Source organism: Pipistrellus hanaki, assembly GCF_964339955.1.
Source record: "Pipistrellus hanaki genome assembly, chromosome: 15".
Classification (NCBI taxonomy): domain Eukaryota; kingdom Metazoa; phylum Chordata; class Mammalia; order Chiroptera; family Vespertilionidae; genus Pipistrellus; species Pipistrellus hanaki.
In genome coordinates, this window is record NC_140517.1 from 4423394 (window position 1) to 4545878 (window position 122485).

At 53.6% G+C, this 122485-nt stretch overlaps 3 protein-coding genes across 3 annotated transcripts; all 3 read left to right on the plus strand.

Moving 5' to 3' along the window:
- Nucleotides 1–33204: 33204 nt before the first annotated feature.
- On the plus strand, nt 33205–55434 carry MMP2 (matrix metallopeptidase 2). The gene is made up of 13 exons (XM_084861240.1): nt 33205–33977; nt 36751–36977; nt 37956–38104; nt 38936–39064; nt 39290–39463; nt 42563–42736; nt 44071–44244; nt 44410–44565; nt 45940–46075; nt 48750–48886; nt 50127–50286; nt 52966–53075; nt 54527–55434. Exons 1-13 carry the CDS (start codon nt 33825–33827, stop codon nt 54628–54630), a joined length of 1983 nt encoding a protein of 660 aa, XP_084717366.1. The 5' UTR covers nt 33205–33824; the 3' UTR covers nt 54631–55434.
- A 2997-nt stretch (nt 55435–58431) lies between these two features.
- LPCAT2 (lysophosphatidylcholine acyltransferase 2) lies at nt 58432–103692 on the plus strand. Its single transcript, XM_084861261.1, has 14 exons — nt 58432–58686; nt 63642–63781; nt 67228–67445; nt 68927–69039; nt 71090–71150; nt 72262–72320; nt 73016–73050; nt 74725–74779; nt 82491–82573; nt 83033–83158; nt 84142–84295; nt 96001–96099; nt 98526–98661; nt 99886–103692. Exons 1-14 carry the CDS (start codon nt 58516–58518, stop codon nt 100068–100070), a joined length of 1635 nt encoding a protein of 544 aa, XP_084717387.1. The 5' UTR covers nt 58432–58515; the 3' UTR covers nt 100071–103692.
- Nucleotides 90226–92219, plus strand: CAPNS2 (calpain small subunit 2). Its single transcript, XM_084861305.1, has one exon. It carries the CDS (start codon nt 90398–90400, stop codon nt 91310–91312), a length of 915 nt encoding a protein of 304 aa, XP_084717431.1. The 5' UTR covers nt 90226–90397; the 3' UTR covers nt 91313–92219.
- Nucleotides 103693–122485: the final 18793 nt, after the last annotated feature.

Genomic DNA, 122485 nt, shown 5'->3' on the forward strand with positions numbered 1-122485 from the left:
AGATCTGCCTCATTCTTTTCAAAGGCTGCATAATATTCCTTTGCATCGGTGCACGGAGATTTATATGACCAGTTCCCTATCAATGGTTGTTTGCAATCCTTTGCTCACCTAAGCGTCTCTGTGCAAATACGAGAGGTAGAATTGCCAGAGGTGAAAGTAGAGGTGGAATTGGCAGATTCAAGACTTGAATGTGACTTACGTATTATATTGTCAAAGGGTCCTGCAAGAAGGTGTGCCAGTTGACACTGCAAATCTAGGGCCCTGATTTCATTGGATCCACTTGGCAGGCGAGGAAACTGAGGCCCAGCGAGAGGAAGTGGTGAGGCTTATCAGTAGCACAGCCCTGAATGGACCCAGAATCTCCGATGCTGCTGGCCACCCCTCCGTTGGCCCCAGCTGTTCTGCTGTCCCCTGCCCAGCCCCTCTTTGCAGGAAACTCAACCAAGGGGCCCTGGGGTTTGGCAAACTCGACCTGAGCCAGCTCCGGGGGAGCAGCTGTTCTGCTAACAAACGCTTCCACTGTGCCTGGCACAGGCCGTCCGTCACCTCGGTGGGCCGGCTCCGCAGCCGAGTCCAAAGAGTAAATGGACCGTGGAAGCTGAATTACCAGCCCAGCCCTGGGTGGCTTTTCGGTGATAGATCTTTAAGTAGAGCTAAATATAGAGCAATTAAGAAATGGTTCCATGTTCTACCCCAGCGAACAGAGCAGCTGCATGGGAGCTCAGGCGGCCTGAGCACGTGTACGGGACATGGGAGGTGCACAGAGGGCGTGGCTTGGGGTCCAACCCAAACTGCGGGGCCCCAGTTTCTCTGGCACAGCCCACCCATTCCTGCCTCGGGGCCTTTGCACGCACTGTTGCCAACCGCCACTCCATTCTTCCCTTGGCCGACGCCTTTTCTTTCTTTAGAGTACAGGGGCTCCTTAGGTTTTGTACTTGACTAGCCAGCCCCACCATCCTGTAAGCCAATTGACCTCCTGGAAGTAAACTTATTATGTATCTTCTACTGGCTCGGTGTCTTTGATTGAACCCTGGCTGATACACCTTCTGATAAACTTCTTTGGTGTGTGGGGTTTTTTTCTTTTTTTTTTCTTTCTCCTTAATTTACTCAGGTTCTGTTACTTATCACCAAGTCACAGGACCCCACTTCCACTTCGCTCTTAAGGATGTCCCCTGCACTCTTCCCGTAGAAACTGAGCGGGGAGAAGGTCAGCCGTGACCTTCCCCACCCCCCTCTAGTTGAGGCCTCCTTGTTAACCAGGGCCCCTCCTTCCAGATGTGGGGGCCCTAGGGCTCAATGAATTAACTAACTCGTTCTATCAGCAACAGGCGGTAAGGCTGGTCTGGGCTCCGGCGCTGTGCCCCGCCGATGGGGCTCAGGATGTGACGGGGGGGGGGGGGGGGGGGGGGAATGGGGGGGGCCACCCTGGAATATTCATGAACAAATGCTTCTGTGATTTTCACAGCTGCCCAAACAGAGGGGAGCCCACCGGGGAAGCAGGAAGGCAGGGGCCCTGGGGTCTTCCTGCCATGTTCTCACCTGTTCTCAACCCCATTGCGCAGAGGAGGCTTTTGGGAAATCCCCAAGGAAGTCTGAGAGCCAGGCGGGAAGCTGCAGAAACCCAGGGGCCAGGGTAGCAGCATCCCCTGGGTAAGGGGAGATGGTTAAAATACCTAGGTCTGGGGTGGGGCCTGGGGCTGGCATTTTAACCGTGGATGCTGATGCTATAGGTCGGGGCGCCTCACCGCTGTGCAGAATTAAAGCAACCGCCAGAGAGGAATGTGGAGACCGTCGATGAGGTACCCACTTAAGGAAAGCCAGGGGCTGGGGCCAGAGAAGGGAGAAGCCAAGGCTATGCCATGCCCGTGTAGGAAAGGAGCTGGGAAGAAATGATCACTCTGGGCTTCCCATTGGGCTGAAGCCCGAGGAAATGAAACTCAGAGACGCAATGCACACAAGCCCGCTTCCTGGAGCCCAGAGCAGAGAGGGATGGGGCAGGACAGCGCCTGTAGTCATCGGGGTTGGTTGTCACTGGACATAGTACATCCTAGCTTCCCAGGACAGCGCCAGTTTAGACCCGTTGTACATGTTCACTCCCAAGGGGATCCCCGTTGGGAGAGCATGGCCACCCCATTCATTAGCCATGGTCAAAGTAAGAAGGATTTACCCTACCCAGTGTGGCTCAGGAGATAGATCGTCGGCTTGTGGACTGAAGAGTCCCAGGTTCGAATCCAGTTAAGGGTATGTACCTTGGTTGAGGGCACATCCCTAGGAGGTGTGCAGGAGGCAGCTGGTCGATATTTCTCTCTCATCGATGTTTCTAACTCTCCATCCGTCTCACTTCCTCTCTGTAAAAAATCAATAAAATATATATTTTTTAAAAAGTAAGAAGGACGCTGATCTGCAATGGGAAGGGAATTCCAAAGAAAGCGTTTGGTCTTTTGAAGGCAGTGTGCCCAACACAATGTGTTCAGGGCATGGATGCCAGGGACTCCGGTCCCATGGGTGTATTCAACCCGTGAGCACATGCATACCTACCACACATGTAGACAGGGGCACCTGGATGGTTTACACATGACACTTTTGTGTGTTTCTGTGACACATCCATAACATAGCTCGATTGTTTTTAAGCAGCCACGTCACACCCCTTCCAGAAGCTAGCAGCTCAGCGGAGTCAAAAGCAAAGAGAATCGCTATTTCACGAAAGCGCCCGAGTGTGTTCGGCAGCAACCCCCGAACCCAGGACACAGGGCGGCGGGGACAGCCGGCCATGGACACGCAATCCCCCGAGGAGGTCCTGAGGAGCCAGACAGAATCAAACCTCCCCGCCCTCCTCGCTTTACCAGCTTAGCCGGCTCCCCCCACCTCTGGCCCGCTCTCTGTGCCTGACACCGGGCGGGATCTTCGGAATTTGTCTTCTGCTTTTAGCCTGCTGTATTTTTCATGTCTGAGAGAAAGAACAAAGGCAGGCGGACCCCAGACAAGATCGCTCCGTTCCTCCGACGAGCCGTGGTGCAGCCCAGCACCGGCTCCGCCAACATCAATGTTTTAAAACCCTGCCCTCGCACGAAATGAGTGCTGGTGCCGCCATCCAGCCCAAAGCCAGGCCCCCGCTTCTGTCTGTCACCGGGTGACATGAAAGGCCTCTGCATCAATCATTAACAACCTATTAACACCGGCAGCCCCGAGGTTCCTGGTCTGGTCAGCCGCCTTGGAAGGAATTCCTGCAGTCCAGCTGGCCGGCCGGCCGCCCGCGTGACCTGGACCGGGGAAGGCTGTTTTTGGCTTTGAAAGGGCCTGCTGACTCCCCTTTCATCTCTCTCTCTCTCCCCGAGTAATGGATACCCGGGAAGCCTGCTTTCCTCCTCTCCCCGCCCTCCTTCTCCCCCCTACTGCAAACCTATCCACCTGCCTGCCTCTCGGCTTCTGGCGTGGAGAGATGCTTGCACCAACACCGGAGGAATTGATTGTGTGGGACGGGCACGCAGGGCTGGGAGGGGTCCACTGAGCGTGTGGACCACCCACAGCTCCGGCCTGTTTCGCCCACGCATGTCAGGGCGGGAGGGTCTGGAGGAGGCGGTTGTCTGCCTGGTGTTTCTGACTCTTGCGTTTGATTGCATTTGAGGGGAAGCGATGCCAGTCTGCAGCGAGAGCTTTTGCTGGTCCACCTGAACCTGCTTTTCAATTTTTATTTAATTAAAAAAAATTTTTTTAAATAGATTTTTATTATTAACTAGAGGACCCGTGCACAAAATTTGTGCAGGGGTGTATGTGGGTGTGTCCCTCAGCCCAGCCTGCACCATCTCCAATCTGGGACCCCTCGAGGGATGCCTAACTGCCCGTTTAGGCCTGATCTTAGTAGGCCTAGTAGGATCAGGCCTAAACGGGCAGTTGGACATCCCTCTCACAATTCAGGACTGCTGGCTCCCAACTGCTCACCTGCCTGCCAGCCTGATCACCCCTGATGACTTCCCTGCCAGCCTGATGGACGCTTAACTGCTCCCCTACTGGCCCAATTGCCCCCAACTGCCCTCCCCTGCCACACTGGTTGTCCCTAACTGTCCTCCCTACTGGCCTGGTCACCCCCAACTACCCTCCCCTAGAGGCCATCTTGTGTCCACATGGGGACAGCCATCTTTGACCACATGGGGGCAGCCATCTTGTGTGTTGAAGTAATGGTCAATTTGCACATTACCCTTTTATTAGATAGGATTATTAATTAGACAAGGGGGCTTTTGACCAACAGATATTTCCACATTGAACCCCTTGAACTGCACAATCACAGCCTGTCAGCCCCGATCTAGTGCAACCTCCTTCCGTTCCAGATGGGGTAAACGGGAAGCCGGGGTTAGCAATGGGCCTGAGGGGAGGGGCCTGAGAACACAGGGGAAGGTGTCCCTTCTCCCTCTGGTCCCCTGCTCCTGTCCCCATCCCTACCCCCACACCCAGCCCCTCGGATCCTTCGGTCTGCCTTCCCCAGCCACCCCCGGCCACCCTGCTGCCTTGTTTGGCTGCAGGAACCTTTGCCAAAACCCGTAGTTCGGTGTTGAAAGTTCCCTGCCCGGGCGCCTCTGAAGCTAATGACGGAATCTTTGAAAATGACACAAGAAGCCAAACATAAGCAGAAGACATGAAGCCGCCGCGCGCCCATCTGTTGGCGCGCACCCCACCTCAGAGCTCCCCTTCCGCGTGTAGAACAGAAGATGTGATTTATAATTCATGTCCCCCGGTACGGCCCCGATGGAAGCCAGCCGCTTTGATGAAACGCTGGTTTCATGCTCGCGAACACCCGTCCAAATCAGAGCCTATTTACAAGCCCAGCTCCTCTGCTGCCACTTTGAAGTGGGAACATTTGTATCTCGTGCACTTCCCGAAAAAGAAGAAGAAGAAACATGTCCTCGCAGACAGGCATGGGGTTTGGAAATATAAGAACATTTACGTGGGGATCGGCAGCGAGATGTAATTACTGCTTTAAGCACTGGAAATATTTATAGACGCGGGTCTCCCGCTGGAGAGCTGGTTCCGGTACCTCTCCGAAGGCCGCAAAACCCACACTTTGTTTTCCGGGGACTAATTTGATTTATTTGCAACCGACAACACGTGAAGAGCCAGATCAAAGAGCATCAACTATCCGTTGCCTCAGCTAACGATCTAATAAAGTCGTTCTGAGTAGAGGCTTGCACAGGGATGTGTATGCCTTTGTCTGGCTGAAAAGGGAAGAGAGAGGGAGAAAGAGAGAGAGAGAGAGAGAGAGAGAGAGAGAGAGAGAGAGAGAGAGAGAGAGAGAGAAGGGAATGAGAAATAGAAATTTGGAAGACAATTCCTCCCATTCTCATGGGCTAGAAAATATCTGTTTGATACAACTGAAATATCAGACAACCGAGATAAATCCCTTGATTATTTTCCCCAGTGACAAAATCAGCCGTTTGTCGACATCATAATCAATACCATTTATTGGCAGGTGTTCATAGAGTCCCCTCGTGCCAGGCACCATTCCAAAGGCTGGGGATTTTGTGATAAGCAAGACAGATGGCTCCTACCCTTGTAGAACGTACATGCCAGTGAAGGGTCCAAGAACAAACTATATATATAAAAGCCTAAGTGACAGACAGATTGGCCATTAGCTATGACGTGCACTGACCACCAGGGGGCAGATGCTCAATGCAGGAGTGGAAACCACAGGTATGGAAACATAGAACAGACTGATGAATCTCAGAGGGAAGTGGGGAGAGGGAAGGCAAGAAAGAGATTAACCAAAGATCTTATATGCATACTAGAGGCCCAGTGCATAGGTTCATGCACAGGTGGGGTCCCTCGGCCTGGCCTGTGGGAATCGGGCTGAAACCAGCTCACTGATATCCCCTGAGGGGTCCCGGATTGTGAGAGGGTGCAGGCCAGGCCAAGGGTCCCCACTAGTGCACAAATCATGCATTGGGCCTCTAATCACATATATAACATGCCTTTGTAACATCTAGAATGAACCATTTACAAACAGAGAACAATTTAAAAGTAAAGAGATGTCCGGAACCAGTTTGGCTCAGTGGATAGAGCATCAGCCTGCGGGCTGGAAGGTCCCTCCCAGGTTCGATTCCGGTCAAGGGCATGTACCTTGGTTGCAGGCACATCCCCGGTTGGGGGTGTGCAGGAGGCAGCTGATGGATGATTCTCTCTCATCGATGTTTCTGACTCTCTATCCCTCTCTCTTCCTCTCTGTAAAAAACTCCATAAAATATATTTTTTATTAAAAATACTTGGGGCAAACACAGGTATCAGAGACCCTATTTGGCCCACAAAGCCTAACATATTTACTAGAACCAGTAGGTCAAAATTAAGACGTTTCTGTGCACCCCTCCCCACCCTCACCCCCACGTGCACCCCGGAAGGGTGGGGAGGAGAGGCGTATCGAAGTGGCACCTGGTAGGTTCTAGGCACCAGCGAAGGAAGCGCTTCCTGGTTATTGCCTTATGGAGTCCCCGCACAGCCTCCCCCAGGGAGACGAGAAGGAAAGGGAGGCCTAGGGATGAAGGATGCGGCCAAGGCCGTCTCTGTAGACACAGACCTGGGTGCCTGATGCTCCCTCGTCCCAAGCTCCTCGTTTCCTGGATTTGGAACACAAAGCAGCTGAGCCTCGGGGAGGCCGGGAGCAGCCGGGTTAATGCTGCAGACCCTCTCCGACCCCTCGGCCGGAGGTTGACCCAACTCTACTGGCCCTCCCCTCCCCCACACTCCCAAATCCTCCGGGTCCACCCGCCCAGGTCATCCCAACCCAACCCTGCCTGGTTCCTCTCCCCTCCTGGCCTTCCTCTTCACCCACCTCTGTGCCTGTGAGGACGCCTACCCCTGCGAATCAAGGGAAGAGAGAGCTGACTTGATGTGATCTAAGGGGGGAAGCCCAAGGCCCCCGTTTCCCCTCCACATTATTGGGAAAGTGCCGGGCCCCGCGGGACCTTTTTTTTTTTTAAAAAAAAAGTATATTTTATTGATTTTTTACAGGGAGGGAGAGAGAGGGATAGAGAGTTAGAAACATTGATGAGAGAGAGAAACACCGACCAGCTGCCTCTTGCACACCCCCTACTGGGGATGTGCCCGCAACCAGGGTATATGCCCTTGAACGGAATCGAACCCAGGACCCTTCCGTCCGCAGGCCGACGCTCTATCCGCTGAGCCACACCGGTTTCGGCGCACGTGGGGCCTTTTGATGTCTGCCTTCCTGCGAGGAAGCAGCAGGCGGAGAACAAGAGCCTCTTCCCCTCCCAGCAGCCCGTCTCCCATCCGCCGGGAACAAACGCAGAGAGGACACAGGAAGAAAGGAAGCGAAGAAGGAAGAGAGAGACCCTTGTTGTCTAGAGAGCTGTGAGGACAAGGAGACCCTTTAAAAGTCACAACAGGATGCAGGAAAGAGCTTACAACACCCGCCGGGCAGCCTGGGGCCGAGGGAGCCGCTGGGTCAGCAGGAAGTCAGCCTGAGCCAGGCCCTCCCACCGCTCAGCTGAGCCCATTCAGGGCTGGCATTCCAGGCCTTTCTCTAGCACCCGAGCTGGGCACTCCGAGAGCCGGGACCGGGAGGCCGCTCTCCACCACGTTTAGAGTCCAGCTCACTGGCCACTTTCACCAGCGGGGGCACCAGGTCTCACCATACCCTGTGAGACCTTTGTTTGTATTGTGGTTCCACTTGTGACATGCGCCAGAAGACCCAATGGATCTTAATCTCTCTCTCTCTCTCTCTCTCTCTCTCTCTCTCACACACACACACACACACACACACACACACACACACAAACTTTTAATTGCACGGAGGTGGCAGGCGAATGTTTGCTTGCTGGGATTTTTTTTTTTTTCCAAAATCACCTTGGGCTTCTGATGTAGCACCTGTAGTTCTGGAACATTCCAAGGTGCCAACTGAAGATCAAAGCTCTCATCTCATGGCAACACCTCCCTGCCTTCACACACCACATTGACCGCCAAAAATTATTCCGGAACCATGGGAGAAATAGTGTGTGGGTGTGTATGTGTGTGTGTGTGTGTGTGTGTGTGTGTGGGTGTGTGTGTGTGTGGTTTCCCTTCAGGAGGAGAGAGGAAGTAAGATACATTAAGGTTTTTTCTTAGTTGAAACCTTTATGGCATGATATATATATATATATATATATATATATATATATATATATATATATATATTAGAAATCTTAATATCCTAACAACTCTGCTGTCATCATTTTCTAGGCGGTGGAGCAGGGCTCAGAGAAGTTAATTGACTTGCCCCAGGATGACATGTTAGTAAGAGTTGGAGGCAGAATTCAGCACAGAGCTGTCTGACTTTTAACCTGAGCTCTCTCCACTGGTATCCACGTGTCCCCGTTTTCACTGGCCACGTGGCCCCCTCACGTGTGTGTGCTGTGAAAGCAAGGTCCCATGAAGCCAGCATGTTCCTTGAAAACGAGCTCCTTGAACTTGGCACCTTCCTGGATTTGGACTTGTCAGCGCTGCCCACTCTGACAGCCAAGTTGGGAAGTGAAGGTCTCCCACTGTTGGTTATACATAGGTATGAGCATGCTCTGCACTCACATTGACCTCCCCATTCTTGACCTCCACCCTCAACTCCCTCTACAACCGATGCTTCCCCTCCCAGTCTTCCCCCTCACCGCCCTCCGGTCTTCCTTGTCCCGACAAGGACACCATAAGACCTCGTCACACAATGGTAGTGCATCTGACTCCAGTAAGGACACCATCATTCATCTAGTGAAGTGTTTCCAAACTTCTGACCTAGGTGTACCCCTTCTATCATTTCCGTAGCGCTGAGTACCCCTCGTACTCATGAGAACGTAGAATGAGGCGCAGCTAAGCACGGTGCAGTGCATATCCCCACCAAACTCCGGTGCAACGCGTACCCACACCAAACCCTTCCCGTACCCCTGGGGGGACGTGTACCACACTTTGGGAAACACTGATCTAGTGGATCCAGCCAAATGCTTTGGAGGTGACTGTAGAGGGCCCCCTGGGAAGGCACGTGGCATTATTTAAATTATTGTCAGCTGAATTCAGGGCAACAGGCAGAGCCTTGTCTTGGATACACATTTACCAAAAAGGCGGATGTGTTATTAGCACTGACTTACCTTTGCCCAGGTGTCCAGTAGTGGGACTTTGATATGTAAATCCAGTCAAGCACCAGGAATGCTCAGGCCTACTCAAGAATGCAAATAATCTCTTTTGACCCTAATTTTTGGTGAAACTTCCTGGTATTTGGGGTATAAAATAAACTTACTGTGTCGGCTTGGGATCCCTGCCCCTCCATCAGAGAGGATGGTGGTCCCACCCAGTCCCAGCTTTTTTCCTTCTCTTTCTTTTATTTCTTAATCCCTGGCAGCCTCTATTCAGAACAGGTTCATCTCTCGTTCCATGCTGGACGGGAAAAGAGAGACCCCGCCACAGGTGGACTATTTAACAAATCCAGAAATTGTATCCCAGACCCTGCCCAAAGGGCCCGAGGTGTCTGAGTTCATGAGCGCAGAGTGAGCAACTGGAAAGCATGTGTGGGAGAGACGGGCCTCCTGAGACCTATCACACAGTGAAGGGACTTCACCGAAGGATGGTGGGGGTCTCTAAGAAGAGCGAATGCTTCAATAAGAGCGTTCAAAACTTGTGGGAGGGAAAGGAGAGCTTCCAAAGAAACATCCGGGCTGACAGGGCCAAGCACGGCCTTGGTGCGGGTTCCAGAGCTGAGCACTAGCACAGCACTTTCTGCATGCCTGGTGCTGGAGTGTTCTAACCACTGAGCATCGATTCCGCTCCCATGTAAGATTTTGAGGTTGGTGAGGGGGTTATATAGTCATCGCTGTATAAATAACTGAAGTCACCGATGCGGATAAGCCAGTCATCCCGAGACTGACCATCTCCCCTGGCCCGTTACCTGAGCCTGGGGCCCCCTGCCAGGTGGACGCTCTGAGTCATTATAAAGGCAATGAAGCGCGGCTCCCTTCCATAGCCAGACTCGGTCTGTGCGTGGCTAGCCCGCTCTTTCTGCGGGAGGAGGGGTTTGAAGGGGGGAGATCTTTCATCTTGTTTCCTCCTAAGCCTACGGCTTACTCAGGAAGCGGGCTTCGGTGACTCATGCACAGAGGCTAGCTTGTAGGGACACTGCCCAGAAGTGGAGGAGGAGGAGGAGGAGGAGGAGGAGGAGGAGGAGGAGGAGGAGGAGGAGGAGGGAGCGAGGGGAGCGGGGAGGGGAGGAACAATGACATTCAAAGCCCATTGCTGGAGACAGGCAGCCATTGAATTCAATCTCAATATTCTAGTCCACGGGCCAGCAATTGCACTAAGGCCTAGTTAAAAAAAAACCAAAACAACGGGGGGGGGGGGGGGTAAGGGGGGCAGAAAAAACCCACACACATTCTTTCCATTTCTAAATGGAAATCTGACTCCGAAGGCGGAACAAAGGACGAAGAAACAGAAGTAAAAGAAAATCAAAGAACGAGCGATTTGGATTCAAGGGGATCAGATGTTTCATTTATTGGAGGTTGGGGACCTTCAATCAGCCCCATGAAAGGAGCGTTTGTATGAAAATACCTGCAAGGCCGGGGAGAGAGAGAGCAGAGCCCCTGGGCGGGCGGGCTCGGGCGAGTCGGGTTACAGCCTGCTGCTGAGAGAGGCACCCACCTCCGCGGCGATGGGTTCCCAATGCTGAAGGTGTTGTGTGCGGCGGAGCCGGATGAAAGGTGGCTGTGTGGACGTCTGGGTCTGGAAGCCAGACGCCGAAAGGGCCAGCGTCCGCGCAGGGAGTGCTGCCCGGAGGCGGGCTGGGGTGAACGTGTAGCTGCTTCATTGAAGTGAGAAGAGGTGCGTGGCCCAGGGAGGGTCCGAGTCCCCCTGGTGACGACGCCTTCCACCCGATGGGAAGGGGCAGGGAAGGGGCGCTAGACTGAGTCAGAGAACTCAGGAGACACCCCCTTCTCTGCCCCCCGGGGTGGTCGCTGCGGGAGAATCGGGACTCAGCTGTCCAGTGCTGGCTATACTCGGAGAAATGGCCAACGAAGGCCTGGATGGATGCGGGATTGTGACCTTTTTCGTGGGCACACCCTCCCCTGGGGGCCAAGTCTTGTAGCAAAATGAGGGGGTTATATAGTCATCGCTGTATAAATAACTAGAGGCCCTGTGCACAAATCCTAGGGTGGGGTCCCTAGGCCTGGCCTGCAGGAATCGGGCTGAAACCAACTCTCCGACATCCCCCGAGGGGTCCTGGATTGCCAGAGGGTGGTTCTCAGGTGACACACCCCAGAATCGGGCTCCCTGGTTCCGGGTGCATCACCCTAGAACTGCAGCGGCCAAGTCACCGCAGCTCAGCAGCTCCTGCGTTGAGCGTCTGCCCCCTGGTGGTCAGGATGCATCATTACAACCAATCTGACAGTCAGACAGTCGCTTAGGCTTTTATATATAGAGATTTTTTTTTTTTCCATGTAGGTAAAAATTACAGGAGCGGCACAGAACTACATAGCGACTGTCCTCCCTATAGTGAGAGGCGGACCTTGGGGAAAGGTGGGGAGTGTGGAAACTTGGGGAGCTTGTCCAACATTTTCAGACCTTCTGACTTAGCCAGAGAAACAAGAAACTCAGAACCCATTGTGAAGCCTCCCAGCTTCCACCGGGGCTCTGACTTATAAATCACTGTGTCTCTCAAACGCGTGTTTTATGAAACACGGAATGAAGTCTCCTGGGAGAGGCAGAGCTGGGACAGAGTCCCTGGGGATCTGGCCTAAGACTGTTGTGTGATCTGGGACTAGCCCTTGGGCTTCTCTGTGCCTTGAATCTAAAGCTGTAAGGAGGATATAGGAAAATATGATGTAGCCGAAACCAGTTTGGCTCAGTGGTAGAGCGTCGGTCTGCAGACTGAAAGGTCCCAGGTTCGATTCCGGTCAGGGGCATGTACATTGGTTGTGGGCACATCCCCGGTGGGGGATGTGCAAGAGGCAGCTGGTCGGTGTTTCTCTCTCATCAACGTTTCTAACTCTCTATCTCTCTCCCTTCCTCTCTGTAAAATATTAATAACAATATTTAAAAAAAAGAAAGAAAGAAAGAAAAATACGATGTATTGTTTCTTCAACTTTTAGTGGCAGTTCCTATATATTAAACACTCTGCCAGATGGCGGGCTTAAAGATTAAGTCAATATGCTTATCACCGAGGTAGAGGCGGGAACTCAGAGGCCATGGGAAAGGGTCTGCTGGGGAGTAGAGATGGGGACTCGGGAGAAAAAGTCACTCCTTCTGCCTGGAAGGGACGTCCTGCCAGCCAGGCCCGGGAGGCTGGGTGTGCGTCTCCCGGGAGCCAGGGCAGAGAGAGGGGCTTTTGCTTGATACCAAAGCGCTGCCCACCCCGCATGAATCTTTTATGAGTTCAAAATGCATGTATGCAGCCGAGACAGGTTTGGCCCAGTGGATAGAGCATCGGCCTGCGAACTGAAAGGTCCCAGGTTCGATTCCAGTCAAGGGCATGTACCTTGGTTGTGGGCACATCCCCAGTAGGGGGTGTGCAAGAGGCAGCTGGTCGGTGTTTCTCTCTCTCATCGATGTTTCCAACTCTCTGTCCCTCTCTCTTCCTCTCTGTAAAAAAATCAATAAAATATATATATATTTTTTAAATGCATGCATGCAGCCCGTTAATAGGACAGAGAGAGTGCACACGGATACTAAAAACCCCACAATGCATCGCTCTCTCTTGCATCTTCGTTACTGACCTCCGTGTAAAGCCTCACCCTGGCTCTGCCCCTGTGCTGCTGCTCCCCCTCCATGTCCTCCTGAAGTGACTCGTGTCCAGGAGCCCAGGGTAGGCCTTTGGGGGTCACCTCCCACTCTCCCTCTTCTTCATCCTCCACATTCGAACCACAGCCGGTTCCCTCCAGACACATGGGTGTCCTGGCCCATGACCCGCAGTCACATGGCCACCACAGGGCTCAGCCACCGGTCCCCTTGGTGGGCTCTTGCTCCTCCTGTTTGTCTTCCTGTTGATCCATCACAGGTTCCAGAATCCAGATCTGACTGCCGGTGGACCTCAGCGGCCCTCGCTGGCCTCTGGGCAAAGCCTAGCCTGGCGATCACGGCCCCCGGTTCTGGACCCCGCCTACTACTGCTTCTTCACTGTCCTTTGGCCAGAACCCCCTAAAACAGATGCCCACAGGCGCCTCCACGCACCCAGCAGACACGTCCCCGAACCGGCCTGCTCTCTCCAGCCTGGGTGGCCTCCGTAGTCTCTTTTCTCTTCTTCGTGCACCTTTCCTGCGTGTTTAGCTGTAGACCCGCCGCCAGGCTCACGCACGCCCCCCTCTGGAAGCCTCCCGGTCTGCCACCTCCTGCTGTCCCCCAGCTGCCCGCCCTCCGGGGCCCAGCCGGCTGAGGATGTGAGCTGGAGAGTCCCGAGCGTTGGTTAGGCAAGCTGGATCCTGAACGCCCAGGAGGGACGTGCCTTCTGGAAAGTCCTTCCTGCCAGAGCCTCCCTCCGCAGAGCCCTTCCCCCCGGAGCCCCACCGCAGAGAGCGGGGGAAGCCATTCCTCACGTCGGAAAAAGGCCGAGGGCAGGAGGAACGAGAGGCCACCAGTTGGCGGTAGGTGCCGCGGGAGCCTGAGCAGGAAGCCGGGATCACAGGGAAGGTTGGGGCGCGTCTGGGAAGCATCTGGGGCCCAGGCCTCCAGGCTCACACGCCAGCCATGCTGAGGGGAGGGGGGGCAGTCCGTGTCCAGGGCCAGCCAGGGGAGGGGCGCCCAGGCAAGGCCTCTGGGGCTGAGGCAGGCAGCCTGGCAGTTTTAAGGCAGAACAGGCTACCCAGCCGGTGTGGCTCAGTGGTTGAGCATCGACCTGTGAACCAGGAGGTCATGGTTTGATTCCCAGTCAGGGCCCTTGAGCAGGAATGGAACCCGGGACCCTTCATTCCCCAGGCCCACGCTCTATCCACTGAGCCAACCCAGCCAGGGCTGAATTTTTTTTCCTAATACCTAAGTGTTTGGCCCCGCAGACAAGAGGCTCCAGTAGGCAGTAAATTCCATGAGGATTTCTCTGTGCCTTCCCTGGGTGTCCGTATGTTAACGGGAGAGCCATGTCTGTATCCTTCTTATTCTTATTTGTTTTAAGAACGAGAAGCGTCCTTGGAGGTCTGCGAGGCTTGTCTCTCCTCCAACAGTTCCCGGATCAGGAGGCTGAGGCCCTGGGAGGACCAACTGAGACGACCCCCCCATCCCCAAGAGCAGCTGGTTGCTGCCAGGATCTCTCCCCCCACCTCCACCCCACTTCCTCCACCAGCGCCCCATCCCTGCGCCCATCCCTGCATGGCTCTGGCGTATTTAGGCTGCGCACACTCCCTGGCCTCTGTGTTTGTGTTTCCCGGCCCCAAGGAAACAGCCCATCGGCCGCCAGATGTGCTGAGCTCCAGGGAGCAGAGGACGTGGTGCCAGCCGCCCTGGTCTGGCGTGCAACCGTCCTGCCTGCCCGCCAGCCTGCCTCTCCGCCCACAGCAGATAAGGAGCCAGGGTGGCGGAAACTGGCCTCACCCACGTAAGAGTTATCACCAGAAATAACTCCTTACGACTTCTCTGTAGAGCAGGGGAAACGTCTAATTGCTGGACATCGGCTCTTCTTATCATCCCCCGGACTACCCTCCTCCCCTCTGAAGCCCCAAGGCCCCTCACCTCATCCCTAGCTCAGAATGTCCTACGTACCTCACTTTTCTTTCTGCCTCCGAACCTCGCACGGATGTGGGGTTCCTGTACATGCGTGTGCAATTACATTTGGTTATTGTTCTCTTGTCCCTCTGTCTCATGTAGATGTAATGTTTAGACCCTCCCAGAATTGGAATCATACAGTGTTTGTCCTTTGGGGGGGCGTGCTTTTATTTCACGTAGCACACTGTCTTCAAGGTTTATCGCAGAGTGTGTGTGTGTGTGTGTATATATCAATATATATATATAAAAGCCTAATATGCAAATTGTCCCCATGGGAGTTTGACCAGGAGACTGGGAGTTTGATTGCTTGCTATGATGTATGCTGACCACCAGGGGGCTTCACAGAATGAAGGAAGGCCCAGGCCGACAGTCAGAAGGCCAAGATCGGCCCAGATCTAGGGACCCTACCCATGTACCAATTTTGTGAGCCAGGTCTCAAGTGTATTTATAGGCATAAAATAAAAAGAATAGGATTACAAAGAAAACAACTTCTTTTAAAGGACAGTTACCCACAGCGTGTTGATTATCCTCTAAGTAACAAGATCCATAGGTGGATCTAAGAGTTATAATTTCAAGATCATCATGAGACAAATATTTTAGGGTATCCAATAGCAACAATAATGCCATATGCAATCTGTGGTTTTTTACTGATGACTAAGGCACCAAAGTCACTTGCATGAAGCACTGACACAGTTGTGATTCGTGGCCTACACTCAGCATGGAAGGCAATGCTCCATTTCAGTGAGAAATTAGTATTTAAAAAAAATACGTGTGCATGCCACGCTCACAGACTCTCTGAATACTTCCTGTGGGTCTTTTAGGGACTTCTGCTCCACCCCAAGTTTTTGGTCTCCAGCAGCTTCCGTCTCAGCTCACAGATGGGGCCAAGGCCAGGTTCTCCCAGCTCCCACCTGGGCCCCCTAAACTGACCCACTGGCATGGACTGTGCGTGGGCTCCTGGACCCCAAACAAGCTCTATGAACCCCCCATCTCCACCCCGGGCACGGTGGCTTGTGTGAGCCTATGAAAGGGAGTGAATACAATGGAAGACAAGTCCACGTTTGCTCGGAGAGCAGCATTGAACTTCGACAAGAAGCCAGACCCCTTGTCTCCATCCTAGGCTAAACAAAGCTACATTTTTCTGATATTATCGGTCCAGGTGTTCTCAACTGGGTGGATGGCAATGCTCTCACGGATCTACAGAGCATAGGTGGTCAAACACAGCCCCAAACTATCCTGGGGCCAGCATCCATCAGACCGACAGACCTCAGAGGGCAGGTAGGGGAGGGTGGGCGAAAGGAGACCAACCAAAGGACTTGCGTGCGTGCCTATAAGCCTCACCAATGGACATGAACACCGGGGGGGCTGAGGACATGAGTGGGGGGAGAGGGGGGTTGGGGGTTAATGGAGGGATGAGGACACATATGTAATACCTTAAACAATAAAGAAATTTTAAAAAAAATGAAGCTGGGATGGTGTGTGTTCCCTTAGTAGGGGTGTCGAACTCAATCAGAGAAGGGGCCAAAATCTAAAATCCAGCCTAAATCTCGGGCCGAATGGTTTACTGAACAGTCATAAACTGACAATGTCATAAACTGACAGCGGAGTGCAGTGATGACAGCGCGGTGCGGGCCACATTGCAAGGCCTGGCGGGCTGGATTTGGCCCGCGGGCCTTGTGTTTGACACATGTGCCTTAGAGAATGGGTTCCTCCCCTGCGTTCCCGTTAACCGTGGGCGTTCCCCGACCCTGGAGTTCGGAGGTGTCTTATCTGCTGTCCGTTAATTCAGTCCACCTACGTGACATGCCGGAGACGGTGGGAGGTACAGACTAGACCCGTGGTCGGCAAACTGCGGCTCGCTAGCCACATGCGGCTCTTTGGCCCCTGGAGTGCGGCTCTTCCACAACACACCACTGCCTGGGCGAGTCTATTTGGAAGAAGTGGCACTAGAAGAAGTTTACGTTTAAAAATGTGGCTCTCCAAAGAAATTTCCAATCGTTGTCCTGTTGATTGGTGGCTCTGTGGACGAATGAGTTTGCCGACCACTGGGCTAAACGGATTCCTCCGAAACAGAGGGATTATAACCTCGAATAAGCTGAGGGCGACCATTCTGGCGTTTCCTCCCAGTACCAACCCGTGTCGCCTATTAATGGCCGACGGGTGGTGGCTCGGCGAGGCCTGTGGTTCCCATCAGCGTCTCATTAGTCTCCCGGTCTCTCCTCTCCGGAGTCGCATTGTATTCCGCCCCGCCCGCCGGGTGCCTGTTTCAATTAACAGCAGCGCCGCCTTCAAAGGCTCCTGCGTGCCCCTGCGCCTCCGTGTGATGTAAATTCCTTTCTGCAGATAAATAATAAATAAATAAGTATCAAAGCTAACGAGGCCCGGAAGATTCGGGATGTAAGCAGCGTATGCAGATGCTTCTCGGGGGCCCCAGCGGGCGGAAGGCCAAACATAACGGCTTGGAAGTTTGATTAAGAAATCTCCAGCTCCCCCTTCCCCAGCTCCCTCCAGACTAGACCCGTGGTCGGCAAACTGCAGCTGATTTGACAGAAGCAGCGGCCCCGCACCCACCCAGCCCCGAAAGCGAGTTCCTTTCGGCATCAGCCCGGAAGCGCACAGGACTGTGCTGAGCGGCTGCTCAAGATCCATCTCCAGCCCTAGCCCGTATGGTTCAGTGGATAGAGCATCAGCCTTCGGTCCCAGGTTCGATTCCGGTCAAGGGCATGTACGTTGGTTTTGGGCACATCCCTAGTAGGGCGCGTGCAGGAGGCAGCTGGTCGATGTTTCTCTCTCATCGATGTTTCTAGCTCTCTCTTCCTTTCTGTAAAAAAACAATAAAATATGTTTTATAAAAAAGAAAAAAGATCCCTCTCCAGGTGCCTGCGTCCTGTCGGCCTCAGGAGGCAGCCTTCTGTGTGAGTGCCTGGGCACACGCTCACACACGCACACAGCTCACCTTGCAGACACACTCTCTCTCCCCTGCACCCGCATACACACACAAATGTGCACACACGAACTCATATGAGCACACACACTCATACCTATATACATTCAACACATGCACACACACAAAATCATACAATCTCTTTGTGAGATATATATATATATATATATATATATATATATATATATATATATATATTAACCCTCACTCAAGGATATTTTTTCATTGATTGTTTAGAGCGACTGGAAGAGAGAAGGAAAGATAGGGAAAAATATCGATGTGAGAGAGACACACCTCGATGGGTTGCCTCCTGCACACGCCCCAGCCAGGGCCTGGCCAGGGAGGAACCTTCAACCGAGGTACATGCCCTTGACTGGAATCAAACCCCTGATCCTTCAGTCCGAAGGCTGACACTCTAACCACTGAGAAAACTGGCCAGGGCAGACTCACCCATATTCCTACACACACTCTCCTCCACACACACATGCTCTTACAGACTCACAGCACGCACTTACACACCCACCTTCATACTTGTGCGCACACATTCATACATGTGCGCACACTTGCACGCACACATGCTCTCACATGCCCAGGTTCCCATCTGAAACCGACATCTGGGATCCCCTCCATCCGGGGGTGTCCTCGGGCTGCGGGGGGCTGGAGGGGGCTGGAGGATATTAAACTCTGTCTGAGGATGCTTACACTTTGCAATCTGCTTTCGCCCGGGATGGCGTATGCTTTACGGAGAAAGCCTGCCTCATTTCCCAGAAACGCCCATCTGCTGTTCTTCTGGCGGGACGGGTGAACCCCGTGATATTTCGGATATTGTTTTTGGGGGGGCAGGGAGGGAGGGCGGATGGCGCGGGGGGGGCCCCCCGAGATTACCCGGGGCCTCTAAGCCGCTCAGAGCCGCGTGGCGGCGTTTCCGCGCGGGACTGACAATCATGTTTCATTAATTCGACGTGAAGGAAGCCTGGTTTCGGGCTTGAGGAGCTTAAGATTTATGTGAAATTAATAACGGAACAGCTGTCTTCACGTGTTGGCTCCTCCGCAAAAGCAAAAGGAGCGGGTGGGGGAGGAAGCTGATGACTTTGAAAACTTCGGTGCCCGGAGACGCAGGCCCGGGAGCCGGGACCCCCGGGTGCGGAGCGGCGCCTGCTCTCATCCCCGCCGCACCGCTAAGTGGAACTTAAATGTCAGGTTTATATTAAACAGTCCTATTCCCCGCTCGGACACGTAGCAACCACGGCTTATCGCCTTCATTACCACGACGTGTTGGGCATTTAAACGGAAGCGCTTCCGAGACAGAGCCGGCCCCTCGCACGCGGGGGGACCCCGGGGAGGTGTGTGGAGAGGCAGGCAGCCTGGATGGCAGCTCGGTTTCTGATAATGTAATCATCGATGCCTCCCAGGAAAGCAAACGCATCTGTGCGCACACAAAGCTGAAAAAAACACACAAAAAAACCCAGGAGACCTGGGAACACCAGGGTGGCATCACTGTATAAAGAAGTTGAGCCCTGGCCCGTGTGGCTCTGTAGATAGCGCGTCAGCCTGCGGACGGAAGGGTCCCAGGTTCGAATCCCGGTCAGGGCACATGCCCGGGGTGTGGGCTCGGTCCCCAGGAAGGGGGCGTGCAGGAGCCAACCGATCCATGGTTCACTCTCATCATGGATGTTCCTATCTCTCTCTCTCCCTCTCCCTTCCTCTCTGAAAGCAATAAAAATAAAAAATAAAAAATAAGTCGAGTCGGGAACCTCGGGGAAACATCTTGCTTCTTTCTTTCTTTTTTTTTTAAGTATATTTTTTATTGATCTCAGAAAGGAAGGGAGAGGGAGAGAGAGATAGAAACATCCATGATGAGAGAGAAGCATTGGGTTGGCTGCCTCCTGCACGCCCCCTACTGGGGATCGAGCTGGCAACCCCAGGCATGTGCCCTTGGCCAGAATCAAGCCTGGGACCCTTTAGTCCACGGGCTGACGGCTCTATCCACTGAGCCAAACCAGCCAGGGCCTGCCTCTTTATTTTAAGTTTCCCTCTTGTACGCATGCCTGTGTCCTCCGACCCTCTCCCCGCCCTGGGCCTCTGGAGGCCACTCCTGCACCAGGTCCCCCGGGCTCTCCCCACCCTCACCGGCCAGGGCAGGGGCAGCCCCCTCCTCACGCCCCTGTCCAGGGTGCCCAGGTTCGTGCTCACCAGGGACGCCTGTTCAGGGGGTCCTTCAGCAAACGCCACGTTCGCAGGGAACTGACTCCTGGGCCTCACGCGGAGGCGTACAGGTGGGGGTAAGGGGGACAAATCCCTCATCATTCTCCAAAGCCCCTCCTGGAGGAAGTGGCCACTCTCTCAAAGCCCCTGGGGTGGGGGGGTCCTCACCCATTGGGGGTGCATCAGGCTTGACCTTAGGTTGAGCTGCAATTCTACAGAGCAGCTCCTGGCCGGGCTTCATCAAAAAGCTCAAGATGGTCCCCCTAGACCCGTGGTCGGCAAACCGCCGCTCTCGAGCCACAGGCGGCTCTTTGGCCCCTTGAGGGTGGCTCTTCCACAAAATACCACGGCCTGGGCGAGCCTATGTTGAAGAAGTGGCGTTAGAAGAAGTTTATGTTTAAAAAAAATGTGGCTCTCCAAAGAAATGGCAATCTTTGTCCTGTTGATGTTTGGCTCTGTGGGCTGATGAGCTTGCCGACCGCTGGTTTAGACCAGGAATGCCTGCTCTCTCTGCTCCCTCCCTCTCTCTCTCCGTGCCGGGTTCTCTGAGTTCAAGGTTCCCGCCTTCTCGGTCTGCTCGGCTGGCTTTTCCTTGTGTCTGAGGCTGTGGGCCTCTCTGTGCCTCCACCACGTGTTCACGGATGTGAGGACTCTGAGGGTGTTTGTGGGCCTTTTCAGAGTCCCCGGTTCTGCTTCTTCTCCAGCAAATGATTTGGCCATAATTTCACATTTACATTTTTAAAAATATCTTTTATTGATCTTTTACAGAGAGAAAGGGAGAGGGATAGAGAGCTAGAAGCATCAATGAGAGAGAAACATCCATCAGCTGCCTACTGCACACACCCTATCGAGGATGTGCCTGCAACCAACATACATGCCCTTGACCGGAATCGAACCTGGGACCTTTCAGTCCGCAGGCCGAGGCTCTATCCACTGAGCCACACCGGTTTTGGCTCACATTTACGTTTTTTTTTCCCAATTCTTTCCAAGCATCTCCTTCCCGGGGACCGGCTGCCCTGTGGGGAGGCAGGGTCGGGAGAGGGGACCCCCGGTGTGTTTCCGCCTGTTGCTCAGACATCGTCCATATTTCGTTCATCTCATCTGTCTCCCAGCTATTGATCAACATCCGGGTGTGTGTGTTCCCATCTAAGGGACCGGCCACACGTACGCCACAGATTATCCCTTCATTTGGCCGTGAAGACTCCATACAAGCAGATGATCCGCAAAGAAATACGCTTTGGGTGTCTTACAACGCAAATTCAATCACAAGTAGTCGTTCGTGTGTGCCGGAGGACTATCATTACGAGACGCCGTGTTCTTCGGTCTGAAACGGCAGATTGTATTTCCGAGGCTTATTGCCGGGGAATTAAAGGGCCCAATTTATTCATCATAAATGTATGGTGATTGCAGCTTTGCTTAAACACACGCGTGCACACACACACACACACACACACACCCTCGCGATGACAGTGTACTGCAGCAGGATTTAGTGCGTCTAATCCTTTCAACAAGAATCGAATTCTGCACCCAAAGCTGCCGTTCCATTAATGTGTCCGTGAGATGGAGACACGGGCAACCCACCTTGGCCTTTGGATCCCCGGGTGGCGATCATTCTAAGGACATTGCTGGCGTGTCTGATCTCCCTCCCTCCCACCCTTGCAAAATAATGAGGAAGCGGACATGGATCCAAGCACACACACACACACACACACACACACACACACACACTGCTGCTGCTGAGAGACGGAGATGGAACTGCTTGCTGCGCACCTACTGTGTGCTCCAGGCACCGCACCAAGGACACACATTAGGTGTGACCTCTGTGCAGCCTCCTGGGACGGCCCCTGAGCCCGGTGGGGCCTGGGTTTAGGTTACAGACGGAGATGCTAGGGCTCAGGGAGATGGTCAGGCCGCTTTCCCCCCCCCCCCCGGGCCTTGCCTGTGTGGACCCCAGGCTCCCTGGAGAACAAGAGAGATGGCAGCTGCCTGCCCACAGCGAGTGCCGTGGGAGAGAGGCTGTTCGAAGGCAGAGGAAGGGAAGGACAAAGGAGGTTGGGGTGTTGTTGCCCCCACAGGTGAAGTTTGGAGCCCCCCTGAGATGCCCCCTGGCTGCCGGCTGCACCGTCTGCATGTCCACCGGAAGTCCCTCTGGGATTCTGGACGAGGCCCCTCTTCCATGAGGCTGCCCCTAGTGGAGGGAGGAGGAGGGGGCGGGGCCTACCCTGCTGGCCCCCCAGGCGAGAAGACAAGGACCAGCTGAGAGTGGTGAGAGTGGGCACAGGACATGGAGACATGGGCCCGGGAGACGCCAGCTGCTCCCGGGAGCATGTGGTCTCTGGGCTGTGGCTGGGCCCGTTGTCCTGTGCAAAGCGAGGCTGGTATATGGGGCAGCGCCCCCGGGAGGCAGGCGGGCAGCGTGCATCCAGAGCTGGGGGAGGGGAGAGGAGGAAGATGGGAGGCCCTCATAGGAAAGGGGATTGACCAGATTCTTGGAAAAACAATACCAGAGCTTGTAGCTGCCGCAGAGGGATTGGGGTCACCAGCTGGCCGGTGGAGCCTGTGATTGGGGCCTGATGCCACGGAATTCCAGGGCAGGGGCGCTTTGAGGGCTAACCCTCGGGCTCCCGGGCCCCCTGCCGGCCCCACAACAAGCAGGAGGCTCTGATGGTCCATTTCTCCTTGCTGAGTGTGTGGTGGGGTACCATGTTAGAGGTGTTTATCTCAGCCTCAGAGACCTCATGGAGGCGCACAAGCCAAGGACAGATCCTCTCAACCTCAAAGCCACGGCCTCCATTCTTTGCCTAGCCCAGTGGTCGGCAAACTGTGGCTCTTTGGCCCTTTGAGTGTGGCTCTTCCACAAAACACCACGGCCTGGGCAAGTCTATGTTGAAGAAGTTTACGTTTAAAAAATGTGGCTCTCAGAAGAAATGTCCATCGTTGTCCTGTTGGTATTTGGCTCTGTGGACGAATGAGTTTGCCGACCACGGGCCTAGCCGCCTGCAGAGGGCAGGGCTCGTTCTTTGTGGGGTTTGCAGGGGTCTGGCCTGGGTGCAGAAGGAGCTGTTCCGGGCAGGGGCCGGTAGGACGAAGATCAGCCCTAAATCTAGGCCCTAAATTACCCCTCCACCCCCCTAACCTCCCCACGGCAGGCCCCAGGAGAGCAAGGCCGTCGCTGATTACTGCTGTGTGTTCCGTGCCCAGCGTAAGCTGCATAAACATTGACCAGATAAACAAACAATCGGGGAAAGAGACCCAGACACAGGGAGGTGGGGGTGGCCCCGGATGTCCGGAGAGGGGCCCGCCGAGCCCTGGAGGCTACAGAAGCCAACGCTGGCGGGCTCAGGGGGAGGGGGGGCTCAGAGCAGACCGCCTGGGCCGACACCCACACGCCGTGCCTCGGTCTCCCCGTGTGTAAAGGGGTGGTCCTCGGGGGCTTGTTTGTAGGGCAGAGGAGGGGATTCAGATAAAGTGCTCGGAACAGGTCCGGGGATAACGGAACGCACATCCACAAACCCCGTTACTTCTGCTCAGGCACCCAGGTGTTCGGCTCGGACTGGCAGAGCCCGCCGTGTGGTCACAGGCCTGGGTCTCCTCTCCGTTGTATTGGAAATGGGTGTCTCAGATGGGAAGTGGGTGACGGTTTTATGACTGAACAGATCTGGGGGAAGCAGATCCAATTATACACAGACAGAAGCCCCTCTGAGGTCATGCATCTGGAACTTAAACTTCCCCAGAGTTAGAAATCACCTGGGAATCTTGCCTAAAATAGAGGCTCTGAAAACACACCCCCACATTCCCCAAATTCGGGTTCCGTAGCCCTAAAATGGAGTCCAGGAATGTAAAGAACCTTCTAGGTTCTCCTAGGCCCTAGGACCTAGGGGCAATGCTGGCTCTAAGGTTGAAACGGATGAACTGTGATTGCACATTAACGCCGCTAGATGGAGGCATGAGCCCAGAGAATGGTCTGACCCAAGTGCCTCCCATCCCGCAGGCTGCTTCACCCAGAGTGGCCACCAGATGGCGCAGCCTACCCGCAGAGGGAGCCGCTAGCCTGTTGAGGACTGGGGACCTGGATAACCCTGCCTTACAGAATCCAGGTACCCACTCCCCTTCCTGCTGAGGGGGGTCTAGCCCCCAGGAGGAGCCCTGAGGCCACCGGAGCCCAGTTCTGTTTCAGAGTGACAGACATCAAACCCCTGTCCTCATCAGAGGCCCAACTGCCAGTGGTCTTGGTACTTGAGCCCAGTAGTGCTCAGCAATGACTTTATTATTATTATTATTATTATTATTATTATTATTATTATTATTATTGATTTTTCACAGAGAGGAAGAGAGAGGGATAGAGAGTTAGAGACATCAATCAGCTGCCTCCTGCACACTTCCCTCTGGGGATGTGCCCACAAAGTACATGCCTTTGACCGGAATCGAACCGGGGACCTTTCAGTCCACAGACTGACGCTCTATCCACTGAGCCAAACCGGTTTCGGCAATATGTGGCTACGTTCATTTCTAAGGCTTTCCACAAACTTGTGAGGTTTAGTGGATACAATGGTCCCACAGTGCTAGGAAGGCTCATTCCTAGGAAGTGTTGGGGTCAGCATTTGTCTTGCTAAACAATGAACCAGTGGGGATGGGACAAGACTGTAACTTTGGATGAAAGTCAAGGCCAAGTTTGTCCCAAAAGGGAGAGGCGGGTGAATGGGGGCAGTCAGGTCTCACGGGCCTTCACTAAGAAACAGAAACACTCCGGGTCACTTCTAACCTACACACCACCATGATCCAAGCTCTGTCTGTCTCCTGTTTCTGTATTTTGCACCCAGTAAGACATGTGTAGCTTGAGGGTCCATTATACACCTCTTCCGTTTTCACATCTGACCGTGAGATGGGTTTCCAATTTCTGGTATTATTACTATTGGCCCGGTGCATGACATTCGTACACTGCGAGGGGTGGGGAAGGGCTGGGGGAGTGGAACTCCCCAGCCTGGCCTGTGCCCTGTCACAGTGCAGGAGCCATGCTATGGATCACCCCAAAGAGATAGGCCCCACCCACCCATCCTGGGCTCCTTGATGGATTGCCCTCCAGGCCTCTGTGCCACACAGGGACCTGCCAGCCCTGCCTCCCCCGTACTATGTGGAGGAGGCGGGTCCCCCCCCCCCCCCAGGCATCTGCACCACACGGGGGCCTGTTGGCCTCCTTTGCCCTGCACAGAGCCATGGGACCCCCGGGCCTGGCTACTCGCGGACTCCAAGGCCGGCTCCATGCCATGCACTCGGTGTCAAGCACAGCCCCGCCCACCTGTGTGCACCCACTGTGTGCAAAGCCATCTTGTGATGGCATGAGGACCACCTAGGCTTTTATCAGTAAGATTACTAGAGGCCCGGTGCATGGAATTTGTGCGAGAGTAGGCCTTCCTTACCCTAGCTGCCGGCCCTGACCTCGCTTTGGCCCCGGGGACCCGGGCCTCCCTCGAGCTCCAGCTTTTTGTCTGGAAGGTCGTCCAAAAGGACATCTAATTAGCATATCATGCTTTTATTATTACAGGTTATTGGTACTACTACTACTTTAATATGGCCCATCTACTTTCCCTTGGAAACACGCCAGTGTCATTCATTATTCATCTGGCTCCTCCTGGTTGTGCAATCGGAAGCTGTGACTTTAAGGTTCAATCAGGGCCAAGGCCGTAAGGACGCCATGGTGCAAGTGGATAATTACCATCTACGGATTTCCAGAGGCCGGCCGGACAGTCAGTTTCGTAAGTACATTTCCTGTGCCTCATGGCTGTTTTAGAGGGCCATATTCCTATGAATTTCCAGAGGCCGGACGGACAATAAGAATTTCATAAGTACATTTCCTGTGCCTCGAGGCTGTTATAGAAGGCCATATTTCTATAGCACAGCAGCTTCCGTTGCAATTAGCACAGTTGGCAGTCCTTGTTGGGTGAGGGGCTCAGCACGTCTCCATCATTGGGTTCTAGCGTTTCTATATAACATTCCTTTGTCAGTATTCCCCACACACACACACTCACCTACAACTCCCCCTATCTTTAGTGTCTCTCTCTCTCTCTCTCTTTTTTTTTTTAATATATTTTATCGATTTTTTACAGAGTGGAAAGGAGAGAGTTAGAGAGCTAGAAACGTCGATGAGAGAGAAACATCAACCAGCTGCCTCTTGCACACCCCCTACTGGGGATGTGCGCGCAACCAACGTACATGCCCCTGACCGGAATCGAACCTGGGACCTTTCAGTCCGCAGATTAACGCTCTACCACTGAGCCAAACAGGTTTCGGCTAGTGTGTCTCTTTTTACTTATTCGGAAATAGCCAACTCATTAGGACAAACTATCAATACTTTCTTTTTAACTTCTCTCAAAATCACACACATCTCTGTCCTTCCTTCTGTTAAGGACATTTCTTCTTAATTTCAAAAGAGAAACCATAGAAGGAGCATTATGAATAGTACAACCGTCATCTCACACACCCTCCGCGGTCATGACTGGTTGGGTTATTTAAGAACAAGTTCTGAGAGCGGCTCAAAGAACAAGTCTAGCTATGATTATGGCTAATAGTATTAGCAGGCAGGCAATCAAACACTGGGTTTTTTCGTTTTTTTTAAGTTCAACATCAATTCGTGGGCACTGGGCCTTCTCCGTGTCTTGGGATAGCTGTCTGTCTCTGAGGTCAGCAGCTTCTCAGCTTCGAGGGCTCTTTGATGTCACTCCAGGTGGGGGCGAGGCTCAGAGATGGGCAGCGCCCGTTGGCCGTTCTGCGCCTTTCTGGATTTTCGGATGAGAAATGGGAATCCCGGAGTCCACACCTCTAAGTTCAGCTGCACGAGGATTCGTTACAACACCTGACACGGTCCCTTCCAATGGGGTTGGAGAGTCCCTCATGGCCGTCTTTCCCAATGAACACCATCTCCCGGTGGTCAGTCCTGGTCTTCGAAGCTGAGTCTCCATCCCCTCCCCCACCCCCACCCCCTCCAGGAGCACAACTGTGGAATCCATCAGTCACTCAATGAGTCCTTGATAATAAGGCAGAATGGCTGAAGCCGGTGTGGCTCAGTGGATAGAGCATCGGCCTACGGGCTCAAGGGTCCCAGGTTTGATTCCGGTCAAGGGCATGTACCTTGGTTGCGGGCACATCCCCAGGGCCCCTCCACAACATTCTGAAGTCCAGAGCTACCCACACCAGGGACACGGCGCTATCAGTGCGAACATTGGCTACAGGCTCTCTGGCCATCGGATAAGCTCCTGTGAGAGCCGTCCATCCGGCGTGCGGGCAGGCCTCTGTCCTGGCAGGCAGATGCGAACTCCTGATGGTGGAAGTTCTTGCAGATGCAGCTCAGTAACGTCGTGTGCCCATTCCTCTTCCACGAACCAAATGAGATGGGCACTCCCAAGAGGAGGCTCCTGTCACCCTGTCCCAGGAACCAGAAGGGGGTCCGTCAGCAACACCCCACCGCGGCTGTCTTCAGCCTGCAAAGGGGCGGGGCGTGTGATGGGAACTCCGTGGGGACGCCCCCAAAGGAGGCACGTCCATCAAAAGCCCTCCGCTGTGTCTGCTGTGTTTGCACAGCATCGCGGTGGCCGAGGCCGCCATGCAGGCGGGAGCTTTTGGCTGCAGGTCTGATTGGGGACTGTCGTAACCTGCAGGTCTCTGATGATCTCCATGGTGTTGGGGTTTTTGTGTGTATGTGTTTTTTTTTTCTTGATTTCAGAGAGAGAGAGAGAGAGAGAGAGAGAGAGAGGTGCATTGATGTGTGTGTGAGAGAGAGAGAGAGAGAGAGGGAGAGAGAGAGAGAGACATCTATTGGTTGCCTCCTGCATGTGCTCCAGGGGGACCCAGGAATGAAGCTGTGCCCTTGACCGGGAATGGAAACCACAACCCTCAGGGCAAGGGCCAACACTCTACCACGGAGCCACGCCGGCCAGGGAGGGGATAACTATTCTATTTATAGCTCCGAGTTCCCGTACAAATCTCCATCCTTGCTCACTGGGTTTCTTTACCGGGATGATAGGAAAATTGCAGGGGCACAGGCACGGAATTATAAGCCTCCCTTTATTTTTAATTTATTTTTATTTTTATATTTTATTGGTTTTTACAGAGAGGAAGAGAGAGGGATAGAGAGCTAGAAACATCAAATAGAGAGAAACACTGACCAGCTGCCTCTTGCACACCCCCTACTGGGGAGTGCCTGCATCCAAGATACATGCCCTTGACTGGAATCGAACCTGGGACCCTTCAGTCCGCAGGCCGATGCTCTATCCATTGAGCCAAACCAGTTTCGGCTATAAGTCCCCCCTTGAATGTCATCTTGAATAATGGGGCTTAGCTCCACTACCTCATCCGGTCTTCCGGGATACTGGTGACTATTAGGCAGAGATAATGTTCTGTCAATAGTAAATTTAGTAAGTGGCTGACTCGGTCGGACCCGTTATCTATACCGGCAAAGATCCAAAGCTCTCCTGGAGCATCATCCGACAGCCAGTCTCAAGATCCATTTCCTTGGAAGGAGGTCCCTTTAAAACGGACTCAGCATCTCCCTTAATCCGCTCTGAGTCCCTCTCGCCCTTCCGGGAGAGGGATAGGCGGGCATGGCTGGTTTCAGAGAGCCTCGCCTTTCCGGGCAGGGGAGCTGGGAGCTTTGAGGAGTGGACAGAGGAGTTGACCTTTCACCTTGGTGGCCGGAAGGCATCGGACTGGCTGTCCTTAGATCCTGGCGGATTAGAGGTCCCTCCCATCTGTGCACACGCTTTGCCCCGAGGGAGAGGGCCACTCGGCGGGGGAGGGGTAAGAACGATCAAGTTGTTCCAATGGCTTTAGTCACGTTCCCCTTCCGTGGCCATTTCAGTGTTGCCTGAAGTGTCCGTAAGGGGAGGGTGGGAGGGAGATGCTCTCATAGTCAGAGCAGCCCCATGCTTGCTTCTGGTTCTTTTCTTTGGTTAAACCCCATTCCCGTTTTCTCCAACCCTTCTTAAAGGGACCGGCTTTTCCCAATAGGCATAGAGTCCCGTCTCCCCTGTCTGAGAGTGAGCCTCGGGGAGGTCTCTGACCGCTCGATTGTTGGAGCTGTAAGTTCATGATTTTGGCAACTTCGTCTTTTTCTCTTTTCCTTTCTTTTTTTTAAAATATATTTTATTGATTTCTTACAGAGAGGAAGGGAGAGAGATAGTTAGAAACATCGATGAGAGAGAAACATCGATCAGCTGCCTCATGCACACCCACCACTGGGGATATGCCTACAACCAAGGCACATGCCCCTGACGGGAATCGAACCTGGGACCCCTCAGTCCGCAGGCCGATGCTCTATCCACTGAGCCACACCAGTTTTGGCAACTTCATCTTTTCTCTTCTGAACAGTTTTAGAGGGAGGGTCACCTCAGCAGCATGTTAGTCAGAGAGCTGTAAGCTCTCCATCGAGTTCTCCCTAAAATGCCAAATTCAGTAGGCGATCATTTTAATGATCCTTAAAATGGCCCAGAGGTAGATCTCAATATTGATTTAACTTTTTTTTTTTTAATCTTTAAAGAAATCAAGTGCTGGTTCATCAGGCTTTTCTATCTTGGTTCAATCCACTTTCAGGGGGCAGGGGGAGCCTCAGGTCTGGCTTGGTAAAGGTGGTGGGATCATTCTGTGCATTTTTCTGGTCCGCCTCTCTCTGTTCCCAGAGAACCTTGTGTCCATTCTCCTGCTCTTTTCTTAGAACCCAGCATGTGTGTTCACTGGTCCAGGTCAGAACAGCCAGGATCGGCCCTAGCTGGTTTGGCTCAATGAATAGAGTGTCAGCCTGTGGGCTGAAAGGTCCCAGGTTCGATTCCAATCAAGGGCACATACCTGGGTTGTGGGCTTGATCCCCAGCAGGGGGCCTGCAGGAGGCAGCCAATCAATGATTCTCTCTCATCACTGATGTTCCTCTCTCCCTCTCCCTTCCTCTAGGAAATCAATTAAAAATATATTTAAGGGGGGAAAAAAAAGAACAGCCAGGATCGTCTGTCCTAATAGTTAAATGAGATTCCTTTGCAAACCCGTCGGGGTCATGGAGGGTTCTGGAAGTCATTCGATTCCTTCGTTCTGTTCTGGTCCAAGGGACACAGTCTAACTTCTTCTGCCTGAGGAGGGCTTGTCTGAGAGGGCGCTGCCAGAGTCCTGTTTGTTCTTGCTAGCTGATCCCGGTCTGCTTTTCTATTCTGAGTGTCCCCCAGGTCAGGAGGGGGCTGTGGTGGCAGAGGTGAGGAAGAGAGAGAGGGAAAGAGAGGGAGAGGTGTGCAAGAGGCAGCCGATCCATGATTCTCTCTCATCATGGATGTTTCTCTCGCTCTCGCCCTCTCCCTTCCTCTCTGAAATCAATGCAAATATCTGTATTTTTAAATCCAGCCTAAGACTGAGTCTTATAAGAGTTTATTTGGGCCAAACTTGAGGATCATTATATGAGAGAGAAAAAAAAAAATCTCGATGGTTCAAGAAAATGCTCCAGAAAATGGCACTTTGCAGCTTGTTCTAGACACTAGAATCGAAGCTGGAGACACAGGAGGGTTACAGGAAGTCCATCGGTGGTAGATTAAGGAGCCAGGGGAAGCAAAGTGGGGAAATCTCTGGGATTGAATAAAAAGTAAAATGGCCCAAACCGGTGTGGATCAGTGGATAGAACATCAGCCTGCGAACTGAAAGGTCCAAGATTCAATTCCGGTCAAGGGCACGTACCTTGGTTGCGGGTACATCCCCAGGAGGGGGTGTGCAGGAGGCAGCTGATTGATGTTTCTCTCTCATCGATGTTTCTAGCTCTCTATCCCTCTCCCCCTTCCTCTCTGTAAAAAATCAATAAAATAGCCAAAACCGGTTTGGCTCAGTGGATAGAGCGTCGGCCTGCGGACTGAAAGGTCCAAGATTTGATTCCGGTCAAGGGCATGTACCTTGGTTGCAGGCACATCCCCGGTGTGGGTGTGCAGGAGGCAGCTGGTCGGCGTTTCTCTCTCATCAATGTTTTTAGCTCTCTGTTCTTCTCCCTTCCTCTCTGTCAAAAATCAATAAAATATATATATTTTTAAAAATCAATAAAGTATATTTTTAAATAAAATAAAAAGTAACATGGAGAGACACCTACTTCTCTACATCGGTGGGTACAGGGGCGTTAACAATGAGCATGTGCAGCACATAAGATGGGAACAAGACAACAACCGGTTCTGTGGCCCTGAGGTGAGGGGTCTGAAAATGGATATTGCTCTAACATTTCAAAGGGGGTTATCTAAGGTGTAAAAAGGTCAGTAGACTCACTCAAGATAAAAACTGACTTATATCCAGGGAGTTACAGGTGTCGGATGTGACTACCCACCCTGACCCACTTCTAACTCAAGTTAGCGATCTTTCTGTTCAGACCATCCTATGTGGTAACTTTTAAAAAATACATATATATATTTTATTAATTTTTTTTTTTTTTTTTTTTTTTTTTTTTTTTTTTTTACAGAGCGGAAGGGAGAGGCATAGAGAGCTAGAAACATCAATGAGAAACATCAACCAGCTGCCTCCTGCACACCCCCCCCTCCACTGGGGATGTGCCCACAACCAAGGTACATGCCCTTGACGGGAATCGAACCTGAGACCCTTCAGTCTGCAGGCTGACGCTCTATCCACTGAGCCAAACCGGGTTTGGCAACTTTTGGTCTCCGAGTGCGTAAGGCCCACCACGCAGGCCTCCCCCGCGCTGCCGGGTTTGGGATACGGCTCCCTTCCGACCACAGGGGCCAGTGATGTCAATGAGCAGAAGCGAGCTGAGTCACAGGCAGGACGATAGAGAACGGTGGGGACTGCAGCAAACCAAAGTGCTCGCCTCTCGGGAAGGGAGCAGCCGCTGTGCAGCGTTGCCTAATCGTTGCCATATTGCTGCCATGTGGACACAGGCACCCGGGGTGGCCAGACCTTTGGGAATTTCTGAGATGAAACCAGAAAGCCCCAAGCTTGCTTGAAGCTTCCCAAGTTTCAAAACGCTGTTCGGGCTGGATCCAGCCCACAGGCCACGAGTGTGCAGGCCCCGCGTCGGTGAGACAACATTTTCCGTCCTCACTCCCAGCTCCGGCCTCTCCAACTTGGCTGGCTCTCCGGAGGCCATGACAGGAGCCAATAGGGGCCCAGCCAGGAGGCAACCCCCCTCCCCACTGACCTCAGGCTCACCCTCCCCCAACGCCAAGGCTTCGCCCCGGGGTCAGGCCGATGGGCCCCGCGCCCTTCTGCAGGGCAGAGGCCCTCCCAAGGGCCTCCATACAGGCGGGCTTCTGGTGGGCCGTGCCTGCCAGACTACCCTGGACCGGTTTTAAACCCGCTGAGATCTGGGCTGCAGGGGTGTTTTCGGTTCTTAAGACAAAGACCAGACTCATTACCATGATCCCTCCCCCACCCAGGCCCTCACAGGCAGACCACTGCTGACCCTTTCAGCCCCTAATGGGCCTGGCGCATCACTCTGCCCCCTACCTTTCTCAGATGCAGAGAAGGTTCTCCTTCGGGCATCTTGTCGACTTCACTTCTGGATCTTCCCGGTGGTGCCCTAGAAGGTGCCCGAAACATCTGTGCCTCCCCTCCACCCAGCCTACCCCATGAGCACTCCTCTGTCCTGGACTCCTCAGGCCGCAGCTCAGAAGTCACTTCCCGCGGGAAGTCTCCCGGGCCCATCTGAGCTGGTGTAGAGGCCGCGGCCAGGTGTCCCCCATCACAGCCTCGCACCCAATGAATGCTCTCTACGGAGAGCTGGAGGGGACATGGGTCCACACTTGTGTTCCCAAGCGTATATCTAGCACCTTGCATTATGCCCGGGGCCTAGGAAATGCTTATATGTTTGCAGAAGAAAAATGGAAAAGAGGGAAGGAAGGAAGGAACGTAGGAAGGAAGAAAGGAAGGAAGAAAGGAAGGAAGGAAGGAAGGACGGACCCCTCCCTGTATCTGTTGCATATCTATTTTAAAAATATATATATTTTATTGATTTTTCACAGAGAGGAAGGGGGGGGGATAGAGTTAGAAACATTGATGAGAGAGAAACATCCGCCAGCTGCCTCCTCCACACCCCTCACTGGAGATGTGCCTGCAACCAAGGTCCATGCCCTTGACCGGAATGGAACCTGGGACCCCTCAGTCCACTGGCCGACGCTCTATCTTCCCAGGACACACCGGTTTGGGCGTGGTCTTGCATCTCTTTTTTTCCCCATTCTGACCATCTCTCTCTATCTCCACCTTTAACATCTGCGGCCTGTCCTGTCTCATCATGTGCGATGCAGCTGATGTGTTTCTGACCCTGCCTCCCCCTCGCTGACCCCTGTCGCCGGCAGTGCAGGCAGGCCCGCGGCCCTCCCTCGCAGGCCGCTGCTCTCTGACCTCAGATCCCGCAGAGGCACACCAGATGTTCCCCGCAGGGGGTCCCCTGGGCTCCGTGCCCAGATTCGGGGGAAGAAGGGGAAGTGAGGTCGAGAACTGATGGTGCAAGACGAGGCCTGGAGCAGCAAGCAGCAGGCGGCGGGGGAAAACAGGCTGAGGAAGAAACAGAGGAGCAAAGAGCGAGCAGGGCGAACGGGGCAGCGAGGGGCGGGCCCGAACACGCCGCCCATCCCCCCACTCCACCGCCAGCTACCTCCCCGCACTGCCAACGCCCTCCCAGCCCAGCCGGCCACATCTGGCGGCGGCCCTCCCTTGTTTCCGCTGCATCCAGACTTCCCCCTGGGGTGGCTGGAGGCCGTGCATCTGGGGCTTTAAACATACAAAGGGACTCGGGGGCCGGCGGCACAGGCAGCAGCGGCGCAGGCGGAGGCGCAGGGACCGGCCGGGCCACGCGCAGCGGAGCCGGGCGCAGCGAGGCCACCGAGGCGGGCGAGCTGTCCCCTCGGAGCGCAGCGCTGAGCGGCGGATCCGGGCCAGCCAGGCGGCCACACACCTCGAACCCGAACCAGAACCAGCACCAGCGACCTCCGGGGCGGCCTCGCACGGGCCCGGGAGCGCGGGGATGGAGACGCTGGTGGCGCGGGGCGCGCTGGCCGGCGCGCTGCGGGCGCTGTGCGTGCTGGGCTGCCTGGTGGGCCCCCTCGCCGCCGCGCCCTCGCCCATCATCAAGTTCCCGGGGGATGTCGCCCCCAAGTCGGACAAAGAGATGGCCGTGGTGAGTGGCTCCGCGGGCCTCCAGGAGCCGAGTTTAAACAAACTTTGCAGGCGAGGTTGGGGAGGGTTGGGGTGGGGGTGGGGGGCCGGGGGGCTCCCGGCTGCACCCCCTCCTCCCCCGAGGGGCACACACCGTGAGGGAGGGGCTTCCGCCAGCCGCCCGGCGGGCGTCCCGGGCCAGCCGGAGGGGGGTCTGTTTTGGAAACCGGAGGGGGCTTTCTGTGCGCGGCGAAAGCCTTGGATAAACAACTTGGAGATTTCCCGGACGCAACGGGGGGCGTGAGTCGCGGAGGGGAGGGGGGCCCGGGGTGCTTGGCCAACGCAGGAAAGGAGGGCTATTCTGTAAATAACAGGGCATTGTCTGGGATCTGAGGATCTGGCCAAGTGGCGGCTTTGTCAACAACACTGGACACATCTGGGGGGAGGGGGCCCGGCTGGCCCTGGGCAAGCGTCCTGGTAAGGCCTTTGGCAAAAGGCCTGCAGGGGTCCCGTTAGCCAAGGGGGGGGGGTGTTTTTTTTAAGCCCCGTGGCACGCGATGCGGGTAAACTCCTGCACCCATTGGGAGCGCCGCGCCCAGCGGGGCTTGGCCAGCCTTGGGGACCTTTGGCTCACATCTGGAGGGGGCCCTGGGCGCACAGCTCCAGGGGACCTTGGCGCAAATATTAGGGGCGTGGGTGACGCCGAGAGCGCATCTTCTTCTCCAGAAGGGTCAAGGGTTGGATCTTGGAAAGGTTCCTCGAATTTCTGCAACTTCTGCGAAGGGATGGGGGCGGGGGCCGAAGGGATGGGGGCGGGGGCCGCGGACAGGAGAGAGGCGGCCCGGCCCACGGGGTCGGAGGGAGGGAGGGAGGGGCAGGCGCTGGAGGCCTGGCGCGTGGGGCGGGGGCGGAGGCGCCCAGCGGGTGGGAGGACAGCCAGCCAGCCCTCCCTCCTGGCCAGGCTCCCAGCGGCGGCTCCGATGGATGTGGATGTTGTCCTGTGAGCGCGGGCGGGCCTGGCCGGGCACAGTGGAAGGGCACCATCCCGCAGCCTGTTAGCGCCTCGAACTGGGGGCCCCTCCAGATGTCCCTTCTCGCCCATAAGAAACGTGAAATCTTATTGCTCCCCGCCCCCAAGAAACCCCCCATTCTCCTTCAGCCTGGTCCCCAGCCCGCTGGTCACCCTGAGAACCCTTCTCAGCATGTAACATCCCTCCCTCCTTCCCAGCATCCAAGCTTCTGTCCCCTTTGGATAAATGGGTTGGGACAGCTTACATTTTTAGGGGCTGATATTATATGTATATAAATTGATTTTATATTATATATAATATAAATTTTATATTATATATAAATTTTATATTATATATATATAAATTGATTTCAGAAAGGCAGGGAGAGGGGGAGAGAGAGAGAAACATCAATGATGAGAGAGAATCCTTGATCAGCTGCCTCCTGCACACCCCCCACTGGGGACCACGCCCCCCCCCCCCCCCCCCCAGGGATCAAGCCCCCCAGATATGTCCCTTGACTGAGAATCGAGCCCTGACCTCCGGGTTCATAGGTCGATGCTCAATCACTGAGCCACCCGGCCGGGCAGGGGGCTGCTATTCTTCCTCTTGGGTCTGGAGCTGGCTGGCATCATGATGTGGCTTTTGGTTAGGGGTGAGGGTGGGGCTTTGGAGCCTTGGCAAAGGGGCCCGGGTGCCCACACCTTCCACAGAGCATAAGGGAGCCGTCCGGGCTGCCCAGAGGCAGCGCAGTGGGAGGCTTGAGAAGCAGGCGCTGGGCTTGGGCTGCCTGGCTTCCGATCCCAGGTGCAGGAGCCAGCTGGCCTCTTAAGCCTGGCAAATGACCACCCCTCTCAGTGCCAGCTTCTTCCACAAACTGAGGATAATACTGGTGCCTGTTAAAGCTAATCTTACTCCCAAGTGGCACATGGTAAGCTCTCAGTGTTAGTCATCATCATTATTATTATTATTACTAGAGGCCCGGTGCATGAATTTGTGCACAGGTAGGGTTCCTAGGCCTGGCCAGCAATGAGGGCTGATTGGGGCCTATTGGGGCCTCCCACCTGCATGCCGGGAATGTCCTTCATTCCACACTGCCCCCTGGTGGTCAACACATGTCATAGTGAGTGATCAAACTCCTGGTCTCTGGTCGAACTCCCAAGGGGACATTTTTGCCTATTAGCCTTTTATATAGAGAGATTATACCCCGCATTTTCCTTTCTTAACTACTCCTCCAAACACGGCGAGGGCCCCTGTCGTAAGGTCTCCCGGCTGCTTTCACCTTTCCAACAGTGCCCATCACATTTAATTTTGCGTTTATTTCTGTCGCGCCCGGGCCAACAGAAATAAATGAAAGGGATGACGGAGGCAAAGAGGGGTTGTGAGTTACAGTTCTGCGTGTGGCTCTGGAGCCAGATGGCTCGGGTCCAAATCCAGCTCCGCCATTTGTGAGCTGTGTGACACAAGGCACGTGTGTGTCTTCACCTCTCTGTGCGTTAGTCTCTTCCTTCTGTATGATGGGGATAGCAACCACCACCACATCATGGAGCTGCTGTGAGCATGAGGGCTCCGTGCTGATGTCACGCTCTCGACAGCTATGACGTCACTCGAGCGCGTGGGCGTCCACGTTGGGGTTTGGGAACCCAGCAGTCCACCCAGTGCTCGTGGACCCCCGGATGATGATGTCCTCCCTGTTCTGGGCTTCGGGGCTCGGCTGGGGGGGGGGCGGGTGGCCAGGACGATGCTGCCCCCCTGTGGCTGCTCACCTCCGGCACTCCTTTCTCCCAGCAATACCTGAACAGCTACTACGGCTGCCCCAAGGACAAGTGCAACCTGATCGGGCTGAAGGACTCGCTGAAGAAGATGCAGAAGTTCTTCGGGCTGCCGGAGACGGGGAACCTCGACAAGCGCACCCTCGCCACCATGAAGAAGCCCCGCTGCGGCAACCCCGACGTGGCCAACTACAACTTCTTCCCCCGCAAGCCCAAGTGGGAGAAGAACGAGGTCACGTACAGGTACGGAGGCGGGGCTGTGGCTGCGGGACACGGGGTCTCCTCGGGGGCCCAGGGGGGTCCTAGGAGGACTCGGAGTCATAGGGCGTTTGCATGCAGAGTGCTTAGGAGCTGGAGTCAGACAGACCTGGACTCGACTCTCACACTTAGTAGGCGTGAGGCATCGGGCTACTTAGGTTTCAATGCCCCGGGCCTTGGCTTTCCAACCTACAAAACGGGGCTAGCACAAAATCTTCCTTGTAAAGTTGGTTGGGAGCTGAGTTGGGTCCCCTCTGCAAAGAGATTTCTCCACGTCCGGTGTGTGGTAACCGTGTAATCACTGCCAGGGGCTGCTCCTCCTGGTTGGGGTCTCAGGGGCAGGTGGAGAGACGGTGGTATTGGTTTCTAATTGGTTATAGAATGGAGTGATCGATTGGTGGTCAATTGGGGGTGACCCTCTTCGGAGGCCTGTTTAACATTGGCCTCTGCTCTGTACGGCTCGTGCTGGATTCCAGGATGAGAGAGAGCTCGGCCCCATGTCCCGTGTGCACTGGTTTTACCCCATGCGTCCCCCAGCCAGAAGGGGCGGGTGAGAGTCCTGAGACGAGGCCTGAGGATGTCGGCGGGGCCTAGGAGGCAAGGCATTCTGGGCACACTGTTCTCCCAGGGAGCTCTGCTCACCATATACACACACACACACACACACACACACACACACACACGTATACCTGTCTACGTGTGCACACCTGCACATTCTTGTGCACACACAAACGCGTGTACCCCTCCCATGCTGAGGCACACACTCTCACACCTACGCCCACGCACCACCCTTGCACACACCCGTGCACTTGCACAGGTTCACGTACGCTCTTGCACACATGCACACACACTCTGCACACATGCACACACACTCTGCACACATGCACACACACTCTGCACACATGCACACACACTCGGGCGTGTGTGCCTGCTCACTCCTTTGCATCTCTCCCGAACCTCCAGGATCATCGGCTACACGCCCGACCTTGATCCCGAGACGGTGGATGATGCCTTCGCCCGTGCCTTCCAAGTCTGGAGTAACGTGACGCCCCTCCGCTTTTCCCGCATCCACGATGGAGACGCCGACATCATGATCAACTTCGGCCGCTGGGGTAGGCAGCGGTGGGGCCGGCAGGGGCTCGGCGTGGAGAGGGAGGGAGGGGATCCAGCGATCGGAGAGGCAGGCACCGGGGTCCTGAGAGCAGCTGAGATAGGCGAGGAGAGGAGAAGGGCTGGACACCGAGGGGTGTGCGTAGCTGGGACCAGACGCTGGAGAGCCACGTGGATGTGAGGCAGGCAAGGGGTCTTCCCTCGCCGTCCCATACAGCAGCTCCGACGGGCGAAGGGCTGGTCACGTGTCCAGTAGTTTCAACGCCGTCAGAGCCAGGTCCCGTGTCTCGGTCACACTGGCCACACGTCAGGTGCTCCGTAGCCACAGGGGGCCCATCGGGGATGAGCCGCACCAAGCGTGTCCCCGCCATCGCAGGAAGTTCTGCTGGGAAGCACGGGTCCGCCCTGAGGGACTCCGGGCCTGGGAGGAGGGCGGAAAGAACGGAGCGGTGTGGACAGGAGAGTGAGTGGACATCCACCTGTGGCCACGGGCACCGTGTGGGAGGGTGGCGTGAACAGTGGCGGCAGTGTAGACATAAAGGTAGATGGTGCAGACGTGAGTAGCGCGGTGATGCGGGTGGGTGGCATGGACCTGGGTGGCCACATGGGCCCGGGGCTCAGAGGTGTGACTATCGGTGATAGACTTGACCATGGAGACCTCAGGGTGCTGACCACCCCGTCAGCACCTATCTGTTGACTTGCTGTGTCCCAGTCTTGGATAACCCCAACAGGATGGGGGAGGGGACACGTGCCAGGTGGGCGGGTGTGGCTGGGGATCAGGGCTTAGGGCGGGGGCGGGGGGCAGCTGGAAGCTGAGACCCCGCGTGTTCCAGAGCACGGAGATGGATACCCCTTCGATGGCAAGGACGGGCTCCTGGCTCACGCCTTCGCCCCAGGGCCCGGGGTCGGGGGAGACTCCCACTTTGACGACGACGAGCTGTGGAGCCTCGGAGAAGGACAAGGTAAGCAAGGGACCGCCCCCACGTCCCAGCATCCTCTCGGGTCCTCTGCCTGCCTCCCCGTCACCTAGCAACAAGGACCATCCCTTCTCCCACAACCCTGGGCGCCTCCATGGACTCTGACGGGAGGGGGCGGGGAGTCACACAGGCTTCTGGCCTCTGGAGAAGGGCCCGGAGAGCCTCACCCCACCCTGTGTCACCGCCCCCACCCCCACCCCCACCCCACAGTGGTCCGAGCGAAGTACGGGACCGCCAACGGGGAGTACTGCAAGTTCCCCTTCCTGTTCAACGGCAAGGAGTACAACAGCTGCACGGACGCCGGCCGCACGGACGGCTTCCTCTGGTGCTCCACCACCTACAACTTCGACAAGGACAACAAATACGGCTTCTGCCCCCACGAATGTGAGTCCTCAGGCCCCGGGCTCCCCATGGTTCCCCGTCATCCGCGCTGCCCAGGCCCGGCCCTGCCAGGCAGCCAGTGTCCTCCAACCCCCCGGACACCCTGCTGGCCCTGTCACCTGCATAATTCATTATTCACTTAATGCTTTCAGCAAGTCCGTTCCTTTTTATGTCTCCCCGTGAGCAACCGTACTTGCAAAGTCAGGTTTGATGTGCTAGTTATTTTTTTTTTCTTGCACACCTTAGGATGAACTTAGGACTGTTTGTGTGCCCAGTGGTTCTCTCTAGAACCACTCTGTAAAACGCCCCCCCCCCCCCCGAGGGGCAGGATTGGGGGCTTGGGCACCGGAGAGAGAGGCTCAGGGATGGATCAGAAGTCTAGCAATGGGGGTGGGGACCAAGACTCAGACACCGAGGCTGGTACCCAACCTGGATGGGAGACACCGACCCCTGGCATTTCAGCCGTTATTCCTGGTTTTGATGCCAGCTTCACTAATGTGTGTGTGTGTGTGTGTGTATCTGTGTATCTGTGTATGGTGTGTATGGGGACTGTACCATCTGCCTCTCGGTCTCTTGTCTACTTTTGCTTGTGTCTACCTCTCTGTGTCTTGACCCAGTATTTATGTGTGTGTGTTTGTCAGTGCCCAACACATACCATGCTCAGATATTGTGAAGCCATATCGAGGGGAACGTGTTTTGGGGTCAGGGTATGGGTCTACACAATCCTTTTAAAAAAAACACCCCTGACACACTTTTTCATCAGAAACCTGAGAACAATAGTACGTAATACCTTCATCCTCTGTCAAGTCATCCTACTTGATGAGGATTCTGGAGATCGAAAGCCAGAAAAAGGGGAGAAAACCTGAGCGTTTTTCTAAATACTTCTTTCTCCCTCCACCCCGCAGACTCCTTGATCCGTACATGCCTTTGCCTTTTTGGCGGTAGCGCTGCATGCTTGTGAACCCGTCCGACACCATGGCAACTGAATACTGACGACCCCCACCCCCAGCCATGTTGACAGAAGGGTTCTGTTTATGCTTTTGGTACCAGAGCCCATGCGATACCTAGAGTATTAAGTAAGAGATGGAGCCATTAATAAATCAGAAACGCTCCATGGAAGTCTGCTCCAATGCTGGGTGCCCCCTCCTATGCACCAAGCCTGGCGATGAGCAGAGAATTTTGCCTTGATGCTCGGAGCGAAAACAGCTGTAACTCATACGTTTGGGACATTAGCCAGCTGCCGGGACGCACAGCACGCACGTGTTTGCGTCTGGGGGCAGATGTTGTGTTACTCAGCCCCTGCTGACTGCTGAGTCAGTGTCTGTTTCTCTTCATCCTCGTTCGGGTCAGGATCTGAGAGGAGACTGATGGGGCTTCCTGGGTGGTAGACACGCAGCCGTTGGGGAGCCAGGGGCGGGGCCGTTAACTCTTTGCCTTTCCACCAGGCATCTGGCCTCAGTGTGGCCTCTTTATCCCATTGCTGCTGGCTTTGCAAGAGAAGACCTCTCTCTCTCTCTCTCTCTCTCTCTCTCTCTCTCTCTCTCTCTCAAATATATTTTTATTCTTTCAGAGAGGAAGGGAGAGGGAGAGATAGATTCCATAATCAAAGGGAATTGTCCATCGGCTGCCTTCTGCACGCCCCCCACCAGGGATTGAGCCCCAAACCCAGGCATGTGTCCTGACCGGGAATCGAACCGGGGACCTCCCGGTTTATAGCTCAACCACTGAGCCACACCGAGCCGGAGAGGCCTCTCGATTGGGGTCTCCTGAAGGTCTCTCGATTGGGGAGAAGGAAGCAGCGAGGACACGGGCCTGAGGCCCACGACGGGGCTCCCTCCTGGTCGTGGTGGAGTTAACGGACGGGCTGCTGAGGTCACCGCTGGCGCAGCGGCGCCCAGATGGTCCTCGTTATGCGCTTGCGGTTTTGCTCGCTGGCGGCTCCAGAGGTGCACCATTGTGTAGCTCTGGGGCGGGGGAGGCCACGGGCCACAGGGGAAGAGCCCGAGACAGATAAGCCCAGGCGCGGAATCCCATCCTCTGCCCCCAGTTCTCCAGGCCTGGCTCCTGACTCGGGGAGGTCAGCGTGGACAGAGCTTTCCAAAGACTCCCCTCTCCTTCCCGCTCCCTCCTCCCCCCTGCCTCCTGCAGGGACCGCAGAAAACCGCCTGGGGTGAAAGGAGGTGAAGCCTGGTGTGTGTGTGTGTGTGTGTGTGTGTGTGTGTGTGTGTCTGTGTGTGTGGTGAGCAAGAGAGAGATGGACATTCGCCCTGCTGACCACAGATGATGTACTTAGTGACCCACGTGGTGTGGGCATCGGCCAGGCAGGCGGACAGGGACCGTGGGGCTCCAGCAGACTTCCTGTGCGCCCAGAGTTCACCGAGAGGGTGAGGGTCCACCAGGGCCCAGGGGAGGCTGGGGCAGACCAGGAAGCCAGGGGCGGTCCCCGGGACCTCGGAGAAGCAGCCGCGTACCAGTACCAACCGGTATTGGCAATTTTTTTTCTTCTTTAGTCATCACCCAAGAATATTTTTTCGTGGATTTTCAGAGAGAGTGGAAGAGAGAAGGAAAGAGAGAGAAACATCGATGTGAGAGAAACACATCGATTGGTTGCCTCCTGCATGGGCCCGGGCCAGGGAGAAGCCTGCAACCGAGGTACGTGCCTTTGACCCGAACAGAGCCTGGGACCCTTAGGTTTGCAGGCTGACATTCTGCCCACTGCACCAGACCGGCCAGGGTGATTTTTTCAAAAAAATATATCTTATTGATTTTTACAGAAGGAAGAGAGAGGGATAGAGAGTGAGAAACAATGAGAGAGAAACATCGATCAGCTGCCTCTTGCACACCCCCTACTGGGGATGTGCCCACAGCCAAGGTACATGCCTTTGACCGGAATCCAACCCGGGACCTTCCAGTCCGCAGGCCGACGCTCTACCCACTGAGCCAAACCGGCTTCTCCCTAGGATGATTTTTAATATTTGAATGCTGTCATCTCCCTGGGGAAGCCAGCTCTGTGTCCACGCAGGGGCCCGGCTGAGTTCCCGGTGCCCGGTGGGTGGCCTCTCTCACATGTGCCCCCTCCCTCCCTCTCTCCCCGCCCCCCAGCCCTGTTCACCATGGGCGGCAATGGCGACGGCAAGCCCTGCACGTTCCCGTTCAGCTTCCAGGGCAACAGCTACAACAGCTGCACCACCGAGGGCCGCAGCGACGGCTACCGCTGGTGCAGCACCACGGAGGACTACGACCGTGACAAGAAGTACGGCTTCTGCCCGGAGACCGGTGGGTGCCCTCTCCCCGCCTCCCCCTGCCCCCCGCCCCTTCCCGCCTCTTCCCCAGCCCCTTTTCCCAGGACGGGGCTCTGCCCGAATTCTTAGCAGCACAGACATTGGGACCCATCACCACTTCAGCCCAATCGGTGCCTTCTGGTGTCGGGCCCGCCAGGGACCCCCCTCTGCGTGGCCCACACGCTCTCAGCCTCCCCGACCAGCCCTTCTCTTTCTCTTTAAAAAACCTTTATTGTTGGAAGTATGACATACATCCCCCGTTTCCTCTCCATGCACCTCTTCCAGTCCCCCGCCCCACTCCCCCCGCCCAAAGCCCTCCCCACCCCATTGCTGTGTCCATGGGTGATGATGCATCTATGCAGACAAGCTCACTGGCTGGTCTCTTCCCACCCCGCCACCCCCCTTCCGCCTTCCCTCTGGGGTTCCATCAGTCTGTCCCAGGCCTCTCTGTCTCTGGATCTCTCTCGGATCATCCGTTTATTTGGTTCGTTCGATCCCACCTGGGAGTGAGATCGTGGGACACGGCCTTCCTCTGAGGGGCCTGTTTCGCTCAGCACCATGCTCCCCTTTTCTGTCCCTCCTCAGATCTTGAAGTCTCTCTTCCCTGCCTTTCTTTGTCTGCACGGACTCCCGTCTGCCTCTTCCTCCTCCTCCCCTCTTCCTCCTCCCTCCTCCCTCCCTTCGTCCAGCGGGTGTGTGTGAGCACCTCCTGTCTGCAGGGGAGCAGACAGCCTTCCCTGGGGCCCCTGCGGCGGAGCTGTGGGTCCAGCGCGGGGAGCTGCCCCTTCTCCCTGCCCAGCCCCCTTGCCTCTGGCCCCGTGGTCCCCGTCCATGGAACCTGATGAAAGCTTTGCATCTGAAGCCTGGACCTGCCTCGCAGTATCTGCTCAGGCAAATTTTTAAAATAAATATATATTTTTATGGACCTCAGAGAGGAAAGGAGAAGGAGAGGGAGACAGAGACATCCATGATGAGAGAGAATCACGGATCGGCTGCCTCCTGCACCCCCCCAACTGGGGATCCAGCCTGCAACCCCGGGCAGGTATCCTTGACCAGAATTGAACCTGGGACCCTTCAGTCTGCAGGCCGACGCTCTGTCCACGGAGCCAGCCGGCCGGCCAGGGCTCAGGCAGTATTTTCTCTTCTCTCTGGGTCCCCGTTTCCTCGTTGGTGGAAGAGGGGGTGGCCTGGTTCCGACCGCACAGGGTTGTCAGGTGTGGGGGTGAGGGCTCAGGTGGGGGTGTGTGTGTGTGAATGTCCAGGTCACGTCGCCGTCCCTGGTGGTGGAGGGCTCAGGCCGCTCACAGCCCCGTGCCCCTGACTCCACAGCCCTGTCCACCGTCGGCGGCAACGGAAATGGCGCCCCCTGCGTCTTCCCCTTCACCTTCCTGGGCAAGAAGTACGAGCGCTGCACCACCGACGGCCGCAGCGACGGCAAGGCCTGGTGCTCCACCACCGACAGCTTCGACGACGACCGCACCTGGGGCTTCTGTCCCGACCAAGGTACCGATCGACCGACCGGCCGGCCGTGGGGCCCGCCGCCCGCACCCCACACCCACGCCCTCTCCCCACCACAGGACGGCCTCCATCGCCCTTGTCTCTGACGCCAGGGCCTGACCCTTCTCTCCCCGTCTCTCTCCCCTCCCCGCCCTGCCCTGCGGCCCTCAGGGTACAGCCTCTTCCTGGTGGCGGCTCACGAGTTTGGCCACGCGATGGGGCTGGAGCACTCACAGGACCCCGGAGCCCTGATGGCACCCATTTACACCTACACCAAGAACCTCCGCCTGTCCAATGACGACATCAAGGGCATCCAAGAGCTCTACGGTGAGCCTCCGCTCGGGGCTGTGGGGCGGGGGTCTGGGAGGCTGTGTAGCCGGGATGGAGGGGCAGGAGGTGCCCCAGGAAGGTCCCAGCTCTCCTGGGCTGCAGGAGACAAGGACAGGAGGCACCGGTGTTGACCTGGTCTGCAGGGGTCAGCCCTCCCAGGGCACCCAGGACAGCTCCTTTTCTTCCCAGATCTCATCAGTGTCCACGCCCCTCTTGGCACTCTTATCTTTTAGGGAGTAAACTGAGACCTGAGAGAGGTCACTTCCTTGGCCCCCGGGGTCACCAGGTCGCAGCCACCAAATTAGGTTTTTGTGCTGTGCCAGCACAGCTAAGGGTTCAGCGAGCTGAGGGAGGATGAAGAAAAGACAGACAAAGAGAATAAGCTGGGTCTAGGTGGATCTTCTGTGCCTGGCTGAGGCCACAGAACAGATCCAGACTGCAAAGCCGATGCTTTATTTATAACCGGGGCAATCAAGGAAATTTACAATGTTCTTGTGAGTTTCACTCGTTTTGGCAGCACTTACTGCCCCTCCCACAGCCCACTAGCTACCCGGGAAGGATCTGAGGAGCAGTCACAAGATCAAGCTTAGTCATGCTTAGAGGGCTGTGCCCCCCACGCTGGGACTGGTTTGCGACTTTGCCAGCAGGTCAGGCCGAGGCTTAACCCTACAACCGTTCCCTATAAGGTTTAGGATCCAGGAAACTTAGCTCCACGCGGGGCAGAATTTCCCAGCGTTGCCATGGCCTTGATGACACAGGCGTGCAGGTTTCTAGTTTTCCCGGACGATTCTTTCATTTGCATGTGTCATCGGAATAATACAATGAGGACCTGCGGCCGGTGGTGCTGGCTTTATTATTAGTGCTTGCCACGAGGCTGGAGCCTAAAGAGTTAGATCCATGTTCTAGAAAACGTCGATGTGTTAACGGTACTGGTGCTGCGTGGACCACGCCGAAAGAGTGCACGTGTTGCTTGAGCCGAGAGGCTGGGGGAGCCGGGGGTGAACTTGAACCCGTGATGGAGGAGGAGGCACCGGGCTGTCTGCTTCCTCTGCCCCTCACCGGCCGTGAGAGAGGGAGCCGCCGGTCTTCACCTCTCTGGACTCAGTTTCCCCACCTGTGAAGTGGGAGTGATAGTGATGCCTGCCTCCCAGGGGTGAAGTGGGGACCGACTCATGGTGATGTCCATGAAGAGCAGTATAAAGGGCGAAGGTCCATGGGGTTCTGGCTTCTCTGCGCTCCCCTCTCCCACGTCCAGGCATGGTCTCCCTCTCCTCCCCGGCTTACACGAAGGCCAACACAGTGTTTCCTGGGAGCCTAGGGGGAGAACCCCTGGGGCTGGGGGAGAGTCTGAGGTCAGGTGTCCTCCCCCAGGGCCCAACCCGGACACTGACACCGGCCCTGGCCCCTCCCCGACGCTGGGGCCCGTCACTCCCGAGATCTGCACCCAAGACATCATCTTCGACGGCATCGCTCAGATCCGCGGGGAGATCTTCTTCTTCAAGGACCGGTGAGTGGGGGGCCCGCTGCTGGCGCCCCCAGCCCTGGCCCAGGGACCCCACTGGGCGCTTCCAGGAAGGGCCCGCAGAGTAGGGTTTGCCGTGGGTCACATGACCTCCGGGGCTCAGGGGCTCACCCCCACAGGCATCTCCTTTGCTTTCTCCTAGCCCAGTGGTTGGCAGACTCATTAGTCAGCAGAGCCAAATACCAGCAATACAGCGATTGACATTTCTTTAGAGAGCCACATTTTTTAAACTTAAACTTCTTCGAATGCCACTTCTTCAACATAGACTCTGCCAGGCCTTGGTAGTTTGTGGAAGAGCCACACTCAAGGGGCCAAAGAGCCGCCTGTGGCTTGCGAGCCGCGGTTTGCCGACCGCTGTCCTAGTCTGTGGGTCTACTGGGCATGGGTGCAGGGTAGCTGGGCATGAGCTGCTGTCACCCATTCTCCTGGGGTTTGTGGGTGCTCGTGGCCGATGGCAGAGGCACAGGAGGCCAAGCCGGGCCGCACAAGCGCAGTTGAAGGCTCACATCAGGTCTGGGGGTGTCCCATTGATGGAAGCTCACATCACATCTGAGGGTGTCCCAAGGCCTACCCTCAGGGCGGCCCTGCAGAGTCAGGTGGCAACAGACACGACTCTGTGCTTCTTTTTTCTTTTTTTTATTTTATTATTATTATTATTATTTTTAATATATTTTATTGACTTTTACAGAGAGGAAGGGAGAGAGACAGAGAGCTAGAAACGTCAATGAGAGAGAAACATCGACCAGCTGCCTCTTGCACACCCCCTACTGGGGATGTGCCCGCAACCAATGTACATGCCCCTGACCGGAATCGAACCTGGGACCTTTCAGTCCGCAGACCGACGCTCCACTACTGAGCCAAACCGGCTTCGGCTCTTTTTTCTTTTTTTTTCTTTTTTTTTCATATATTTTATTGATTTTTTATAGAGAGGAAAGGAGAGGGATAGAGAGTTACAAACATCAATGAGAGAAAATCATCAATCAGCTGCCTCCTGCACACCCCCTACTGGGGATGTGCCCGCAACCAAGGTACATGCCCTTGACCGGAATCGAACCCGGGACCTTTCAGTCCGCAGGCCGGCGCTCTGCCCACTGAGCCGCACCGGCTTCGGTGGCTCTGTGCTTCTAAGAGGGATGGAGGGGAATGTTGAGAAGCATCCTCCAGGCTGAACCAGGCTGCCTCCCAGAATGGCCTTGACTTCCAGTGGCCAAACTGTCCTATGTCTGGGGAGCAAGTGACCACAGGGAAGAGAAAGGGGGTGTCCTTGGAGCTATAAAGGCCCCCACTCTATCGACCCAGGGCTGAGACCCATCCCGCAGCCCTGGCCCTCCTGGATATTGGCAGATAGTATGAGGGGTGCATTAAAGACCTATCCGTCATCCATCCGTGAAAACACACATACCCATCCATCCATTCATCTCTCTGTCCATCCACCCATTACCCATCCGTTATCTACGCATCTATCATCCAGGATCCGTTCCTCCTCCTCCTCTGTCCACCCATCCATCCAGCCATCCATTCATAGAGCATACTCGTTGACAGAGCGGGCTCAGGGGCCAGACGGCCTGGGTTAGACTTCCAGACCTATTGCTTACCGGTGGCCTGATCATAGTTAATTAGATATCTTTACCTCAGTTTCCTCATCTGTGAAATGGGACGTGTTTCCCCACCTGTCTCAGGGCTGCTGTAAGGGTTAGGTGAGCTCTGCCCGAGGAACAACACTGGGCACAGCGTCTGTGTGTCCCATCGTGCCAGCTGGTATCACCAACAACTAATCACTAGGGATCCGTGGTGCCAAGTACTTGGCTAGGCTTGAGGAGCTGGGGGTGGGGGACGGGGTGTAGAGGAGCTGTGGGTAGACAGGCTACTTAATGCCTACATCCGTGTTCTCAGAGGTGTCCATGGGCCTTCTACCCTAAACCCCCTAGGGCTGTGGTCGGCAAACAGCGGCTCGAGAGCCACATGCAGCTCTTTGGCCTCTTGAGTGTGGCTCTTCCACAAAATACCATGGCCTGGGCGAATCTATTTTGAAGGCGTGGCGTTCGAATAAGTTTAAGTTTAAAAAAATTGGCTCTCAAAAGAAATTCCAATCGTAGTCCTGCTGATATTTGGCTCTGAGGACTAATGCGTTTTCCGACCACGGCCCTAGGGTGTGCGTGTGAAAAGTGTGGGTGTCTGCCCCACCCCCAGGCCCTGTGCCTGTGATCTCCGGGAGTGGGCCCCAGGGCTCTGCATTGGAGCACAGCCCCCTGATGACTCCGATGCACGTTCAAGTCGAGCATCGCGAGCCTGGCTTGGGAAACTGAGGCAGAGAACCCCGACAGCAGCACAGGGCAGAACGAAAGGCGCGGATGCAGAGGCATCCATGCGTCAGAGGCTTTGTGGGCACATCCAGAGCAGGGCGGCGGTGGCGAGGAGGCAGCGCTCGGAGGGGCCTGTGAGGAGACGGGGACTCAGATGGACGGCGTGGTGCAGGGGCTGGCCCGTCGGGAGGGTGCGTAGACGGGGAGAACCGCCAGGGCGAAGCCAACAGAGGTGCGTGAGCTCCTGGCTGCTGCCGGGAGGAGCCGAGAACCTGGTGGGGCTGGATGGCCGTCCTTCTGTCCGTCCGTTTTGGGGAAGGGCCGCCTCCACTCCACCGTCCCCCTCCTCCCCTCAGGTTCATCTGGCGGACAGTGAGGCTGGGCGAGAAGCCCACGGGGCCCCTGCTGGTGGCCACGTTCTGGCCTGAGCTTCCGGAGAAGATCGACGCCGTGTACGAGGCCCCGCAGGAGGAGAAGGCCGTGTTCTTCGCAGGTGCGTGGGAAGCGGCCTGCCGGGCCCTCGGCCCCTCGGGGCTCTGCCTCCCGGTCCCCGGGCACCCGGGGGTGCTCCCTCCCTCCGCGTTAGGGACCCGTTCTTCCCACCAGCACCTCCGGAAGCGCGGGCTCCGTCCGGGAGGCTGGCTCCGGCCCCAGCATCGGAGAGCACCGGCCCACGGAGCGAGCACGGAGTGACCTGGAGCTCTCTCTCCCTCCTCCTGACCGCTTTTCCAGAAGGAACGCTGCAGTTGCGTGCTGCTGTCTCTAACGCCAGCGAGAGCCTCCAGCAGGCAGCAGCTTCGGTTGGAATTGAAAACACACACACATAATTTGCTTTTATTTTTAAACTTTAAAATGAACATTTAAAAAAATATATATATATATTTTATTGATTTTTCCACGGCAAGGAAGAGAGGGATAGAGAGCTAGAAACATCGATGAGAGAGAAACATCCATCAGCTGCCTCCTGTACACACACACACACACACACACACCCCAGTAGGGATGTGCCTGCAACCCAGGCACATGCCCTTGACAGGAATTGAACCTGGGAACCCTTCAGTCCGCAGGCTGATTCTCTATCCACTGAGCCAAACCGGCCTCGGCTAAAATGCACATGTTTTTAAACATTTCAAATGGAATTTTCCTTAAAAGTAAGTACTTGTATAAGGAGTCTCTAGAAGTGGTCAGAATCGTCAAGAGAGGATCACGTGGCTGATGTGTGGGGAGCCCTGCTTTTATCCAGCGTGGATGTGAGCACCGGCCACGGGCGGGGGATCCTGGCCCTGCCCTCACAGAGCTCACACACGGGGCTGCCGTCAGCGCTGGGACTCAGGAGGGAGGACCGGCAGGTGTGAGCTGGAGCACGGGGGCAGCTTACCTATTCCGCTGGCCGACTCCCAGGCCCCTTTGCCCCAGGAATCGTGGGCTGTGGCCAGGGCGCTGCTGGTCCCCAGGGCTGCTGGGCACAGAGTAGAAAAAGGTGCTCCCACGTGGCAGGCGTGGCACCCACAGTACGTGGCTGGTGAGTGGAGTGAGGGCTGGACCCCTTTCCAGTCCCCTCCTCGGCCAGCCACCTTCTGTAACCAACTGTCACCGGTCCACCGGGGCCCTGGCCGGGGCTCTGACCCCAGGTGTGTCCCTGTGACAGTGGCCACCACGGGGTCTCCCCGGCAGACCACTGAGGGGAGGAACGGGCCGGCTGGCCCCTGACCTGCTCTTGGCTTCCACCCCAGGCGATGAGTACTGGGTCTACTCGGCCAGCACCCTGGAGCCCGGGTACCCCAAGCCGCTGACCAGCCTGGGGCTGCCCCCCAGCTTGAAGCGAGTGGACGCCGCCTTCAACTGGAGCAAGAACAAGAAGACGTACATCTTTGCGGGGAAGAAGTTCTGGAGGTAAGGGGGCCGCGGAGCCGGTGGCGTGGCCACGGACACGGCAGCTGCATGCCTCTGGGGTCATGTGCGGAGGCTGGTGGGCCCTGGGAGTCCCCTCTCTGGCCGCCCCTTGGAGAAGCCACCGAGGGAGGACGTAGGTGTCTGATGAGCACAATTCTGGTTAGAACCACCTTCCCCTTCTCAGAACTCTTTATTTGTTCATTGATTGATTGATTGATTGATTGATTAAGGTATCACATATTTGTCTTCAGCCCCCCATTCCAATCCCCCACTCATGCCCCCACTCCCCCTATTGTCCTTGACCACTGGTTAGGCTCCTAAGTCCTTTGGTTGATCTCTCCCTTTTATCCCCACCCTCCCTCTGAGGTCCAACAGTCTGACCATGGCTCCTTCTCTCCGGGTCTGTTCTTGTTCAACCGTCTATGTTGTTCACCATTTCCCCCGGATGAGTGAGATCATGTCCTACCGGAAATACACTTATAAGAATCAAAAATGGGACCAGCACTAATCGTTATGCTGAAAGGCATGTGAATCCGTCTGTGGTGAGCTTCTTTCTGGGCCACCCGTTCTTTTGAGACCCAGTTTGGATGATGGGCCCCTGTCTGGTCTGGAGCTCCCAGTTTGGGATGATTCGCTGAAGGAAGGGTCATGAAAAGAAAGATGGCAGCTTCTCCCACAGACACCCTTCCGAGGGCTTTGGCAGATCGATGCTCTTCGCATTCCCACTTTACAGAGGAGGACCCTTGGGTTCAGAGAGGTTCAGTATGGAGCTCAAAGTCACACAGCCAGGGAGTGGCAGTGTGGGCTTTGGACTCTGGAATTCTGGGTCCCAGAGGACATGCTGTTTTTCACTGTTCTACATTGTGCCCCCAAAATAGTGTGTGGGGGTGTGTGTGTCTCAAGCAATGGGGTGGAAGAGGCAGGGATGGGAGAAGGCAACATATGATGAAGACTGGGAAATGGGTGCACCCGCTTCTCCCAGCATCCGAATCAGGGCCCTGCTTGCCGGCAGGTAGCTCTCTGCTCCAGGTTCTCTAGAGGGAAGGGTCAGTTCTGAGAGATCAGGGTCAAGTTCAGGGGCAGCAGCCCCATCGCTAGGAATGGCCGGTGAGCAGCAGCCTCGGGGTGACTGAATGTTGTGCTCGTTCCCAGGGAAGGACACTGTGGTTCACTGTGTGTTGTTGGCCACAGAGCCAGGATCGTACCTGCCTTTCCTGTCCCCTCCCCCTGGGGCCCCTCCATGGCTCCCTGAGGGCCATGGGGTCATGGGGATGAGGTGATCGTGCTAGGATGGGGTGGCGGAGTGTCCTCACCCACTCACGTTCCTCTGGGGCTGCCCCCGGCCCTGGGTCTGTCGTTCCTGAAACAATCCTGCTTTCTTCCCAAGGGCCCTCTCCTCTCCCCCTTTCCCCGCCCCCGGCTGCCCAGGCATCCAGAGGGTGGAATTCCAGACAGGCTGCTAAGACACTTAGCAGCTTAAGCTGATGGATATCTCCAGCCTGAAAGAACGCAGCCAGCCAGGAAACCGCAGGGCGGGCTCCCCGCCCACAGGCCCGGAGCCCTCCCCGGCTCACGAGGGCTGCCCGGTCCGGCGTGGTGCGCTCCGCGTCTCCTGGCCTTAGCGTGTGGGAGAGCTGTGCTGTGCACCTGGGATTAACCGGCACGGAACCTCGCTGTCTCGGCCGAGATGAGCCCCCAGGACACACACTGTCATTTCCACAGGACAGATGAAAAGGCAGCCATCTGTCCCAGCCAGCCAGGGAACGTGTGGTGTGGGCATGCCGCGTCCAATGCCCGTCCCATTGCCGTGGGCATCACCATTTGTAGAGGAGCTAACGTGTCCCCAGTAACCTGCCAGCTACGGGGAGAGGCCCTGTGCGAGTGTTCTTGTCTTTGGTGTACGCACGAATCGACACATTCGAGGAAATAGAACCCCATCTTCCAGCTGGTAAAATCAAGGCCCAGAGAGGCCTGGGCTGGACTCCCTCTTAGAAGCTGGGAACCCTTAAAAAAAAAAAAAAAAAAAAAAAAAAAATATATATATATATATATATATATATATATATATACACACACACACACACACACACACACACACACATACATATATATATAATTGTTTTTACAGAGAGGAAGAGGAAGGGAGAGGGAGAGAGAGTCAGAAACATCCATGAGAGAGAAACATCAATCAGCTGCCTCCTGCACGCCCCCTACTGGGGATGTGCCCGCAATCAAGTTACATGCCTTTGACCAGAATAGAACCCGGGACCCTTCCGTCTGCAGGCAAACACTCTATCTGCTGAGCCACACCGGTTAGAGCCTGGGTACCCTTTTCAAGCCTCCGGCCTGTGAGCTGGGTATTCCAGGAACCCCGGTGTCGTAGGATGGCCCTCCGGATGGAGAAGGGAAAGGAAGGGTGGTTAACACGCTGCTTCTTCCACGTCAGCGGCCATCACAAGCTTGTGTGCATTGGCCTGTGAAGGTCCCTCCCTGAGGGAGCAGGGAGCTGGGGCTCAGACCTTCTCTGACCAGCCGTCAGCAGCCTCCCAGCAAGGCGAGGTCTGGTTCCCCAGGCCCCCCCCGCCCCCCGGGAGCCGCCAGCGGGGCCCTCCCATCCAGGCCCGGGGAGGGCGGCCACCGGGGAGGCCCTGCTGGCTCACAGTGTCCCATCCCTCGCAGATACAACGAGGTGAAGAAGAAGATGGATCCCGACTTCCCCAAGCTCATCGAGGACGCCTGGACCTCGGTCCTGGACGACCTGGACGCCGCGGTGGACCTGCAGGCCGGGGGTGAGCCGCCCGGGCCTCTGTCCGCCTTCGAGGGGCCCCCGCCCCCACCCGGGGCCTTCGTCCTGCAAGCACACACTCCCTCATTGTGCAGGGAGGCTGGTGGTGCCGGGGAAACAGACTGGCCCCTTCAGCCCGGGGCTGGGAAGGCGTCCAGACCCCTGACCTCTGCTCACACAGCAGCTCCAGGCAGTCAGGCCCCGGGAGGCCCCTCACAGCTGCAGGGCCTGGGGCCAGGGAGGTGGGGGCGGGGGGAGGCGGGCCGGAGGCCTGCGGGGGGACCAGGAACATGGGCTCTGTGCCCTGCCTTCATTCTGGGGCTCGATCCAGGCCCTGTTGGGTTCCACAGGCCTTGTTACTGCCTCCTGTGAACAGAGGGATGGCTCCGTGTGAGACGGGACTCACTCGGTCATGGCCTCTTGCGGATGTGACAAAGGTCCCCCTTCTACTCACTGTGTCCCTGGTCCCTGGCTGAACAGTGTCATCGAGGAGTAGAATTTGGGGTAGAATTTGGGGTTTGAAAGCCATATTCTTTTTCTTTTTTCTTTTTTAATATATATTTTATTGATTTTTTTACAGAGAGGAAGGGAGAGGGATAGAAAGCTAGAAACATCGATGAGAGAGAAACATCAATCAGCTGCCTCCTCACACCCCCTACCAGGGATGTGCCCGCAACCAAGGTACATGCCCTTGACCGGAATCGAACCTGGGACCTGTCAGTCCGCAGGCCGACGCTCTATCCACTGAGCCAAACTGGTCTCGGCTGAAAGACATATTCTTGAGGAGGCTTCTGGGAGTCTCGAGGGCCCTGGAAGCAGTCCAGCGTGGCTTTTCAGAGACCATTTTAATTAAATTCCACAGAGATTTTTTTTTATTGTTTGAGCCCCTGTCGTATGCTGGCTGAGCACGTGGCCCTGACCTCGACTTGGGTGGAATTCAAAATAAGATAAAACAACAACAACAAGAAACCTTGTGTGACCAAATGAAACCCGTGGGAGGAGGGAGCAGCGTCCTGGTGCTTGGCCTCCGGTTTAGGGATGAGGGTGCTCCGAGGAACACTATGTATATTCCTAGTAGCACGTCTGCTCTCCTTTCATCTTCACCACAGGCCCTAAGATAAGGTGACCAGACGTCCAGCTTTGGGCGGGACAGTCCCAATTTCTAACAATTTGTTCCGCGTCCCGCGGCGTTTTAAAAAAGTCCCGAAATCGTGAAAAATTGTGAAAAATCGGGACGTCTGGTCACCCTACTAAGAGGATCTCTATTCCTCTCTTGAAGACAACTCCGAGAGCTGACTCCCACCGCCACGTCCCTTACCCAGCCTCGGAGGGTCCCCTCTGGGTCAAACGCTGCTTTCAAAGCTCCCAGGAAGCTCCCAGGGCCAGCAGGCCTGGGGTGCTCACAGCCTCTCCTCCCCCCCCCCCCCCCCCCGCCCCCCTTTCTCTCTCTCTCAGGTTACAGTTACTTCTTCAAGGGCAAGTTCTACCAGATGCTGGAGAATCACAGCTTGAGGAACGTGAAGCTTGGGAGCATCAAGAACGACTGGCTGGGCTGCTGAGCTGGCCGCAGCGCCCACCGGCCCGGGGCATCTCTGTCCCGCTCTGCACGCCGCTGGGCGGGCCCTGAGCGCCAGGCAAGGCCCCGGACGAGCCTGGCGGCCTTCAGCTCTGTGGTTCACCAGCATTCGCGCCGCCACCCTGGTCACCGGAGGTTCCGGAGAGTGACTGTGCCCTGTGCCCAAGGAAAGGTGCTCCTGACCCCTCCATAGCCCACCGGCCTCCCCGGCCACTCCAAAGAGAGGCTCTGATGTCCTCAACGCGGCCCTGCCCTGGGCCGCCCTGGTGCTGCCCTGGTGCTGCCACACCTCAGGCTCTCCTCCCTCCACAACCTTCTGTGGCTCCCAGCCAATGGGGACTGTCTCCAGAGGGCACTGGTGGCCCAACAGGCTGGCCTGGCCTGGCCTGGGGGAGAGGCATGGCCAGGAGGCCACGCAGACACCTGGTGTCCCCCTGCTGGCTGCCTTAGAACCTTCTCTGGATGCACTTTGTCCTTTTCTTTCCATCATATTTTTTTTTTAATTTTTTTTTTTTTTTTTTTTTTACTTTTCCACTTTGCAATCGCATTTCCTGCCAGAAGGACTCAGGCCTTCTGAGTCCCCGGGGGAAGCAGGGGAAGTGTCCCAGCCCACCTGGCGATGGTGCCCTGGCTCACTCTCTTACTCCGAACCTGCCCCCTCCTGTCCTCCACCGGATGGAGGAAACCCCAGCCACCATGGCTCCCTGCCCCGCCCTCCCCTCCTCGCCCTTCAACAATTCCCCATGGGAAATGTCAACAGTACGAATAAAGACACTAATTGAGCGGCTGTGTTTGCTCTGTGTTTATAGTCCCTGCCTGAGGAGGAGGAGGAGGAGGCCAGCACCGGCTAGACTCCTGCTCCCCGAAGGGCATGGGTGACCCCTGAGAGGTCCTCGGGTGTGTGCTGGGGCCCCTCTGCCCCGGGGAAAGCGCCTTGAAGCAGCAGGGAGTGATTCTGTGGCTGTAACTGCAGCCTCTTTGAATCTCAGTTTCTTCGTGGACAATAATCCCAATTCTAACACAAACGAAGAACATCCCCCGGCATGAATACGGGGCCTACTATGTGCCAGGCACCAGACAGGCATCATTTCGTGGAACCTTGACAACAACCTAAAGAGAGCATGGCCAGTTTTTATTGATGCAGAAACTGAGGCCCAGAGAAAAGTGATTTGCCCAGGGTCCCATAGCTACTAGGTGACAACCCAAGGCAAGGCCAAAGATGACCTAGAGGAGGAGTAATAGCCCTCAGCCCTGAGCCTGGAGCAGCAGCATGACCCTCTCCCCTTCCTGAAAAGCCACGCTACATACACAGCCAGCCAGGGGAGAAACGCCGCTAGCTTCTCTTACTGGGTCAGCTCCTGGGGGCTCCCCTCCAGGGAGGGTGTGATGGCACTGGGGCTGCCGTCCTGACAGGTATAGCTCTTCAAGCCCCGTAAGAACGATGAGGCAATTCTGAATTTCCTGAGGAGACAGCCCTGCAAAGAAACAACATCTGCCCAGAGTCACTCTGTTGGGGCTCAAGGTCTGGGCCACTTTCCTAGTTCCCTGGCCCAGGCCTCCATGTGGGTGGTTCTGCCACAGGTGGCCAGACTCGGGGACCCTTGGGACCTGTGAGCCCCCATAATGCCCCTGAGCAGAGGGCTCTTCAATTGGGGGTTCCATGGGTGGAAATCTGTACCACGGAGGCCCCGGGGGGCTGCCTGGAGGAGGCCTTGGGACAAAACTCCTCAGGGATACCACTACCCCAGCAATAGCCTCTTCTCAGCCCCTGCTCCCGGGGTGGGCTCAGCGTGGCCCAGGGCCGCTGGGTGCAGGGCCCCGGGAGAGGTGGCCTTAGGGTTCTTCTCTTCAGTGACACTGACATGACCTGGAACCCCTTCATGGTGTTGGGCTGGGGGCACGCTGGGGGCATGCCGGGCCACCTTCTGATTTCACCCCCTCCGCCCACGTGCATCCAATGCCTGGGATGCTGACAGCTCTGGGCTCCGCCCGCGCTTGTGGCCCAACGTGACCTCCTGGACCTACTGCCCGATTTCTCTTAGGCCAGGATTCGGCAAACTCACTCATCCACAGAGCCAAACAGCAACAGGACAACGATTGACATTTCTTTGGAGAGCTACATTTTTTAAAAAATATATATATATATTATTAATATTTTATAGAGAGGAAGGGAGAGAGAGAGAGAGAGAGCTAGAAATGTCGATGAGAGAGAAACATCGACCAGCTGCCTCTTGCACACCCCTTACCGGGGATGTGCCCGCAACCAATGTACATGCCCTTGACCGGAATCGAACCTGGGACCTTTCAGTCCGCAGACTGATGCTCTACCACTGAGCCAAACCAGTTTCGGCAGAGAGCTACATTTTTTAAACTCAAACTTCTACTAACGCCACATCTTCAACATAGACTCGCCCAGGCAGGCCGTGGTATTTTGTGGAAGAGCCACACTCAAGGGATCCAAGAGCCGCATGTGGCTCGCGAGCTGCAGTTTGCCGTCCACGGTCTTAGGCCAAAGCTGTGGGCTGATTTCAGCCCTGTGGGGTAGAACTTTATCTTTTTCCTCCCCCGGAGGAGAACAGAAGCTCAGAGCGGTGAAGCGGGTAGCTGAAGGCCACACGTCTCTCCGCCGGTGGGGATGAAAGATGCCGATGCCGAGAGGACGGATGCAGAAGCAGCCACCCAGGCCGCGGACTCAGGCTCCCCTCCGGCCTGCAGGCTGCTGTGAGCCGTAGCTCAGCAAGGATAAGTCATCCACCATCTTCATCCGACTCCCAGGCACGTAGGGCCTGACCCACTGGTCTCAGGTTCCAGAAAACCTCCTCTCCCGCTCCCCACAACCGCCCACTTCGGTCCAGACAGGTCCTTGAACTTCCGCCGGGTGAAATGGCGCCACGGGGCAAGTCATTTCCCTTCTGGGGGACCAGGTTCCTCATTTAGCGAGGAGGGCCAACGTGTTTTTTGTTTTATTTTTTATTTTGTTTTTACCTTCCTCACTATCACCATCAGTCCCTGTTTCCGGTGGAACAGATTCCATTTCTGTTATTGATTTCTATTAGTCAAGACCCTCTGTTCTAACTGAGAAATAAACATCCCGTGCCGACAGGTCTTTCGTTTTGTTTTATAATATATTTTATTGATTTTTTTACAGAGAGGAAGGGAGAGAGAGAGTTAGAAACATCAATGAGAGAGAAACATCCATCAGCTGCCTCCTGCACACCCCCCCCCATGGGATGTGCCTGCAACCAAGGTACATGCTCTTGACTGGAATCGAACCTGGGACCCTTCAGTCCTCAGGCTGATGCTGTATCCATTGAGCCACACCGGTTTTGGCAATGCAGACAGGTTTTAACAAACGCAGAACACACAGCAGAACGTCCAGCCCGTAAAACCCACCCTGGATGCAGTCACTCCCTTTCCTGAAGCAACCCCGGCTCCCCCCTCCCATGGCTGGATGCAGGGCCTGTGGACCCCCATTTACAGCGGGGGCAGCAGGGCCACGGAGACAGGGGTTGGCCAACCTCTCAGAGTCAGTGAAAGCGATGGCAAGTCCAGGTCTGCCCCAACCCTGCAGCAGAGAACTCAGGGGGTGCGTTGTTCTTAAAGGGGAAGCACACACTCCCAATGGGCAGAGCTGCATCCCCCAGGAGGAACATCCCAGCCGCACACCTAAGCGGGCGGGGCGGGGCGGGGCCAGGGCCCCGGGGGGAGGGGCCAGGGCCCGGGGGCGGGGCCAGACCGGGCTGCATTGGTGATCTGGCGCCTGCGCAGATCCCCCGCTGGGATCGGACTCCGTGCGCCTCTGGTCCAGCTCGCCGGCTGCGCCTCTGGTCCGATCCGCTCCTCCGCCGGGTCCGAGCCCCGCTGCGCCATGAGCCGGTGCGCCGAGGCGGCCGCCGTGGCGGCCACGGTGCCCGGCGCGGGCGTGGGGGGCGCAGGGCCGCGGCCGCAGATGGTGCCCCGCCAGGCGTCCTTCTTCCCGCCGCCCGTGCCCAACCCCTTCGTGCACCACACGCGCATGGGCGCCGCCAGGCGCATCCAGGTGGGTGTGCGCGTCCGGGAGGGGGCACCGGGCGGGGGGCGTGGGTCAGAGCGAGGAGGCATCAGGCGAGGCATGTGGGTCAGAGAGAGGAGGCATCAGGCGAGGGGCGTGGGTCAGAGCGAGGAGGCAGAGGCAGGAGAGGGACTTGGGCCAGAGAAGAAGGTGCATCAGAGGAAGGGGCGTGGGTCAGTGGTTCAGAGAGAGGAGGCAGAGGCAGGAGAAAGACTGGGGACAGAGAAAAAGGTGCATCAGGGGATGGGCATGGGTCAGGGGCCAGAGAGAGGAGGCAGCCTGGCGAGGGGCTAGGATCTGAGATGAGAGGGACTGGGGTGCCCTAGGTGTGACAGGGGAGGCATCTGAAGGGGGCGTGCGTCTGGGAAGCAAGGGCAAGCAAGGGCTCCAGGGAGAAAGAGCCGTGGATCGGAGAGGAGAGGCGTGTGCGGGGGCTGTGAGTCCGCAAGGGGCGCAGATGTGGGTCCGAGGATGGAGGGGCCTGGAGGATGGTCTGGGGCGGGAGGGGGTGTGTGAGGAGAGAAGGTGCAGGTCCTCCCAGGAGGAGGCGGAGCAGGCCAGTGGCCGAGGACACGTTCTTTCCATGCGGAGAAGGGGGAACGGATCCGTGAGAACTTCCTTTGGGGTTTGTGAGAACGTAGCTGGTGGTCACATTCACAGGAGAGTGGGTTGGGGGAATTTGTTTGTTGTTTGTTTGTTGAGCGGGTCTGGGATGGGAAGAGTGAGCGAGCACGCAGAGAGCCCAGGTCTGGAGTCGGCACAATAAGTCAGACTGAGAAGATCCAGAGGCATCAAGGGTAGGGAATGGGATCTAGGAAAAGGGATGGTGAGGGTCAGCTTAGGGTGCTTCTCTTTGGTACCAGTCTTCTCCCAAACACCCCTCCTAGGTTCAGAGATGAGAGGCAGCGGGGACATTCCTCCCGTTAGACATGGCCGCACGCAAAAAGGAAGTGTCCCTTCCTGTGCCTTTTCTTGTAAGGCGCTGCCTTTCCCACGAACAGTCACCCTCACTCTCCGGACTTCCCCTTCGGTGCAGCTCGCGATCAAAGAACAAGATATAGACTGTGCAAGCTCCATGTGTCCGGTGCGGTCAGTAAGGGGGGCGGAGGGGGGGGTGAAATGTCACAAGTTCCTTTCCTTTGGGCTTGAAATCGTGTGACTGATGCCCTAGACCAAACACAAGGCCCGCGGGCCAAATCCAGCCCGCCAGGCCTTGCAATGTGGCCCGCACCGCGCTGTCATCACTACACTCCGCTGTCAGTTTATGACATTGTCAGTTTATGACTGTTCAGTAAACCATTCGGCCCGCGATTTAGGCTGGATTTTAGATTTTGGCCCCTTCTCTGATTGAGTTCGACACCCCTACCCTAGACCATCGTCCGGGGCAGTGGAGGCAGGCGGAGAGTGGGCTGAGCAGCGGGGGAGGCAGTGAGCGATGACAGACGGGTGTCTGGGGAAAGAAGGGTGTGAGCCAGGAAGAGGAAGACCATGTGTAGTAACACCTCTTGGGAAAGAAGGATGTTTGAAACTTTGATCTGCGCGTCTGTCAGCGGGGAGAGGTTCCCATTGAGTCTTAAACATTTGGAAACACGTAGACATTTGGAAACACGGAGTGACTGTCCCACAAGATTCATTGTAGTCAAGTCCGCCCTACTTGAATGAAAGTCTGTCCATCTACGGGGCCGTCATATTTTTGAAAGAGGACCAGAGTGCCATTATTATAAGGATTTGTATTGCACCTGGAGTGAATGACTTTTTTTTAAATGTATTGATTTTTTTGCAGAGAGAAAGGGAGAGGGATAGAGTTAGAAATATCAATGAGAGAGAAACTTTGATCAGCTGCCTTCTGCCCACCTCCCACGGGGGACGTGCCCTCAACCAAGGTACATGCCCTTGACCGGAATCGAACCTGGGACCTTTCAGTCCGCAGGCCGACGCTCTATCCACTGAGCCAAACCGGTTTCGGCAGTGACTGTTTTTTAATAGTGTAGCCTGTTAATGATCGAGGGACTTCCAGACACGAACTGCCAGAGCTAAAGTACAGTGGACAGATCTCAGGTCTTCGTCAGAGAACGTCTCAGGTCCTGCCCTCTGTTCGCCGTAGGACTCTGGCCGAGGACTCTGCTCCGAACGGGCACTGTCCTCTTCTATTAAATTGGAATAAAGTACATCAAAAGAGGAACAAAATTAAGTGAAGTCATGGATGGTGAAACCTGGTATTGTTCGCTGATCTTAATGTGGATCATTATGCTATCGGTTGTCTACATTTTTAAGGTAGTGCTTAAAATGGCCTATTTGTATGGAAAGGAATTGGATGTAGTCTGAGTATTTATTTAAACTAAAAGTAGACCAGACATACAAGATAAGTGTCAATGGCTTGAATGGTCTAGGTCGGTGGTCAGCAAACTGCGGCTCGTAAGCCGCTGTTTGCGGCTCTGTTGACTAATGGGCTTGCCGACCACTGCTAGACTCCATGTTACTGTGTAGTTGGAAGCTGTGAGGATTAGGCCATCGTGGCATATTGTGTGCAAAGAGGTAAAGGGTAGTGTATGACAGTGCTCGGCAAACTCATTAGACAACAGAGTCGCAAGCCGCAGTTTGCCGACCACTGGCCTAGGCAAAGGTAGATACAATTGAAAACCAGTGTTGGCGGTATTACCCCGTTTAAAAGACGGATAGACTTCCATTGAAGGATGACTTGCTACGACTCATTCAGGCTAAATTTCACTTGAATCCAGCTTTTCTCTTGAATGAGGATCCGTCTCCTGCTCAAGCACTGTTATCACTTTTGCATCTCATGTCCGGGCTTCGCTTGGCCCCTCGCCTTCCTTCTCTTTTTTGACTCGTTAAGGATCTGCTACTTAGGGGCATGGGGAAAAAAAAAGCAGCCTGGCTTTCATTTCTCCCGTAGACTATGGGGTGGAAATGAGTGTGTAGTTTAGTAATGGTGGTCATTTACCATATAAAACTATTTGTTGAATGCCTACTATGTGCCAGGCACAATGCAATTCTCTGGAGATCCAGCAGTGGGAAGAGAAATGAGGACTCTGCCTACCTAAAGCTTATATTTCACAGAAGAAAAAAAAAAAAGCTAAACAAGAACAAAAGCATATAGCTTCATGTTTTTGTAAGCGCAGAGAAGAGGATAAGCCTGGTAGAGTGCTGAAAGAATGCCTCCCTACCGAGATGAGATATTCCCAAATAGAACTATGATGGAGAATCCTCCTAATTTTTCAGAATTACTCAACATTGCTTTCCTGTTAAGTACTCTTATTTGTTGCAAACATGGAAGAGGCACAGAAAAAAAAAAAAAAAAAAAAAAAAGGTTGCTCCCTATTTGACAACGTACTCAATTAAAATCCATGTTACCTGCTCATTTTGAATGTTGGTGAATCTTCTAGGACAGTGGTCGGCAAACTCATTCATCCACAGAGCCGAATATTAACAGTATGATTGACAATTCATTGGAGAGCCAAATTTTTTAAACGTAAACTTCTTCTAACGCCACTTCTTCAAAATAGACTCGCCCAGGCCGTGGTATTTTGTGGAAGAGCCACACTCCAGGGGCCAAAGAGCCGCATGATATTCTGAAACCTCATTACAGCTTTTCCTTCAGGGTCTATGCGATGGTGCTTTCTTCCATTCAGGATTATCTCTTGGCCATTTGCCAGGCTGTCTTTATTTGACCTGCTTTGTAGCCAACACGCTGCCGCCATCTGTTCTCTGCAGAATTACAGTTCTCATTAAAACGTACCCTTAAGAGATCGAAAAGGCAAACCATGGGATGGGAGAAAAGATTTTCAATACACCTGTCGATCAACAAAAGACCATTCTAAAGAATAGATACAGAACGCCTACCAATGGATATGAGTAAGACTAACCACCCCATAAAAATGGGCCGAAGACTTGAACAGGCACTTATTTTAAGAAGTTAAAGGGATGACTAACCAACACCCGAAAAACAGGCTCAGTCTATCCAGGACGTGCGAGTTAAAACCTCCTCGAGAGCATTCTCCACCCGCCAGCGCAGCCGCAAGGACTGACAACACCAAGTGTTGGCGAGGAGGTGAGGCAACAGGAACTTGCATACTTGTGCGGAGACATGCAGAATGGTACACCCACTTGGGAAACCAGTTTGGCAGTTTCTTACAGAGTGAAGCGTGCCCTGACCCAGCAGTTTCACTCCCTGTGACATGAACATATGTGTTCACACAGGGACGTGAACGTTAATCCTCATAGTTCAAAAAAACTTATAATACAGCCAATGGTCCACGAACAGATGAGTGGATAAATGAACTGTGACCTGTCCACACAATGGAATCGTACTCTGCCGTTCAAAAGACTGTACCACTTACGCATAGGGCTGCCTGGGGGAATCTCAGAAATACGAAGTGCACGAAGCCAGGCATAAAAGTCCATAGGTGTGGACTTGATATCATTTATATGAAAATCTAGGACAGGCAAGACTATAGTGAAAGAAAGTCGCAGTGGTCGCCAAGGACTGGGGAGAGTGTATTGACTGCAACGAGGCACAAGGGACCTTGTTGGGTGACCAGAATGTTCTATACCTTGATCATGGCGGTGTTTGCCTGGCAATATACATTTGAAAAACCCATAATCTATACACTTCAACTAGGTGCATTTTATTTTATGTAAATGATCCTATATAATAAAGAGCTAATATGCTAATTAGACCCAACAGCAGAATGACCTTCAGGACGACCTTCCACATGAACTTGGGGCTGCCAAAGCTGAGGCAGCTGGGGCTGTGAGGGCCAAGCCCCTTGCATGAATTTTGTGCATTGGGCCTCTAGTGTCTTAATAAAGTTGATGTTTTAAAGATGCTAACAACACCAGATGTTGGCCAGTATGTACAGTGGCTGGAAGGGGACATTTTACAAAGGATACAGCCACTTATTTTCTTTATCAACTTTGTCTTTCAGACGTTCTTGCTTGGAATTGTCCTGCTTCCGGTCCGGGCCTTACTGCTTGGCTTAGTTTTATTACTGGCATGGCCATTTGCTGCGATTTCAACAATGTGCAGTCCTGACAAGCTGACCCATCCAATAACGGGTTGGAGGAGGTAAGAGATAGTTACATCTAAATGTTACGTGTCACCCTACAGACATTCCGTTAGCGATCGATAGTTTTATCTTACTGCTACCTACTCAATTTTCATTACTCATTTTTGTTTCTCAGGTGAGACTGTTCTTAATTGATAATATGCAGGAATTACTGCCCAAGAACAGATCATCTTTTGTGGAAGTTGTTACTTCCTAATATTAAAATATTTTGTTTTCTGATTTATTGCCAAAGAGTGATAGATGCCTGGTTCTCTAAGACCCGGTTAGTGTACCTGACACTAAAATACCAGGCTTCTTTTGTTGTTCTTTCTGAGTTTCTGCGTTTGCTTTTGTGCCCCTGTAATAACTACATATTTCAGCCAGTGATGTAATTAAGTGGGCAAATTATAGTCTATTAACGCATTACTTTAGTGATCATTATTATTATTTTAATCCTCACCTGAGCATATTTTCCCATTAATTTTTAGGGGGAGTGGAAGAGAGAGGGAAAGACAGAGAGAAATATTGATGGGAGAGAGACACACCTCAATGGGTTGCCTTCTGCACACACCTCGGCCAGGGCGTAGGCCGGGGAGGAGCCGGCATCTGAGGTATGTGCCCTTGACCGGAATTGAACCCGGGACCCTTCAGTATGCAGGCCAATGCTCTATCCACTGAGCCAAACCAGGTAGGGCTTTAGTGATTATGATTAACAACAATTTAATGATTCATCAGTAGAGCCAAGTTTTATTAAACATTAGCACGGAGGCCACTGGAACTGCTTGTCACGCAGTATGTAATTAGCCTGGTGCTAGAGAATGTACTGATGATAAACTGAAGTTACTAGGAAAAGTCCGTCCCCTTGGGGCAGAACCCACATACGTGCGTCTGTTCTGAAAGCGAAGACCCTTCACGTGGACTCCTGGGATTTCATAGAAATCCATAGGTGGGCTTTAGGGGCACTGTTCAACTTTCTGAAATTATGCCCATATTTTTTGTACACAAAGGTCTATACCTATTTATCTCAACCTCAAGTGAGACTATGTACCCCCAAATTTTGAGAAACACTGTTTTAGAAGCTTTTTAGGAAATAGGCAATTGGCTGTTCAGTTCATGTTTGAGTGAACAAATGTCAACATGCAACACACGGAAGCCGGTTTGAACCGGAATTAAATCCATCGCCCACAATGCCCCGGGGAGAAATTATACCACCTGCACCCTTGCCAGTCAGACTTCTTTGTTTTAGTTTTATTTTAAAAAATATATATTTTATTGATTTTTTACAGAGAGGAAGGGAGAGGGATAGAGAGTTAGAAACATTGATGAGCGAGAAACATCAATCAGCTATCTCCTGCACACCTCCTACTGGGGTTGTGCCTGCAATCAAGGTACATGCTCTTGATTGGAATTGAACCTGGGACCCTTGAGTCCGCAGGCCAATCCTCTATCCACTGAGCCGAACTGGATAGGGCCAGACTCCTTTGTTTTATAACTCAAGGTTGTCTGTCCTTAAAAACATACTGTAAGTGACATTTTTCATCACCCACTGATTCCTTTCCCTTATGTCCTTGGTTGCTATGATTAGTGGCTGGTAGAGACCCATGATAAGGAAAAGGACAGCCTAAAAGGTCAGGAAACAGATCAAATAAAGGTTGGCAAAGGAAGTCCTAGTTTCTTCAATGGAGCCTCCTCTGCAACAGGTGACATTGGTGTTATTACACAAACACTAGCCTTTTAGCCGTAAAAACATATCTTACCTAGAAGATTTTCGTGACTGTGAACAGGGGGCACTCTGGGATGTGGTTGTCAGAAGCTGCATCGCTATAATCGGAAATAGGACTTGAGGGAACCCTGTGAGAGAGGGCGCTTTTTATCACTACATCCACAGAGATCGCAACTCGAAACGAAAAGGGCAAGCAGGAGAGAGACGGTCATTTCCATGTGCCTCTGGGAAAGTCCTCTGGCTTCTGGTCTCACTTCTGCTTGCTGCGACGTCAGGGGCAGACCAGCTTCCGCAGTCGCTCGTTGCTTCAGAGTTCCTCTCTATCGCATTACGAGATAGTTGAGACCATGAGGTGGGAAGCCCGCTTTCTGAAACGCTCATCGTTGTCTCAGGGGAGGATGCATGTAGTATTGTATGTACATCCCGAGATGTCCGTCCCCTGTTTCCATTTCTAGGGGGTTTATGTTTTGGTTTCTCGACGCATGTGAGTCTGTCAAGGACAGGGGCTGGGCCTTCCTTGTCTTGTGTGCCCAAAATTGTGTTTCCTGGCACAATTACAAAAAAAAAAAAAAACAAGTATCTTTTTAAAAAATTTATTTTATTGATTTTTTAAGGGAGGAAGGGAGAGGGATAGAGAGCTAGAAACATCGATGAGAGAGAAACATCGATCAGTTGCCTCCTGCACACCCCCTCCTGCCCACAACCAAGGTACATGCCCTTGACTGGAATCGAACCCGGGACCTTTCAGTCCGCAGGCTGATGCTCTATCCACTGACCCAAACCGGTTTCGGTTCCTGGCACAATTTGATGAAATGACCCATCCTTTGGGAAATGTTAGCAGTTCGATTTCCAGAATTGTCTAAGTGAGTGACAGCGAGGTGGTGGATTTTAAGATTCTTGATGATGTCTTAGAAGGCTGGCTTTTTAAGAATTATTCCTAAAATAACGCCGAGGACAGTTTCAGCATGAGAATTCTGAAAGTGTTTGGGGAGATGGCGGCGTCTTTGTTACTCACGTGGAGATTCCCAGGGTGCTTGCCTGGCAGGGCAGTACTATTTGAATTTATCAGAGGGATGTGTGTTGAAAACTCACTCTGTTCACTTTAGAGTCACAGAAGAATAGAGCCACTTACTAGCCATATGTCCTTGGAGAAAAAAAAACGTCATTTCTCTGCACCTCAGTTTGCCCATCTGTAAAATGGGGATAATAATAATAATAAGTGACACCGGTTGTATAAAATTGGGCTGAGGATGAAAGGAATTCATATAGGTAGAGGATTTCAAGTAGTTCCTGGCAGAAAGCCTTGTTCCAGGGAAGTTTTAATTATGCTTCTTTACTTGTGTTTTATTTTTTAATTAAAAAAATATATTTTATTGATTTTTTTAAGGTCTTTATTTATTTATTTATTTTTATTTTTTAAAATATTTTATTGATTTTTTACAGAGAGGAAGAGAAAGGGATAAAGAGTTAGAAACATCGATGAGAGAGCATCATCGATCAGCTGCCTCCTGCACACCCCCCACTGGGATGTGCATGCCCTTGACCGGAATCGAACCTGGGACCTTTCAGTCCGCAGGCCGATGCTCTATCCACTGAGACACACCCGTTTCGGCTTTACTTGTGTTTTAAAATGAAGTGTTCTGATCTGTTCGGGGCCCTGCGCGGTGTTTTAGGGTAAAAAGCCCGGCGTTAGCTGCAGTGGGCCGAGCTGATTCTGTCCTTTCCGTGTGTGTGTGTTTGCAGGAAGGTCACTGAGCCCGTGCTGCGGTTCCTGGGCCGGGCCATGTTCTTCTCCATGGGCTTCTCCGTGACCGTGAAGGGGAAAATCGCCAGCCCCGTGGAGGCCCCGATTTTCGTGGTGGCCCCTCACTCCTCGTTCTTCGACGGGATTGCCTGCATCGCCGCCGGGCTACCGTCCATGGTTTCTCGAAACGAGAATGTGCAGGTGCCTCTGATAGGCAGTAAGTACTTGTAAGGTAACAAAGTTTTTCACATTCCTGCATTGTAAAAATCATAGTTTGTTGACTGGCAGATTGTTTAAAATATATTTTATTGATTTTTTTTACAGATAGGAAGAGGGATAGAGAGTTAGAAACATCGATGGGAGAGAAACATCGATCAGCTGCCTCCTGCATACCTCCTACTGGGGATGTGCAGGTAACCATGGTACTTGCCCTTGACCGGAATCGAACCTGGGACCCTTCAGTCCACAGTCCCTTGAGCCAAACCAGTCAGGGCTCCTGCCAGATTTTTAAGACACTTGAAAACGATGAAATATCTCAAACCATATTTACCTGCCTTTTAACGAGGTGCTATATTGAAAGAATGACTTTAGGAAAAAAGAGTAGACTTCCTTATATAATTCTTTTAAAATGGTTACCTTTAGCACTATACCATCATCTCTTTCTGTTCTTATATATCAGAGGCCAGTTTTTCAAATACCAAACATGCTTGATTCTTTTGGAGGGATAATGTGACCACAGAATTTGTGGGAGCACCCGATGGATGCATGCTGCTTCATGAATGTCTCTTCAGGGATCAGGCCGACGAACACACTACAAGTTTTGTCCTATCTCTGCTTTTTTCCTTTCCTCCGAATCTCTCTGAGGGACCAATGGGTAAATCTCTGAAAACGATGATGTGGAACAATTCGTACTTCCTGCTGTAAAAAGACAATGAAGCAAGTGGAATGTTTTTCCCACCAGATGCTTGGGCTCCTCCCTAGGGTAATAGTCTCCAAGTAACTGGTCCCAAGGTCATGGCAAGCATCAGACGATGAGCGAGCGAGTCTGAAAGTCGCCCGATGTTGCCTTGGTACCGTGCAGAAATGATAGTCACTCATGCAGCTAAGAGCGACACTCCTTCTCAGTGTAACTCTCTTCTTTGCGTAACGGGCATTTTCCTAGGAAATTGCGTGGCAATGGGTTTTTGGCAAATTCAGATCTAGGTTGCCTGTGCTAGGAAGGGATGCATTGCAAAGATTGTTGTGCCGAGAATTTTAGTAAAATGACTAGCAATTGCTATGGAGTCCTGTGCGCTATGAATTCACATGCTCAGTGTTCAGGCTGTCCCTAAAATAAAACCAGATCATCTTGCCACATCAAAAGCTTAATGTCAACCGAGGAAGAAGACCTATAGGGAACAGATTGCATTGGCTGCTTTTCATATTCCTGCTGCCGATGTCTGTGAAGTCAATGAAATAGTTTTAGCTAGGAATACCCACCTCTCCTTTTAGAACCGGAAGCTAAGTTCTAACAAACGTTGAATTAGAGGGTGTGTGTGTGTAATTTTTTTTTAAGTTGTTCTCTTTTATTTGCTTTCATTTTAATTTCCATACAGTTTGTTTAATGATTTACCCAGTGTTATCACGTTGGTAGCGGTAGCCAAAAAAAAAAGAAAGAAGAAAAGAACGGCTTGGTTGTAAATTTTGTTTGTTTTAAAGGACTGTTACGGGCTCTGCAGCCAGTGTTGGTATCCCGCGTGGACCCAGATTCCCGGAAAAACACCATAAATGAAATCATAAGGCGAGCCACGTCGGGAGGGGAATGGCCCCAGGTAAAAACACACAAGGCGATGTTGGGAATTGAGTGTAAGAAGTCCTCTTTCCCACGGGATACTCATGGAACTAAATGTATCACTCCTTTTTTAGTCCCCCAACGCTTTGAACCAAGTTTTACTTCGTGTTCTAAAAAGTAACTTCCTACCTCTGAATTTATTTTCCTTTGCAAAGATGAGATGCGAAGGCACCCGTTGTACTCAACAGGGTGGAGGGTTTATACTAAAAAAGGAATTAAGGTCTTGACTCTTCTCTGAAGTTTTTTGGGATAGAGTTTTTCAGTTCGGGGGCGGGGGGGGGTGCGAGTCAGAATCACCTGTAGAAGCTTTTCACACTTGACAGTCTCATCACCCCCCTTCCCCTGGAATGAATGCCTTTGGAAGGTGAGGGAGGGGCAGCACTGATGGGATAGAGCCCCATGGGTGATGCTGGTAAGTATTTCTCTGCCTTTGCCCAGGTGAAAGCAGCCGATCGCTAGCAGAACTCATGGCTCTGCAGTGATCTGGCCATCCCTTATGATGTGTAGATGTTAGAGTGCCCAGAAGAGCGTGGCCCACTGGGAGGCTGTAGAAACCAAAGCATGTGAGGAACCTATATATATAAAAGCCTAACCGACTGTTATGACCTAACGACCGGTTGACTAATCGCTATGATGCGTACTGACCACCAGGGGGCAGATGTTCAACGCAGGAGCTGCTCCCTGGTGGCCAGTGGTCTCCCATAGCCAACCTCACCCAGCAGGCCAACCTCCTGTGGTCCCTCCACCCTGGCCGGCTGGCCCCAATCTTCCCAATACGGACTGGGCAAGATGGCCCCAATAGGCCCTAATGGCCTGCCAGGCTGAGGGACCCCACCAGTGCACGAATCTGTGCACTGGGCCTCTAGCGGTTTAATAAGAGTGAATGGGGAAAACTGGCATTTGGAATAAGGGTTCCATTTTTTTCTCTTTGGATCCAAAGAATAGATCTAGGTCTGGTAGGTGAAAGTTAACACACAGGTAGATTTTTCACTCATTTCGCTCAACTTGAGGGACTTACTGTCCAGAGGTAGAATCATCAGAAACCACATGCGGGGAGGATATTATAGAAAGAGTTCAAGCATTGGAAATGCTAGTTGACTTTTAATGCCCCCTCCAGCTATGAGACTTCGTGATTCATTGTTAACAGGGCAGCTAGAGAATGTCCACTGGAGGAATCACAGTTATTTGGGTCCCATTGTCATCGCAATCCAGTTTTGTGTTTTTTTTAAATTGGAGGGTGGAATGGCACCTACTCATCATTTTAATTTTACAAGCCACCTTTTATAGTGGTGATGTAGCCTAATGACGTTTCTCTCCCTAATTATTATATAAAATACTCATTACTAGCTGTGGGGGAGCAGGAATTTTCTGTGTTGTTCTATGTGCTTGGCGATTTAACTCCTTGCTCAATTCTAAACGCCTCAGAGAATCAGTGAATGGGGAAACTGACTCTGGAGAGTGTCTTTCACACGGAAAACAGAAGGAAGTGTGCTCACAGCTAAAATCACTTCCGCAGAGAGATATGAAGTTGTGTTTTGTAAGTCCACGAATTCAAGGAAGGACAAAGCACATTGTAAACAGCTCGCTCCTTTTCCCTCCGGGCCTTTAGCTGGGAGTGATATTATTCAATGGGAGAACTGAAACAAAGAAGTAGGAAGTGAGGTGGTTGACGGTGTAGAGCTGCTGCAGAAAGAATGTAATATTGCCTACACATGCCCTTGACCATGACTTAGGTCTACGTCATCTTCTGAATCTGTTAGGATCCTACATTATCATCAAGATATAAGTGTATATTCTATTCAAAGCTTTAATCTATTTTCTAATTACCTTACTGGCCAGACTACCCTTCATGTGAAGGAAAAGCAAATGCCTGTCATCTGATTCTGGCTTTCATTAGAATCAAGGGTGAGCCTTGGGTCTCGTCTATGTCTTGTAAGAATTGGCAGCTGTCCGTGTGGTAATGAGAAAGTGAATAATGAGCTAATCGATTCATTAGACTGAAATATTAAATCTATTCCTTTTCTTTCAAGATACTAGTTTTCCCAGAAGGTACTTGTACTAATCGCTCCTGTTTGATTACTTTTAAACCAGGTGAGATCAATTAAATTATGTATTGTGGCAAAGTCGTATGGGCGATTTCTCGAATGATTTGATCGTGATGCACCACGTAACGCGTTGGTTTGCTCTGAGCGTTGCTTCTTTTCCGGCAAAAATGTCTTAATGGTGTGAAGCCACAGAATGCACTTCTTTACTTTCTCTTTTGGTATCAGAACCGCTTCTTCCTTGGAGAGAAAGAGAGAGAGAACGTGTGTGTGTGTGTGTGTGTGTGTGTGTGTGTGTGTTTGAGCAGAACCTACTGGTGGATTTTCCTTTTTCTCCAGGGACGTGGTCACAGGCACCCTGTGTCATCAAGTGGAAACCTATTTCGATGATCATTATCATGCCTTCTAAGGCTTGTTCAATTTTTTAATATTACCAAGCCATGAGTTCGATAGTAATGTGTAATTTTTACAGCACTTGGTGATACTTTATTTTTTTAAAATATGTTTTATTGATTTTTTACAGAGAGGGAGAGAGAGGGATAGAGAGTTAGAAACATCGATGAGAGAGAAACATCGATCAGCTGCCTCCTGCACACCCCCTACTGGGGATCTGCCCGCAACCAAGGTACATGCCCTTGACTGGAATGGAACCTGGAGTCCTTCAGTCCGCAGGCTGATGCTCTATCCACTACCAAACCAGTCAGGGCACTTGGTAATACTTTAAAGTGTTTCTGTATTGGCTGCCAGAATGCTCACAGCCGAAGTTAAAAACCCACTTTTGTCCACTGCGGTAGTTCTGGCTTCAAGCATTTGGTGACATCTAGATTCTCTTATTTCCCCTTTGTCTTGATTTTTGCCATGGCTTTGGGAAAGAGAATCCTGCTGAGTAATAGGTATTTGGAAAATGAAAGCCCATGGGGATGCCATTAAGGGAATATTTTAAGGGACAGACCCAACGTTTCAAACTTTGCTTGCATAATTCTGGGTTTTCAAACTCTCGTGTTTTGGCAAACACGAGGGATTTACCAACATTTTGCAAGTAGCTTCTTATGTGTGCTCTGACAGCATCCGCTTCTGTGTGCCATTTCTTACTCATCTTCTCTGCTGTGAGACCCGCACGCACACAAAGCCCGTGTAATCAGATTCCATCCTGCTCCTAGGCGCCTTCATCCCAGGAGTGCCCGTGCAGCCCATCCTCCTCCGGTACCCCAACAAGCTGGTAAGCACCCCGTTTCCCTGGGCGGAGACTTTCGGACATCCCGACAGCACAGATGCCCCAGGGCCCCTTCTGACCATTTGAATAACGGTCTGGAGAGAAGAGTGGTGGGAGCAGAGGGGAAGTCTCATTCCCCTTGGTTGTTTTTGTGTGTGTGTGTGTTTTAAATATATTGTATTGATTTTAGAGAGGAAGGGAGAGGGAAAGAGAGAGAGAAACATCAATGATGACAAAGAATCATTGATTGGCTGCCTGCTGCACGCCTCCTACTGGGGATCGAGCCCACAGCCCTGGCATATGCCCTTGACCGGAATCGAACCCGGGACCCTTCAGTCCACAGGCCGAGGCTCTATCTATCCACTGAGCCAAACCGGCTAGGGCACTTTGCATTTCTTTAAACTTTTCTCTCAGATTACTCACTCTCTCTCTCTCTCTTTAGGAAAACTGATGTTTTGGGGGGTTCTGTAAGCAAATTCATTGTCCAGATACGTTCCTATTCAGGGGAAAATAGCTAAGCATGCAGGATATTTTTTAAAAGCGCTCCGTCCACCGTTGTTTAACAACAAGAACGTTCTGGTTTTATTTTTCCAACATGACGCTTTTCAGTTAGAAAGCCCATGCCTACCAGTATGGGAATGAGGTTTCTGTTTCCCTTTGTTAATCTCTGAACGAACAGCTTCAATTCTCTTTCATTGTAGGACACGGTGACGTGGACGTGGCAAGGATATACGTTGTAAGTCGCTCCTCCCTATTATTGACATACATCTCATCCTAGTGAAGAAGAAGAAGAAAGATTTTTTTTTTTTTAAAGACTTGTTCTGAAAGTAAAGCTTTCTCATCAGATCCTTACATCTGGTAGCTGACCCGTCTCCGTAGACAGCACCCCTCTCTTGCCCATGAGCCTCGTGGTGGCCGCATGTACACAATCCCTGCCTTGTCATGTTCTATGGGTCTTCAGGGCTTACCCACCGCCTCTTGTCAACACCCCAACGACCTAATTTCCATCTTACATAGCTTTCATTCTGCGGTTCCCTTTCCATTGCCCATTCAGCGCTAACATCTTGATTGCTATTTTACTATTATATATATATTTTGGCGTCAGCGGCCCAGAGGTCACGCAGGCCTGTGGCCTACAGTGTGAGCTGGGAAAAGAGTAGCCAACCTTGCAGCTTCGTTCCGGAGGTGAGAAGCGTAGGGCTCAGCACTTTCTAAAAACTCCTCAGAGAGGCGAGGAACACCGTTTGCCTCTTATGCCGAAGTGAAACGGGCCTTTTAACTAGGACGGAACCTGCAGAGTCTCCATCCGTCCGTGGCCTGTTGATGTTTCGGTGAGAAACGTGTAGAACCCTGGACTGGAGGGCTCTGCCGGGGGTTTTCCCTATCAGGCCTCGGGTACTGTGCACAGAATTCAAGTACCCTTGTTGGTGGACAGGAGGCAGCCCCTGGGAAATACTGAAAAGGAAATCATTTGCTTTCCCCAAGGATCCTATGGGCTCCCCCTGGGACTGACCTGTTAAGACAGTTCCCACGAATTCTGGACGTCAGATACTGCTACACCTTCTCTCTCCAGTTTGTGCCCGTGAGCTGCTTTAAAATAATACATTTAAAAAATATATATATTTTAATGATTTTTTTTAAAGAGAGGAAGGGAGAGGGATAGAGAACTAGAAACATCGATGAGAGAGAGACATCGATCAGCCGCCTCCTGCACATCCCCGGTAGGGCAACCAAGGTACATGCCCTTGACTGGAATCAAACCTGGGACCCTTCAGTCCGCAGGCGGACGCTCTATCCACTGAGCCAAACCGGTTTCGGCGAAATAATACATTTAAGTCAGAAATCGTAACAGGTGAACCGGCCACACCTGTTCCTGTTGATCAACGTGTCAGAGGGGTGTGTCCCTCTCACACTGCCGTCCTTGAAGCAAGGTCAAGGGCACCCAGAATAAAGGGCTTAAATGGCAAAGGGCATCGAAGACACGATGTTCCCGCCCGCCCTTCAGGAAATCGGTGTCCTCCTTTGGCTAGCGTAAAACTTGCACGGCGCTGCTGGCTGTGAGGAACTGGGGTTCAGGAGGGACAATCAGTACGAGAGCATTTTAGAAAAAGACTAGAAGTTGGGTGGAGAGTGTATTTCTGTTTCCCAGCGTGGGCCATCCTGGGAGCCTCACACGTTGAGTTCCTCAAGGAGCTGGTGAGTTTGGGTTCACTGTTCCGTCCATATGATTTTTTTTTTTTTTTGTTCAGGGAGATGTGAAGGTCAAAGAAGGGAAAGCTTTTCCATCCGTGCAGCATTTATAAACCCAGACTATGTCCGGCGTTTGGCCTGTGTGCAGAGGGGGTTGTTGGGTAATAGTAGGCAATCCTTGTCTCACCGTGTAAAGGGAACTTCTCTTCTTCCTCTTCAGCTTTCAGCTGTGTGTGCTCACCTTCTGCCAGCCCTTCACAAGGGTGGAAGTTGAGGTAAGTCATTCAAAACCTGGCTGTGGAGCTTGAGATTTGGCCTTTCCTTTTATTTTATTTTGAACTAGAGGCTCGGTGCACGAAATTTGTGCACAGGTAGGGTCCCTAGGCCTGGCTGGCGACCAGGTCCAATTTGTGGGGTGTCCAGCAGGGCGATCTGGGGGCCCCTGCTGGCACCCTCCTTGACTGGCCTGGGGCCTGCAGGCTGGGGTCAGCTCCTGCATTGAGCATCTGCCCCCGGTGGTCAGTGTGCATCATAGCGACCAGTCGTCCTGCCATTTGGTCTATTTGCATATTAGGTTTTCATTATATAGAGCTAGTGGTCCAGTGCATGAAATTCGTGCACAGGGTGGTGTCCCTCAGCCCAGCCTGCACCCTCTTCAATCTGGGACCCTTGAGGGATGTCCGACTGCTGGTTTAGGCTCGATCCCCCCTTGCCAGCCTGATCGCCCTCAACTGACCCCCTCCATTGGCCTACTTGCCCCCAACTGCCAACCTGATTGCCCTCAACTGCCCCCCCCCCCCTTACTGGCCTGATTTTCCCCAACTGCCATCCCTGCCAGCCTGCTCACTCCTAAACCCCCTTCTTGCTGGCCTGATCACCCCCAACTGCCCTCCCCTCCTGGCCTGACCGCCCTTAACCGCCTCCTGCTCTGCCCCGGCACCATGGCTTTGTCTGGAAGGATGTATGGAAGGTCTCCCAGTCTAATAAGCATATTACCCTTTTATTAGTGTGGACTCCTTGTCTGCAGAGACCGGATATGCAAGGGCCGGGAGTTAAACGCACCATCTTTCCGATGAGCCCTGTGTACAAATGGTGTATCTGAGCCCAGGTGGTCAGGTCTAGCCCTTAGAGATGGATCAGGAAACACCTCTCACTTCTGGGAACCTCCGAGGTGTAACCGGTCTGGCTGGCCAGACTCGAACCACCCATTTCTATGTCTGCGTTCCTGTCATCGCCGTCCTCTGCCCATTGGAATGCTCACCCTTCACATCCCGGCCGAAGGAGGCACAGAGGCCGAGAGCCCCACAGCTCCTTGAGGAGTAGTGGGCTCGGGAGTCTGGGTGGTGGGAGAGGGTCCGGGGCCCCCGGGGAGCCCGAGGCCGGCATATCCGGGAGGCAGCCCGCACCGTCAGTCACAGGACAGACGGTCTGTGGGCTGGAGCTGCCGCGGCAGACGGGAGTGGGGGCGTCATTAGATCATCCTGAAAACCTGACCACACTTTGTAGACTCCAGGTTGTTCCCAGAAGAATTCTTAGTCTCTGGGAGTGAGACTGCATGGACCCCTGAATTCAGAATCTGCTTGGTTTTACGGGTGCTTTTGGGTAGCCTGTGGAGAGAGGGTCAGATATAGACCTACGTATCTCTCCTGTACCTCCAGCAGAACCAGCAACAGATGTGGAAATGCATGTAGAACTGCTTTTTTAAATATATATAGAGAGCACATGTGTCAGTGGTTAAACTGTGTTAGAACAGAGGTATGCAAACTCTCATTCTATTGCCCTGACCACGATTACACATTTCCTTCCTGTGTCCTGACTGGCTTTCTCTCTCTTTGCCTTTCTCTCTCTCTTCCTTCCTTCCTTCTCTCCCTCCTTTCTTCCTCCCTTTCTCCTTTCCTCCTTTCCTTTCTTCCCTCCTCCCTTCTTTCTTCCTTCCTTCCTCTCTCTCTTCCTTTCTCGCTCTTTTTTTTCTTTCTCCCTTTTTCCTTTCTGCTCCTCCTTTTCTTTCTTCTTCCCCCTTTTCCTCTCTCCCTCCTTCCTCTCTCTCTCTCTCTCTCTCTCTGAGTTACAGTATTTGCATTCTCCAGCCGGTTCTCAGACCTGTTTGACCTGTTTGGACAATATTTTCTAGCAAAAGAAAGAAAAAGAAAGAAAGAAAGAAAGAAAGAAAGAAAGAAAGAAAGAAAGAAAGAAAGAAAAAAGAAAAGAAAAGAAAAGAAAAGAAAAGAAAAGAAAAGAAAAGAAAAGAAAAGAAAAGAATATTTTCTTTATCTAACAACTTCACCATTAGCAATGCCTGCGTCAGCAGGGATTCGGTGTGTGAGGATTGGGTGCCAGGCACAGAGACGGGAGCCTGGGACTCCCGACTTAGAATTCTCGTTTGAATGATCTGTGCTTCAGGTCTGCGATGCTACCTTCCACCCAGGGGGTCCCTAACAACCATAGGGCTGGGTATTTTTATTCCCCAGCGCCTGGCTGTAACCGGACACCCCCACCCCGGCCTCGGAGGTGCCAGCTGGCGCCGCCCCGCAGGCAGCTGCGTTGGGAGTCTCGGCTCCTCTCGCCATGCCCGTCCGGTTGTCTTGGCCGTCCAGAGGCACGCTCCTCTCTCTCCTTGTCCTTTAAAATGGTCGGGGATCCTACCTAGTATTTCTGACACGCGTCTTTAGAACTCCTTCACTAGCAGTCGGGTAGACCTAAGTTAGGACGTTAGCCGAGCCCTTGTGGCTCAGTGGTTGAGCATCAGCCCGGGAGCCATGAGGCTCCGGGGTTCATTTGATTGCCACTACGTGACACCAGGATGTGCCCGAGCCGATGACTTTACCCTCTCTCCCGCTGTGCTCTCACCGGTGACATGGGAGGAACACGCATGTCACAGGGCCGCTGGGGTGTATTGAGGGTGCTGCGTGTGCTGGCACACGGCTGGGGCTCGGTGAGCATTCACCCTCGTTCCCCTGAGCACGTAGCTCGCTCCGCTCTTCCTAAAAGGGAGCAGAAGGATTGTCCGCAGGCGCCTCCCTCGTGGTGCCTTCTCTCCTCTGGAAGCCTTGCGGGAAGAACCGTGGACGAACCAGCACCGCCCTTTGGTGAAGACCGGCCCGCGAAGGGCATTTTCTGCTCCTTGGGAAAGGATGCGCTTGTGTGACATCGTCCTTCACCCATCTCCCTCCTCCTCGAAATCATCAGCTTAGGGGAGAGGAATGTGCGGGTGCGGCCAGGAGGCAGCGAGGGAACCGGTTCTGTGAGGACCATGTGTGCAGAGGAGGACCGGCTGCCAGTCCGGAGATGCCAAACTGGTTTCAGCTGGGGGTGGGGGGGTGGGGGGGAGATGATTTTTGAGAGCTCATCTTCCACCTGAATAGACAAAGGGGACCTAGCCGGTGTGGCTCAGTGGATAGAGCATCGGCCTGTGGACTGAAAGGTCCCAGGTTCGATTCCGGTCAAGGGCATGTACCTTGGTTGCAGGCACATCCCCGGCAGAGAGTGTGCAGGAGGCAGCTCATCGATGTTTCTCTCTCACCGATGTTTCTAACTCTCTATCCCTCTCCCTTTCTCTCTGTAAAAAATCAATAAAGTATTGAATGAATAAAGAAATGAATAGACGCAGGGGAGGGAGGACGCAGGCCATGCAGGGGAGAGCAGGTGACTTTTAGGAAAGGCAGACGGGCCCTCGGAAGCAGAGATGAGAGAGAGAGTGTGTGATGGCGTCGGCCTGGGGGTGACCCCGCCTCTAGGCTCCTCTCCTCCGATGGGGGCCAGGCGCCTGTCCGATGAGTCTTTGCAGGAGGGGGTGTATCACAGCCGGCTTCTTATTGGGGAGCCTGTCTGACGGGGAGAGGGGTTACAGAGAAAGTGCCTCGGCCCCAGGAAATCCACACGCCCGAGGGGCCTATGTCGGGGTGGCCTTCACGGCCGTCCCTCGGAAGTGGCGAGTGAAATGCCTTCGCGATGAAACGTGGACTTGCAACCCGAGAAGCAGAGCCAGCGTCGGGCCAGGTCTGAAGGCAGCAGATCAGAGCGGGCCGGGCAGGGGCCCCGGGGCAGCGGCAGGGACACGCCGTCCAAGCTCCGGAACCCGATCCTCGCCCGTCACGGAGACGCGGAGAAAATAGACTCGGGCCAGGACGACATGCCCTGGCCCAGCTCCAGAGCCAAAGGGACACAGGTCTTCAGCAGAAGGAAGACAGACTGGGAACTCTTTCTCTACTCGGAGGCCGTGTGGCCACCTTGGGAAAGGAAGGGGGTTTTCAAGCAGCCACGGGGACCCCGTGGAAGTTGACGTGGATTTGTCGTAGCCTCACCCCATAAGGTTTTTAAAAATATGTTTTTATTGATTTCAGAGACAGGAAGGGAGAGGGGGAGAGGGACAGAAACATCAACGATGAGAGAGCAGCATGGATCGGCTGCCCCCTGCACGCCCCCTACGTGGGGTGGAGCCAGCAACCCTGGCGTGTGCCCTGCCAGGGAATCGAACCGTGACCTCCTGGTTCATGGGTTGACGCCCAACCACTGAGCCACACTTGCCGGGCATAAGGTTTTTCTTTAGCCTCCCTCGGGGGTCTCTGCAGGAGTGAGACGGAGGGTTCAGGAGACAGGTGACCAAGGTTTTGTGACCGGCACCGTGGCTGTGGCGCGTGGACGTGTCTGACTCCCCAAGGCCAGGGTCGACAGGCAGACAGATGCTGCCGCAGGGGCAGAGAAAGAGGGGTGAGCAGGGCCTGAGAGTGACAGCGAGGCGCTCGTGGTCCAGGCAGGACCCGGTTGCGGGGAAGCAAACACTCCGAGGCCACGAGGGCAAACTCTGGCTGGAGAGCTTGTGGGAGGAGGAGATGGTTCGTGTCCGCGGCGGAAATAGAGCGGGAAATCTCTGCGGCCAGGCGGAGAGGCGGTGAGGTGAAGAGGGCAGATGGGCCATCGGTGTGGCCACGGGGAGGGGACGAGAGAAGGAGAAGGTGACAGGGAGACGGGACCAGGAAGCCGAGGGGGGACTTAGACATGTCTCGGGGGCAGCGATGGATAACAGCCTTTTTGGTGCATCGTCCTTCCCGAGGAGAGGGGATGGTCATGCTGTGAGCCTCGTGCAGAATGAAAACGAGCTAGATGGCCAGGTCTACCCCGGGGAGAGGTGACTTTTGACTAGAATTCCCATTGAATTGCTGCTTCTCAGGAGGCCTGGGGCCCAGGAAGGTCACATCTAGGCTTTTAGTTATTTTTTGCTCTCAGTGGATTTTTTTTCCCTCCTTTAGAATAGAATGCTACTCACTATGAGAGTTACTAAAACTGGTTTTATGGAAAATACTATCAGAGAACCAACGCCATAGCTCACTGTATTGTGTGTGGTGAACAGCGAAGCTGCAATTTATTTTTTTTGGATTTCAGTATATGCTACAAGTCAAATGTATGCTATGTAGATGATCCTTTGGTTTAAAAGAAACAACACAACACAAAGAATTATAGGGCTATATAAAACTTCACAGTATTGTACTGTTTTGTTAGAGGTTTTAGGAACGTTGATTGTGAAGCACTGTTTTCTTCCTTGGATTGCATCCCAAGCAGATATTAGCCATTTTTACGGGAACAGGCTGAAGGGAATTTTTAGACGTTGGTGCTCTGGATATATAAGTGATGTGGGGACCTCTGGTGGCTCAGTGTGTTTTTCCATCTTAAGGAATCACTGGATACGGAACAGGAAGCCAGACAGAGGAGTCTGGTTGGAAAGGATGTTGGTGATCTTGCAGTCAGACCTTTCCCTCCACAGGGGAGGGGACGGAAGCCCGCGAGGCCCACAGGATTCCCCAGCAGAGCCAAGGCCACGGGGCTATTTCTGCCCCTCGGAGGTGTTAACAGAATGAACGAGCCAAGTCAAATGACCTGTAGCAGATGATCCTGTCCTTCCTGCCCACTTCTCTGAGACACTCCCCTCGCACCCAAGCCGTGCTCAGCACCCCACTTCCTCTACTCCCTCTGCCCGTGGTCTCACATCTCTCGCAGGTGGATGCGTGGGGTTCCCTCCACCCTTAGCTTCTTCCTCTTGGGCTTACCACTCCCTTCCCCCAAAGGCCCTGCTCAGAAACTCGGACCTGCTCATGTCCCTCTCTTGCTCAGGCTCCATCTCCGAGTCCCATGGCCCACAGGCGTCTTATCATGACTCACAAGATGGGCAGACGCGCCTGCGTGAGTCCAGAAGAGGTGTTCATTACACGAATCTTTCATTTTATTCCCCTGGCACATGTGTGTGGCTTTAGCTCTACTGTTTAACCTCTTCTGGCCACACCCTTCTCTCCGATGGAAATGGTAGAGCTCGCCTCAAGAAATTGTTAAGAGAGTTCATGGCATAAAGACGCCAATAGAAAGTTATCAGCACATAGTAGGTGCATAATGTTTCCAGCACATAGTAGGTGCTTAGCTCATTGTCGTACGTTTCTACCCCAGGACATGGAGAGCTCCTGGAGGTCAGGGACCTCCTTGCCACGTCTTCAGGGCTTAGTGTGTGGCCTGGCACGTGGTAGGTGCCTAAGCATGTTTACCGCATGGAAGTGAGCCATGGAATCTTGGGTCCATCATTTGACTTTTGTGGATCCCAGTTCCTTATGGCTAACATTGGGAGGCTCGGTTGAAATGAAATACTGCACTTAAAGCACCTCGCACGGTACCTGGTTCATTGGGGGTGGAATCATGTTTATCCTTCAAAAGCCGAGGTCAACCATCAGTCAGCTCTCTTTGAATCCTGTTTGGCTGCCTTTCCCTGCCCACTCCCGGCCAAGATCACCATTTCCTCTCTCTCACCCTCCTACTCTAGGAAAGATGGTTTCGTGGGGAAAACAAGGGTCGTAGGATCTGACCGACCTTGGGCTGAATCCTGGCCTTGCGACCTGTTTTACTTTCCATAAGTGAATGAAGCTTTTCATTCACTTGTGGGGTCTAATTGGGGTCAGGGTCGTGATACTGAGCATACGCGGTGTCTCCCTCGCCTATAAAAACTTCTGTTTCCTTTAGAACTCAAATAGGGCCCTATTGATCTTGCCTGATGTATAGTAGGTGCTCAAAACATAGGTTGTGACGTAAATACGGCACCAAAACCTTGCTAATGTTAGAATGCTATTCATAAAAACGAGGATGGCACCAATGAGGCATTCCAGAAGGTTCGGTATAGAAAAAGGCCCATTTAAGTGGCCATAAAGCAAAACAGGATGTTAAGGAAATGCTAGAAAGCCAATACTAAGGATTTTTTTTTAAAAAAGCAGATGAAATGACAAAACATGAAGTTCCATCAGTTGATGAAAATATGGCCCATAGGGGGAATGGATGGAGAAGATAAACCATAAAAGACAAAATCATCATCATAACCTTCTCCCACAAGGGGAGGGACTGGTAGAAGATGCGGGTCTGAGGAGAAGATCTTTGTAGCTACAACTCTCCGTCTCCCAGAATTCCAGACACGGGCTCATTGTATCCTCACAGTGGCCAGAAAAGCAGGCGATCAGAGCCTGCCTTATAGGATCGAGGATACCGTCCAGAAAAGGTGAAAGAGGTGCTGATTCATACACAGGGAGACCCAGAGCCCCTGATCCAAGCTCTGGGTTCCTGCCACCACGTCCTGTTAACGATATGCTCGAAAGGCAGGGTTCATAGGATGACAGGTAACCTATATACATGAACTAGAGGCCCAGTGCATGAGATTCATGTATGGGTGGAATCCCTAGACCTGGCCAGCTATCAGGACTGATCTGTGGGGCGACCAGTGGGGTGATTGGGGGGCCACTGCTGGTACCCTCCTTGGCCAGCCGGGGGCCTGTGGGCTGGGGGCAGCTCCTGTGTTGAGCATCTGCCCCCCGGTGGTCAGAGCGCGTCATAGTGACCAGTCATTCTGTGGATTGTTCCGTCGTTCGGTCAACTTGCCCATTAGGCTTGTATCATATAGGATATCATTGGCATTTGCTGTCGGAGCCCTGCCCGTTGTTATAAAAAGGTGTGTTTATCTTTCAGTTTATGCCTGTTCAAACGCCGAGTGACGAAGAGAAAAGAGATCCTGTCCTTTATGCTAGTCGCGTCCGGAATTTGATGGCAGAGTGAGTATGTCCATATGTGATTATCCCCAGTCGATAGTTTGAACAGAATTGGTAAATGACATTTAACATAGTTTTAAGGATTTGGGTGTTTTCTTCCTAACATCTTCCTCCCCTCCTCCCCCCAATTAACTTTGGGAAGTCAAATCATGTGCTTTCCATAAAATGACCACTTTCCATGCATGAGACGGAAATCAACCGTTTCATTGTTATCGTAGTTAAATCACAAAGCAAGCGCGGCTCGCTGGCAGACGCATGCAGACGTAAGATTGCCGAGGACCTCGACCTCGGGGCCCTAGTAAATCTGAACAAGGAGAGACACACGCCTCTTTGGCCATAAGGAGCCAAAGCTCCTGTTTAAAAAGCTGGGATTGCTTTTCCACTCACCGCGGTTGGTTGGCCCATTCGGGCCTAACGGGACATCGTTACCTGGTTGAAAACTCTGCCTTTGGCTGCTTTCAGGGCTCTGGGCATCCCTGTCACCGACCACACCTATGAGGACTGCCGACTGATGATCTCGGCGGGGCAGCTCACCCTGCCGATGGAAGCCGGGCTGGTGGAATTCACCAAGATCAGCCGGAAACTGAAGTAAGCGCGTTCTAAAGTGACGACGTTTTCGTAACAGCGTCCAGAAGAGATCTGAATTGCTGTGTGTTTCTTGTCTCTGGTTTTATGAAGCCTCAGCTCTGGTGCTTGTCTTTGTGTTTTTAGCATGTTTTATTGATTTGAGAGAGAGAGAGAGAAACATCGATCAGCTGCCTCCTGCACACCCCCCACTCCGGATCGAGCCCGCAGCCTGGGTCTGTGCTCTGACCGGGAATCAAACTAGAGGGCTTTGGTGCATGGGACGCCACTCAGCCATCCAGCCTGCCAGGACTCAGCTCTCGTGTTTGTTAGGGAAACCAAGCTTATGCATTTATCTCCCCTTTTGTTTTGTTTTTGTTTGTTTGTGTTTTTTTTTTTTTTAGTATATTTTTATTGGTTTCAGAAAGAGGAAGACAGAGGGAGAAAGAGATGGAAACATCAATGATGAGAGAGAATCATTGAGCGGCTGCCTGCTGCACGCCCCACGCTGGTGATCGAGCCCACAGGCTGGCACGTGCCCTGACCAGGAATCCAACCGTGACCTCCTGGCTCATGGGTCGATGCTCATCCACTGAGCCACGCTGGCCGCCTCCCATTTAATTCACCCATTTTTGTGTTTTTCAAAAAACAGTTAACTCAGGACTGTATGTGCTGGTCACAGGAGACGTGTGGTGTGGGTACCGCTGCCTCCAGACTCCGAAAAGGCTGAGTGGTTGAGGGTTCAGTCCGTCCTGATGCCTCTGTACCAAGAGGACAGCATCAGGCGATGATACGGGCCTGGGCTGGCCAGAACGTCCCTTTCAGAATAAGAACCGATGCATAGAGTAGCAATTCTGACCATCGCTAGCCTGTTCAAGTACCCCTCAGACCTATCTTTCTCTTCGGGCACGTCATTTTTTTTTTCTAAAACGGTACAAACGCCCCCTCGGTGCTCGCACGATCCGGTGTGAGCCATGTGGAAACATGCCTTCCACTTCTCCCTCCAGGCTGGATTGGGACGGCATCCGGAAGCACCTGGATGAGTACGCGGCCATCGCCAGCTCCTCCAAAGGCGGGAGGATCGGCATCAAGGAGTTTGCCGAATATCTGAAGCTGCCCGTGTCCGACGTGCTGAGACAGCTGTTCGCGCTCTTCGACAGGGTAAGTGAGATGCGGTCCCTCCCGTGCGGGGGCGCCTGCTCCCTGAGAGCGTGCGTCAGTAGCACGGGTCAGGGTTCGCTGAGGCGGGGCTGAGCCCCAGGGTTAATTGCATGGTTTTGTTTTCTCGCCTAAATCCCAATCATAAGAATACCTGTATATGTATGGGGTGGGTTTATTTATTTATTTATTTATTTTTATTTGTTTTAAAATATATTTTATTGATTTTTTAATAGAGAGGAAGGGAGAGGGATATAAAGTTAGAAACATTGATGAGAGAGAAACATCCATCAGCTGCCTCCTGCACACTCCCTCCTGGGGATGTGCCCACAACCAAGGTACGTGCCCTTGACCGGAATCGAACCTGGGACCTTTCAGTCCATGTGTGTGTTTTGTAGCCGTGATGGTGGTGCCTGTGTATCTGAAACGCCAGGCCAGGTATCAATATCGTGGTCCCATAATCATGTTGGTCGTAGAGTGTTGGGAAGGTTTATGTAACTGGCAAGAATTTTAAAATCGCTACCACAACTCACCCGTCGATGACCCGGTGGTGCTATTGTATTATGAAGGTTTCTGTATTTTCCTCCCCAAAAAATGTGTGAAAATCAAATCGAATTTATTTTCTAAATAACAGTTGATAACAGAGGTTTCAATGAATGCTTGGCCATTTGTCATCATATTGGGGACACGGTTTTCTGCTTATGAATATGTAAGTACATGAAGTTAGACACCTGAATTGTCAAAAAGTTTCCTTAGAAAAGTGTATCAAGTTCTCTTTATTCATTTCTTTTCAGTACATAAAATTCACTCTTTGGGTTAAGGCTGTATGAGTCCTAACCAATGCATAGAGGCATGTAATACCAGCACGGTCAAGGTACACAACAGTCACAAAAATATTATCTTGTAGCCAAGCCCTGTCCTGACCTTTAACCCCTGACAACACAGAATCTACCCTTTCGAGTCTGGCTTCTCTCTCTCAGCCTAATGCATTTGAGATTCAGCCAGGTTGGTGCATGTGTCAGCAATCTATTTCCTTTTATTGCCGATCAGTATTCCGTGGTGTGGAGTATGGACGCACCACACGTGGTTTGCCCGTTTCTCAGCTGACGAATGTTTGATTTGTTTCCAATTGGGGGCCATGACGAATGGCATTGCGCTAAGCATTCAGGCATAAGTTTCTGTGCAAACGTAGGTTTTGCATTTCATTCGGGTAAATACTGAGGATTGTGATCTCTTCGTTTTCTCTTGTCTAAGAAGGACTTGATTTTTGCGTTCATCCCTGAAGAATGTTTTTGTTGCGTAAAGATTCCTGAGCCCTTAGTTCTTTTCTTTCAACAGCTCATTGGCGAGGTCCATGATTTCAGTGCCTTCCTGATGGTTCATCTCCTCTTGACTTTCCTCACCACGCCGCCGGCTGTGGCATTGTGCCCAGAGGTGGTTGCCTTTTGCATTTTACTAGTTGCAATCAGAAGGCGAAATAGACTTAACTGGCTCAGTCCGTCTTAACTGGCCTATTCCAGTTCTCTAGCAACCCCTGGGGAAACGGTATTTTGCGAATAAATTATAGATGGATGCCAGAAACCAGGATGGGGCTTTTAGTCTTTTTTCCCGGGGCCCTCTAAGCTTCCTAATGACTGTGCTTGGTGATGTCATAGATGAACTATTCTTTAACATCATGAGGTCAGGCTACCTCCTTCTATGGGTCTTGCTTATGTCACACAAGTAATCTTTCCTTGTTCGTGAAATGTCCAATCTCCATTACATTTTATATTCTACTAGGGTCCCTCGGCCTGGCCTGCACCCTCCCGCAATCTGGGATCCCTCGGGGGATGTCAGAGAGCTGGTTTCACCCCAGTCCCCACAGGCAAGGCCGAGGGATCCGTGCACCGGGCCTCGAGCATGCATATAAGATTTTTGGTTAATCTCTTCCCACCCTTCCCCGCCAACTTCCTCCTGAGATTCATCAGTCTGTTCCATGTTTCCATGCCTGGTTTCTGCTCCTGCGTCGAGCATCTGCCCCCTGGTGGTCAGTGTGCATCATTAGGCATATATATATGGCACACACACACACACTATATAGACTTGTCTGCCACTGCTCTACGGTGTGATGAAGGTTTAGGGCAAAGGACCAGGCCAGGCGGCGTGGCTCAGTGGTTGAGTGTCGACCTATGAACCAGGAGGTCACAGTTCCATTCCCAGTCAGGGCACATGCCCGGGTTGTGGGCTCCATCCCCAGTAGGGGGCGTGCAGAAGGCAGCCGATCAATGATTCTCTGCCATCATTGATATTTCTATCTTTCTTTCCCTCTTCCTTCCTCTCTGAAATCAAGTGAAAATATGCATTAAAAATAAAAATTAAAAAGATTAAGGGAGACGGAGAAGAAAACCATTGGCCCTCACTGTGCAGGCTGGGGAAACGGGAACTTGACACTCACGCTATGACTAGTCCTAAGAGGTTTCTATCGTTTGGCTCTAGACACCAGGCCAGGACTTTTAAGTAAAGTTTCTATAAATAGGACAGGAAGGAAGATGGCAGGGACATACCAAGAAGGACAGGAGGCGGGGGAGTGGGAAGTGACATGAAATAGGACCGAAAGGGAAGAGTAGAATTAGTGCTCACGTGGATTTTTTCATCAAAATGAAACATCGTGTCTACAGAGGTTGCCCTGTCTTTAGGGTGTCACTCGTTCATCCCTGGCGGCGGCGGGGATGCTGGGACAGCAGTTCTGCCTTTGGATGCGGGAGGCCACCTGTCGCCAGCCCCATCGTTGCCATAGCGCTGCCACGTGGGGGAAGACTTGGGAGGCGGGAAGGGAGGGTGAGCTGGGGATTAAAGGAATCCCTCGTTGGCCGGGTGGACGCCCTCTGACCCGGAGAGTCCAGCCGGCTCTGGGAGTTAGGAGACGGCGAGCCTCGGGAGCCCGTGTGGGGATCACATTTCTGTGTCAGGGGGCTCCCATGTCAGTTATGACTGTGATTCTTTTCTTCACTTCTTTGTACGGTGGGACTTGACGTGAGATGCAGACCTAGTCTGGGTAGTGCTTGTCCTTCGATCTCCAACACACGGGAAGGTAGAGAAAATAATTCAGGAGAATGACTACCTAATGGGTCTGACCATCTTTTCTTTCCTTTGTATCCTCTGTCTCTGTCTGTCCTTCTCTCTCCTTTATATATATATATATATTTTTTTAATTGATTTTTTTACAGAGAGTAAGGGAGCGGGATAGAGAATTAGAACCATCGGTGAGAGAGAAATCACCTGCCTCCCGCACACCTCCTAGTGGGGATGAGCCTACAACCAAGGCACATGCCCTTGACCGGAATCGAACCTGGGACCCTCCAGTCCACAGGCCGATGCTCTATCCACTGAACCAAACTGGTTTCGGCTTCTTTCTTTCTTTCTTCTTCTTCTTCTTCTTCTTCTTCTTCTTCTTCTTCTTCTTCTTCTTCTTCATATATATTTTATTGAATGTTTACAGAGAGGAAGGGAGAGAGAGAGAACCATTGATGAGAGAGAAATATGGATCAACTGCCTCTTGCACGCCCCCTTCTGGGGATGTGCCCGCAACCAAGGTACATCCCCTTGACCGGAATCGAACCTGGGACCCTTCAGTCCGCAGGCCGACGCTCTATCCACTGAGCCAACCCGGTTTCGCCTTCTTTCTTTGTTCCTGACATGCCTGCACGTCTGAGCTGGTGCAGAGTGGCTCTGTGTTGAGAAGCCGAGCCCTGTCCCTGCCGCCCTGCCCTGTCCCCGTGCCCACTTCCACGCCGGGCTTGTTTTCTCAGTCCCTGCAAGCGATTTCGCCGGGAACAGCTCCATGGGGACGACGAGGAAGTTCAGTGGCTTCCTAGTTTGTTTCTCTCCCAGTGGCTTATCTTGCCAAACTCAATGCTTAGAGAGGGGGGTGGAGGAGAGGGAGAGGAAGGGCGGGAAAGAGAAAGGGTGGGGTGTTCCTGTTGCTCTCCCGGTAGCTACAGCTGTGTGCAGCGCTCCTGTAAGCCCCTCCCGTGTTCTTTCCCACATTACCCTCCGTTTCCTCCTCTTGTTTTCCTCCCTTAATTAATCTTTTAAAAAAGTTTATTATTATTATTATTTTAATCCTCACCCAAAGAGTGAGGAGATTTTTTTCATTGATTCTCAGAGAGTGCGGAAAGGATGGGGGAGGGGGAGAGAGGGAGAAACACCGATGTGTTAGAGACACATCGATTGATTGTTTCTCCACTCGCGCCCCAACTGGGGGTGAGGGGGTTTGAACCTGCAGGCAAGGTATGTGCCCTTGACCAGGAATCGAACCCGAGAGCTTTTGGTCCGCAGGCCAATGCTCTAGCCAGGGCTCCTCTCAGTCCTTTCCCAAGTCTCATGTAGTTGTGGTAGGTGTTCTGGGGATGGAGGACAGACCTGAATATCCCTCCACATCCCCTTACGTTCTTGGCTAGCCTACAAAACCGTCATCTAGCTTTTGTCTCCATTTGTCCTAAAAAACAAACAAACATGCTATGTATTGAGCTCCTTTTGTCATCCTGACCTGCTCTTCTGGACGCTCGGGTGTTTGATAGCAGGTGGGGGGGGTCCCGGAGAAAGATGGCGCCCAGGACCCCAGGCCTGGCCTCGTCACCGCTTTGGGCTGCTCCCCGTTGGAGAGGTCCCATGTCTTTGAGAAAAGACCCTTTTCATCCTGAGGTCTGGTTTAGCTTCTTTATCCTCATACATGTGTACTGAACTCTCTGGATTCCAGAGATGATGCAGGGTCCGTCAGATGTCCAGGGGATGAGAGTTGAGGGCAGAAACAATTGTTGGACATGGTGTCTTCTCTCTTTTTTTTTTAAAAAAAAAAAATATATATATATATTAAAAAGGAAATCACCTGCCTCCTGCACACCTCCTACTGGGGCTGTGCCCGCAACCAAGGTACATGTCCTTGACCGGAATCGAACCTGGGACCCTTCCGTCAACAGGCCAGCGCTCTACCCACTGAGCCAAACCGGTTTCGGCTACAGTGTCCTCTCAATACATCATGTATTCAGAAGTCGTTTTTACAGCGGTAACAGTGCCCTGCAATGCCCATCCCAGCGTCATCACTTGCTCTGTCCTCCTCTGCCACAGTTCTCAAGGAGGCTGTGTGGGCCTGGGGACAGGGTCGTATTTACCCGCCAGACCGTCCTCAGGGTTTCCGTGGGCGTGGCATCTCCGTTGCCGGCTTGACAGCCTGCCTCCGACCTCTTGCAAGGAACCTTACCCGCAAGCTTAGCCCGCCCCGTTCTGTCGCCTCTACCCTCCACCTCATGGTGCCTCCTGCTCGGTCCCAGCCCATGCTCATCACCGTGCACGCGTATCCTCCCTGGAAACAAAGCTGTGTTTCGGGGGCTGGCAGCTTTTTTGGCAAAAGAGCCAGAAAGGGCACACTGGAAGCAGTAACGTCTGTAACGGGTCTGTGTGCCATCGATCTCGCGGCTCTCTCGGCACTGGCTTTCCTGACAGAAGGTCAGTGACTCAAGGACAGCGAGACTCTATGTTCTAAGGGATGTTGGCGTGCAGGGTCATGGAACGGGAGAATTACTGGGCGATGGAGCCTATTTACCTGATCCCCTTTCTCTGGCAAAGATTTCCAAAACCTGGTGTTCTTGAGAAAAACACGGAAGGGGGTCTTTTTAAAAGGCAGAGATTCTGCCCGGCCGGCGTGGCTCGGTGGGTGAGTGACAGCCTAGGAACCAGGAGATCAGGGTTTGATTCCCGTGCAGGGCACATGCCCAGGTTATGGAATAGGACCCCAGTAGGGGCTGTGCAGGAGGCAGCCGATGAATGATCCTACACCCGATCACTTGTGAGTATTTATGAGACGCACCAGAGGCCCGGTGCACAAAATTCGTGCAAGCGTAGGCCTGCCTTCCCCCTGCTGCCGGCACCGGCTTCCCTCTGGCCCCCGGAACCCCAGCTTCCCTCGTAGCCCCGGCTTCGTCCGTCCTGAAGGACATCCGGTCTAATGAGCATATTACCCTTCTATTATCATAGATCAGGAATATTTGTCAGGAGAGCTCCCTAAAAAATGGCAGGTGCTAGGACCTCGTGGAATCCAGGCAGCTCCAGTGGGAGGGGAGCCCAGGCATGTGGGCCGCATGTGGGCCGCAGGGCGTGGTGCCGTGGAGCCGGGACAGACAGAGGAGCCAGTTTTTCCACCCGGGAGCTCCATCCTGCAGGCTCCGTTCCGGCTCTCCTCGTCCCTCTCCTTCCACGGGAAGCATGTTTCTCGCAAAGGCGTTTCTGGAAGGCGCAGACCGAGGCCTCGGGGAAGCCCTGGGAGGCCTTCTCGGAGGAGGAGGCCAGCGGCGAGGAGGAGGAGGAGGAGGAGCAGGAGGAGCAGGAGGAGGAGGAGGGGTTGTCGGAGGGATCGTCGGCGGGCTCGTGAACCTCATCAGCGAGGCCGCGGCGGCCCAGTACACCCCGGAGCCCCCCCCCACCCAGCAGCACTTCACCCAGGTGGAGGCCAGCGAGAGCGAGGAGGTGAGGCGGTTCCGGCAGCAGTTCGCCCAGCTGGCCGGCCCCAACATGGAGGTGGGGGCCACCGACCTCATGCACATCCTCAACAAGGTGCTGTCCAAGCACCGGGACCTGCAGACGGACGGCTTCAGCCTGGACACCTGCCGCAGCATCGTGTCCGTGATGGACAGCGACACCAACGGGAAGCTGGGCTTCGAGGAGTTCAAGTACCTGTGGGGCAACCTGCGCAAGTGGCAGTGCGTGTACAGGCAGCACGCGGGGCCCGGCGGGGGCGCCCTGCCGGCCGCCCAGCTGCGCGCCGCCCTGCAGGCCGCCGGCTTCCAGCTCAGCGATGGGCTGCACCGCATGATCGTGCGGCGCTACGCCGACGAGGAGGACGGCAGCATGGACTTCAACAGCTTCGTCAGCTGCCTGGTCCGCCTGGACGCCATGTTCCGGGCCTTCAAGTCCCTGGACAGGGACGCCGATGGCCGCATCCAGGTGTCCATCCAGGAGTGGCTGCAGCTGACCATGTACTCCTGAGGGGCTCCGAGGGCCAGGCCCCACGCCCCCTGCGTCCCCGGAGGACGGGACCGCCTGCCGAAAGCACCCCCCACACCCCGCGTGTGGCTGCAGATGCCCCGTCCCCCAGCTGTCCTCTCCGGCGACCCCTTCTGCATGTGCTGGGCTTGCGCTGCTTTCGCCGCTTCATTAAAACAGATTTGCCACGAGAAGGCTCGGGAGTGGTCTGTGGATCGGCTTTGTACGGACTCACAGATCTGACGGGGGTGCAGGGAGGGGCTGGAAGGCCGTGGATGTAGACAGGCTATTGCTCAGAGAGGGAATGCATTCCGAGGAGCAAGACATGTGTTGTTGGTGAGAATTAAGTTTGGGGAAAAAAAACAGTTGGAATAAATAAAAAAAAGCCCTCAGGAATTTTTTATTATTATTATTATTATTATTTTTTGTCTATAAAAGGTGGGGAGGAGGGATGTTCAAAACCTGTGTTTTCCTCTTAATTTTATGTCTGGCATGTCCACTATGTAAATGAGCTGGAAAAAAGCTTTCCTTGGAAATCTGTGTAACTGTAGACACAGGGTTGGGACCGGGGAAGAGGCAGTTTTAGAGAAGGGGAGTAGTCTTTTTTTCTCTTTTTTTTTTTTTTTTGGTGGAGCATCTGTCTCAAGTTCTAGAATTCCTTCTGGTGGAAAAAGCCTGTAGCAATTTGGCTGGGCTTCGTTGCATTTGTGAAGCGGGTCTGGGGCGCGGGGGAGGGAAGGGCGTGCCCACAGCCAGAATGTCTCTGGCAGCCGTAGGGACCAGCCTGAACCCTCTGGCGCGGACTTCACACGAGATCAGGCGTGCTCAGCGCCCGGCCAGCGCCTGTCAGGTCTTGCCCTGCCTTGGAACAAGGGATATCATTGTTGTTGTTGTTCCTCTCTGGGAACCAGACAGGAAAAAAAACACACACACAAAAAACACACAATGAAATAGAGAAAAAAAGAAAGGAAAACTTACATACATCGCAATCAGTTCTGTGATATATACAGCGAAATAGAAATGTATATCTATACTAATAAAAGGGTAATAGGCTAATTAGACCAGGAGACCTTCCGGACAAAGCCATAGTGGTGGGGCCAAGGCATAGGCAGTTGGGGGCAATCAGTCCAGGAGGGGAGGGCAGTTAGGAGTGATCAGGCCAGTGCGGGACAGTTGGAGGCGATCAGGCTGGTGGGGGTCGGGGAGGGGGGGGCGAGAAGACCAGTGGGGGAGGGTGGCGTGCAATTGAGGGCAAGCAGGTCGGCAGGCAGAGTGTTTAGGGGCGATCAGGCAGGCAGGCAGGTGAGCGGTTAGGAGCCAGCGGTCCTGGATTGCGAGAGGGATGTCCAACTACCGGTTGGACATCCACAGGGATTGGGCCCAAACCGGCAGTTGGACATCCCCCAAGGAGTCCCAGATTGGAGAGGGTGCAGGCCAGGCTGAGGGACATCCCCCGTTCCATGCACAAATTTCGTGCACTGGGCCACTAGTATTTTCATACAGCTGTATATCAATATCGCGGCTCCTCCGTGCAGGTTCTTGTGAGGAAGGCCGGTCCCTGAGTCCCACTCCCCACGGGTTCACTAAGAATCAGTGGCAGAGGGGCTCAGCGAGGTGTACCTTTCCAGCTTCCTAGAGATTCTAATGGGCAGCCAGAGCTGACGGCCACAGCTCTGACGAAGGCTGTCCCACACAGTGCTTTGCAAACGTCTCAGCCGAAACCGAGGCCCAGCAGGAGGGTCAGCATTGCCAGTATCCGGAGAAGGAAGGTGGGCATCCGAGACAGACACCCCCATCGTGCCTTTCTCCGGTGTGGCCCCCGGCTGGGCTTTATCATCCGGATGCAGGCGGTGATGGCGGCAGTGGAGGCAGAATCCAGAGTCCGCACACAGAGACCCAGCCTCGGCTCACTGGCCTGCTGTGCGCGGGGTCCCCCCCCTGCCTCTCCGGTGTTCAGGGCATCTCCTCCCTCTCCCTGGCGGCTTCGGAGGGCTCCTGAGTTGGGAGATGAGTTCTTCCTTTCCCTCTGGACTCGCCCAGAGGACGGTTGTGACGGTGGAAATGGTGTAATCGAATTTCTTAGTGGTGCCCTGGCTGGTGTGGCTCTGTGGGTAGGGCATCGTCCAACAGTTGATATTTTATTTTATTTTTATTTTTTTATATTTTATTGATTTTTTACAGAGAGGAAGAGAGGGGGATAGAGAGCTAGAAACGTTGATGAGAGAGAAACATCGACCAGCTGCCTCTTGCACACCCCCTACCGGGATGTGCCCGCAACCAAGGTACATGCCCTTGACCGGAATCGAACCTAGGACCTTTCAGTCCGCAGACCAACGCTCTATCCACTGAGCCAAACCGGTTTCGGCAACAGTTGATATTTTAAAGGCACATTTTCTGTGTAAGAGGCAGTGTTTACCTAATACTTTTTTTTTTTATTTGCCATGTTTACCTGGGAGAATACCTAGAGCCTCAGATTCCTGTCACCCCATCCCGTTATCCTAACATGTTTAATAGCAAGCAGTGCAGTCACTAGAGTAAGGGGAAAAGAACGTACATTCATTTTAAAATAAATACTTGAAATTGCACTTCTACATTTTTAAATTTCAAAATACCCCAGGTGATTTTGAAAAACACCTTCTTCTCCATTTAATCCACCGAATTCTACGACCTGTGGCAGGAAGTACTGTGCGCTCTGTACCCAACATGGTCAATATTCATACATTAATGTAAAGGATGTAAAGGGCACATACACACACACACACACACACACACACACACCCTTTTTTTTTTTTTTTTTTTTTTAATAATAGTGCATCTACTTGTAAACGCTGATTTTTATCTAGCAGCCTCAGTCAGAAACCTCATCAGTGGTTTGCACAGCGCAGCCATGGTGGGGCCTTCGAAATGTTTTTGGAGGTGCCTGTTGACCTCAAAACGCCCTTAGCGTTACTTATTTCCGAGGGTTATCTGTAGCGCTCCTCGGATAAAACAGTCGGCACCCAGAAAATCGGTCCTGCCGTTGGGTACGTGAGTGGAAGTGCCCTCTGAAGGGGTATTGGGGCAAACAGAACCCCTCCTCCCTGACTCTGGGGTGACTGGGCACGGGCCAGCTGAAGGCCGAGGCCCCCTGTGTCTGTGAGTGTCTTCAGGATGCAGCCTCTCTCTGCTGGCTGCTGCAGGGCCCGGTCTGTTTCATGTATGGATCACACGCTGACTGGTGCCAGACATGGGTTAGTCCATCCAGCCCCGCCCTAGCCGTGTTGCTACCAGTTCATTGTTTATCTGGGAACTCATCGCTTGGACGATTTGGCTGCCAGAATGGCTCTAACACCTGGATGTCTGAGGTTCTCCTGCTTCCTCCCTCCCCGCCTCTTCCCTCTCTCCCATCTCATTTTTCCTTTTTTCCTCTCTCCCTCCCTCCCTCCCTCCCTTCCTAGTTATCTCTCCCATCTCCTTCTCCCATCCTCCCTCCCTCTCTGCCTTGCCCTCTTCCCCCCCCCCATCACTCACTCTCTCTCTCTCTCTCTCTCTCTCTCTCTCTCTCTCTCTCTCCTTCCTGCCCATTTCATCCTTGCACAGTCCCTGTCTGTCTGTGCAGGGAAATGCTGCCTTCAGTCAGCCCGGGTGAGGATGACCAGCCCCCTCTCCAGCGTGGCCTCAGGAAACATCTCATAGGGGGTACGCTTAGTGCCACGCTGGGTGGGTGTAGTGTCCCGAGGCTTCTGCCACATCTCCAGGGGCCTGACACCACTGAGGGGCCAGGCATGGAGCTCAGGTCCGCCCCCTGGCTGCTGGCTGATTGCAGATTCGGGCTGGAAAGAGGAAAGAACGTGGCTGTGCTTGTGCCTCAATTCCCCTTTTCCTCCCCTTCCACTGTCTACAGGGGGAGGGCTGCTCAGGGACCCTTTAGTGGCCCACTGGAGCTGGCCAGGTGGCGGGCCTCCCTTCATGGCGCAGGGTGCGCTCAGCCCCACGTGGCATGGAAGTCCTGGGTCCTGCCTCCAGGGGGGCTCCGGCCAGGCTGAGCCCAAGAACCACACTGGGCCCAGCCGGCGTGGCTCAGCGGTTAAGTGTTGACCTATGAACCAGGAGCTCACGGTTCAATTCCCGGTCAGGGCACAGGCCCAGGCTGCAGGCTCCATCCCCAGTGTGGGGTGTGCTGGAGGCCGCCGGTCCATGATTCTCTCTCATCCTTGATGTTTCTCTCTCCCCTCACCCTGCCTCTCTGAAATCAATACAAATACTTTTTTTGTGTGTTTGTTTTAAATAAAAAGAATCAGGCTGGGTGCCATGGAGCCCTCTCACGGAGTCTTGGTGATAAAACGTTTGTGTTTACTGCTACACGGAAATACCGTTTTCTTCCTCGCGATCTAGGAGTGGGTGCCCCCCGACCCCGGCTTCTGTCTCACCTCCGCACAAACTCTTTTCCCGCCGGCTCAGCTCAGGAGAGTGTTGGGCTGCTGGCAGCAGGCCCGACCTTCACCTTGCGGGCCGTGCCCAGCAGCAGGTGGACGGGCAGAGCCTCAGAAACAGGCGTGTCTCCCATCCTGACCGAGGAGGAGTCCCCAGGTCTAGGTTTCCTTCTTATGTCCGAGCGGGGTGAGCCGGGCTAGCTGGGCGGCCTGCCTGGCACCGACGTGGTGGTTGATGCTTCCCGCCCTTCACTCACCGGTGTCTCCCCTCCCTCCCAGAACCACGACGGCAGCATCGACTTCCGCGAGTACGTGATCGGCCTGGCCGTGCTGTGCAACCCCGCCAACACCGAGGACATCATCCAGGTGGCCTTCAAGGTACCGCCCGCCCCGCAGACAGGCGCTGGCGCTAAGTGCATTACGGGGGCCGGTTACGCGGGGCTGATGGATCCGCATTGACAGGCGGCGGGGCTAACGCGATTAGGACCGTGGCTCCCGAGCCGAGGGGAGCGCGGGCCCCCGTCTAAGCGCAAAGGTCTCCTACGAGCGGCCCGGGTCTCCGAGGAGCAGGCGGTTTCACAAATTAGCTTAAAAAATTAGCTCTTTCCCGCCTCCCTCTCTCCAAGCCCCAGCGTGAGGGTCATAAACAATCACCGCCTGTCGCTCCTCACCCGTTCCCTCCCTCCCTCCCTCCCTCCCTCAGGGCGTCGGGCTGTGTCCTGGCCTCTCACTCTGGGTGTCCGGGTTTGTGGTGAAGGTGTTTGTCCGGTGGGGGTGTGTTTGGGGGTGGTGGTCCCCGGTGAACCCATCCAAACTGTCCCAGGGTCTCCCCTCTGTGCCTTCCTGCAGCACCACATGTATTTTTACAGCCGTGTGGGGGACAGGCAGATAGGACTGTGGCCCCGGTCCTCCCGGGTGTCCATTCTGAGGACCCCGGCTTCACCATCACTTCCGTGTGCAAAACAGACATGGGAGAGCCCTGGCTGGGTGTCCTCCCGGGCGCAGGCTGTGGGCTGGATGCCCAGTCGGGGTGGGTACTGGAGGCACCTGATCAACGTTTCTCTCATTGATGTTTCTCTCTCTCTCTCCCTCCCCCTTCTTCTCTCTTTAAAATTAAAAACAGAGAGAGATGGAAGAATACATTCCCAAAGTGTGTTTGGGGTTCTTCTGAGTTGAAAGGGGCTAACACTAGTGTTTCAATGGGGGTGGGGGTGCCCCCTCCCAAATCCTAACCGTGTCCAGTCTGCTCTCCAGTAAAGCACAAACCCCCTCTCCCCCTGCCTTGTCCAGCTGTGGCTGCTGGTCTCATCATTGAACCACGTGTGGTGCTCTCCCTGCTTCTGTCCACAGCGTCAGCTGGGGGACCTTCTCTCTCCCTGTCTCCCCCTCTCAGTCCTTCCTGGGTTTCTCTGAGAAGAGGATTTACCCGGGGCCCCAACAAGTACCCCCCCACCTCTATTTTTAAAAATATATATATTTTATTGATTTTTTACAGAGAGGAAGAGAGAGGGATAGAGAGTCAGAAACATCGACGAGAGAGAATCAGTCAGCTGCCTCGTGCACACCCCCAACCGGGAATGTGCCCGCAACTAAGGTACATGCCCTTGACCGGAATTGAACCTGAGACCTTTCAGTCCACAGGCCGACGCTCTATCCACTGAGCCAAACCGGTTTCGGCCCCCCACCCCTATTATCTAGAAGGACTTCCTCCCTGAGCCCTCTCTCGCATCTGAGCCTCAGAAATGTGTGTGTCTCCCATCCTGGGCCGAGGAGTCCCGGGTCTGGGTTTCCTTCTTATGTCCGAGCGGTGCGGACCGGGTTAACTGGGAGGCCTGCCCGGAACCGACGCGGCTGATGCTTCGCAGATGGTCAGACGGCCAGGGCCAGAACGTCTTCCAAGTGGAAAGCTTTTGGCTTTTGCAGACTTATTCATCACGAAACCTAAAATTACTCCCGAGGCTCGCTTTTTCCGGCCCAGATATTTCTGTTCTGTTTTGGGAATGTAAGCGTAATTATAAGTGTAGCCGGGCAGATGTGCACTTGGGGTTCACCAATGAGAGGCCTGATAGAAAATGTGGCCCTCATCACGGTAATTACTGTTTATAGAGAAGTCTTGAGATTTTTGTCCAGCCTAGGCCTTGGTTTGGGAGGCAGGGTGAGGAAAGGGGGACCTAAAACTATGAATTAGCTCTTCTTTTTTCCAGTAAGGCAAGGGTCATGCTTTGTATTGGTTACTTTTTAACCTTCTCGGATGTGTTTGTAAATATTTTGGCATTCTATATATATATATATATATATATATATATATATATATATATATATATATATATATTCACACACACATATACACACACACACATATACATACATATATATATATATATATATATATATATATATATATATATATACACACACACACACACACAGACTCACACTGAGTGGCCAGATGATTATGATCTCTGAACACGTAATAATCTGGCCTGTGTGTGTGTGTGTGTGTGTGTGCGCACTGGGACTCTAATATACATAGAGGAGTCCCCCTTCTCTCCTCCGCGGGACTCCCATGTCCTTCTGCCCTGTGCATGTGGTGGCCTCTATTGTAATTCTGTCTCCCCCCTCCCCCCCCCCACTCACCTAGACGTGTGGCGAGGGCCACAGACACCCTGCTTTCTTCAGGAACGTGTCCCTGGCCCCGGCGCGATGGACGTTTGCATTATCCCAGAGTTTATTCCCCGAGATGACTCCGTACCAGGCTGGCTCTGAGGGAGCTCATTCCTGCCTTTTCTTCCCGTTCCCTGCAGCTCTTTGACCTCGATGAGGACGGCTACATCTCCGAGGAGGAGTTTTCCACCATTCTGCAGGCTTCCCTCGGGGTGCCTGACCTCGACGGCTCCGGTCTCTTCAAGGAGATAGCCCAGGGGGACTCTGTGTCCTATGGTGAGTAGGCGGTTGGGCGCCTGACTCAGTTTACAAGGAGGGCATCGGACTGTGGACTGACTCTCAGACAAGGGTATTGTTGCTTTCCACTAATTTTATTGACAGTAGAAATGATGATGATGATGATGATGGTAGTACTAGTTGCAGTGGTAGTAGTTAATTATTGAGGACATACCATATGCTATGTGGTCTTCTAAACATTGTATACAGAGTAACTCATTTATATTATTTATATATTAGAGGCCCTGGTGCATGAATTCGTGCATGGGTGGGGTCTGGCCAGCCTGGCCCAGGGGAGGGGACATGGACAGTTGGCCAGCCTGCCTGCTGGTTGAGCTCCTGGTTGAGGGGACAATTTGTATATTACCATTTTATTATACAGGATGTACACTTAATGGCCAGATTACTATGTGTTCAGAGATCATCATAATCTGACCACTCAGTGTAAAGTCGCCTATGAATGCAAATACTCTTGTGGTTGCAAAGAATGACTTGGCTCTGTCTGGTGACGTCCTCATCCTCAAGACCTGTTCCACCTTCAAGCATTCCTGAGTCATCTCATTGTGCTGTGAAGCAGGCTCCTGGCCATCACAGGGTTATAAAGTAAATCCACGGGTAGAAATAGGACATTGGGTTCACATCCCTTCTTCATAGGCCCACAGAGCAAGCGGGTTCAAAGACCAGGTTCCCTTGGCCAAACAAGCTCCATCAGCTTCCCTCCATTTCCATTTTGCCCGAGTTTTCGGAATTTATAGAACAGACTCGGACACGTGGTGTTCGTTTGTATCTGGCTCGTTTCATTCAGCACAGCGGCTTCAAGAGGCATCTGCATCTTTGTCCCTTCATTGTCATCGCCTTACAGCATCATGTGCCACGAACACGTCTACATGTAGTTAGCCATGTCCGCTGTTGACAAACACGTGCTCTTTGTCCATTTTTTACCTCCAACTAATAATGTTGCCCCGGGATTCTCATCCGTGTCTCCCGGGACACACGAGGCATCCATGTCTCTAGGTTCTGTACACGTTGGGGATAGAATTAGTGGGTCCCAGGACGTGCATGTCTTTCAACTTCACTAAGTCCTGGGAACGCTGTCTTCCCAAGTAGTTGTCCAAATTGAGGAGGGTTGAGTCATAGGCGTTGGAAGTGATTATCTTATTAAAGTCATGTGCCAAGAGAATCTCCACCTCCACTTACTGGGCTTGGTTTCCTCCCTTCTTCCAGAGGAATTTAAAAGCTTCGCCCTCAAGCACCCGGAATACGCGAGGATCTTTACGACGTACCTGGAACTGCAGGCCGGCCACGTGTTCTCCTTGCCAGAGCCGGGCCCCGCAGCGCCCGCCACGGCCAGCAACAAAGTCTGTCCTGAGAGCCACGCCGAGAGCACCTCAGACAAGAAAGAGGACTGAGAGACGCATGCCCGGCACGGAGGGCAGAGCGGCTGTTCTCCAGGATCCGGACGGCATGGATCAGTCGTAACATTGTAAATTATTGAGTCATGATGATGTATGAACTGGAAAACTTGGCCCTGGCTGGGTGGCTCCACTGGTTGACCACCCTCCCATGCACTAAAGGATGTCAGGGCACATGCCTATGTTATGGGTTCAATCCCATGTTGGGGCATGTGCAGGGGTAGGCAACTGATCTATGTTCCTCATATCAATATTTCTCTCTCTTTCTCTCAAATCAATAGAAATATATCCTCGGGTGAGGATTATATTTTTAAAATTTTTAAATGGAAAGGTTTTTTATAAAATAAAAAAAGGATAGTTTTTATTAAGATGCTTTCATTCACATGTGTAGGTCAGGTAATGTATTTTTTCCTGCCTTGTTGTACTGTACGGACTGGCTTACTGGTGATAAGCATGTTTTTGCAGATTTTCCCATTGAGTTTGCACATCCAAATGAATGAAGTATATTCTCTTCCTGGAGCATATTCATCCACACGGTGAAGAGTTTTCTAAGGAAAAATAAGTACTGTTTTGTCATCTCTGGTCCCTTTCCACTCTGGAAATAAGAATGAAGAGTCCGAGGGACAGTGCAGAATTTTTTACCTTCCGTTTTACAGATTATTCCCCCCTGACCCCCTATTTCCAGTTTCTTGGATCGGTGACTGTGGTTGGATCAGCAAGGAGAACTCTCTTTAACGAGACGAGGCCCTTAACAATCCCTGCTTCCTTCCGCCTCACCCCCAAACCCCCGGCTGAGGGGAGTTAGACCCTTTTGCACAGTCCGCTGATGGAGAACTTGATTTCACAGGCGGCCGCCGTGGCCATGGGCGCAGTGGGAATTGCCTTATTGAAGGAGCATTGATCGCCTAATGAGAAAATGAATCGTGTGCCGCAGAGTGTAGTTTCATTTGAGCCGGACAGCAGCCTTAGAACGTAGCTCTTGCCAGTAAATGAATCCGATTTCCCCTGCTGATATGATATTAGGATTCATAGCGTGACCGTCCAAGTGGGAGTTGTGTTTTGTTATCTGTCCGCTCAAGTTTTAGAACTTGTCTAAGGTACCTACAGTACGGGGAAAGCACAAAGGGTTCTAAGGCAGCGGTCGGCAAACGGCGGCTCGCGAGCCACATGCAGCTCTTTGGCTGCTGGAGTGTGGCTCTTCCACAAAATACCACCGCCTGGGTGATTCTATTTTGAAGAAGTGGCATTAGAATAAGTTTAACAAATGTGGCTCTTCAAAGAAATGTCAGTCGTTGTACCGTTGATATTTGGCTCTGGATTAATGAGTTTGCCGACCACTGGGTTAACCAATCACTTCCCTCTCCTGCCATTTTTATTGGATGCCACGCATGTACCATATGGTGTCAATATGGTTTATGTTGGAAATTTTGAACAGAGAACCGATTTTTTTCGTCTAATGCATCAGAATGAGTTGGTGCAGACTCTGAATTTAGTCTTTGCATTTAAACCCGTGGTTTTGCTTATGTGTCTGAAGATCATGGCAAGTCACTCCCAAGCCAGTGTGCTACGAAGGCTGTTTTTGAAATTGAAAGTCTTACGAGAGAGATGTTGGCATTTCTATTTAATCAGGAGTCATGACCTTAAACTACTGTAGCTCACATATTAAGCACTTGCGTGTTCTAATTTAATGAGTACCTGTGTGTTTGAATAATTGTTTACTAGAAACTTTGTCAGAGTATATATATAATCGTTTGCTTTTTATGTATTTTAAAGCTACTTAGACAAAAAGCATTGAATGAACTGGAAACAATTGCTGAAGGAATTAAAAAAGTCTTAAGTTTCCAATAGTGTTTGTCATCTGCAATTGAATGTATGTAATACTCAGGTACCGTGACTATTTTTTTTTTTTTATATATCATAGAAAAGCCACATGTTAATCCTTCTGGTCATGAAAAAAGTATCATTGAAAAATAAAAGCTTTATATGAGGCTCTAGGAAGTGACCCCATTCGTTGTCTGCCTATTTTAAAATAACATTGTATGCCCTTTAATTCCACTTCTGCCAATGTAATATTCCTATTTTATTACGATACTGAACAAACAGAACTGCTACCTAAAATCGTGGCCATTAAAAAAAAATTCTGGTTTTGCTCTTTTTTTGTCTCAAACGTAATAGGCCTTTTTAATATTGTGGTTTGAACCCATTTGCATATTTATGAATATGATTAATCCTCTTTGCATTGAAGCTTTAGGAAATGTCAGACATGACTTTAATGAAAAAACTCAACATTTTAGCCAAGGGTGCAAAAGTTGGCTTTTGACTGGCGGGAGGTGTGCAGCAGCCTGAGCCGTGATCCTTGGTGTTATTCGGACGAGGCCTCTACTTTCACGCCACCTTAACCAAACCATCTTTTAAAGAAGCCTTCCTCCACTTCCATGTGGGATGGATAGTAAGGAACTGCATTTCATGGAGATGTGATTCACACACCGTACCATTCAGTGCCTTTTTTTTTTTAATGGCATATACAGAGAGCTGTGCAATCATCTAATTTTTAAATGTTCTAATAGGAACCTCCCATCATCTAATGTCAAAAGCCCACTCAGTCCCTGCAGCCCTTCTCAATCGTACGACCTTTTTGATTGCTTTTACACGTGTGTTTATATGTTTATATGTGCATCGTCTGTTATTCCTAGCACTGAGATGCTCCTGACACATAGGAAGCGCTCAGTATGCGGTGAGTGGATGAGTAAGATGATGCTATCTTCCCTTGCGTGTCTGCCTTGCGTTGTATTAGCATAGCGATCGTCTTTACAACGAACCAGAAAACCCGGGATTATGTATTGTAGAAACCCACGTAGACATGAAGGCTCAGAAAGGTTTCCTCACTGCTCAGGGTTACGTAACTGGCTCGTCCCAGGGCTGGAGTGCAAACCCAAGGCCGGTCTGGCTCTACCTGTGGGGACTTCTGTTTCGGCCAAGGTAACCTGAACCCCTCAATCACTGAAGAATGACAAGGCCGGCTTCGGGTTCCAGAAGGATGGAAACCAGAGCATCGGAGAGCCCTGTGGCCACAAAACCCCTGGCGTGCCAAACAGAGCAGCACCAACGTATTCGGAAAGCTTGGCTGAGTGTGAAAGACACGAAGGGAAACCCGTCAAGGCCAAGCAATGAAAAGGGAGCTGAAAACCAGCCCTGGGAGAAGGCAGGGAAGGTAGTCTGTGGACACCGGCCAATCTCTGGAAGAACGAGAATTCGTATTTCGTGGCAATGGGAGACAGAGACAGAATTTTCTCTGAGGGGTGAGACTTGGAGCTGGGGCCTCGGGGAAGGAAACAAGCAGACGCTTGAAGGACCACGCTCAGTAAAAGAAGGAACTAGAAAACTCACTAGAAAAGGAAAACACTGAGGAAAGATGTCTGCCTTGGCCTGGGTGTTAGGTCGAGGCCGCAAACTTTTTATGGTCTTTTTTTTTTTTTTTAATTTCAGTTCTTTAACATGTTGTGAGACTCATTTCGTGGCCCAGCCAAGTGTGTATCGTGGTGAATGTTCTGTGTGTACTTGAAAAGAACGTGTCTCCTGCAATTGCTGGGTGTAATGTTCTATAAATACCGGTTAGATCCAGTTTGTTGATAGTCCTGCATCCTTCTTTATCCTCACTGATTTTTTTGTTTACCCCTCCTATTAATTATTGAAGGAGGTTGAGACGTCCAGCTGCAATTGTGATTTGATCCGCTGCCAGTTTGTCTGAAGTTCTGCCCTAGGTCATGATTATTTCTTATTGTTCTGTCATCTTGATGAACTGGCCTTTGGACCATGATGAATATCCCTTTTTAACTCCAGTCACACTCTTTGTCCTGTTGTTACCGTCACCCCTCGAATCTCGCCAACTTTCTTAGGGTTAGTCATTTTTCTCTTAACCGACCTGTGTCTTAGTATTTAATAGGCATCTCTTAAGGATTTCGTGGTCCATGTGTGTCTTGGAACTGAGACCTGGGGAGAGGTCCCAGGGTCCCAGAGGCATTTTTGTATTGTCTGACAATTTCTGTATTTTTTTTTTTTTTAGCATGTTTTTATTGATTTTAGAGAGAGGAAATGAGAGGGAGAGAGAGCGAAACATCGATGTGAGATAGAAACATCAATTGGTTGCCTCCTGCACACTCCCTCGCAGGAATTGAGCCCACAACCCGGGCATGTGCCCTGATCATGAATTGAACCGGTGACCTCAGTGCATGGGACGATTCCCAAACAACTGAGCCACACCAGCCAGGGCCCCTTTCCATCTTCCAGTGGGAACATTTAGCTTACTTCTGTTTACTGTAATCATTGGTATGAATGGGCTCGAATTCACTGTCTTTCGTTTTGTTTTCCATTTCATCTGTTCTTTGACCTTTTTTCCTCCTTTCCTGGCTTATTTTGGATTAAACCATTTTTTAACCATGTTGTCATTTTATACTCTCTTTTGGCTCCTTAGCTAGCCATACTTATTTGTGTACCGTGAGTGGTTGTTCCGGAGTTTACAATGCACATCTTTCATTTGATGTAACAGGAACCTTCCAACAAGATGCTCCCGTCTGACCCTCTCTCGTCACGTGTGCTGCTGTCCTATTTCTTCTACGGGTTTTTAACTCCACGGATATTATCATTCTTATTCTCAGCAGTCAAGTCAAAACGCATGGGGAAGGGTCTGTGTATCAGCATGTTTGCTGTTTCTGTTGCTCTTTATTTCTTCGGGCAATGCCAACATTTTTTCCCGTTGGACGTCTTAGAACCAATCTCGTGCAAGTCTCCTGACAACGAGCTCTCAGCTTCCTTTTCTCCAGACGTGTCTGTATTTTTGCCGTCATTGGATCGGAATATTTCCCGAATACAGAGTTCCAGGTTGACTTTTTCCTTTTAGCACTTTTATCGTCTGTGACGAGAAGTTAGAAGTCGTTCTCTTCATCGTTCTCTTGGATATAATGCATTTTTCTCATCCAGCTCCTTTTAACATTTTTTTTTCTCTTTAATACTAGTGCTGAGAAGTTCTACTCTGGTTCCCCCTTTGCATGATTTTTAAAAATATATATTTTATTGATTTCTTTATAGAACGGAAGGGAGAAGGATAGAAAGTTAGAAACATCGATCAGCTGCCTCCTGCACACCCCCTCCTGGAGATGTGCACGCAACAGAGGCACATGCCCTTGACCGGAATCAAACCTGGGACCCTTCAGTCCTCAGGCCGAAGCTCTATCCACTGAGCCAAACTGGTTAGGGCCCAGGACAATTTTTTTTTTATTCTCAAGTCCGTTATTTAACAACTTTAGCTCTACCTGCAGCCTCAATTCCCCTTCGCCCTGGAAGGCAGCGTTATCCTGTGTTTTCGCTGTCAGGTCACGGAGCGGCTGTGGGCGTAGCTGTGTAAGGAACTGAGCAACGTTTATCCCAAAGCCCCTGTGCCAACCTACACTCCCACCCGCAGCGGGTGGAAACGCCGACGGCCCTGCCATGCCGGGGCTTCGCAGAGAGCCACCGAGGGGAGAGGCGGGAGAGGACCCGGGACACCCCTGAGGGGAGAAGTGACAGCGCGACCTTGAACGGAGGAGACCCCCTGTGCTCGGCCCCTCACGTGGCAGCCCCTGGGCCCTGTCTGAGGCCCGCGTTTCCGCAGCCATTGTCTGTGCGTTTACGGATGTGGTCCCGGGAGGTTACCCTGACCCGGGGCAGCGGCGGCAATGACGCATGGCTCCCCGGGGTGGGGTCCGCACAGCGGGGGGAGGTTCCGGGGATGGAAGGAAAGGCCTTGTTTATCCCTGGAGGGCTCGATAGCCAGGCGCGGGGCCAGGGCTTCTGTGCGCGTTCGGGTGGGGGCGTGAGGTGCAGGGAGGATTTGTGTGCGCATGGCAGAGGGTGGCAGCACGGGGAGGAATCCAGAAGGCACCGGGCCCAGCCTGCCCTCCATTTCTGCCTCCGCTCACCTCCTCCCAAGGAGGCCCGGATTGATGCAGAGAAAGGAACGCCAGGGTCAGAACTCGCAGGTCCTGGTCCCTGTGTTCACCCCACTGACGTAGTGTCACGTCTGCTACTCTCCCTGGGACTCTGTGTCCTCATCTGTAAAATGGGCACACTGCTTCCTCCGCACCTTGTCACTGAGATTTTCCCCGAGTCGGTTCAGACCAAAGGTGTGTGTTGTGTGTATGTGTGAGAAAGAGAGAGGGGGTGGGGGGTGGAGAGGGACTGGCCCTTCCCGGCTGCCCTCCTATGTATTATGTCCAACTATAGAGGCACCATCGGAATCTGGCACCGTGGCCACTCCATGCACCTGATTCTGGCCTCGGCCACTATGGTGAGCTCTCAGAGGGCTCAGACGCACCTACTAGAGTAGGGGTGTCGAACTCAATCAGAGAAGGGGCCAAAATCTAAAATCCAGCCTAAATCGCGGGCCGAATGGTTTACTGAACAGTCATAAACTGACAATGTCATAAACTGATAGCGGAGTGCAGTGATGACAGCGCGGTGCGGGCCACATTGCAAGGCCTAGCGGGCTGGATTTGGCCCGAGGGCCTTGTGTTTGACATATGTGTACTAGAGGCAGCGCATGGCCTTAAGGGGGCGCAGCTCGCCTTTCTGCCCCCGGCCCCTGGCCCCCAGGGCCTTCCCGCAGCCTGAAAACACCGGGAAGCCAGTGCACCGAGAGGTAGCCCCGCCCCCCCAGCCCATCAGAGCAGGGGCTGTGGACCAATGTCCTCCCTCCATCACTCGGGGGCAGAGCTGGGGGGCATCCGGTACCAGGATTCTTCCGGAGGCAGGGGCGGGACTGAGCACAGCCCTGATACCACCCCCTGTGCCGGCCTCTCCTCCCTCCCGGGGCTACTGGTCCTGTTCCCTCCCTCCTGCTCCCGGGTCAGCTCCCCAATCAAACCACCTGCGTCCAGATCCTCCCGGAACCTGCTGCTGGCCCAGGTGGGGGCCGGCCCTCCCTCCTCTGGAAGCACAAAGGAATGGCTCAGAGCTCTGAGGCTGTCTGTCCCTGGTCCCCCGCTCAGGTCTCCCTTGTAAAAAGGGGGGCTCTGTTTGCCGGGTCACTCAGGACCCCAACATGTGGAGGCCCCGGGTCCTGGGCCGGGTCCCGGAGACAAGTTGCCGTGTGTGCCACGGGGGCCGGGCTTTGCAGGAATCGGGGTGTGCCGAGCCGGGTCAGCCCTGGTGCCGCTCCACCGAACCCAAACACCAGGCCCGCCTGTGCCGACCCCAGTATCCCTGCCCGAGGGATGTCACCCCGAAACCTCCTTCCGGTCCACCCAGCCCATCTCCCTTCCTGTCATTGGCTCCAGCGGGCACGCGGGTGCTCTTAAAGGGCATCTAAAGCTCTCAGTCCTTCGGGCGACTGTGAGGCATTGCCATGCTTCCTTCTCTTCGCCCGTGCACCCTGAGTCAGGAGGCAGACACGGGAGGTACTGCCGAGCGTGGGGAAAACACAAAAGCAAGCCCACCTCTGGCCGATGCTGAGGGCGCCCCGGGGAGAGGAGGCCTCAGGGCGCCCTGCCCTCGGAGGAAGGGCCCCCTCAGCGCTGGTGCAGGCTGCCTGTCTGTCCGGCAGACTGGGGATGGTGGGTGGCGGAGGCTGCCTCCAGCAGAGCCGTGGCACCCGCCCAGGCCCCGGGGCCAGGGGCCCTGGAGGGTCAGGAAGCCCCTGGCGGCACTCGGCAGTCAGCGGAGGCCGCAATGGCTGCGGAGGCAGGTGTAGGAGGGAAGCCTTAGCTCCGTGGCCGTCAAACTCCTTCGTCCACAGAGCCAAATGCCAACAGGGCCCGATGGGCATGTCTTTGGAGAGCCACACTTTCTACACTTCAGCTTCTTCTCACGCCACGTCTTCAACACCGGCTCGCCCAGGCCGTGGTATTTTTGTGGAAGAGCCACACTCCAGGGGCCAAAGAGCCGCATGTGGCTCTCGAGCCGCAGTTTGCCGACCTCGGGCCTTGTAGAGGCAAAGAGACAACGTTCCCCAGACCTCACTGCCTCCTCCATGGGGATCCAAGAGGCGGGTGTGCCCAGGGCGGGGGTCCCCCGCTCCCCAAGGCCACGGGGGTGTGCAGAGAGGGGAGTGAGCAACACCGGAGAGGAGTTTGGGGTCCCGCGGAGAGCTCCGCCCTCTCCGAACCTCAGCGGGGCCAGAGGGAGCCCCGATGCTCCAGGAAAAGCCCGAGACCCGGTGTTTATGTGCGGGTCCCCGGTGTGCGGAGCAGGGGGCGGGTCCAGTAAAACAGGGGCCCGGCGTTGGCCCACCGGGCGCTGGTGGGTGACTCCACGGCCCCAGGGACTCCGGCACCTTCCCGAGCGATCATCACGAGCTGTTAGGCCTGTCCCCAGGGAGGAGGGGGAGAGGGAGGGGAGGAGGGGGAGAGGGAGGGGAGCCGGGCCAATGTTTACTTTCCACCAGGATGCGATGGACACAAACCGGATGGAGGAAGCCGAGCGAGTCGGTGGCTGAGGAAGGGGAAGAAATGCCTCTATTTTTTTTAGCATTTGTTTTTTATTTGTGTGTGTGTGTGTGTGTGTGTGTGTGTGTGTATATAAAATTGATTTTTTACAGAGAGGAAGAGAGAGGGATAGAGAGTTAGAAACATCGGTGAGAGAGAATCATCGACCAGCTGCCTCCTGCACACCTCCCACCGGGGATGTGCCCGCAACCAAGGCACATGCCCTTGACCGGAATCGAACCCGGGACCTTTCAGTCCGCAGGCTGACGCTCTATCCACCGAGCCAAACCAGTTTCAAAAGAAATGCCTCTTAAGCAGTTAGCATGGATTCCCTGGCAGCTGCTGGGTTTCAAAGGCAGCTCCGGGGGTTCTGCTTTGGAATCGGCCTCTGAAGACACACACGGGCATCGGGGCTGACTGCCGGCCCAGAGGGGGGAGACGTCCCGCGTGGGGAGGTGTGTGGGGGGAGGATTTCGTTATTCCTGGCCTCACATACGTCAGGGTTGATGTGTCGACGGAGCAAACCAACTACTTCTGTGTGGACGCCAGGGCCAGACCCAGGGCCAGCAGGCGGAAGGCAGAGGGAGGCAGCCTGGGCTAAAGGGAAGGGGGCTTCCTGGCCACCTGGGGGGTCTGGGGGGGGGGCGGCTGCCTTTGGAAGGAGTGAGCGCTCCGTCCTCGAAGGCATTCAAGCACACACCGAATGGCTCCCGCTGGGGGCTGAGAGGGCGGAGAGCAGGGCGGCTGGGGATGAACTCGGCGTCTCCTTTGCCCTAGAAATTCTGTGATTGGCCTGATGTGCCACAGCTTGTGATGTTCGGCTGACCCGCTTGAGTGGGGTCTCGTTTTTTGTGGGCTTTTTTTTTTTATTATTATTTTTTACATATTTTATTGATTTTTTTACAGAGAGGAAGGGAGAGGGAGAGTTAGAAGCATCGACCAGCTGCCTCCTGCACACTCACCCCCGCCCCCCATTCCCATTGGGGATGTGCCTGCAACCAAGGTACATGCCCTTGACCGGAATCGAACCTGGGACCCTTTCGTCTGCAGGTCGACGCTCTATCCACTGAGCCACACCGGTCAGGGCTGGGAGCAGCTTTTTATTAGGAAAGCATGCAGACGCTTCAGAATTCCCTTTCCACTCTGGAAATGGAAGCGATTGGGAGGGCAGCAGGGAGGCCCTGAGAGGGGCTGCCCCGGGGGGAGTTCAGGTTTAAGCCCGGCTTCTGAGAAACAGGGAGGGGAATGGAATGGGCAGACAGGAATGAAGGAGACATCAAAGGGCTGAGTCACTGAGCTCATGTCCAAGTAAGAGGAAAGGAGAAACACACACACCACCGCCACCAGACAATTGGAGAGTAATGGAGGCTGAGCAAGCACCCCAGGTGACCAAGGCACAGAAGGAGCCGGGGAAATGCGATTACGCGCTGATAGGCGAGGCCTGTGTGGCCGCCAGACCTTCCTGCCCTCGCCGCCCCCCTCCCCCTCCTCCACGTTTCATCGCTGCCTGGCCAGGGGCCGCCCCGAGCCCAGAACACCGTTAGGCCCAGGGCTCAGCGTTTGCTCAAAGCAGTCGGTCTCCCCAAGGCCCAGGGCCAGGAAGTCCACCGCCCCCCACTCCCTCCGAGGAGGACAGAGTCTCAGCAGAAATGAACCCTGGGAACCAGTTGGTCCATTACACAGAAGGGAAAGCTGGGCCCCCGCCGTGGATCCTGTGCTGCGGGCAACAGGGAACACGGGGGGGGGGGGGGTGTGGAGGAGGGGGTATTCCTTCCCTCTTCTGAGCTAGTAAGTCAGAGCTCGGGCTTCGGCTTTAAGTACAGCTTCTCTGGGCCCTGACACAGGCGTCTCTTGGACTCCGTGACTGGCTTTTGAGGGTTGGAGAGTCTCCTGGCCTCCCTACCAAAGTCACCTGCTTTGTCGGCAGGCTGAGGTTTTGGGGGTGTCCTTGAGAACAATCAAAAATCTGATACCCTCTTCAGGCTAAAACCCAGCTAGGCTATGTAGGTCCTGTTCACGGACCACGCAGAGAGCAGGCCCGTTGGTGGGCGGTGCTGGGGCCAGCAGCTTTGAGGTAACCCCCTTGGTCTGATTGAGGCAGAGAATCCCCCCCCGCCCCCCAGATGGTGGCCCAGCAGGACTGGGCAAGTCGGGCAGTTTTCTGAGCCAGGGCGGCCCTATCTGTAAAGAACTGGCGAGAGCAGGTCCCTTCGCTCTTTTTTTTTTTTTTTTTTTTTTTTTTTTTTAAATATATCTATTTTTTACAGAGAGGAAGGGAGAGGGATAGAGAGTTAGAAACATCGATAAGAGAGAATCATTTATCAGCTACCTCTTGCACACCCCCTACTGGGGATGTGCGCGCAACCAAGGTACATGCCCTTGACCGGAATCGAACCTGGGACCCTTCGGTCCTCAGGCCCACGCTCTATCCACTGAGCCAAACAGGTTTCGGCTCCCTTCCCTCTTTACGTTTTCCCTTATGTCTATCAGAATCAGAGAGTGGCCCCAGGGCGCTGTTTCCGCCATGAGTGCTGGGCGGAGCTGGCACGGCCATGGCGTACCCAGCCAGCCCCAGGTTGGGCCCCTTATGTGCCGCACCAGCTCAGCCAGGCTCGGTGAGCCTGGGCGGGGCGGTGAAGGATGGAGAAAAGACAGACAGAGAGAAGAAAGCCGGGTCTGGGTGGGATGCAATCCTCCCAGACGGAGAGCTAGCGACAGCGCCTGGGCCTGCACGCCCAGTCTTTATTTTATAGCCGGTGCCACGAGGCCGAGTGAGGGCGTGGCCACAGCGTTCTCGCGGGTTTCCCATCTGCTCAACTGCGTGCTCCTGGCCAAGCTTTGTTTACTTGCTGACCTCCCACAGCCGGTATCACTCAGCCACGTGGGGCCACAGGTTCGGACCCTGAGGCCAAGCTTACAAGCACAGCCTGTGGCTGATACTGTGCTGGGAGGGCTTTGCCCTCCACGGTGGGACCTGCACGTGGCTTTGCCATGAGAGGACCGTGCCCTCTCATTAGTCTGAGGCTGGAACCTGTCCACAGGGCACTGCCAGGCTTTGCTGTCCTGCCAATCCTGCCCCTCCTCCCCCACCCCCCGCCCCGTCTGGCAGGAAAGCACCAACCGTTCTCCCTCACAACCCCCTGCCCCTCATCGCTCCTGGAGACTAGACCCCCCCCGCCCCAGACCAGGTCCCTCACCCCTGCTGTGCCCCCCCCCCCCAGTCTGCATTCATCCGGGCAAACCCCTGAGATCCACCTCAGTCGTGCTGCCCGCGCCCCACCCCCGTGTGAAGCCCTCTGAGGCCGACTCACCAGTGAGAGGCGCCAGGAGTGCCTCCTCCTCGCTGTGGCCGGCAGGTGCGTGACAATCAGGCCACGGCCCATCCCTTCACTTTCCACAAGCATCGGAGCTCTGCTGAGTCACCCCTCCCTGCCCCCCACAGGGCTGAGAGGTTCACCCCCCCACCCCCCACCCCCAGGCCTCAGAGGGTGCTCCCAGCCCAGGGCCCTTCAGGGCTCCTAAGTCAGCCCACCCTCTGGGCGTGTCCTCGAGCGCTCATCAGTCCCTCTTGATGTCGTGTTTGTGTGCTTATTGGATTGTATTCTCCTGCTTGAGTTTGAGGAGGGACCTGGTCTGTCCTGTTTACCGCTATAGTCCTGGCTCATGGGACTCTTCTGACATGCAATAGCTGCTCAAGAAATATAAGGAAAGAAGGAAGGAAGGAAGGAAGGAAGGAAGGAAGGAAGGAAGGAAGGAAGGAAGGAAGGAAGGAAGGAAGGAAGGGAGGGAGGGAGGGAGGGAGGAAGGACAAAGTCTCTTGTATTACATAGCCTAGCTGGGTTTTAGCCTAAAGAGGATATCAGTGGGAACAGAAGGGTTAACCACGGGCGTTAAGGCATCAGAAGCAGCAGTACTGGGGGGAGAGGGGCATCTTGGGAGGGGCCCACCGCCCACACAGCCAGCTCTGCCAGGTGGGGTAGAAAGACAGGCGTGGGGGGGAGGGGCTCTGGGGGGCAGCCCTGCCACTTGATGAGCGGCCCCAGGACTAGCCTGGTCCCCAGATGATCCAGAAGCAACACGAGAGCCTGAGAAATGGGGACACTGAGGCAGAGGAGGGCAGAGAGAGCTCCCTGCAGCAAATGTGCTCACGAACCAGCCTGAACTGCATGCTGTGCTGACACAGGGGGACCCCCGGCTGGTTCCAGGGAGTGGGATCGAGTTGGCCTTCACCCACAAAGGAATCTCTTCTAAGCAAGAATGGGGACACTGGCCGAAACCAGTGTGGCTCAGTGGATAGAGCGTTGGCCTGCGGACTGGACTGAAGGGTCCTGGGTTCGATCCCGGTCGGGGGCATGTGCCTTGGTTGTATGTCTCCAGTAGGAGGTGTGCGAGAGGCGTCTGATTGATGATTCTCTCTCATCATTGTTTCTAGCTCTCTGTCCCTCTCTCTTTCTCTCTGTAAAAAAAAAAAAAAATCAATAAAATATATTAAGGGAAAAATAAAGAATGGGGACCCTGCACAGCCTGTCTGGGAGGGGGGCGGGTGTCCCACACGGTGGGGGGCTCAGGCTCCGGGAATGGGTAGGACCCGATGAGACGGTGGGTGGCCGGGGGGTCCCCACTGAACCTCAGGCTCTGTGGCGCCCAGAGACCTCCATTTCCTGCCAAAGTTCAAGTGGCCGGAGCCGGAGCCGGAGCCGGAGCCGGAGCCGGGCGGGGGCGGGGACGGCCAGCTCCCCGGGGCTCTGCCCTCTAACTGGGTTTGCAGATAGCGAGCCTTTTCCGCCCGGCTCCTCGCCCCGGCCCTCTCTCCTCTCTGCCGGGACAATCACATTATTTCATTTAGACCAGTGAAGTTACCTTAGATCAATTAGACTGATTTTTGTGGGGTTTTTTTCTTCTGTGTAATTTCCAAAGCTTAATATCTCCATTCAGGCCCAGCCTGGGGGACAGGTTGTCTCGATGAATCCTAAACGATTTCAGCCCTTAATTCGATTGTACTTTTACCACAGCCCGGGCGGCAGCGAGCATAATTCTTTTATCCCTAAGATGTCTCATTAGCAATAATCCAATTGCACATATTAAAATGTAGGTCACCGAGGTGGCCTGCCCCGGGGTGAGGGAGGGAGGTTTGGGGGGTGGGGTGGGGGGGCTCATCATAGCTTTGAAGGCTGGACAGCTGTCTAGGGCCTCCACCGGCAGCACGCACCCCCCTGCCCCAGGCCCGGGCTCCATTCTGCAACAGTCAACTCCAGCAGGACAGGGTACTCTCTGCAGTCCCAGCAGTTGACATCTGCTTCTGTGAGGAGGGGTGGAGGGGGCAGGGTGGGAAAGAACTCGGGCCTTTGGGGCCGGGGCCCCGGTCCCCGTGGTGCCAGGAACGTGCAGAGGGACCCGTGGAGGCCTCGGCGGACACACCTGTAACGGGGGGAGGGCATGGCCTGAGACCCACGGTTTCCTAAACTCGACGTGTCCTTCACATCCACCGGCTCTTCTGAACGAAACGCGTTTGTTTTAACAAAGGAAGCCCGGGGATCAACATGGACCGCTCTCAAGAACATTTGCTGGAAAGAGCCGGGCAGGGTGACCCCGTGTGTGTATAAACGTTACGTGTGCACAGAGACGAGGCTTTGTTTATTCGGGCAAAGCGCGTCTGTCCCTCCGAGGTCGAGATGGCGGTTTCCTTGGGGGAGGGAGAAGGAGGCGTGGGCTGGGGTGGGGCGCCGGGTGGGGGGGTCTGGGGTGCTAGTCCTGTTTTTGTGGCCTTGGCACTGGTTTTAGGGGTGCATGTCCTAGGCCAGTGGTCGGCAAACTCATTTGTCCACAGAGCCGAGTACCAACAGGGCGACGATTGACATTTCTTGTGAGAGCCAATTTTTTTTTTTTTTAAACTTCAACTTCTCCTAACGACACTTCTTCAGCATAGACTCACCCAGGCCCTGGTGTTTTGTGGAAGAGCCACACTCCTGGGGCCAAAGAGCCCCATGTGGCTCGCGAGCCGAGGTTTGCCGACCGCAGTCCTAGGTTAAAAAATACACTTCTAATTAGTGCATATTAAAAAATACGCGCGCGCACACACACTATGATAGTCCCTATTTTTACATGTGTCTGAAAGAGGTCATCGTTTTTGAATCATCAAGTTAATAAAAGTCATAAATCGTGAAAAAGCCTTTCTGTCACCCTCGCAAGTGAAACACGGAGAGCGCCTGCCGCACAGAGACGGTAAGAGTAAAAAGAAATGCAATGAGAAGAGGATGCTGTTATTCACAGGGACGTGGCTCGTGGGCCGAGGCCTCTGCCCCCCTCCCCCTCCGCCCCGGCTTCCGGCTGCTGGAATAGGGACCAGGGAGTGAGAGGGAGACACGCCCGACGGGGCCTGCCTCCTTCCAGAGCCAGGGGAAAAGGGCATGGACATGGGGTTGACCCCAACAGGGCTTGTGTGGCCTGCATGGCCAGCCATCTCCTCCACCTGCTATGCTGCCCCACCTCGGGAAAAGGGGGCGAGGCCCTCTAAGCTCTAGGGGGTCCTCAAACTTTTTAAAGTGGGGGCCAGATCACGGTCCCTCAGAGAGCTGGAGGGCCGGACTATATGAACTACTAATCCCTACTGTAACACCTCGGCTGCGCTCACTGCCCAAAAAACCTGGCGGGCCGGATCAGACTCCTCTGCGGGCCGCATGTGGCCCGCGGGCCGTAGTTTGAAGACCCCTGCTCTAGGTGGTTTGGGGGATGGGGAGGAGGGAGGTGTTATTGGGAGTGAGATGGGCGACAGGGAGGTAAAAGGGAAGGGATGATGATGATTAGCGAAATCGTTAGCAGTTACCAGTGTGATCTGGAAAGCCTGCTGGGCAGGCTGGGAGGAGGTGAGCCTGGGAGAGGGAAGGAATTCAGCTCCAGGAGGAAAGGCCGGAGAAGACGGTGGCGACAGACAGACAGACAGACAGACAGACAGTACTGAGGCTCAGACTAGCGTTCGCCATGACCTGGAGGGCCCTGCTGAGAATGAGGAGCTAGTGTGCCGGGATGGGGAGGACGAGAGGAGCCTGAAGAGGCTGGGGACCAAGCAGGGAGCCACCAAGCCCCGGGGGTAGAGCCGTGGGGAAGCGTGTGTGCGCCCTGGAGCAGCTGAGGTCTGGGTTCGAACCCTACCCCCAGTCCCATCCTGGCCATGCAACCCTGGGCAAGCCATGAGCTCACGCTCAGCGGGAATTCTTCAGTCTGTGAAACGGAGGTAACAGGAGTGACCATTCCATGGCGTCATGCTTAGCCCCGTTCCTAGAACCAGGGAGTGCTCCATGAACGGAAGGACTGCCAAGCATATAGCAATGACCTCTGGTGTATCCAGTGTGGGCCACGCTGCGTTTCTCAGACACGACTACCCGGGGAGACAGATCCTCCGAGGAGCCCATTGTACAGAAGAGAAAACTGAGGCACACCGTCCAAGAGGGCCAGGACTGGAAGCCCCGAGCAGTCAGTAGGAAAGTTGCGTGCCCCTGTGCCTGCTCCTCCGCGTGGGGAGGCAGAGGGGTCAGGGTCTCCTAGAGAATTAGAAGGAGGGGGTGGGCCCTGGGCCCTGCTCTCCAGTTCCCTGCCCTGAGACACCCGGCTTGTCATCGTGGGGGCCCAGGGGACAGCAGCAGGCAGGCTTGGCGAGGACACACCGCGGGCAGGCCTTCTCTCTGTGGCCCCAGAGTGTGGTCCCCTGCCTGCAGCGCCATCGGGAAGCCGTTTATTAGATCAGGTTCCCGGAGCCAGGACCAGCCCAGGCAGCGGGGGAGGAGGTGTGCAACCTCTCCCAGCGTCTGGCCGCACTGGGCACCTGCTGTCTTTTTTTAAAATTTCTTTATTGATTAAGGTATCACATATTTGTCCTCAACCCCTCCATTCCAATCCCCCACTCATGCCCCCACCCTCTATTGTCCTCGACCACTGGTTAGGCTCCTATGTGTGCACACAAGTCCTTTGGTGGATCTCTCCCTTTTATCCCCACCCTCCCTCTGAGGTCCAGCAGTCTGACCCATGGCTCCTTCTCTCCGGGTCTGTTCTTGTCCATCCGTCTATGTTGTTCACCATTTCCCCTAAATGAGTGAGGTCATGTCCTACGGGACCTGCAGTCTTGAAGACTCATCATGATGGTGCTTCCATGCGGGTGCAGTTCCCATCTCCATCCCCTCCTCGCCTGGGGGCACACACCTGCTCCTGGTTCCTGGGAGCGTCCCCTAGACAGCTCACACAGAGCCGCGCTTCTCCCTTCCGGACCCTAGAGGGCGCCCGTTCTCACCTCCCCGGGAAACGTCAGCTTCTGGGGGCAGCTGCTGTGCGTTTTGCTGAGTGGTGGGTAAGGATGTGCTAGAATGGCGGGAGCTGGGACCCGCCAGGAGGCCAAGGGTCTCCGGGAAGAATCAGTGACCTTCAAGGACATGACTGAAGCCTTTGAATGCACAACACGGGTCTGTTAGCTGTTTGCTGTGCTGCATCTTAGACCCCAGAATGTATTCATCTCATAACGGAAGGTTTGGACCCAGAAAAAAAACAATGTCAGTGAAGACCCCGTGGTATTGCTCAGACACAGACAGACAGACAGACAGACCAATGGAGCGAAATGGAGAGTCCAGACACAACCCAACTGCACAAGAAAGCGTGAACCCCTGCCACCCCATCCCCGAGGACGGATCTCACGAATGTGACGTTCAGCCAAAGAAGTCCCAGGGCATTGTCGACGGTAGGATTCCTTTAAATAGGGCCGATCAAAGCAGTGTATCGTCAGGAGCACACTCAGAGGCGCTAACCCTGTCAGGAAACACGAAGAGCCCTCTTCGGTGGCTGAGGGGTCGCCCTCTGAGCCAGGAGGTCACTGTTCAATCCCGCATCAGGGCACATGCCCAGGCTGCAGGCTCGGTCCCCAGTGGGGGGCGGGCAGGAGGCAGCCGATCCATGATTCTCGCTCATCATTGATGTTTCTATCTCTCTCTCCCTCTCCCTTCCTCTCCGAAATCAATAAAGGTATTTTTAAATGTTTTTTTTTATATCCAAAGGGAGAAAAAAAAAAAGAATATTTGAATATTTGCTAAATTCAGAATAGTGGCTACCTTGCGAGTAGGGACATGCGGGGGGGGGGGGGCGGGGTACGGGATCGCATGGGGGACTGGGAATGCTCTATTTCCTATTCTGGGGAATGGGTTCTTGTGTGTTCATATCATTAATAGTATTAAAACTGCTTTACACACGCTTTCTCCTGTGTGGTGACTTTTGCACTGAATTTTAAAACGCTGGAGTCTGTTCGTATTTCCGGGAGAGCCGCGCTTCACCCCATCCTCTCAGGGCATGGAGGGGTCCGGGGCCCCATCCTGCTCCGATGTCCCTGCCTGATGGCCGGCCCAGCCGGAGGAGGGTCAGCTGCCTACAACCCCCCACCCCCCGGAGAGGGCCGAGTGAACCGGGTGTGAGTCCCTGTCCCCATAGCTCCGTGACCCCGCGAGGCCAAAGGATGTGTTTGGGGGCTAACACGGAGGAGCGAGAGGGTCCCCCTTCCCTCCGAGAAGCCTGAGCCCCCTTCCCTGGAAACCCCCCCCCCCCCCGCCCCGATCTCCTTCTGACGTGCCTCCACCTGCCTTTCCTCTCCCCTCGGCCCCTCCCCTTCTTGCTGAAAGCAGCTGAGAGCGGTCAGGACTGGGGACAGGGTGGGGGGCTGACCCCCCCCCCCCGTGCTCTTTCTGCCGCCTCACCCACCACTCCCAGCGCCACTGTCCCCGCCTGCCTCGCCCGCAAGGCTCAGCTGGGCTTGCACCCGCACATCCTCAAAGGATGCGTTCATGCCTGTGGTGAGGAAGAGCAGTCAAGGCCGACCCCAAGGTTTTCGTCCTAAGGAACTAAAAGGGGGTGCCCCCCCACCCCTTGAAACGAGGGGGTCAGCTGGGGGAGGCCAGGAAACCTACTGATTCTCTGGGACATGAGGAGCCCAGGCGCCAGTGATGACCCGCGTAGCGAGCGAGGCCCAGTCTGCAGCCGGCCCAGGCAGGGGGGGTGCATGTGGCTGTCAGGACGGACAGAAGCCGTCAGTGCCAGCGTCTGCCCTGGGCCACAGGCCAGGCCTCTCTCCACGGCTCCCTCTCACTCAGAGGAAATCCCTCCATGGCTGCGATGGGTAAAGGCGTGGAGGCCACACAAGCCTGGCCTCGCCACGCAGAGACCCTGAGCCACAGCTTGGGGCGGGAGGGAGCCTGGAAACTCCGGAAGCTTGAGTGGGAGGTGCCCGGGGGACGAGTCCAGCTCAGGGGGGTGGTCTCTGGTTGAGGGGGACTCGTATGCTGTCTGTGAGTGTGGTGTCACAGGGCAGGGCCGCTGCCAGGACATCCAGGCCTATTGCCCCCTGGTTCAAACACAAGCGCACAGACAAAAACGAGGAAGAAAAGAAACACAGCCCTGGCCGGTGTTGCTCAGTGGATAGAGCGCCGGCCTGCGGACTGAAGGGTCCCGGGTTTGATTCCGGTCAAGGGCATGACCCCCTGATGCAGGCGGCCAGCCCTGATTCGGGTGCGTGCAGAAGCAAGGCAATCGATGTGTCTCTATCACATCCATCGATGTTTCTCTCTCTGTGTGTCTGTCTCTCCCTCTCCCTTCCACTCTCTAAAAATCAATGGGAAAAATATTCTTCGGTGGGTATTTCAAATAAGTGAATAAATATAAAACGGTAACATTATTATTTTTTTTATTTGTAAAATAACATATTTTATTGATTTTTTTTTACAGAAAGGAGAGGGATAGAGAGAAACATCGATGAGATCCGTTAGTGGAATAAACGGTAACATTATTGAAAGAAAAAAATCCGTAAGCAAACCCCTCCTCCTCTCTGGCCTTAGCTCCCCCCCCCCCAGGTGCCCTCCGGGGACTTTCAGGACGCGGCCCCCGGGGGCCCACGCCAGCCTCTGCGCCAGCCTCCCCGCAGGGCCTCGGCGCCTCGGGGAGAGGGCCTGCGTGTGCGGGTCTGAGAGCATGGCCACCGCGTGCGCCCGCCCGTGGCCTGTGTCTCCGCGTGGCCAGTAAGTGGAAGTGACGCCTAGCTGATAGCCAGCGGCTCCGATAACGCCAGCCGCCCGCCACCCGCTGGCCGCGGCCGCCAGAGGGGAGGGCAGGGCGCGGAGAGAAGCCACATGGCCCCTGGCCCTCGGAGGCCGGGAATCGGGGTGAGAGGTGGAGAGATGCCTGCCCCTCAGCCCAGCCCCCTGGGGTCTCCCAGCAGTCTCAGGAGGGGCTGAGGGGCTGATGGCGAGTGTGTGTGTGTGTGTGTGTGTGTGTGTGTGTGTGTGATGGGTGCATATGGGTGTGTGTATGTGTATATGTGTGTATGGTATGTGTGTGCCTGTGTGTATGTTTGTATGTGTATGGGTGTGTGTGTGTGTATGTGTGTATGTGTTTCTGTGGATGGGTGTGTATGTATGGATGTGTGTGTGGGTATATGTATGGGTGTGTGCATGGGTTTGTGTGTGTGTATGGATGGATGTGTGTATGGGTTGTGTGTATGTGTGTGTATGTATGGATGTGTGTGTATAGGTGTGTGTATGGGTGTGTATGTATGGATATGTGTATGGGTGTGTGTATGGATGTGTGTGTATGGGTGTGTGTATGGGTGTGTGTATGGGTGTATGTATGGATGTGTGTATGGGTGTGTGTGTAGGGGTATGTGTATGGGTGTGTGTGTGTCTGTGTGATGGGGTGGGGGTGCCTTGTCCATCCCTACAGTAAACACTTCCCGTGTCCCGCCCACACCCCTGGCCACTGTCACTCACTGTTCCTGCCGATGCAGACCTGGCCCCTGGGCTTCCTCCTGCCAGGCCTGCTGCCCGGGAGCCTGGTGTTTGGGGACCGGAGGGCGCTCAGCCCACGCACCTCTTGTCCAGGAACGGGCGGCCGAGGCATGGCTATGTGTCTCCCAGACATCCATGCAGACTGCACGCCAGCTGTCCACATGTCCCTCCACCGGTCTCCTTCCCTTCCCCACACCTCCCTCTCCGCCCCCACTCATCCACCAGGAATCCGAGGGGGCCGCCTCCAGGATCAATGACCTAAATTCAGTTCTTTGTTTCAGGCTCAGCTTCTGGAGGAAGCCAGCATCAACCACCTCAACCAAAGACACCGAACCCAGTGGCCACCGAGGGCGCCTCTGCTGCTGCTCCGTTCACGTTTCTGGAGCACATGCTATGGCACAGATGGTGTTGGGCACGGTCCCCGTGCTGGCGGGAGGGCACCAGGCCGCTGTACTGGACAGACATGCCGAGTGGTAGCAAGGCGTTCCCTCAGCCGCAGGAGGTGGCTATCAGGGAAGGCTTCCCGGTGGAGGTGACACCTGACACTTTGGAGGATGAATAGGAGCTCTCAGGTAGACGGGAGGGAGAGGAAAACAGCACATTAAAAAGGCCAGAGAGAAAGTAAATAAAGATAAAAACTATGAACAACAAATACGTAACTATCAACAAGTGAATCTAAAAACCAAAAAAATTTTTAAAAAATCCGATAAACAATATTAACTGTTGAATATAATAGAATCAGAGGTATGGAAGGGGAGTGAACTGATGATTCTTGGGGAAAAGGGGAGAGGGGGATGTGGGAAGAGACTGAACATAAACTGTGCACCTATGGATGAGGACAATGAGGGGTGGGGAAAGGGCAGAGGGTGGGGTGGGAACCTGGTGGAGGGGAGCAACGGAGCAGGGTGGAAAGAGGAACATCTGTAATAATATGAATAAAGATTTATTAAAAAAAAAAAAAAAAAAAAAAAAACAGAGGTGTCCCGAGACACAAAGCACCTAGGGAACTATTAGTAGTTGAGCATCTTCCAAGTTGTTAGAGCAGTGGTTGGCACACTCATTCGTCCACAGAGCCAAATAGCAACAGTACAATGATTGAAATTTCTTGTGGCAGCCAGATTTTTTAAACTTAAACTTCTTCTCAGATTTTTTAAACTTAAACTTCTTCTAATGCCAGACTTGCCCAGGCCGCGGTATTTTGTGGAAGAGCCACACTCCAGGGGGCCAAAGAGCCGCCTGTGGCTCTCGAGCTGCGGTTTGTTGACCTCGGAACTAGACTCTTGAGCAGGTCCTGAGATTCTGTAGTTTATAATCAGTGGTGAGCAAACTGTGGCTCCAGAGCCACACGCGGCTGGTGAGCCGCGGTTTGCCGCTCTGTTGACTAAAGAGTTTGCAGACCACTGACCTACACTCTTGATTCCAATAGTCACAGGGACTGTTGTTGTTCCTTGTGATTAAGCCCCGATCGCAGGGGTCGGCAAACTCATCAGTCAACAGAGCCGCAGTTTGCTAACCACTGCGCTAGAAAATAAAGGTGGCAGAGGGTTTGCAGAAAGAATTAAAACAGCCAGAGAGATAATTCAACAGACAGGCGGAATCTTGCCTGGGTGGCTGAAGGTGTTTAGATATTATCGTGGCAGAATGAGAGGGGTTTAAGAAGTTGTGGGCTGTCTTTTTCAGATTACTGAAGTATCGAATGCTCATTGTGCCGACGCTGGCAGGTAAAGAGAAGCACAGAAAAGAAAAGAAAATTACCTCCACGCCAGGGTCCATTAAATCACGTTGACGAGCTGCTATCTCTCAGGGCTGTTTTAGGCGGAAGAGTGAGGCGAACAGACTTGCGTTTCAGAAGGAGCTCGGGCAGCTGGTGAGCGTGATTTGGCGGGGGGTGGGGGGGAGGGCTGTGGGAAGTGGCGGGGGGTCGTCCGAGGGACCCAGCTGCCGTGGGAACTCTGGGGCCACACCGGGTGTTTAGAAGTGGGGGTTTCCCCAGATGGATGGGGGAGGGTCCAGAGGACAGGAGGGGAGCCTGACTACTGGAGATTTTCTTTAAAAAAAAAAAAAAATACTTTAAAGGTGAGAAATATTTCTCCTTTTTTTTATTATTCTTTTTAAAAATTTCTTTTTAAATGTTTGGCGTTCCCTCAAAAAA

Coding starts and splice junctions, on each gene's coding strand:
- MMP2 (XM_084861240.1), top strand. CDS start 33,825: ATGGAGACGCTGGTGGCGCGGGGCGCGCTGGCCGGCGCGCTGCGGGCG. Junction 38,105..38,935: donor GATCAACTTCGGCCGCTGGG/GTAGGCAGCGGT, acceptor CGCGTGTTCCAG/AGCACGGAGATGGATACCCC. Junction 44,566..45,939: donor GGGCATCCAAGAGCTCTACG/GTGAGCCTCCGC, acceptor GTCCTCCCCCAG/GGCCCAACCCGGACACTGAC.
- LPCAT2 (XM_084861261.1), top strand. CDS start 58,516: ATGAGCCGGTGCGCCGAGGCGGCCGCCGTGGCGGCCACGGTGCCCGGC. Junction 71,151..72,261: donor TTTGATTACTTTTAAACCAG/GTGAGATCAATT, acceptor TCCTGCTCCTAG/GCGCCTTCATCCCAGGAGTG. Junction 96,100..98,525: donor TCATCCAGGTGGCCTTCAAG/GTACCGCCCGCC, acceptor CGTTCCCTGCAG/CTCTTTGACCTCGATGAGGA.
- CAPNS2 (XM_084861305.1), top strand. CDS start 90,398: ATGTGGGCCGCATGTGGGCCGCAGGGCGTGGTGCCGTGGAGCCGGGAC.